The following is a 144179-nucleotide window of genomic DNA, read 5'->3' as shown; positions in this document are numbered from 1 at the left end:
CTGTTGGAGGGGAGTCCCTGCAGTGTGCTTTGTGGTTTGGGAGCTGAATTTCTTAGACTGCTGCCTGTATTGGGCTGTGAGGGGTTCTTGCACAGGACCTGGTGCAATGCAATGCCATCCTGTCCCCCAAGGGAAGCTCTTGCATAGGTGCATGACAGTAATCAAAGCGAAGGAAAGCAGGAACAAGTGGACAAGACTGAGGCAGGAGGAAGGAATGAGCAGCCTGTATGGAGGGTGAGGGAGTGGCACATGTGGCGATGAAGGACTGCATATCTGGGAAGTCTGTGACGGAGTGTTGGAGAAGGGTGAGTTGCTGCTGGGACAGTACTAACAAAGTGCCCAGAAGCATCTTTTGACTCCATGCTCTCAAACAAGAATGGGGGAAGCGAGGTCATTTATAGTTGGGAACAAGCCACTTGGTGACATTGAGACAGTTTCTTTAAAAAAATAAGAGCGTAGCAGTGTAGGATTACCACAGGGCAGTAGGATTACTACCCAAGGAGAAGGGTGGAAAACAGGGAGGGTATCGGAGAATGGATGGGTGTGACCAGAGGAGGATGGGTGGGATAAGCATGGCACAGGAAAGAGAGGCATTAGCAAGCTGAGAAGCAAGCACAGCAAAGTTCTATTAGGGAAAGGCCATTGCCATTGGTTATGTTTTTCCTATTCTGCTTGCTACTTTGAATAGTCTGATGGGTTTATAAGAACTTAAGATAGGTTTTCTAGCATTTTCTCACCTAATAATCTTTCTCCCTGTATCCCATAGAGAAATGCTGCTAGTTTTTCTATTAGTCTGTTTACTCTTAAAGTGCAAAGCTGGTGAAAAATGTATTGATACCTACTTCCAGTCCTTTACTGCTGCAGTGAAGAAGGATAATGTTAGTCAGTTGCATTTTTCTTTGCTGTATACAAAACCTCTGGCTACTCTGCCTTGTATTTAGAAAGACTGAGTTGGGACTACAGTCCACAGCAGATGGAAATCCTGCAGTGTTAAGCTGGCAGGCGTCCATAAATAATTACACCAGGTAGGCAGAATGTATCACAAAGAAATAGCATGGCCTTAAGTTCAATATCAAACAGCAAACAATGGCAAGAACGAATGGGGGATTAAAAAAAGGCAGCAGAAACACTGTGCAGAACATGGTGTGTACTGTGGTGTGCAGAGTAGCCTGTACCAAAGCCTTCCAATTCTGCACTGTAGACACCCGATCTGGATGATGGAGTGCTGAAGAGGATACGACTTGCCCTGCCTCAGCACCACCTCTTGTGAGGGTGAGAGGAGGACTTCTGGCAGATTTTTACCCTCTATGGCAGAACTGAGCAAAAAGCACTGAAGAAGGGAAAATGGAGCGTGTAGGTAGGTGAAGACTTGAACTGGAAGGATCCCTTTTAATATTAACTGTAAGGGATTCTTCATCTCAAGTAATCTGTAAAACAGTGCTGGCTGTTCTCCTGAAGTGGCTTCAGCTCCTCATCAAAGGTCTGGGCATGCAGAAAATAACGGCTATGAAGTTCTCTGGTGTGTAAAGCTGCTGGCAGACCGAAGAATTATGTAGTTATCTTTGTGTGAGTGTTCAGGGACTCATGTTTAGTAAGGCCTCACTTGGCTGTTATCAATTGGTGAACTTCGCTGCTTGCTTCCTTGTGCATGGTTCTGGTGACCAACAAGACAGCAGAAGCACTCTGCAAGTTACACTCTGAGGAGGTGGGATTGTTGGTGTGCTGCGTCCCTGCCAAACAATATGCAATGAATTCAGCAGACTTCTAGTGTGCCAGATGAAACCCGGAGGGACAGCTCATCCAACATGCTCAGGAAGCTAATTTAAATGACAAGCCTCTTCAAAGGTTTAAGATTGCAACTGCTAAATCTGTTTATTTCTACTGTGTGAACCAAACTGAATTGCATAGCTGTGAATTTTGAGTACCAGCCTAAACCTTGCTGGCTTTGGAAAGAGGAGTACTGTGTTTGTGGAACAACTTAGGTAGAAAGTAGAATGGAAGTGCCTCAAAATAGGGGGAAAACAGGAGACCTGGTTGTACTTGGTGCTTGTTAATGTAGGAATGTCATGTGCTGTGAAGTGCTGAGTGTTCCCTAGCTCTGTGCTTCCACTGGGTCTGCTCCTCTCCTGATCCCTGCTAGTTAGGTCCTGTCAGTTTCATTATGAAGCTCAAAAATGCTAAGTGATGTTGACAGCCTGCAAAGGATGCCTGCCTGCACTGTCAAGCACTAGTCTCAGGGGTGGCATCCTCGACACGTGCTCTCATAGAAGAGACTGATCTCTCACCAGTATTCCTATGCCGCACCATGAATGCCTCAAAATCCATCTGGTCAGCATGGTAAATACTTAAACTCAGGTGCTGAATTAAGTTCTGCCCTGGGAATTATCCTGTCTGAAGAAAGATGCCAGCAGCTTCAAAAAAATTTGATCTGCATTTATTTACCCTTATGCAGGAAGGTATAAAATTCAGCCTATTGTGACGCCATTCACAAGGAGTTGATACCAACAAGACCTTAAAAGCAAAGTTTGAGTTTTACCTAGAGGAATGCTTGGAAACTGCATCTTTAATATGATCAAGCATCTTGTGTATGGTAAATAAAAGTAGATTAGCTTCAATTTCTAATTCTGTTGCTGTCAAGTGTAATGTGTCTGCTTCAACTCAGAAATGATAAATGCAGTGCTTTAATTTCAGCACTATGCAAATAGTATTAGAAAATTACTCCTGATGCTGGAAGATCAGCATCTGCTGGAACATTAGCATAGGCTGGAAGATCTATTGCTGTGATCCATGATGGCATTTAATAGTACTTATTCTTTTCCATAGATAGACTGAAATGCATTTCCCAAAGGCACTTTTCCCAGCACAGGTATTTGTTGTTTGTGCAGAAGCAAATAAGGAAGGAGATGGTAAAAGACCATGCACTTATCCAGGAATGTGAAATCAAGCTCCAGGTCTGCAGAACACTGGCGGACTTTGCATCCCTTAACTGGACAAAGGCTGCATTATTTTTAATGATCCCCACTGGATAATGCACAGGAGAAGGCACACATCCACCTGCTGCTCCCACATGTGTCCTCCTGCCAGACCCACCCCTGCACTTTCTCCCAGGAAGTTGCTAGAGTTCAACATGAGCAAAACCAAGCATTTTTTTTCTACCCTTCTCTCAGAAATGGCTCGAGTCTTATGAATGAAAGTTTCCTGCAGCCTGTTTAGGAGAGCTTGGAGAAGGTGCCCGTGGCTGTGAGGAAAGAATTATAAAGGGTGCCAGGGGCTGTCTACATGGGAGTAGTGCTGCTGCCAGTCCCTCTGTGAACCCAAAGGCACGTGTTTGCTCAGAGCCCAAGAAGCTGGATATGTCCTGACTTCATCTGTGGGCACAGCTTTGCTTCTGAGCAGGCTCCTTTAATGTGAGAAAAGGAAAAGAGTAAAAAGTTTATCCTAAAAAGTACAATTCTTTACTTCTAGCACTAGGTACTTTGTCGGAATCTTTCCTTAGCCTTTCCTGTGCATTGCTCATTGGCATCCTGTATCCTTTGCCAGGAGAAGTGCTCTGTTGGTAGCAGGCAATTTCTTCTTTCTTGCTCTTGGGTACCTTTAAGATGATCTTTGTACGTTTTTACCCCACACTTGCTAATAGATTATACTTCTCCTTTCCTGTGGGTCCACAGGCTTAGTTATACCAGGATTACTCAGGTTTGCTGTTTCTTTGTATATGACATGATTTCTTAGGAAGGGAGAACAACACAACTGCATAAGCTAAACAAAACTTATGCTAAAGGAGTTAAACAATAGCACAAAAAAACCCAACTCAAAACTGCAGAACAAGAACAGATACTGGCTGTTAAGACAGTTTTGCTGCTGCAGCTAGGACAAGCTAGACAACATGTGTCTAATCCTATAGTAAGTTGCAGGTGGTGCATCTTAACTAATTTTGCAGAGGTGGCTGAAATCAAGCCAAGATAGGTTTGAGGCCTGACAAGACTTGAGGTCTAGTATAGCGAATTAATGTCATGAAGCTTGAGGTCTTTTACGAGCATGGCTGAGCTACCAGGCTACAATTCTAGGTGAGAAAAGGCAAGTCCAAGGCCTCTTAAAACCTGAAACTTCAGAAATTCTTGTGTGCCAGCGATACGTTTGTGGTGAGCAAATGCCCACCTTCCCCTGTAAGGAATTTCCAAGAGTTAGGAGGAATGAAGTCCTTCAAACAACCTACAATACCATGGCCTTTGCAATGGGACATCAACAGTTCTGATTATTTAGATAGCTTCTAAAAAATCTCGGGTTTGGTACCTTTAGCATGGGTCCTACAGGCCTGTGCGTTTCCTATATTCAAATGTTTGACTGTGTCTGAGATAATGTTTGCCCTTGTTTTACACATCCAGTTATCAATGCTGAAGCCATTCAGTTTTGGAGCAATAAGCAAGAACAAGCAAGCAGCCTGGTGCTCTTGGTGAATGTGCACTGAGGCAGAGCCTTGTTTTCAGATATGTGGCTTTCCCAGAATTATCTGCTTATTGACATCTCTGCAATTCCTGTGTTGGAGTCATCTGAAATAGTAGTGATTTTTCTATTTTTCTTGCTACGGCATTTTTGGAAAGATGATGTGGTTCCCTTGGCATTAAGTATAACTGCAGTCATACCTCCACCTAGCTTTTTAGCTACAACTCAGGGTTCCACGGCTAAAACTGGCCTGTGCAGTTGGGTACCTGGCTTGGGCAGATGTACCTCCTTGGTGATGTGTGGGTGCTGTGCTGCCTGGGCTATGCCTGTGAGCTGGGCCCAGGTGTGGGTCTGTGGGAGGCCATAAGCCTTCGTGGAGTAGAGAGAGTGTTTCTGTGGCACGTGCTGTCTTCCCAGCAGGAGAGGTTAGTAAGAAACTTTGCTTTGCAGTTCTGCTTTTTGCTAAAGGGCAGAATAAATATTGAGGCACTAGTAAGATCCAGCTGAGCTGTCTCAATAATCGTCTAATGAATTGCATAATAAAGTGAATTCAGTAGGAGATCAGCTGTTTACACTGGTCCGTAATTGATCTCTAGCAAATAACACATCCACTTAGCATCTTCCCTGCTTTCAGATATGCCAATATGGACCTTTCAGCCCTAGGGACATGGAGGATGAGATGGCACAAGCTGTTTCCCTCCTCTCTACTTGCAATGTCATGGTCTGCACAGTCACCAGGATTAGGCGCATCCTGTGTGATGGGTGCCACTGCTGGCTAATGGAACCATGGGGCTTTGCATGAGCACCTTGCAGCTATGCAGACTGGTGGTTGCAGTGTGCAAGCTGGCAGAAATACCTTGCTAGGCAGAACTGATTCTGCTGCTGCCACTGCAGGCTCCATGCCAAAATCTGACAAGAGAGCTGGCTCAGCATTGCTGCAGGGAGGACTGTTCGCAGGAGCTTGCTCTAGGGCTTGCTGGGGCTGCTGCAGGGGGCAGGGTGGCTCTGGGATGCTAGGTACCTGCTGCAGTCTTGCACCTCTGACTTCAGGGTAGACATTTTGGAAACATGGCGTATGACACCTGGGAATCTGCATGCTGCTTCCCCAAGGACCCTGTCCTAGATCCACCTGCCTTGTGAGGTCTGGGCCCCTGGAACAGGGTCTTACTGCATTTGCTCTTGTGGCTCCAGGGCAGATCAGAGCTTGGGGTTTCTGGAAAGCTCCCTGATACACTGTCTGTGATGGTGTGAGCCTGAAACATGGGGACAGCCAACCATGCAAACGCAGGTTTAATAGTTCAGCATGAGAGAAGGTATCTGCTATGGGGCAAGGGACCGAGTAAAAGGAATTGGGTGCCCTCAGCCAGCCCTCTGGAGACCCATGCTCTCCTGCTCCTGCTGCTTCCCCCTGCCATACCTTATGCTTGGGCAGGAGACCGGAGGAACCAGGCCATTGCTGTGTGTCCTGTAAATCCTGTCCCAAATGTCTTGGAGAGGGAGGTGATATCTGCTCCTGCTCCTTTTCCTGTCACAGCAGCTACAAAGCATGGGACACAATGTTCTCTTTATGGTCCAAAGTTGCACTTCTTAAGACTTCTACATGCTCTTCTGCAATAGACGCATCTCTGCCTAATGCAATAGTGCAAAAGGCCCTGCTGTTCAGCCCTGTCCTTCCTCCACGCTGCAGAAGGGCTGGCACTTCCCACAGGCTCTCCTCCTGCTCCCGTGTCTGACGATTGCTCTAAGCTGTGGAACATGGCACTTTTTAAAGCTTCCCACCTTCTGCCTGAGGAGCTGCCTGGCAGCTGGGCCTGATATCGTAAGGTCTGTGCCTAGCACTGAGTATGCTTTGGCCCCAGAGCAGGTTTTACGTATGTACTTTGGAGTCCTGCTGCATGTCTGGGGGCAAGGCTTGTTGGGTTGCAAATGATGCAGAGCCCTGGGGAGATACACCCTGTCAGTCAGGGGGTCTGGGTGGTGGCAACTGGCTGACAGCACCTCTGTTCTGTCATCCGCACAGCACGATCTGCCTCCTCCTTGCTTGCTCTCTGTATGCCAGAGCGCACAGAGACTTAACTTGCCAGTGAACAGACATGTTCGATATGCAGAGCGCGTTGCCATACGCATCGCCAGTTTTATTGCTAGGAAGGCTTTAGTGGCTGTGAAATGAGATAAGCTGAACAGCATTACCTTGGTATTGGTGGACAAAAGAACTGAAAGTAAGGGTTCTGCATAACAACAACAACAAAAAAAGATATATTAAGTCTGGTGTTAGATGGTTCATGAAATAATTGGCGTTTCCAAGCGTGTCCTAATTTCAGACAGAAGTGAAAATACAACAAGCTGAACAGAAAATGATGGGTTATGCTCTTGGAACAAGACACTTCAATTGAGCCAGATGGGCCCAGATGTTTCCTCCCACTCTGACTGAAATGATCACCTATTCAGAGAGAAATGTTGTGGGAGAAACTGTAACAAAGATGCAAGAGGAAATTTTCCACAAGCTATGATTACATTAAGGGGACTTCAGGCAGCTCTTACTGCTCTAGTGAGGCTAATTGTGTATGAAAATAGGAAGGTTTGAAGGCTGACTTAAAGAGGTGCTTACTGCTGCTCACACTTCAGTTTGCATTTTGATCCAAGAAAGGCTTTATAATCAGTTTCCTCTTATCAGATGGCTTTGACTGTAGGTTTCCTTTTGGTCATCTGTTCTTTCTGTTTCTGATTAATACAAGCAGACCTCTTCTCCCTCTGTTTCAGCTTTCCTGACAAGTTTGATAACAGAGACTACTTTTCTTCTAATCCATTTTTAGAGTTTCAGTTTGAAGTTGCACCTGGAAGGAATGGTTTTATATCATTGCAACATTTGATGTGATCGACCTAACCAGAGGTCTTTGAAGGGTGTATCACAACATAAAGGTCTCCCTGCTTCCCTGCGCATGCATCTGAAGCTGCCAAGGGCTTATGTGTGCACAGGGAGGTGGGGAGCATGCATGCACTCATATGCAGATGTGTCCTGTGGGAGATTTCATGGAAAATGGGGGACATTTCTTTGAGCCTGATTATTTAGAGTTAGCATAAGTAGGCCGCAGTTAGCATGAGTGGGCCAGAGTACGTGACAGCTGCAGTATGAAAGGACTTTGAACCACCAGAAAAACAACGGACATGAAGAACTTGGACAGTGGAGCAATTAATAAACACGATAACAGAACTACAGAGGCAAGAAGGAGCTGCAAGAGCTTTAACGCAATTAAGAAAGCTGTCATTTCAGCTTACAGCATTTAGCTGCGGGATGGGGACTTAGGAGTTGGTTTGTATCTTTGTTAAAAATCAGGGTTTCTTTTATTCTTATGTATTTTATTAGGTATAATGTTGCTTTTGCTGTGTTTAATTAACTGTGTTCATAAGTTTTTGCAAAGGGCAATACAGCAGGTGTTAATTGACGAAAAACAAAAAAGGGGGAATTGTTGTGGACACATATTTAGCTAACGGTCGCAAGAGCATTCCAGATGCCTTTAGAAGGCCTTGAACAGAATAAACAAGAAGACAAAAAAAGAAAGATGCCAATTAGAAGAACACAGGTGCGCATTCCATGATAAAGGGAACTTGGCATGAAGAACCTCAATTTGGCAGTTTATCTTGACCAATTAGACTGAGACAAGTTTCGCATGTTTTAGTTAGTATAACCAATTGTGTCCTATGTTTATGCGCATGTACAGAGTTAGTATAACCAATTATATTTTAGCTTATGGCACTTGGACAGCTGATGTTTAGCTTGACAAGGTATATAAGCACGCTATTTGGGCAATAAGGAGAGAACAACTTTAACTGTATCGGTGTCCTGTTGTTACTCGGCTCACGTCTCCAGATGGTTCCCTGCTACAGTGTCCCAAGAAAAAGTGGAGATTTAAGACTACAACATTAGCAGTCTGACAGGTGTTAGGAAGATGTTGAGGCCATCAGGTCTGGAATGGGTCTGAGCATTGGGATGCTTGATCTGTCTGTCCTGGGTGCTCCCTTGCTAGCCAGCCTGTGCTCCCTGTTCTCCTCCTCATCCTCCTGGCTGCAGTCAGTGACATGTGGTATGATCAGGAAGAAGGTTTGGTTTATTTTTCTGCCCCAGGCTGTGGTAGTCACGTGCAGGGCTGTGTGGCAGTTGTCCTTGGAAAGCCCTGACTGCATACCTTAGTATCCTGTTACTTGATCCTCCTCTTTGCTGTCCCTGTCCTTCCCTTTCTCAGCTCAATTCCCTCCTAAATAAACAACTCCCTCCAAATTACTGCTTCTCCACTGGCTTCAGTTTTGCTACATCCTTACCCAAGTTTGGTATTTCTGATACAGTTATCCATACAATCTCTGTCCTCTATGCTATTACTGATGCAGTTCCTGGGTCACTGCTGGCCTGGCAAGAGTCTTTCCCCCAGAGGTCACCAAAGCTGCCCTCCCTGGGAAGTTCAGCCACTTCTCACATCTCTGAATGGCCTGTGAAACCTAGCCAGTCCTCACGGTGGCCTGGAAATTTCCATCTGCTTGCTCCATCACACTCTGTCCTGAAGAGCTGGCAGTCACCTGCAAGGCCACGTCCCAGCACTGTCCATGGGTTATCAGTACTCCAGCTCCACTCCTCTTCATCACAGCAGGGAGAGAGGAGACACAGAGAGCAGCTACCCAAGTCATCCCTGCCATTGGCTTGTGGGGAGGGCAAGAAGGATGGAGGAGTTTGCAACTTGTGAGAAACAGACATGACTCAGCTGCCTTGTGACTGACTTTTAATTGAAGCTCCTGTAGTATCCTGATGGCCCCAGTTCATCTTGTAAGACTCCTCTGGAGACTGAGCACACCTCCCCCGTCACCTGTCCTCCCAGTTGGATGGAGGTGGGAGCATCTCAGCTAGGCTTCAGCTCCATCTTCCCCTCCTTGGACAACATGCCACCCCGGAGCTGGGGCTGGAACTGAGGTATTGCCCCGCTCGTGTGAATCCCAGACACTGGCCTCGTGCTGCAGGTGGGTGATGGCTTCCTCCTGCCTTGCCAATGGCCTGGGGGGTCATTTGCCAGGGCAGCCCAGAGGGGTGTTGCTGGGAGAGTGAAGTAACTGACTTCAGCACTAAGAAAGCCTTCTGAAGAAAACTTCCCAGGTCTGGGGGTCAATTCTCCTTTTCCAAATGCTCTCAGAGTTAGGAAAAAGGGCCTTTCCCACCTGGTCCAGTCTCCAAAGTGCTCCGCTGCCAGCCTCTGGGTTGGAGCTGTGGGTCTTCAAGTCCCACCACACCCCAAGAAGGAGCTGATGGGCCTTGGGTGGCATGTGGTGGGGCCTCTGCCTCTTCAGAGATGTTTACTAGGAGCTGCGTACCCTTCCTCCATGAGCTGCATCTCAATCCAGCTCCTCTGGGGAGGAGGGCAGGGGATCGTTGGTGAGTAGTACACTAATTAACATTGCAGAGCGGCATTTCTCTCTCAAGTGCCTGTGACCCTGCTCCTCCACTACTGGGAACTGGTTCCTGCTAGAGGGTTTTTCACCAGGCTGGTGGAGCAAAAACCTCTAGGGAAACCCACTGCTTTGTTCTCCTCCCTGCTTGATGAGAGTGTTTGACCTAGGGATTTGGATTTGCTTTACAAACAGGAGGCTGTTTCATGTGGCTAACTCAGGGCAGCATGTTTCTCACCACATGCCTAAAATGCTGTTGCATGGGAGCAGGCACAAGCACAGATTCTGAAGTGGTGCCTGAGGTGTGGTAAGCTGCTGCATCTGTCACACCAGGTTCTTCTTGGGAAGGGATTCTCTAAATGAGAGCAGTGGAGAGCTGGACAGCACAGACCAACAACCATCCCTGCAGAGGCTCACTCCTCTTCAACTTGGCAGCTTTCTTCCCAGCTCCCATTAAGCACTGAGGCCAGTTGATGTTCTGGTGCTTTCTGTGGGAGCCTGTTTGCAGGTCTCAAATGGTCTAGAGCTGTACTGATAGCATAATAGTCTCTGAGATGAACTGCCTTGTAGTTTCTATTCATTGTATAGGAAAAGCTTAAATCTGTTAGACAAGTCTTTAGCTCTGCTCTGAATCCTTGTATGTGGATTAATCACCAAGAGCCCCAGAGAGCAGAGCTAATACTCATGTTCAGTTGTTCCAAGCAACACTACAAGCCAAACAGCTGTTAAAAAAAAAAAACAAACAACTTATGAAGGTAGTAGCTGCTCACCACCCCCTCACACCTGTTACCTAGTAGCTTACAAAATCTCCTTTCTGCTGATGGGAATAAAGAGGCTTTGTTTCTCCCTCTTTTCAGTAGGTTTCTGGGTAGGAGTTGCACAGAAACAAGAATTACAAGAGTTCCCAGCCTGATCTTGATGTAGGAAGACACTACCCTACAGGATACTCTCCAATCCTGGGTACACCTGTAACGGAGAGCTGATCAGCAAACAGCAGTTGGGAGGGAGGGAGATGCAAAGGCTCCCTGTGCATCCTCGGGCAGTATAGGTGCAGAAAAACACAAACCTGCCTTGAAATATGCCTTGGTAGCTGGTTATCTGCAGCTATCGCTACCACAGGATCTCAGAAGCACTGTATATTCATTTAGGAAACCAACCTCCAGGGTAACTACCAGTCCTTCCTTAAGCACTTCTGTTACGATGCACGGAAGTGTATGAATCACAGCTTCCAAATGGAGACTGCTCCCTGCGTGCACCCTGGGATGTGGGAGCATCGTTCCCACAGCTTTGGCAACCCAAATGCAACATTACTGATGATCTGGACAATTTTCCCCTTGTGACCGCATTACAGGCTTGCTTTTTTTTTTTTCCTTGGAAATACAGGGTAGTGAGGAGATGAAATAACGACAAACTGCAGTGCTGTGAGACACAGCAGTTCCTCAGCAGACTCACAGAAACTGTCCTAGGAGTGCAAAAGCTATTCTCATATCTCTGGTTCGTGTTGGTGTTTGAGTACTTAGCGTATGAGATACTGCAAGAGTCACTGAACCCTAATCAAAGAAAGTAACTTTCAAAAAAAGAGGAACTGCTTGACAATGAATTTGGACACAGCATTTTTTCCCTGACCAAGGTGTTCAGGCATTTTGAACCCTGGCATTCAGCAGCTCTCACCTGGAGGGACCCCTCTGGGTGATCCTGTAAGTATTTCAGAGAACTCCCTTCAAAGCACGAGTCAGTTGCTAAACCAGGCACAGGGGAGTCTGAATATTTATTCAGCCTTAGCTCTGCCCCTTTGAGCGTGACACAGCAGCTCCCCATTGCGAACACCCCTCTGCTGTCAAGTCAACAGGACTGCAGCTTGGACTGGAAGTTGTTCACAGAAACCCTGTGAAGCAGCTTTTCTCATGCTGGAAATGCCATGCTCTGCTTCCTGGCAGCCTAGAAATGGGCAGGGATGTATCTGCCAGTATCTGTACACTCTAGTTTCTTCCAAAGGAAATACATCACACCACTTGTGGTAAAGGAATCTGCCTCACTGGGTACAAACACAGGTTTTACTTTTTTGGAAGCAGAAGCAAAAATTCTTTAGCAGTCCTTAATTTCCAAAATAATTTCACTTTTTCATGAAATGTACAATGGTCAAATCTTCCTGTGAAAATAGCTGATCTTTGTTGCTGTTCCAGCCTGTCCAGGGCATGCCTTCTCATATGGGACAGGTGACAGGTAAAGGCAGAAAGAAACTTCTTTTTTGTTTTTTAAAAAGGGTCTTGACAAGGGTCAAGTCATTTTACTAAATGTCATCTGGTTACCAGCAATACAGTGTTGAGCAAACAGAAGCCACCTATAAATAAACGATGACTAGCTCTTGGCTTGTGAAAGGAAATGCCTGCCTTATCACAGCAGTTTGGATGGCTCCCAGTAACGGCTCCAGTTCAGTCCTGGGAGGACACTTACTGTCAGCTTGTGGGATACCATCAGAATGAAAACGGCACAGGTCCTCATTTACAGAAGCAGCTGCACCCTGGTCTGCCACTGCACTCCACAGAAAGCAACAGCTGGGGCTGTTTGTTGCTGCAAAGCACCCATCCTGTCCTTGCTTCTCCGGATGTATTGTTGAATCAGGCAGGCAGACTCAGCTGCAAACTGGGAAAACTTGTTCCTGCGGATACAGCCTGGACTGCACATTACCAGGTAGTGTGTGGCTCAGAGGTGTCTGCTTTGTTTTCAGCTGTAATCCTGCAATCTAGTGGCTAGGGCATGGAGCTACTGGCTTGAACATGCAGTTACCTTAGCAATGGCCTCCCAAAAATGCTGCCTTCTCCCCACCTTTCCCTTTGCTGTAGAAGCTGGCTCGTGCTGACCTACGGACCATCTGGGGAAGCCAAGTTTCTGAAGACAGCTCCTTGTACATTTGGGCATCAAACCTGCCTCCACTGCCACGCGCAAGCCCTCCAGGCTGCACAGCAACCAGGCACCTCCAGTGGCCAAGCCCTGGCCTGGCACCAAGTCCCACCAGTGAACCATGAGGTGGGGTCCCAGGCTAAGGCAGCCACTGGCAACCCTGTGTCACCTTCAGTGAGGGCTGTCCACACCTACACTGTTAAAAGGGATGTTCTTGTACCACCTGAAACCCAGGCATGGACTGAGCTCTCTTACCTTCAAAGGCCCTGGAGAGGAAATGGGCTTTAAATGGATGATCAAAGGTTGCTGAGCAGTTGGCACAAGCAGTGTACTTGAGCGGTGCCCACAGCACCCTCTCCTGAGCAGTGGGCTGGGAGAGGGACGTGCGAGTGTCTTGTCATGGGGTGCGTGTACACCTGTTATGAATTTGGGGGGGGGGGGGGTGTCTGCATGTGCCCTTCCAAGGAGCTTTTCTGCACTGCCTGCCCTGGAGCTGAGGGAGCTCCCTGAGACAAACCCCTCTGGCAGCAACATATGTGCTACCCGGCGTCACACCACTATGGGGACTTCCAGTGCCCAGAGGAAAACATGCCACATTTGAGTACCTGTCCCAGAAACACGTTTCTGAGGGTTCTCCCAAGGAGAAAAACCTCCTGATTCAGGTCAGTGCTGCTTCCTGCATTTTGCAAACAACCTTAGTAAGAATGCCACTTGTTTTAGGTATCATGCAGAAATAAGTCAAATGCCTCACTAAATGTCAGAGAAACCTGTGCCAGCCTGGATGTTCTGTGCAACCACCCCCCAAGCCCTCCAAAGAGATCCTGCTCTGACAATGGCATCCGGTCTTCCTCCTTCTCCGCAGCTAGTGTCAGATCTGACAGTAACTAGATTTGGGAGTTATGCTGTTTTAATGATATGATAATCATTCTCCCTCTGCCCTACTTCTAGGCTCTCTGGCATTCCGAAAGGTCAATGGTTTAATTCCTAAAGGAATGGATATATATTTCTTTTGTATCTGAAGAACTGAATAAAAGACATGGTGGGTTTTTTGACAGTCTATATTGGGTCCAACCTAAAGCTTTCTTGTTAGTGTAGTTCCCCTGGTATATCTGCATTGCATGGACTTTGCAACTCCAGCAAGCAAAGAAGCTCTATCAGCAAAAGGCATCTTTTGCTGGTTGGCATACATCTTGTCTATGGTAACACACCTTTTAAAGAACATTGTTTTGTGAAAATAGAGGATGCAGCACCTATGTGACAACAGCTAAATGCGCTGGGGGGGATTCAAGCTGTCCAGGGAGCTGGGTGCAAGGAGGAAGAGTGATGGAGTGTACAAGAGAGCTTGTGTGGGCTTGAGAGCACCTGTGAACAGACCCACAGCTGTATCTTAGAGATGATGCTGAGGGAAACTTCTCCAAGGACCTTGGGGGGGCTCTGGCTGCAGCTGAGGGGAATTACTGAGTGCTGGGAGGATGTGTGTGCCTGCCAGGAACTGCCTGCCCTGCTTGAAAAGTGCCTCAAGCTGGAGAAAGTTCATTTACTATGCCTTTATTTCTCTTTCACTGACAATGAGTTTCCTCAAGAGCAGGTTGTCTAGTGCCTGTTCTGACAAAAAACTGTCCCCAGTAAGGCTCATGATGTCTTCAGGAGTGCACCATGGCCAATGCGGCCACACCAGAGAGATGGCCACAACAGAGAGATGGCCAAAACATCACTTCTGTTTGTTTGTTCAGACTGAGTGGGAAGGTGGAGAAGTGGTGCTTTCATTCCAGCACTAAGGTTTGGGTGATTTGTTCTACTTTCCTTGCATAGGTAAGAGGGAAGGAGGTTGGTGCCTGCTGTTCTCCCTCCAGACTCAGCAGGCATGTCAGCTCTGTGGTGACCCTAATTGTCAGGCAGGTTCATGAGGACACAGAGCATGTGCTGTTGTTTAAGCAGATTTCCCAGGCCCTGGTCTGTAGATGAGAACTGAGTTCCAAGGGTTAGCTCAAAAGAAGGCAGACTTTGCAAAGGAACTGAAATTAGAAGTAATGAATTGAAAATGAACTGTGTATTGCAGCAGGTGAATTGACATGAATACACTATAAATATTAAAGAGAATAAACAGCATGTGATATAAATTCTATAAATACAGCAGAAGGGAATACTTGTACTGAACATTTTGAAAGCTTGAAGATGTTAAAATACCACAGATGGGTAGCCAAACATTGCACAGACTTCTGATGCAGCCTGGTTTTGTTACTTTGGTTTTACAAGAACTAGCCTGGCTCTCTATCTTGTAGTCAGTTTGAGCTACTAGAGAGTAAAAAAAAAAAACAAAACAAAAGAACAAACTTCTACAGCTTCTTGCTGAAGACCACATTCTCTGGTTCCTCTTTTCACTTTGATCCAGCTTAAGCTGAAAGCCTTAACATAATAGTCATAATCTTTCAAAGAAATCTAAGGTCTTGGAAAGAAATGCAAAAATTTATTGCAGTTGTTACTTTACTATTTCTTTTTGTATATATGACTTTGGGATAAAAGAAGCCACTCTGTGTTGTGTTTGCATAACACCCACTTCAGCAGATCTGGTCCATCTCCAGGGTTTCTATGTTCTGCTGAAAAGCCTGCAAACCTTCCCTGCATTCTCCAGGTGGCTATCAAGCTTGCATTCCTGCAAGAGCCTAGACTGGATCTCTGGCTGACTGAAGGCACTAGCAGGTGCTTTGCTCCCACACCCTTCTTTGCCCCATGCCAGTTCTGAAACAATGCAACTGTCCTTCCAAGAGGTCTCTGCTCCCATTTTTATCAGCTGCACCGGCCTGGGAAACAAGCATATTCCTGCTGCTTGTATAAACAGCTACATGGTGGTGCTCACTGTGTCCCATCTCTATATAGGCTGAGACACCAGTGGAAACACCTGTGCCTTGTCCAAGAAGTGGACCACCTTCATTGCAGCGACTCCCAGCAGTGAAAAATAGTGCAGGATTTCTAGCAGAATCTTGCTCTTATCAAAAAGATACCTGTCAGCTGCTGCCATTTCACTGCAGCCCTTAAGCAAATCTCAGGGACTCATTTGAAAATATTTGATTTAAATGGGGGAACACTGTGCTCTGGGGGCTTTGTAAAATAAAATCCTGTTTGGTAGCATAATAAAGCAGGAAGGTCTGAATGCATTTCTCCCTTACTGCTATGTCATATTGTCCTTTTCTTGACTTCCATGTAGTCTCCTGTTCCTTACAAACTTCAAATGAAAAAAATCTTTGTATTGAGAAAATATAACAAAGCTGCTGCTTGACTATGGCTCTTGCATTTAGAAGTGTGTTGGTGTTCCTTTCCTGGAGCAGCCTGGCTGTTAATGCAGCAGTGTGCGCCAGTCAGTGCCCAACCCTGAGACTGTCCCCATGTGAATAATCAAAACCTTCCACAGAATAAAGTTCTGCTCATTCTAAGTGGGAAAAGCAGGTCCTTGCTTAACTTCACTGCCTTTTTCTCATCCTATTCTTATGGCAGCAGTCCCCAGATGGCACTGTTTGGCCATCTTATGTGTTTTTTTCTTGTTTGCCTTTTTTTTTTTTAACGTTCATAGGCAGTGTACAGTCTTTGAAGAAACACTATATTCTTCCATATGGAAGGAAGGCCTGCTTCCTAGGAACCATGGCTTGGTGATGGGACTGATTATTTCTTCATGTTTTTGGAGCCTCCCACATAGAATGGCTTCATTCTTTTTGACTGTCAGTGTTTCACAATGCTCTGCTCTCCCCAAACCCCTTCCTCCCACTACAGATCTTCTCCTCTCTCACCTTTGAATATTCTTCAAGTATTGCAGGCAACAAGAAGCTGATAGCAAGATGCTGCTGTACCTGGATAGATAATATATCCTGAAGCATCATACTCACAACCTGGTATCTTTCTTTGCAGCTCTAAATTATCATACTTCTACTGTTAAGGGTGTTTGTGTTTCTTTCCTCTTTTAAATGTCTTTTTTATGACTGCTTCCATTGTTAACTCATACTTCAACTACTTAAAGAAAACCAAGATGACTTTGATACATTTTTCTCCAAATGATAAAGTCGCAAGCCAATAAGGGACTTCTAAGCTGTTATTAACTACTAAGATTGCTATTGCTATAGTTTGAGGAAAAAACAAAGAATAATTTTTGTTGTTGCATTCAGTACTCAGGAAGGTGACATATGACCGCACAAAACCAGGGTAACACGATGGATAGAAATGTTCAGGGAGAGAAGCACAGTGGTGGTGAAACCTGTTCTCAGGGGAGAGGGTTATGTTTCTCGTCTAGTAAGGGAAACGGTGAGGTTCAGAAAGAAAGAAAATGTCTGTTCAGTAAAGTCATGTTAAAACAACAAAATGAGGAAGACAGACTTACTGTTACTCAGTTTGGGATGCTGAGGAATACCTGATTTAGAGAAGGAAGGACAGAGGCGGTAGGTGCTGACTGCAATAGCCCATTCAGGGACAGGTCTGATCTGTGATGTCCAATGGGTCATAACTTGTTTACATTTTTACTAATGATTTTTGGCACAAGAATTAGAACTGGATTATTTAAGGAGATGAGAGTGATGACACAGCATGACTTTCAGTAACCTAAAGTGATAAGATTATGCTCTTGACAACCAACAGCCAGAATCTTTGTTATCAGCTGGAAATATATCAGAAGTGGTGTAGGAGAAACAAAACATGTGAGAGCATGCCAATTACAAGATGATCAGAGTACTGGTGGGGCACAACTGTGGAGAAGCTCTTCAGCTGTGTCACAGCCATTGCCAGCAGAAAGGAAAGGGAGTCTTCAGAGTCACAGGCAACCTATCGAGGCCTCCTTTGAAACACTGTGTGCAGTGTTGGTCACCTGCAATATTGAAATGAGGCCCAGTGTGACAAATTATAATCTTGGCGGATGCAGCACAGCCAAAAGGGGCTGAGGTGCAATGACAGTGTCCTCTACAAAGTCATCAGTGCAGAGGGATGGAAAACCCACTGGGAGTGAGTGGAGCTAAGCTGGATGACATGCAGTGCTGGCACAGGAACAAGGGATCACCAAGATGTTGAGGGGGGAAATCAGCAGCTTTCTAGCAACTGCAAGTCATCTTTTCAGAACAGCCTAAGAAGCCTAAATAACAGCAAGATCGAGTGTGACAGTTTTATGGGAAAGGGATGGTTTCAGTGACTGAGGGGTGTCCTCTTCATCTATTTTCCTGTGCCATTTTGCTTGAAAAAAGAGATGTGATTTGTCATAATTAGTTCTTCCTTGTAGAGTTGTATCAGACAGCTTTTTGGGACTGAACTGAATCACTGTTACAAGTAAAAACCCACACAAAACAGAGGGAAAAACAAAGAGAAAAATCTTGACCTCCTGTTGTAGCTATTATACTGTGTGGTTTTGATGTTCTGGTTATGTGGATAATTAAACTCTCAGTTCAGTCTGCTGCAGTTTAAAATGGAGTGGGTAATGGAAGACTTCTGTTTCAATAAAAGGGAATGCTCTGATGCCTGTCTTAATAGTAGAGGCATTCAAGGAATGGAAAACCATTCTTACTAGGGGCTATATAGAAATCTCATCTTCCTGAGAGTTCTAGTTCTTGATTCTTAGTTACAGTAATCCTTGTGCTCATTGAAAGCTTTCAAAAGTCATTAAAATGGACACAAAATAGTTCTAACTTTTTTTTTTCTTTCTGCTATCAGGAACACCTGTGACCTTTGAAAATCTTCTAAAAGCTCAGCCAGTTTCAGTGTTGCTGTGACCCAAGCCTCATTCTCCATCTCCACTTTGAGAAAATAGGCACTAAGCATAGCTAAAGTAAGGGAGAGGTCTTGCTTAAGCCTCGTTTTACTTGATGGGTGTGCCAGAAGCTGTTTTGAACATCAAAAGAAAGCTCAAACAAGGAAACTTTGTCAGTTTACTAGTGCAGATAAGCTTAACAGCCTGTAGTCGAATGTAAGGACTCCTTGCCTGATTTCCTCTATATATAGAACTTACAGGCTCGTAGTGTCTCTGTACGTCAGTGTCAGTCCATCTTAATGTTTTAATCCCCTTGTTAAGTACAAAGAAACATGGCAGAGAAGCAGCCATGCTGCATGACTTGAGGAAATAGGTGGCTGAGGAAATAGGTGGCTGAGTAAAGTGGGGAAGACCTGTGAAAGCCTGGAAGCAGTAAAGCAAACTTCTGTCTTATTAGACAATAGGAATCCATGAGACTTCATAAATGCCTCAATGGCAGGGGAAGCAAGAGGTACAGTCATCTTAAAGAAACAAAGCTGTAGAAAACCTAGATGGTTTTGTTTTTCTACTTGGCAAATCACCATTTTCTTGGCCTGTCTGCAGTGGGCAGGTGCGAACACAGAGACAGGTAACTCAAATGCGGTGATGCAGATTGTCCGCTTCAGGTACCAGCTTCCATCACTGCACCAGGCTTGGCTCCCTGTGACCATCCCAGACAGGATGAGTACCCTCTGCTACCCTATGCTCCTTCCCAGGGTACGCAACAATTGACTCTCAGCTTCACCCTGAAAATGCAGCACCCTGCCATTGCGGAAGCAAGCTGGGGAAACCCCCAAAGCAATGGTCTTGGAGCCCTAGTTGATTCGGGGCATGGAGGAGAGTGGGTCCAGGTACGATGCAGAATGACTCTGGCCTACCCAGGAGCAGCAAGCCCTTTCCCACCGGGGAGGAAGTGGGGTACGACTGCCTGGCAGGCTGCTAATTGGTGATGAAGTTACCAAAACAAGAAGTTCTAGCTACAGGGTATTAGAAGATATTTGTCCTGAAAATATAAACACTTGAAAATCTCTTTGAGAATTTACTGATGCTGCAGTTTAATGATGCTGATTCACACCTTAGGTGACTAAAGACAGCTAAGTTACTGTTTCTTCCCCCCTCACACTTACTTTTCCTTATAGTAATTTGCCCACCAACACATTCTTGTTTCCTGTGCCTGCACTGTAACAAGTAGTGTTTCCTGACCTCTCTGCAGCCACTGACACATCTTATTAAGGACCCTTGTATAGGTTCAGCTCCTCCCTTGGAGATGGCTTGGCTATACGTTACCGAGTTTGACAAAGTGCACACTTCAGTTAGCAAACGGGCAAACAGCCTGCATTCTTAAGGCCTGCTAGCCTTTCTCATTTTCTTCTTTCTGAGGCTAAACAGTTGAATAGTGCCTGGGCATTGAGATGAGCAGGTTTATGATGCTAGCTTGGTTACAGCATGGCATTTCCCAGCAGTGAAAAGCAACACATAAGGACCTGTCTCCTGGAAAGAAGTATTTGTGGTAGGAAGTGTCAGAGAAGCAGCTGATTTCTAAAACAAGAAGTGCTTACATTACGCATTGGTATTTTTTAACATAAAGAATTTGGTGTTTAGCTATTAACAAATATCTAGGCTTAAAGTAAATCAAAAGCAGTGTTACTGAACAACTGGCACCCGCAGGTGAATTTTGTAGTTAGTTCACTTTAAAATAAAGACTTGGGCTCAGAGGAGGGACAGATGTAAGGCAAGAGGGCTATAAAGATAAAAAAAAAGCTTGGCTAGGATTTCTTACTTAGGAAGGTTATTTCAGTAAATTCATATGTCGTGGAAGAATGTTTTCTTACTTCAGCATTGTAATTGTTTATCACCATTGTTCATAGGGACCAAGGAAAAGAGGACTTCTGCACCATGAGAAATTCTCAGCAGGACGAAGACCATGTAACTAAAGAAAGCTCTATAGCACTAGGCAGATCAGGCAAACAAGGAGGGCTGGAGGGGGCTGACGTTGTCACTTGCATGCTGGGGACAAACGTACTAATGTCACGGAGAGGGAGCAACTAAGCAGGAAAAGGGGCAGTCTTGTTTCCTACAGTTGTGGGGTGCACTTGCTGGATTCCCCGGTGACCAAGATGCAAACATGGTTGTTGCGCGTGTTCTGGTTGGGACGTTCATATCATGCCCCCTTTCTCCCACTGCTCTGTGGATTCTTTGGCACCTGCTAAGGGCTCACCTTACACCACAGAGGGTTTTTTTGGTGGGGGCACTGATAGAGTTTGTTTGCTGTTTCCAAGTTCTCATTAAACCTGGAAGAACACAGTATCACTGAGAGACCGTCAAACATAACAGCATGGCTGCACAAGCTTTTTCCTTAGGAATAAGAAGCAGAGTAGGATTAAAGGAGGAAACAGTAAGATAAGGGGGCAAAATTAGGGGGAGGAGGGATTTTGGTCAGTTTTCATGTGTAAAGCAAAGCTGTTGCTTCAGCTGTGCCCTGATTTGGCTCCTTCTCTCAGTGCTTGCCCTGAAGGCTAGATGACTGGCATTGACACGTGGAAACAAGCTCTACAACTCATGGAGAGTTATAAAGCAGGTATGTTTATTACAGCGCTGGGTGCAAGGCAGATCGCTCCTCCTAACTTGCACACAGTTGCACAATTTACCAGAAATTTATACAATGTAAATATACATAGTCATAGGGTTACTCAATACAAAACATACATATGCATAAGTGAGGCGGAGTAATTAAAAAAGCTTGTGTCAGCAATTCTAAAATGTGTATGTTATCATTGCGCAGGCTCAGATTTGTCTCTGGTGGTCGTTTACTTCTTTAGGGGTCTTATCTTCCTCTTCCTCTTCTGTCCTTTAGATGAACTTTAGTCATCTACGCATGCTCTCTTCTTACTAGGCAATTATAGCAGTTTTATGGTTGCTTCTCATATACGTTATCTTAGACCTATATTTCAGTTCTTGTTATCACTTCCTTGGTTTGACATATCAGTCCTTGACGAGTACTGGTCCCTGACAAGCTTAATCCTTGACAAACACCAGTCCTTGGTAAGCAAAGTTACAGAGAGATAATCAAGGCGAACTAGATCATTAAGCAATACTTAAAATTATTATAGTTTATTAGTTCCCTAGTTTGTTAGTTCCCTATACCAGCATTACTCTAGCTGGTGGAGTCTGCTAACATTTGGGGGGTTTCAGACGTTTATACCATCAGAATCAGTCCATCTACTCAAGTGGTTTTGCAAGTTTTCCTTGAGCACTGATTCTTTCTCATTTGTGTTTTATCCAGCCCATTTAGACTGAATGAAAAACTAACATTGGGTCAGAGCATCCCGAGATCCATTCTAACCAGCACCACATGTGGGGCTCAGGCTCAGCGATCCCAGCCTAGGCTTGCAGCTCTCAGAGAACCTGCCTGGATGGGAGCACAAATGCAATTCTAAAGCCAGGGCTTTCTTAAGCAGGAACGACTGTTTACATCTCTGTGCAACCTTGTATAGAGAAAGTGGGATAGAGGTATTGCTACTAAGCAGTATAAGCTTTGAGTGCAGGGCTCTGGGGGAAACTAACGAGCAGCCTCTTTCTTCAATTAGTTCTTGCTCTGCAGCATTGCTTCGCCTTTGAAAGCAAGTAATTTCATACTGCAGCAAGGAGCAAGTCTGCAGTCTACAGAAACAAAACAGACTTCAGCTTCCTACAGCTCACCACTTCAGGGGCTATCAGGGGTTATCTTCTTCAATGATCACTGGCTGCCTCAGTCTCAAATCCCAAAAGCTCTGCAAGCATGGTCTCCAAAGTAACCAAACCTGAAGGAAGACTCCATGCCTGTGCATGCACATGTGTGTGTGTAAAGATAGACAATCAATTATTTGATGTGGATAAAGCTATTGAATTTTTTTTTAATATATTAATTCTCCTGTATGTGCAGAAATTCCTATTCGGTCTCAGATTTGAGAAGCGGGGTTTACAATCATAGTGCTTCTGCATTGTCTTCTACAGACCTCTGGAGACTTTGCAGTGCACCAGAATGGAGGAGGAAGATTCACACTTCAGTAGACAGTCTTTGATAACATTTTCTGATGTTTTACCACAGCTTAATATCAGCAGAGACCTGACATACATTCGAATTGCCAGGTACTGAAGAATGGAGAAATGATAGGAGAGAAAAAATTACTATGTGTCCTTCCGTATTTCTAACTAAACAGTAGTGCTTTCACAGTGTCAGATCACCTTGGAAATTCATTTTCTTACTACAGCTTCACTTAACTGATGTGCTACACACACCTTGTATGTAAAAATGGTGGCTTTTACTTACACCGATCAATTTTGCCACTGTCCCCATTCCTGCTCCTCTTGTGTGTTCCCCAATACAGTACTGGATGTATTAGGGACAAGTTTAAGAAGTATCACTCTGATTACAGAAGAGGGATGCTTGTTTAAGCCACCAGCATGAGCTGTTCACGTACCTGACCTTGTCAAGTTCAGAAGAAATGTGCAGGTTTCACATAAACACACACACACTCACATGTGAAATCCTGTTAAATTAGGACCAGAGAGGGAGAATACCTGAGGCAGTTCAAAGAGCAAGGTGGTAAGCTGCAGATCCCAAGTTACTAACTTAACAGCAGATAGAGACCTGAGAGCAAGACTACAAGGAAATCAGTCAAAATAAGGTTAAGGAACGGAAGGGGAAATAAGAAAAAGAAACTAAGGAAAATGGCTGTATTTGAACCTACAGGAGAGGGGAAGATTGGGTCTTTTTTTCCAGTCAAAATGTGAAACATAAGAAGTGAAAGAAACAGGAGAAAAGGAGCTAGAGAAGCAGATGTACTGGGTACTAACATGAGCAGTGTTTCATTAAGTGCTGGCAGAGGACATAGAGACTGTTGGAAGGTGGTGTGCTCCTCCCTCATGGGACGCACCAACTTTTTGTCTCATCTGCTTTTTAACTGTTGCCCTAGTAAAGCAAAGCCTTGAGAGATGCCAGAGAGATTAACAACATGATCTGGGTGCTTTAAGTGTTGGTTCCAAACAGCTTCCCCAAAATGTGTTGCTACTGGTTTAGTGCAATCAGTGGTAGGCCTGGTGAAGACAAGGCTTTGTTGGCTTTCCATCTGCTGATTTCTCAGCAGGTTTGGGGCAATGCCTCTTGTGAGGGCTGGGCACAGCGCTTTAAATTCCTTCTTCTTCCTCAAGACACACAGACGTAAGTTTGCTTGAGTGGCTCTTCACAACAGTGGCAGTAGCAATGTGCTGCTCCTGCAGAGAAAGATGCAGCTTCATTTCCCAGGTGGATGAGTTGCACTGTGCTCTAAAACGCTTGCTGGCTCTGATGAAACAACAACCTTCTGAGTGGCATGAATCGCACTTTGCTGCACAACCCTTCCCAACACTCTGACATGAACATTTAATGTTCTAAAGGCTATTTAAGTTAGTCAGTGCACCTTGGCATAAATTGGGGAGCACACAAACTTCCCCCAAATTCTCATGAAATGACCAAGTCTCACAGGGCATAAATCTGTTACGCACAATGGAAGAAGTTACACCCAAAAACTTGTAAAATGGCCACAGAAATGCACCACAGCGATTTTGAGTATATTATGCTACAATATACTTGTAGACTCATAGACAACTACTCAGTCAGATCTAAAGTCTTGTGCAGCACTCAGATTTTTTTCCTAGATATTCAATGCCTGCAGTTAAGTGCAGTAATAATGAACTTGAAAGCACGCTGCTGCAAGAACTTGCGAAATGGTGATGTAACTCAGTAAATGCCCAGAGATGGGTCCTGGGGAGTGTGAACCACATGCCAGCTAGTGTAATTACCTCTATGGAGAAATCCTTTTGTCTGAACAGAGAACTTATCATGTTATGTGGGAATTTGAAGGTATGAACCATGGAGAAACATGCAGTGTTTGGGGAATTTCCATCTTATTCCTGAAAGGGAAAGTGCTGTAGTATTTCCCCAGGAAATAAAAAGAAGACAGACTTTTCTCAGTTGCTGTCTGGTGATTTATAAACACTGCCTACATTAGGGTGCTTTATGTTTGTTAGTGGAGTTAACTTTTCTCATTTTCTGCTTGGAGAGTCTTACTTACTAGCTCAAGGTTTAAAGGAAAGCAGAAGATGCCCATAAAAAGTAACAAATACAGCTTTTCTGGAGATACAAATAACGTAACTTCAAGGCACGTTACCTAAAGACATCTTAGAGCTTGAAGCACACATACAAAGGCCTGCAGTAAAAGCCAGAAGTTTCCTTTTGCCCTTTCCTACTGATTTAAAGCCTTGCACGTTCTCTCTGAATTTCACTGCACTGTCCATAGTCAGCTGCAGTTAATTACTGAATACTAATGTTTATGGGCCTTGAAAGCCATGCTTCTGAAAAGAAACTGAACCGTATCTACAAAAATGCAATTTCTTTTTAACATAATGACTTTGCATCTTCTTAGGAAATGTTAGAAGCAGTCTGAGCAGAAGCATGAAGTGGTAAGAGGGACCAGAAAAAGCACTTACTATGTGGCCTAAATGTAGCTCAGGGATGTATTACCTAATCTGCCACGTAAACAGTGTGAGCCCACAGGACATGGGCTCCTTGACTACTTCTCTGTACTTGGAGGCCCTAGGAAACACTTGAAGGGATATAAAGATATACAAAGCTTTTATCCCGAACTCACTCACAGATGCCTTTCACATCAAGGCAGCTTCAACTAGTGACAGCTGTTGCAAAACCCAGTATGAACAGCTGACCAGTAAAAACTGGCAGTAGAAGCACAAACTGCCCAACCTAAGTGGGAAAACACTCTTAAAAGCAAGGTACAATGCATTTAGCCCATCTTTAAACAAAACAGATCTTACTTTGAGTTGAAGGAAATGGCCCAGCAGGAAAACTGCTCTGGACCCCAGTTACATGGTACTTGTAGAGTCACATCAACATATGCACAGCTATGGGATAATGCCTGTATACAGGTGAGATGCCACACTGGCATCCAGCTGTTGCAGTGCAGCTTTGTCTGATAACAGACCATAATGAGCTAAGGCCCAGGATGGTGACTGCCAGACAGGCAGTCTGTGGCTGGTGGGGCAGTGTACTTGTCAGATCAGGGAAACCGTGCCACTTGCAGGTAAAGCTAAGAAGCTGTTCTGTATGCTGCTAAAAAAAAAGGTGCCACATCTTTCTAGCAAAGAGGTGGGTCATAGAGAAATCGCTTGGGTAGAGAAGGGAAGCAGTTTTGTTTGGGGGAATGGAATTTTGAGTTTTGAGGCTATCCTCCTGGATCAATGAGCGTAGCGAGACCACTATCAACTCTGCCTCACTTTGCAGAATGTCTTTTAATTTTTCAGAAAATGAAAGCCTTTTAAAAACTTATTTCTCCTCTTTGATCTGCCATGACCCACCTGCTACAGCCTGTTTCCTTTCCAATGGAAAGGAAAGGTTAAAAGATTACTACTGTTCAGTATTATTAAAAAGGCAGGGGAGAGAAAGGGGAAGATTCTGCTTTGCAAACACCTGCAACAGTCAGTGACTTGTTTCCTTCCTCACCTGCCACGCACCCTTTGTTGCAACCTTACGTAAAACCTCCCTGCCACCGCAGCTCAGGCTTCAGACCTGTGCTTTAGAGGAAGCAGCTCAAAGCACTGCTGGTTTCTGGAGCAAACATCAGCTCCCAGCACAGGCTGCACAAGCAAGCGGCCGCAGCACAGTTTACCCTCGGGAAGCTGAGGCCCTGACACCTCGACACTTTTCTCTTCCTTCAGCATCGCCGCTCCGAGGCGGGACGGCCGCAGAAGGCCGCACGGCAGGGCAGCTCGCCAGGGCCTCGCGTCCCGGGGCCCTTCGAGCGCCGGGCTCCAGCACACTGCCAGCCGCTGGCCCAACGCAGCCTGCTGATGCCATCCCTTAACGCTACGGCCTTTCACCCCCCGCTGCAGCGGCTCCCCCACCGCCGGGGGACGCGGGGCTGGGGCTAGCGCTGGGGCTCCGGCCGGGCGCGGTAGAACGGAGGCTGCTGGGAAGCCTAGCACCGCCCCCCCCCGCTGGCTTCCCATTGGTGGGAGTGCGGTGTTCTACTTCCGGCGCTGCGTCACCCCTCCAGTGGAGGCGTTGGCTGGACGCTAGCCAATAGTAGGGCTCGGCGGCCAGGTGCGGTGGTCGCTGGTTGGTCGGCGGAGGGGGCAGGGGCGGGGAGAGCGGGAAGGGGCGGGGCGGAGCGGAGAGCCGCCGGTGTCGTCCCGGAGGAGGTGGGGGCGCGGAGGCCGGTGGAGGTTGGCGCCGCCGGGGGAGGATGCGGCTGCGCTCGGGTGTCTTCGCCTCCTCCTGCCTCCTGGTGGAGGCCCTGGGGGTCGCGCTGTTCCTCCGCGGCTTCTTCCCGGTGCCCGTCAGGTCCGTGCCCCGCAGAGAGGCCCGCGGGGACCCTCCCGCCGAACCGGCCCCGCCCGGCCCAGGTAACCGAAGCCCCACCCCCCCCCGCCCGCCGATCGCCGAGGCAGCCCTCCTCCCCCGCCGCCCAGCACGGGCGGCTCCTGCTCACCAGGGCCACCGCGCCCGCAGCCCCGGGCAACGGTTGCCGCCGTGACCCCCGCTCCCGGCGGGCCGACGGACGGGGCCGGGCAGCCCTGGCGGGGCCAGGTGTCTTGCCGCTCACCGCTGCGTCTGCCGCCCTCGGTTCGTGTTGAGCCTCCCGGATTGGGAGGTCGCGGAGGCAGGGGCAGCTGGCGCCAGCCCTGTGCCGTGGGGCCCCCCGGTGCCGCGGGACGGCTTTCTGTAGGGCCGCCGTGTTTCCAGACCCGCTGCCGAAATAGCTTAGAACTTAACCGACTTCGCATGTGGTCCTCGACGGCCGCCAGCAGTATCTGCTCGCAGGTGCAAAACAGCCTCCGAGCGTCGGCTGTCACGTTTTTGGAGGGGTGCGCTTTTCTGTGGTTTTATTCCCCTTTCCCTATCTCTGATGCAGCCGCCATACCCGTGCTTTTTAACGGTAAGCTGTTTGTATTAAATAATGACGTTTCAGTTGTAACACTTCACGTGCTCTGTCAACTTACTGGCCGTGTTGTGCTTGGGGATCATTGTTTCTGTGGTGCTCACTGCGGTGTGTGAGTGGCTTAATAGCACTTTAGGGAGACTTTAACACTTCAGTAGTGAGGAAAGCAACTGTCGTAATACGGGTTTGCTTCACAGTCCAGTCGGATTGCAAAATGCACAGTATTACTGTCCATTACCGTTTCTCTGAAATTATGGTCTCCACAGGTCCTGCTGTATTCCTTAGATGAATTTGTGAAACCAAAGTTTGCAAGCATCTTTTAATGAAGAGCCGGTAGAGGATGTGCTGATACATACCTGTCTTATATGTCCAGTCACAAGTTGCATTAAAATAAGGTGAAGAAGAGGAATGTGTACTTGAAGGAGCGTTCTTCACCAGTGTTTGGAACTCGTGGGGTGAAACTTCAGGTTCAGTGGACAGCTGAATTAAGTGGTATTTTGCTCATACAAAGCTCTTGCTGTAACTGCCAAACTGGGTCTTTAGCCACTTGTTAATTCTTCTAAAGTGTATGACATTATGTATGTTGGGACAGGCTTACTTAAACTGTGAGAAACAGTAGAGGGAAGAGAAGGTTGTGTAACTCAGAGCGTGGTGTGGCGATATCAGTTAAGCAGGAACACTGAACGAATCTAATCTGGTAACAGACCCGAGTGGATGCTGCCAAATGACAGGTTGCTTTTTAGCTGGCGATTACCAAGACTGTTAAGAGATGTTTGATAGGCCGCTGTGAGTGAAATGTCACATTCACATGTGATTAGTAGCAGGAGACTAACATGGAAGGACACTATTTGGGTGGGAGGGAAGTGTCAGACAACTGGGTTTTGAAAAGACTGATTTGAGTTGAAAAGTATAAATGTCTACCACAGGGCTCTACAAACAGTTTAAATTTAGGCATGTCAGTAGTAATCCTAGGCATAGGTAGGCAAAAATGGAGTGGCAGTAGAAGAATACTTCCTTTCTGTAGTTCTTGCAATACAATTTGCATGCAGAGTGATCTCTTGGTTGGGATGATAAGCTCTAAAGGCAGGGGATTGCTTACTAAACCATGATACAGAAGGCTTTTGACCTACTTCAGATCTGTTCAGAAAAGTATTTCTTCAGTGCTTCTGTATTTCCTGAATGTTTCACTTTGTAAGCCCTGACTGCCATTGACTCCATGCTGTTTTGCCTGTGGGATGACTGATAAAATGGTGTAGTTGCTTGTATAACAGTGAATCCTTGCAGCACATCGTTGTGGTAAATTTTTGGTAGAACCTGTGGTTTTTTTCACTGCTTACAGAAGTTCAGCTTCAGTTAAAATAACTGTTTTCTTAATAAACATAGCAGGGATAAATAAGCATGCTGCATGCCAACAGTTGCACAATGTGTTGCTTTAGCCATCTTATAGTATTTTCGGATGGCTTGTAATCGACTCCTAATTCCTTTGCACTTCTCAATACTTTGACTTACTGATGAATAACACTGTAGCAGGGAGTTGTGAGTAGGGTGTATGTGTTTGTGATCTGAACATTTTTGGTGTCCAGCAGGTTTTGTTTCCCTAAGCAAGCTATGAGAAAGATTTAACTAACAGTACAGTACATCCAGTTGCGCCTGCTTGTTTTCCATTGAGAGCCAAAGCATGCCTGCTTCAAGTCCTGGAAAAACAACATTATCATTTTAATCAGTGTTGCTGGCAGTTAGCAACACTTTTTTATTGTTGAGACTTCCTTCTTCCCCCTGCTGTGCCCCCTCCCCAATTTCCTTATCTGGAAAAATCACTAGCAGTAAGGAGTCTGTGAATGTCAATTTATTGATGCTTATCTACATACCCCAAAATACAGTTTCTGAGGCTGTTTTTTGAGGTTCTCTTGTTAGACACAACATTGTGACCTTTCCAAATTGTCAACCACTTATTCAGAAGCACATTTGACTCTGAATGAGAGTAAAAACCCTGACTTTATGTGCATTTCATTCACATTTTGTTTTTCTTCCTAGATGTTGTATTGGATTTTTTGTTGTTGTTGTGTCATTCCTGTGCTGGATGGCCTGAATACTCAGCTTCCTCTGATTATTCCTCATGTTTGCTATTGTTTGCAACTTCTTGCTTCTGAATGTAAAGTTAATAAAGAAGTTGGAAGCACTAATTTCTGTGGTAAAGTTGTCCTTTAACTTCTGTGTAGCCCTTGTTAAAATTCATTGGTGACTTTTATATACCCTTTTTTTGTTGTTTAGGAATGGTTTCTAACTGGACCAAAATTCCACCACCACTTTTCAAAAAAGTTGTTATTGTGCTGATAGATGCTTTGAGAGATGACTTTGTGTTTGGATCCAAAGGTAAACAGTTCATGCCGTATACCACACAAGTTGTTGAAAAAGGGACATCCTACAGTTTCATCGCTGAAGCAAAGCCACCCACTGTGACTATGCCTCGAATTAAGGTAAGTGGGGTTTTTTCCACTTAGGGTTGTTTCATTTGAGAAAGTTTTGAAGGCTGGGTTGTTACATATGTTCGGAGTTGACATAAAAGGCAGGTTTGCTGCGTTACTGCAATTTGTGGCTGGAACTTGGTTTGCTGTAGTAGCGCCTGTGATAGAGTCCTGATTTGCCATGGCCCAGAGGTGCTTCCTGCAGGAAAGGTCAGGTCAGGGATCGAAGGAAAGTAGAGAGGCTGAGTAAGAGGAAGAGGTGGCAGCTTCCACTTATGTTCCCTTGCCTTGTTTCATTCCTTCATTTGGTAGCTCTGTGGTGGGAAGGTCTGTGAGAATCAGTTAAGCGCAGTTGAGGCCCTAGTGCAAGCTTAAATGTTTGACATAATTTTTTATTTGTAATCACAGGAAGGCAGTAGCCTCTCAGTCATCAAATTTTCCAGTTGTCTTCTATCTAAGAACACTTTTGGTGGTATTTCTCTGTGTTCTTGTAACTTCTGGTAGGAAATCCAGTTTAGTGTAAATTTGTTTTGTCATAGGGATGTTTTTGCAGAGCTTAAAAAGAAAATTGTGCCAAGTTCTGGGTAACTAAAAAATGAATTGTCGCTGTGTCATCAAAATACTTGATCAACCAGGCTTCTCAGTGGTGGATCTGAGTGACATTTCTTGCATTAAAGAAGCTGAGGGAGTGAGCTTTGGTAGGTCAGCTAGAAGGCCAGTGAGAGAGTGAGGGGGAGACAGCCTGGTAACTCTTGATAGGTGGACTTCATTGCATTTTCCAGAAGATTCTTAGTTACTGTTTTGAGTGTGCTACCATTGTTATTGTTGTGTTAAGTCAGTTTACTTAGGCCTTCTAAACCACCTTTTTGGTGATTTAATGACCAGTAAATGAAGCGAATTTCAGCTGGCATACAAAGTCATTTTGCTGTCCACTAGTTAAGAAAATATTATTTTTACCTTTCCTTAAAGCAGTTATTATCTCAGACATCAGCTAGCACTGTGTTGTAGCAGGTGATGTGATGTGACGTGGCAGCTCATGTGTTCTTTTACTTTATTATGTTTCTTTATTGAAAGTATAATTTATCTGCCCTCTGCTTCATTGCTTCCTCTTACAGTAATACTGTCTTCTAAGTATTGTAAACTTTTTCTGTTAGTATGTCTCTTTTCTTGTTTTATGTAGGCTTTGATGACAGGTAGTATACCTGGTTTCATTGATGTTATTGTGAACCTCAATTCTCCAGCTCTGTTGGATGACAACCTGATATGGCAGGCAAAAACAGCTGGGAAAAGGATAATCTTCTATGGTGATGATACTTGGGTTAAACTGTTTCCAAAGCATTTCGTGGAATATGATGGAACAACATCCTTTTTTGTGTCAGACTTTACAGAGGTGAGAGGCTTTGATAATCCCAAGTTAAATTATGTGAGTACAGACACAAAGTGGTAACTTCTAAGATCGAATGAGTAAAACTATTCTTGTTCTGAAATACGAACCTGGCAATTAAATAGAAATGGGATTTATATCTGTTTTCAGTATTGACAATATGGAGCTATGCATTTCAGTCCCTCATGCATGTGCTGTGGGAAGTGTTTGGATGATACTGTAACAAATAGTATGTTACTGTATAACTTTATCCTAAACATATGATATTCTCACAAAACTTGTTGTGGTAGGAAGTTAGACCACTTGCTTTGCTTAAAAATTCCACTATACATGTTTCCAGTTTGCTATCACATTTATATTAGTATGTGCCATCTTTAAAAGGCCCATTAATATATAATCTTGGTCTCTTAGAGGCATACTTTCTATAGTATTGTATCACTTTTGTAGTTGCAATACGAGTAGCGTTTCAGTATGTTACCAAAGAAGGAGCATAGAAAGTAATGAAACTAATTGTGAAAAATCTTATTCTGGGCACACTCTGGGCAAAAGAGTAAATGGCTAGGCAATATTAGTTCATATTTTTAACCTTTGTAATTTGTAAATCCTCAGGTGATTGGCCTGCTGCTACTGACATATTTTATTATCATGTTTAAGGAAGCTGTATAGGTCTAACATGTGAATTGGAAGACAGTTTTAACTGGTTACTCTAATAAGACTGCCAGAAGCTTCAACATGGAGTGGAAAAGTGCAAACATGCTGCCGGGTCTGCGATTACGTGTCTCTCAAGCTCTTTATGCAGTCTGTGCTTTCTGAATATAGTCCATTAAGCAGAAAGCTTTTTATCATTTTTTAGGTAGTTACATCCACAGTCAACAAAGCAGTGTTGCATGTGAAGTTTTGTAAGGGTTTTTAATATCCAGGGAGAAATACATGCAACCAAAAATAGGTTGTCAACCTTAGCAGGGGAACATGTGAGTCAGGCCCCAAATAGCACTTTTCAAATAATTTTTCTTTCTTGCTATGTCGTCAGTTCTTTTTCTCACAGCAAGTACAATCTTTTTGCGTTTGCACAGTAGCAAAAATTGAGTTGAAAGAGCAGGAGTGGGTTTTTTCCCCTGTGCTTCCAAGCACCAAAGAGAGGCTTTGTTCCTGTACCTGCTTCTTGTGAAGTGGTAAGTCAGGAGCATGAAGGACAAAAGTGACTGAAAATTTCTTGAAACAGTTTTTAAAAGTATCTGTGGAAGCATAGCAACCCAATTTCTCTGTTTGTATGTAACCTGATGCCCCATAACCAGAAAAGAGTGAAATAGGGTGAAGAATCTGTTTTGTAAGGCAGATTTTTTGACTGCCTGGCATTGAAATAATCAATCTGACTTTTTTTTCTTTTTTTTTTTTTTTCCTTGTTAACATTTTGAGTGACTGTAATTCTCATCAGCTTCTACAGAATTTGCATGGGTAGTGTGATCTAATTTTTCTATGCTTTTTACAAGAGGGAGATTATTTTACCTTTTCATTGTTTTCCTTTTATTTCTGAGGTTGATGATAATGTAACCAGGCATTTGGATAGAGTGTTGAAGAGAGAAGACTGGGATCTCCTAATACTGCATTACCTGGGGTTGGACCATATTGGACATATGACTGGGCCAAATAGCCCATTAGTGGGACCAAAACTTCGTGAAATGGATAACATCCTGAAGAAGATTCATATTTCTCTTCTTTCAAAGGTAATATAGCTCCTTCTTGGATCAATGTCTGTTAGTTGTGGACTAACTTTAAAATGCTTGCTTGTTTGTGGGTGGTAGCTTGTTATTCCTAGACCAAAGCGGGTATTCTTCTTTTCTTTTCCTTCCCTGGCCATTCCCCAGTTAACAGTATAGTGTAGCATTTTTAAGGACTTGCTGGCTGAACAGCTGTGGGAAATAACTCCCCCTTGGTGTGCAGGAAGAGGAGAGGAATGCGTGCCAGAATTCTCTTATCGCTCACGAATTAAAATGGTGGTTGGTGTGCTTTCTAGTAATGAATTTCAGCAGAAGGAATAATGGGCATGTATAGCTAATGGCTCTGATTTCTACAGCTGTGAAGGCATACCTAATTCTTAGATATTGAAAAGATTCAAATGGAACTGGTGGTTGTAAACAGCATTTTTCTTATGCTAAATGTAGCACATAAATTACCAGATCTGAATCTGGTTTTAGATATAGAAATATATGATGTCACTTATCTAAATAGTCTGGATGTTGAAATACCAAGTCCTAATTCCAAATGGCCTGAAGCTTTTTTCTTGTTTGTTTTTGGCAACTGTAAGTCAGAATAGCTGCTCATAAAATTTCAATAGTATTTTTAGACAAATGGATACTATTGTATGAAAAGAGACGTTAAATCCTGCTTGTGCAAGTTACAATCTCGTGAACATTGCAGTGGTTTACTGCAGTTTGTTGGTATGTTTTCCTTTTGCCAATTATATGCAAGCCTTTATCTCCATTTTAGACTACAGAAATAATAAAAGCACTTTACTTTTGGATACAACAGGTACTGGTAATAACTAGAGATGACAAAAAGCTTAAATGACAGTATTTTCTGGTGTCTTTGATTTGTAAGCTCAAAATTGTTGGACTGGCTTCACTTATGCTTCTCTTTCTTCAGAAGAAGAAACATCATTTGATATCAGTCATGTCAGATTTCTACCCCAAAAGCACTTGAGAGACTAGAGACTATTAGAAATAGGGTTATATTTCTATATTAAATTTCTATTATATTAATATTTACAATACTAATAATTTAGCATTTATATTAAAAACTCAATGATGCTGAAGGAATGTAGGTGAGGAATACTTCTCTGTTAATGCTGCTGCTCCTGGACTCCTGGTTTTCTTCCACAGTATGATGACCTGTATTTAATCCTTCAGTCAATTTCTTGTGACTCTGTAAATGAGGGGTTTTTTAAAAGCTTTTTTATGGTTTTTGTAACATACTGACAAGTATGTTAGATATGTATGGGTGCCTTAACTGTTAAAAATGAATATTACTGCATAACGCTTAGTTGCAGATATCTCTTGTAATTTGCCCCAGGTGTTGTGAGCCAATTTAAAAAATGAAATTTATTTTGAGAAATATTCATGTGTGAAAGTTATAAAGATAGTGAAGCATTATATATACACACATCTTGTTTGTGCAGTAACTTAAATTTATTTCTGTGACTTGCAGGAAGAAGCTTCTCTGCCAAATTTGCTAGTTGTCTGTGGGGATCATGGGATGTCTGAAACAGGGAGTCATGGTGGTTCTTCAGACGGAGAAGTGCACACACCACTGCTGTTTATCAGCTCCGCTTTTGAAAAGAGAAGTGGTAAGGATCAAAGAGGCTTGACCTTTTTTAGAACACATTGCCATCTCTAATTTATATTAGCTCTAGAATTCTTCCTCAAAAGTGCTCTGGTTTGTTCTACAGATACCTGGCAAGGCCCATTCTGTGTGACCTAAAACTCTGGTTTTAGCCACAGTTTGCATCTGTGTCATGGTGAAACCATGGCTTAAGCTTTGTAACCACTGAGGGAATTGGGTATTTCTCAGGTGATAACCTTTTGCAGCACTGTCCTACTGCAGTGTTGAGAGCTAATGAGATCTGTTGTCAGGATCCTGGGATACTGGTAAATGGATAGGATTAGAAATAGAATCCTATTGGAAGTGAGTTTTAAGTTTTGTCTTTCTTGGCCAGAATATTTCCCTGGCCTCCATTCTTTCCTCTCAGTCAGCCAGGATAGATGAGTGAATGACAATTTCTCATGCTGAGAGTAACAGGAAAGAGGAAGAATTGCTCCTGTCAAAGGGTGAGAGATGACAGCAGTGAAAACATGACTATTGATTGCTAAGCTTTATGAAAGAATATGGAGCATGCGTGTATTTACTGTATTGGCCAGGCAGTTAATTTTAACTCATTCATGTGAATTTATCTGTTTCTGAAACTCATTTTCTACTTGTATGGTATAGCTTAAGGTAAGAGGCAAGAAGGGAATGGTGTGGTAGAGAATCTTTAGCCTACATTTGTAGAGTCTTGCTTGAATAAACTCCTTGAGTGAATTGGTGAAATGTAGTTATACCAGGAGCGAATACTTTCTTCAAAATAACACTTCCCTCTGCCTTTCATTCTGCCTCTTGCTCATTTCCATCTGATTTCCTTGCTTTTAAAGCCTGTTTGCAGAACCTTGCCTTGTTATCTAGCTGGAGGTTCCTGCAGCACAGTGGAAGTACATTTATCTGTCTGTCCTTTATAAAGCTGTTATCCAGCTGCAATAGAAAGCATTGCTTGAGGAGTCATTGAACTCTTTTCAGATACAAAACCAAAACAAAGTCAAGAGCTGACCAAAGCTCTCAGGTAAGTTTTTGCTTTATAAATTTCACTGGTATGTGTTGACAACCAGGCCACATGAGTGTAGACTCTGTAAATGCAATCTCTTGTTTACTGGGATTAGTTTCTGTTAGGTTTAAATTGAACGTGCAGTTTTTACAATACAGTGAAATGTATCTATTCACCTGTCTTCTGGGATTGAGTTTGTGATTTCTAATGATGCCCATGTAAATATCCAGCAGCTTGCTTCTCATTCCTACAGTAATCAGTATTCTAGCGACTGCTCCTTATGATCCTACTGTAAACAAAATGTACTGTGGTTAATTTGGTAGGCCTCAAAATAGTAATCCTGTGGGCTTTTGCATTTAGTATGCTGTCAGAATATTACTTGTGTAGCCTTCTGCAGAGACGTGTCACCCATGATTGGCTAAATGCATTTGCTAGTTTGGCTTTTTTTAACCAGTTAAGAACTTGCCTTTAAAGATGGAATCTGAAAACTGCTGACATAACAGGCACTCATGCAAAGAGGTTTTAGGGATTATAGATGGCATTCTGTACAAGTATGGGATTAATCAGAGCTAGATGAGAAATGAGAGAAGTTCTAATGCTCTTAAAGGGAGCCTTGAGAGTAATAAAGACTGTATATAGAATTCTTTCTGTGCTATATTTAAGTCAAAACACTCAATGGCTGGAGTTACAAAGAGAGTGAAGTAAAGCATAATAGAAGAATGCTGTTATGTAACTAGTAAAGCACACAAAGAAACAATTGGCAAGACAAACAAAAGGTTACTTACTTTAGTGAAATAATTCACATGTGTAGATGTCTGTGGGACTGAAGGCTAATTCTGATAACTGCAGTAAGGTAATGGGATCCTGCACAGAACCCTTTAAAAATCACTCGGTTTGCCTGCATGGAGCCATGGATTTGGGCCTCAGCATTCTTTACCTGACCTCTAATTCTGTTTCCCTAGCAACCTGATATTAATTAAATCTTGAGCTATTATCATTATATCGAGAAGCTTCTAGAATGCTGTCAGCATTATTATAGATTCTCATGCTTTGTTCATGCGTTAAATTAGTCTACTGTAGTGCTTTCTATTCTTTCTACTGTAGAAGTTATCGAACCCTCTTAGAATGTAGGCTGCAACTTCATACTAAGGTGATCTCCTGGACCATCTCTTTCCTTACTTGTACCTGTATAAAATTCATGCTGTGTTTACAGTAGTTGCTAGCATTGAAGAGTGATGCTTGCTGAGAATTGAATAAATTTTGGTTTTACAACAGCAGAGGACAGCAGCTGAAAAAGATCACTCAGCTCTCTGTAGACCACTTGAACTAGCTTGTCTAACACCAATGAAAAAATTTTGAAACTAACAAGATGCCAGCTGTCTCTGGAGAAATAGAATGGGGCTGCTATTGAAATACTGTTTTCCTCTCTCTTTTTTTTTTTCTTCTTTTTCCTTTTTTTTGTTGATTCTAGGTCCGCTAACCCAACCTGGATTTGTGCAGCAAACTGATTTAGCTAGCACGCTGGCAGTAGGTCTTGGTCTACCAATTTCAAGAAACAGTGTTGGGAACCTTATATTGCCAGTTGTGGGAGGCAAGACAATGAGAGAACAACTACGTTTTGTGCACTTGAATGGGTTCCAGCTTAGCAGACTGCTGCAGGAGAATACACCTGCGTATGAAAAAGGTAAATCAGCTAAAAAAAAAAAGTTACATATACAAAAGGAGATTGTTTATAACACAGTTTGGGCTTTTAAGTTCAAGAGTACAGCATGGCACTGCAAATTAGCCATTCAGTTGAGAGCAGTGTTCAGAGAAATGATACTGAGTTCAGTCTTTACTGTAACCTACCTGGCACACTGCCTCTAAATAAAGTTTTTTTAGTGACGATTACTACTCCTAGTAGGCAAAAGAGCATAAATAATGATGAAAGAGTAAGATTAAAGTAAAACTGCCAGTGTAGTTAAATCTCAGTGGTTTCATATCTGCTATTTGTGAGGTATCCTACATAGGGCACTGATTCTGAGCTATTTGGAGGAATAGCACAATGAAGTGAATTTTCTAGTTTAAATAAAAAGATGCTTCAAGTAAACCTGTGAAATAATTTAGGATAAGTTATCTTTTTATTTCATTCTTAAGTATGACTTTATTTGGAGTGAGAACCTAGAGAACTGCAAAGTTGCTTATTAAAAATACACATATGTGTGCATATATATATATGTGTATGTGTGTGTGTATTTGGAGGAAAGAATAAAAAACAAGTGGAAAAAACAAACCAAACCTAGCAAAATGTAGTATTTTGTTAGGAAGCATGATATAAACTGCAATATAAGTAAGCAAGTTAATATGATAATTATGTGAAAAAAATTGAGTCAGAGAATGAAGGAGAAAATTTTACCATGGACTTTAGAAGATGTTGTCTTAAAGTGACTGTGAAGCTTGAAGTTCTTGTCACTTGATTTGTAATCTGTTGAATCATTAAAATAACTGGATGAGAATGCAGAGCTGTGTTACAGCTATGAATAAGTAAAGTGGGTCACAACGTAAAGTTTAGCAAGATGATCACTGTAGGTCAAGAATTAATTATCTTTCAACATCACGGCTTCTAATCATAATTAAACCCTGTCCAGGAGTCTAACAAAACAAATGCCGCTTCTAGCAGCAACATGTCAATAGCAGGACCCATGCTCGATATATTCTGATTTTTTTCTCTGCACATATTTCCTCACTTAACCCATTTGAGTCAAGCGAGGAAGCTTTCCTTGTTGGCGGAGTTCAGGATATGGTTGTGTTACTGAAAATTCCAGCACTGTGTTTTGTGTTACACAAAATTCCAGCTTTGGGTTTCTGAGGGAGCTCATACCTCAGTGTAAGGTAGGCAGCTGTAGGTATCTAGTGATGCTTCCCTCGTGTTCTGAACTTCTGAACATGCATCTGAATGATGAACTAGGATTGTTTCTTTGAAAGGCACTTCACAGTGGAATGAAGAGTCACCCTTGAGAACAAGTTGGATGTTGTTATTAAAATGAGCATCCACTTTGCAATTTGAAACTAATCCTGAACTTGTATTACATGCATGTGTGAATTGAAATAATTTGATTGTTACGGGGAGATTTGTATATTGAAACTGGAGAAGTCACTTTTACATTATCCATTCTTTCCTTATATTTATAATTTTTTTTTTAAATGATTGCTGCCTGTGACTGGAACTAAGTGAAATTGTTGTCAAACAGATGCTTGGGAAGCATAGCCATTTGCATGTGATAACAATGGAGGGAGGGTGAAGCAGAAATTGCTAATGTAATACTATGCAAGTAAACAGTTGCCAGTGCTTTGGGACACTTGTAACTGTGCAAGCTCGCTTTGGATTTTGCCTTAAGTTTAACTTGTCTTGTGAATATCCAATGCAGGAGTGACTTGGAAATGTTACCCACCAGTTACCAAAATGCTTCTTCAACAACCCAGTCTATGACCCTTCTCATTTTTTACTTACTGCATACAAATGTGCCACTGGACAGATATCATTGGAGTTCTCAAAGGAAATTTGGTAACCGTGATCCTTTATTCCTTTCTGCAGGATCTTTAATTCATTCCTTGTTATATATCAACGATAGAAATATGGGTGTGACTAAAACAGTCATCTTTCATAACATGGACAGAATGGGTTTGGTGGGCAGCAGCATGGAAAGAGGTAGATGAGAATGAAATAAAAACGCTAAAAGGAATGAAGAAGTAAACAGGGCAAAAAGCATGAAAAGGGAGCAGAACAGGAGCAGAAGATGTGGAGAGAATTTATTTAGATTTCAAAATATAACTTGAACTCATTTCAATGTTCTGTTTAATGAAATAGTGTTTTGTCAAATCTCAGTTTGATTAAAGCTCATTTTAGGTGATCCTTTATGGATTTCTGAATTTCCTCAGAAGTATGAATATTTAACTCTTATTTCAAATATATTGGAAGAGGAACTTTCTAGGGAATTCATTGTTCAAAGAACTACCATAGAGAAATGAAAGTCTCCATGTGCACTGGCAGCTATCTCGATATACAGGTGTTTGCTGCTGGCTGAATTGTGCTTTCTAGCAGATACCTGCAAGCCTCCTGCATAGCAGGATCAGTGTGCTTTGGAGTCTGTTCAAAGTCTTGGGAGACCAGACTGGACATTCTGAGTTAAACATTGCTTTCTAAAATTCTTGCTTTGAATTCAGCCTGTAGTAGATCACTAAGTGTCTTATACTGATAAGAGACTTACAAATGGTAAGCACAATACTTTCATAAATCTACAAGAATTGTCAATAGAAATACTTCATTCATCTTCATTCACTTGAAATAAAATTTTAAATGTTTCTGGTCTTAATAATGTACTTTTGCTGAAAAGGCTTAACAAAGAACGCATTGGTTTTTTTCCAAGTCTGATACACTGTTGATCTACCAGGAGTAAAAATGAGCTGTAACTTAAGTCTTTGTGACACCAAACTTACTTCAGTCATTGCTTTAACCCTTGTCATCTGAAACTGTGCAGCAAATGTTTTACCCTACTTTTATCTAAAAAGGTAAGGATTGCAAGATGGGAAGATAACGATAGGCTTGCTATATAAAAATTTCCAAATTGGCCTTTTTGCCCTTAAGTTGTCATTAACTTTCAAGTGAAATCGCAGGGAAATAGCAAGGATTATTAATGTGAAGTGAAACTAAACATTTATTTCTTGCAAAAAATACAGATACGTGTGAATGTTCACACAAAGCATGATGTCCAGTGAGATACAAGTTTCTGAAAGTTATGCTCTTGCTTTCCTTGTGTTGTCAACTGAATTTACATTGTGATTGCTTACTATACTCAATGAGCAATATTTTAAATATCATATGGCATATTGGAGTATGGGGTGATGCAACTATAAAATGAAGAGGGAAAACATGTCTTAAGTGCTTTCAGGAACAATGCCATTTTCCACATTTACAATAAAACACAGAAACTGACCTAATTGTTCTATTTTAAATAAATGCTCTTGAAATTAAACTTATATGAATTGAATGGAATGCTCTTCAGGTGCATGTAGGACCCACAATAATAATTTTGGCAGAAATTGTTTTCTTTTTTTTTACCTTTATGCTTGTAGTGAGTGTTTACATTTTTTTCCATGTAAGAACAAAATGATGTTCTTCTGTTTTCACTTGCAGAGTCTGGTTATTGTCACAGCTGAATATATCTTTTGGGGAAGTAAAAAGGCTATCAAGGCTCAGCTTTTTGCGCTGCAGGTTTTTTGTGTAAATGTTTAGTAATAGGAAAGTTGATGATGAAAACCAATGGTAGTTGATGGGAGATTAGTAGAGTACTTTCATGTGTCCTTTGAATCAACTTAAATCATCTCTCCACACCTACCTTTTGGTGTGTATGAACGAGAACAGTTAGTGTCAAGTAAGGATTCTGTGGGATAACTAGTGAGGGGAAATACAGGTAGGAGAAAAGCCACTGCAGCTGTACTTGCAAAGGACTTCTAAAAGGTAGGATTTGGCTGTTTCCTTCTTTCCTGTGTCTCCTGTTGTCCTCACTCAAGCTTTTAAAATAAATTTAGAGAGAATAGAGTAAGGCAGATGTGTTTCTACAGTATAAGAGAAAAAGAAAAGAAACCATAATGTCTCTGTACCTAGATAAAAAGTGTACTCACATTAAAATGTGAACCCACAGAATTTAATGGCTGATCTAAAATTACTTCCTTCAGGGACATAGTCTAGTGCTAGTCTTGTCCTCATCCCCAGTTCTGAAAGCAGACCACAGTCTTCATATGTGTTGTCAGTGTTCACCTGCAGTGCTGTTTACACATGTATTTACCAGAAGACTTAATCAAAACTACATTTCTACAAGAAAATATTGCCTAGGTATGGGCAACGGTTATGTGTCCTGGAGGTTGGTTTTTCCCTGAGTTTTTCTTAATTTATTATTTGTTTGGTTTTGGTTTGTTTTTTGTTTATTTTGCTTCAGGTCAGAATTTTTTAGATGTAGATAGGCCATCATGAAATAACCTTCTGCCGCAAGAGTCTGGCTTCCATAGGTTGGTGGCAGCATCAGGTTTTCTCTCTTTTAATCAAGTTAGACTGCGGGCCATCCTTACACTATAGCAGAGTTACGATGTTTCACTGCTGAGGATTGCTTGCACCAGCTTCGTAGTCCAAATGCCTGAAGCCAAACTGTGCTCTTCAGCTGTTAACTTTTCTATTACTGCTTCAAAATCTTGCATCCTGTGTCTTTAACTTTGTGTTACCAATTGACTCTTGTTAGCTTTGCAGCAAAATTGAGGTCCCCAATACAGTGTGTGTGTCCTTTGGTGTTTCCTCCAGAGATCAGCTATTTGTTCATTTCCCACTTGGCTTGTACAATATGGCCTGGATAATGGGTGGCTCCAGTGGAAAACATGACTTTTTTTCAGGATTTAAAGCATTTTGATAAGTTTGTCCTGGAAACCTTTTGTAAGAGTAAGTGGATGTTTTAATATGTTTGTTACTTTTAGAGGTCGTGACATTTTATCAGGTTAGGGATTAATTGCTTTTATTCTGAGTAACTGGCTCATAATGGTCTTGCTGCAGGAAAATAATTTAGCTTTCTAGGTGTGAAAAAAGTTTCAACCCCCATAGCAATTTTTTTTTTTTATACTATACAAGCAAATATAAAAATATGATCACATCTCTAATTAATCCTCCTTTGTTCAGGGATCCTCTTACCTCTTTTCTTTTCCTTTTTTTTCTTTCCTCCTCCCTAGATCCTGGCTATGAACATTTTAAGATAGCAGAAAAGTCCCATGGTAATTGGATCAAACTGTATTTAGAGGGGAATAATTCAGAAATACTCTTAAACCTTGGCAAAAAGGTCCTGAAACAGTATTTGGAGGCCCTGAAGACTCTGAGTTCTTCACTAAGCAAGCAAGTGGTACAATATGATGTGTATTCGATGATGGTGGGGACTGTGATCATTATGGAGGTACGAAAATACACCTTTCACCTTTCTATGAAAAAACTAAGCGCACAAACATGAAAGTTTCTGGGTTTTGACTACTCTTACTGGTCTTTAGAATTACTGAGTATGAGCTCTTAGAGTTGGCTGACTTTCTGCTTGGATGAGATTAATATTCTTTTTAAAGTGTAACTTGGCCCTTAAAATGATTCAAGAGAACTTTTGATAGAAGCTACTTGTGTTTTGGTGTAACTAGTTACAGTAAATATGCAGATGTGCTCCAACTTAAGTAACTCCCATGTTAGTTAGCCTTCTACTTTTTGAGTAGCATTACTACATTAAAAAAAAAAAGTCTGGCAAGTAAGTTCCTACCTGTTCCTCTTTATCCAACAGTGAGTGTAGCTGCTTGGAACAGGCAATAACTTCTGTGGGCAATTTTCACAATTCCAAGAATTGTTTTTTGTACTGATAGGTGTAGAGCCCTGAAATAAATACTTGCTGTAAGGTGCTGGGTTGCCACTTTGTATCTGATGTAGGAATAAAGATAAGATATCCCATGTCTGGAATTTTAAGTGGTTCTCTGCCATTGATATTTTGGGCAAATCTCAAATGCTGAAAATATCCTCTGTGGTAATGCTTTGAGAACCATGCTGAAGGGATACCATGCCTGGACACTGAACTTTTATGTACAGAAGCTTGCACTGGCCTTTTAGAAGACACAAGTGTCAACTTTTGTAATAGTAAGTGTTGTTCCCTAGGATGGTAATACCTACTACAAGCTTAATTTAGTCCTTGCATGTGTGTGGTGCTGTACAAGACTGTGTAATTGCTGTAGTACTGCTCCCGTTCAGTGCCTGGAATGGATAACAGTACATGAGCAGCTATTTAGTATTTGAGTCTCCTTTGTCCTGGCAGGACTCTATGCCTCGTCTCATATGCACGGCTCTGTGTGTGCAGAGTACATCTGAAATGGCTTTCTGGTAGACTGCTCAGTGGGGTTTATCACTCTGCTGACCACTTCACAGGACTTAGTTCCACAGTGCCTTTGGGAGATGAGATGGTAGGTTCTGTTCCCACTCTACAGATGGCAAATCTGGAGATGGACAAAGCTCAGCACAAACCTGAAGTGCTTGTATTTCTTTTTTGTTCCTTTGTTTTGGGAACCTATGCATTCAAGCTCTTGACAGTTACTTTGGACCTGAAGCATTGCATTTCTTTTTTTTCTTGATGCAGTTGTAGGTGCTTACTGTTTCTACAAAACAGATCTCGGGTATTTTACTCAATGGGCCTTCATCAAAAGAAACGCGCAGCTACTAACCATGAAAATTTTGGTTGAGAAGAGCTTGCTCAGCATCACTGGAAGACTTGGTGCAAAACTGCTGGAGCTTTTTCCTTTCCCCAGTGCAGTACTCAAGAAACTGTCTTGCTTTCCAAAGTCTTTTTGTCTTGATACGTATTTTCCACCTTCGCTGAATAGATAAGGGTAGGGAGTCTCACAGGTGACTTCAAACTACACCATGCTATAAATGCCATTTATCCTATATTTCAGATGAGAATACTTCTGGGACATGAGCTGATAACAGTGCATTTGCTCAAAAAAGCTGAATTTAGATTTGTAGATAACTATAATTCGAGCATTTTCCTATCATGAGTGCTGTCTTGTTTTATTTGTAAGTGCTGTGTTAAAAGGCAATACCTAAGCCAGTTTGATACTGTGAAACCTCATATTTTCATTACCAAGTGAACTGTGTGAAGTTGAATATGAAGAAGAAGGAAGACTAATGCAATGCATTGGATTTTTTTGATCTACTTTACTATACCTCACTGTATTGTGGGAAAAATTTTAGGCAGAGGTCTTCACAAGTGACAGTGAAAGATTACAGGTTGGCAATGGTTTGATACAGTTGTTTTTATCTTGATTTGTTTTAATCTTGCCCTAGCACAAGCTGATTGAGCTCAGTCTAGTCCTAGCTCCATCTGTGCCCCTTGCAAAGTATTTTAGCATGTGGCTGAATTTTCCCTTTACTTGTAAAGGTTTGTACATGGGTAGCAGAAATTATTCATGATATTATTAATCTCCACTGCTACAGTTACCTGAGAGGAAACTTGGAATTCTGCCTGATCTATGTGCAGGTTAGAGCAAAGTGAAAGTAAAACCAATAAATCAAATTAAGATGAGGAGATGTGCAGAAAATAAATACCGGGAAAAATCATACACTTGTGTGATAGTATGAGAACTTTCCCTAGTCTGGGAAGCTATGTGTATGTGTATCTCACACATTGTGAAATAAATAGCCTTTGGCAGAGTCTGTATGTAACTTTAGGCATTTACAGGTGATGAATAATGGGTCAAATTTGTTCGCTTCAGAACTATTTTGATACTGGGAGTTAAAGCTCTTACTTTTGCAGGGAATGAAGATCATGCATGTGATCAGTTACCATAAGTGAGGAGGCACATGGCAATTTATTAAACTCTGGTAACTTGTGTGTCCAAGCCCTTAATAGATGAAAACATGATCTTTGATTCTCCCATTTATATGTTAATATCTTACTGGGGATAAAAAATCCAGCATAGTTCTTCACAGTGGTTTTTTTGATGAAGTATGTAGACTAGCAGAGTGATGTGGATGACGACAGTATGATTTTTTGTGTGAATTCTCACTGCATGCTTTAGCTAACCCCAATTCTTTAAGTATTAATTCTCTATTTTTTTTCTAGGTTCTGCTGCTGCTTTTGCTCAGCCTTCCAAAAGCCCTGAGCAGCCAGGCAGAATTCGAAGTGTCTCTGTCCCCTCCGCTGTTCTCTCTGCTGTTTTACTTGATGTGTCTGCTGCTGTGTGCAGTTCACGTCATTGTATGCACATCGGCAGAAAGTTCATGCTATTTCTGCAGTATGTCCTGGTTAACAGCAGTTGGAGTGATGATGCTGATTTCTGCACTCATGTGCAGTATTTTATCTGCCATTGCAAAGATCTTTGAGAATTCCAGACCTCCACTGAAGGTGAGACCATGTGTTAATTAGGGTACAAAACGTTTTGCTCTTCATGGCATGCTTTCAGATAAAGTTTTATAAAAGTTTTTTCTGTGTGTGCTTAAAAAATTATTTGTAATGTAATTTGAATAATTTAAAATTGTAATTGCAATGTGGTGTGTTCACTGTGGCATGATACTGATTGCTATAATGAAGATCATAGAAGTGCTTATTTTCACGTTACTTTAAGAAATGTTCTAATTAGTGTAAGTTATTTTGCAGTTGATTTTATGAGATCAGAAACAGTTACGCTGTGTATAAATTTTATGCTGTTACACAGTGATGTTTCACAATTGCAATTAAAGCAAGATGTATGATATTTTGCAACAGCATCCACTGGTGATGATCTGTCCTTTCCCAAATACTACAGACATGAATGCTCTGAGGCTAGTAAGAAAATACTTTGCCAGTACCCTTTCTTATATTGGTATTCTTAATGCTTTTTTAAAAATAGTTTTGAAACTCTAACAGAGGGAGCAAATTTAATCTGTCTCTTCTACTTCTTAAGTTAAACTTTTTCAGTTTTCAATAATTTAGGAAATTGAGTTTGTTATAATCTTTGGAATGCTCAGAATTGTTCTCAGTTGTGCGAGTAGTTACCTTTTGTAAAATACTTGATGAGTTTTATTGTTGTATTGAATAGAATTCAGGTAATTCCAAGGAAGTAGAATTTGCAATGTCTTACTCTTCTTTCACTGTGAAACTTATATGCCAAGAACTGTCAGCCACACCATAAAATCAGCTTCTAGCTGTTTTTTCTGATGCTTGTTAGTCGTATCTTTCAAAGGTCTCCGAAATTCAGTAACTTTAATGCTCATAGCGCTCTATTCAGTGGTGCAACCTCTATGCAGTGCAGTCCTTTGTCAGTCTGGGTTTCTTTGAATCGTGTTTGGGGCTTTACTACCTTTTTTTTTTACTGTGTGACAATGTGTGGCAAGTACCTTGCTTCAAAGATATGATGACATATTCCTTCAGGCTAGAAAGCAAACTTTCTGACTTAGAGAATCATTTAATAACGGCTATTCTTCATATAATTCAGAAAATTCACTACTCCTGAGTGGAGATTAATATTGCACTCTCTGCAACTATATGCTGTAATTACTGAGCTTAATTATAAATTTAAATTCTTATAAGTAAGACTGCTGATTTTATTATTCAAACTATACCATTTTATGATTTTGTTTCTGTAATTTCTGTGTTTGTGTTATTCCTTCTTGGAAATGCTGCTTTTCTGAGAGAAGCCTTGGACTAAAAGTAATGCCCTTCTCTCCTGAACACAGCCTTTTTTCTTTTTTTCCTCTTTTTCAGTATGCTTCAGTGCAATTAATTTCAGTGTATTGAAAATGATTAAAAAGGGATTTGCTGATAGAACATGGTGTTTCATTCTTATGTTTATATTTATATTTATCAGCCACATAAGATTAAGGTTTGTCTGTTGATCATTTAGATAGACTAAAATAGAGTAACAAGTCAGCCAGCAATGTCTGCTTAATGAAATCAGGGAAGGAAGTTTCATCTCGGGTATAGCTGCTAACAGAACAGTCTTTGTAAGCGTAATTCACAGTTTGCTTTTGGTACTGAAAATTTTTGTGTCAAAGTAGTGTTAATGTTTTGCTGCCAAAGCTAGTGATGCTTGTGTAGGTTTTTTTTAAAGCCAAATAAAAGAAGAACGTAAAATTAACCAGTGTGAATGGAGAAATATGCTGAATGAGATGTCTAGTTGTACAGTTTGTTAACAGTGTTGGTACTTAGGGGTGTGTTGGTCTTTAAATGGACTCAGTTCACTTCTGCCATTTCCGAGTTGTTCTACTTAGGGCCTTTATTAGCTCTCTGTATTTTATTGTAAACAAGGTAGAAATTATTCTTAGAAAAAGTAAAAGAATACGGTCTTGAAATAATAATTAAAGATCCAGTGTATTCTGTAGAAACTTAACGTTTACTTGTTGTGCAATGATAAACAAAGACAACTGTGGAAGACAAGCTCATTTTTCATCTTGATTGTTACCAGTTTTTCTAATTTTAGCAAACAGTAAGAACTTAAAAATGATGACTGTCCAGACCTGCGTAAAATTTACAGATGCTCCACTTCAATAGAGTTGAGAGCAATGACAACAGATTATAGCTTTCTCCTCCAGGTTGATAATTTCAAAGAAATTCAGCCTGTCTGTGACCACAAATCTTTCTTATATGGCTAGAGATGAGTTAATTCCTTGTGACACCCACTACTGTAGGAGTAACTTTAAAGTAACTTTATATGACCCAGGAAAAATGCTTTCCTGCTAGGTCAAAGGCTGGAATCTAGGAAGATGCTGCTATTCCTTGGCTATTACTAACTTTAGAATAGGCTGTTACCAAGTATCAGTTGACAGGTATGAGCTTTGCCTTTTTAGTTTGGCCTGAGTCTTAGGGTTTCATTCCCATCTGTTCTTGGCATGTTTTCATCCTTGTTGGTGAGAGACAGCTGCTGGTGTGAACAGCTTCCTGCAGGTGGCTTATATATTGCTAATACAGCTGCTCTGTCAGTGATCACAGCAGCAACTGCAAAATGTGTCCTGGTATTCAAAACTTGAGTTGGGTGGAAAGGCTTTCTTATAAAAGGAATTAATTGCTAGCTCCCTGACGGAGGCAAACAATTCCTCAAGGAACACATAAAAAGAAGCACCCATATAATCCCTGCTGTTCCATTTTTAGAATTAATCTTTCTGAGGAACTTTAGAGGAGGAAGTGCCACTTCCATACCTGTAATCTGTTGGCCATTTCTGATGATTCCACCTAGTCGGCTATGCCTAGGGAGCAGGGGCAGGAGTATGTGTGAGAAGTCTTTATCTATCCTTTCTATTTCAGTTGTCTTCCTCCTCCACCCCTGCTTTGTCTGTACATCTGCCTTTGAGGACAAACTGAGCAAAACCCAACTGATTAGAAATTACATCCAGGATACTGTATCCAGTTTCATATCTTTGCCTTCAGCACCCCACATTCTGCATATGCAAGATGGCTGCAGCTTGAGCTTTCTCCCATGTTGATGTTGGGGCTTTAGATCCAATCCCCTGTTGCTTGAAGAAGGATGTTACAGCAGCAGCTTGTCTCCTTTTCCTCTTTGGTACCAATTATGAGACCATCTGGAATTCAAGAAGTGGAAAAAACCCCTTTTATTCACAAGTGAAACTTGGTGTCACTGCTGATTACACTTCTGTCACTTTAGGACAGGGATCACTTAGTGTTTCTTGGACATGAAGATGCTTATTTTCACGTCACCTTTGAAAACATCTCCATTTGGCTGTAGTGGAATAGTTATCAATTCAAGCATTCTTCTTGGAACTAGAAAGGTGGGGGAATATCTGAAATTGGTGCATACATGTTTTCTGGAGTTTTACCTAGCTGGGACCTCAGGACATACCAGCAGATGATCAGATCATCTGCTTCAGGTTGATAATATGTGAATTAGGAGGTTTTCAGCAATGTTTTCCAGAAGCTTTGTATGTTTATTTGTTTTTCCAAGGCTGGGGCAGATAGGAATAAAAAATACTGGATTCTCCATTCCAGGTCCGTCTGTGATCATATTCCTACCTGAGACATATCTGAAAATGTAGGAAGCTGAAGTATGTCTTAAAAAGTGTAGGCAATAGTAACGCTCGTTGAGGCAGACATGACTTTGTATCCAGACCTGTAGAAATCCATTTGCATCATTCCATCCTTAATACTATTCCATAGGTGACTGGATTGTTGGATGTATATCTCATCTCATCAGTCAGATAGGCTTTGCTGTCTCTGTTCAAGTTCCAAAGCAAGCTTGAAATATTTTGTAGATTTAGTAAGTTCCTCCACTCCAAACATGTATAAAAACAGTGACGTGGATTTGATTTACATTTTTACCAGTCTCAGGGCTGTTGCAGAATGGTATGGTGTTTTTTTTGCAGGTGGCTGCTTATACAAAGATAGAGCCTGGAGAATGTGACAGGAGCAGTGGATAATCTGGTGTTGCTTGCAGTATGGATGTGAGAGGTTATTTACTGGTAACTGCGGCACAAACACTGTAATTCACAAAATTTCATGTCCCACCTTCCATCCCCTTTTCCAATAGAATACCTAGACTTTGGGGGAGAAACTGGTTGCCTCTATATGCTGTGTGTTGATCTTGAAGGGCCTTCTATGTGAGTTAGGAGTATTACTTATGCTAAAATAACTCTGAATCCAAGTGTCTGTGACCTGTGCGTCTCCACAGTGCAAATCTGCGTATGGGCACCACTTCTGAAAGAGCTCTGAAAACCTGCTCTTCTGATGGCAGAGGTAGAATCCTGCCTGAATCAGGGTCTTGCCAGTTAAAAAAGCTAAAAGCATTTTCTAAGCTCATGCTATATGATAAAATGTAGGTATTTTAGAAGTTATTAAGATAAGCTCTCCTGTTAATGGCTTCAGAGCTTTTTTTCTTCAAATTGTTTCCGTTCACATCTAAAGATTTCTCTGAAGTGCTTCTCATTTGTAATGCTTTTTTTCCACTGTGGCTGAATATAGAAACTGATTACCAAGTTCATGAATTTTCTGAAGACCAGTGCAGGCAGTGTTAGCATCTGCTTCCTGACTGTTATTTATAGGTTCTGATTACTATGTTTCTAGCAGGACCAGTCCCTTCTTTTAATGACACTTCAGGCTTTAAATAGTTCTGCAGCCCTTTATGAATTCCAGAAAATCGTCAAAAATTTTAACTTCTTGTTCATAGCTTCACTCTAATTGCTTGATAGATGACTTAAGTACGATATTTACTACTACTAGTTGTATCTTTTTTTCCTATTTCTGATAGAAACCAAAACGAATAGTTTTTTTGAAACAGAACACAAAAGTTAAAGCTTGTCCAATACAGCTTTTGAGAATTTGCATTATGCAGAATTATGGTGGTTTTTTTATTACGTAAAAAAAAGTCCCTCTTCCTGTTTATTTTAAAATGCCCTGTTATTTTAAAATATTTTTGTTTTTCCTCCTCGGTGTGATACTCTTACTGAATTGAACGATTAAACATTTTTATGCAATTCTACCTAAATTTTTTTTTGCATTTTTTGACCTGGGGAAGAAAACAGGTGATTGGATGATGCCTTTACTGGGTAGGTTTCAAAAGTGATCCCAAACTGCTGTGAAAATGTAGGAGCAAGTGTGGTCTGTAGTACTCTGTCATAGGAAAGTTATCATCATTGAGAATCAAGACGAGGTCTTTGAGCGGAGAGCTCAAATATAAGAAGGGAAAAGAATGGTAAGTATTTAAATTTGGGGTGATGGTGAGCATGAAAAAGAAAACATTCTTCATCTGAAAAGTGATTGTGAAGTTCCTCAGGCATTAACTACGGGTGGTTAATTTTTGTGCAAAAGAACTTTACTCTCAACCATACAGAAGACACATAATTGGAATTGGACCCAAAAGACAGACTACAGGAGGTTTGATTTCAAAGTGAAGAAAACAAGTTTCATGGGCAGAGTTACATATACTCCATTGTTTATGTACTGGCACTTCTGCAGCCTAGCAAGATACATTCAGATATAGGGCAAAGAGGTCAGTTTCTGTATTACTTAATCACTAATGCTGTTGCATCAAATGTTAAAGCTACCTTGGCTTGAGACATTATACCCTTAAATTGAAAGCCTCGCATTTATACATTTCTAAACCAAAGATTCTGTATTAAATCTGTTTGCCAAGATAGCGGTGCAAGTCATAGGAGTCTTTTAGTATCTGGAGTGCCTGCTGAGTTCCTGAGGGCTGGACATGTTCAGCAGCTAGACAAAGCTGTGAATATCAGAGTAGGACCCACATTTCTGTGGCTGTAAACCAGATTTGAAAACTAAGTACAATCTAAGTAATTTAAGGTCAGGCTGTATAAAAAAACTGTAATGATGGCATTCCTAATAAGGCACAGCTCATATATGAGGGATTACCAGCAAATTTAGAAAAAAATGGTGAAGCTATTTTCAGTATTTCTTAGATCATCAAGGCTCAGGACATTATAATTTGCAGGATAATTTTTCATTTTGCATAGTGACTAACTCTGGTCTGAAATGTGGTTTATCAATAAATGCCATTGGGCTTTAATCCTTTGATGTGAATATAAGAGTAAATTTTTTCTCTTTTCACTGGAGTTGTTAGAGTCAGACAAGCAGGGAAGAAATACAGATTTCTGAACTGGGACATTTCACACACTATAATTTTCATGAGGCTTTTGCACGTTCCCCATAGATAATACATCACTTCTTCAGTTTTTGTATCAGTGCTGACAGCAACCAGATAAAAGAGAGCAATCCTTATATAGATTTTATGTTGTGTCTTATAAAGAAGATGTATTGCATTGAAGACTGGTTCATTCTCCTTTGTTGAGGATCGCAGATTCCTTTGTTTCTGCAAGCAGACGGTGCTTATGTGCTCGCTCGTTATTTAGTTAGCCAAGATCTTTAAGGTCAGCATGATGGAATTATTGGAGTTTAAACTTTTTGTAGTTTAGTCATGTGCTGTTCTTGTCTCAGCTTTGTGAATTTCATGGTCTTTGGTCTCTGCATGGACTACATCTCTACCTTGTTCTTTTGTTCCAAATACTAGCTTATGGTAGTAGAGTACTAAACAAAAAGGAGTGGTCCTTAGAGCACCAAAGAAATTTCAAGTGCTAGTCAATTTAGATTGGGCCTGGGCAGTTTTTCAGATTATGACTGTTCTTGTGCTAAATTTTTAGTGTTTTTTTCCCCCTGTTATTGTTGTGTGTAACCTCATGGGAACTTTTTCGTTGCTTTTTGTTTGTGGTTTTTTTTAAGTGAAGTGACTTTGGTGTAATATATTTCTTTAACAACACAAGAAATGGAGGCGATGTGAATAGGTGATAACTTTAACTATTCTTCCTGCATTCTTTCACATACATCTTATAAAATCTTGATTTTGCAAAAGTTGTTTTCCTCAAAGCAAAATTCTTGCTTCTTGCATCAAGTGTGTTTGTTGTCCTCTCCATGTTACTTTGTCTTGCTTATTGAACAAAAATACATATGCTGCTGTCAGTAAATCTTAAGCATAAGTGAGACTTGCTTCTAAGATAGTCAGGGATATTTGTATCGTTTACACCCATTTTCATGTTACCTGCTCTAAGATTAGTGAGTTTCTATATTCTTCTAACAAATGATTTAAACAGTTCAGGAATCGTAGTACACTGTGCATCTTTGAATGTGAGTACGTTCTCTGTGAGATTTATCTGTATAAATATTCAAGGCAGTTTTTTAAAGTTTGTTCATAAGGTCAAATATAGGAGTATGATGTAGTTGAAGTGTGCAGTTAAAGAAATTAACGTGAAAGTAGGTTCAGAGATCTTTGGTCAGAAGTGAAAATGGCATGCCATAGTTTTGATTTGACTTTTAAGTTGTTGTTTATCAGGTGTTTAAAATACTGGTTTAAGAGATATGCTGTGATATTCTCTAATAGAGGAATAATTAATGAGAAAATAAAATAGTAAAGGATGATTTTTGACAGTGTCTTTCCCAAAATGCTTCATGAGTATGTAACCCTATTTGCTAAGGCATGTTAGGAAGCCCCTGCTGGCTCTGTTGGCCTCCAGGGCTGGGGCATTTGTCCTGCCTTGCTGCTGGAGCCCAGCTGTGCATGTCCAGCCTGGGCCTCTGTCCCCACTTCTGGACTCAGACTTTGAGAAGTTACAAGTCCTTCCAGTCAGTGGCCCTGTGACCTCTCACTCATAGGTGTGCACACTGGGCCCTCCAGTTGCTGATGCAGACTTACAGGCTTGGTCATCCATGGTCGCTTTTCTTGTTGCTGACACCCTGACCTCTCTTGCACTCTGATCCCTCAGCTGCTGGCACCTCAGGCGCGCAGTCCCGATGGCCTGTGGTCCCCACTCCGGTCTCTGGCACGTGGACTCTCATGTGCTGCAGTCACTGGCACTACAGGTGCGTGGGTTCAATGACCCGTAATCCCACTCCAGCTGCTGGCATTTACTTTTACTCACTCTGGTCTCAAGTTGCTGGCCTGCAGGCTTGTCCCCAGTTACTTGCAGCGAGACCTTGCAGCACCCACAGGTGGGACAGAGAGTGGAGTTGCACAGAAAGATAGTTAGGAGAGGATTTAATGACAGGATAGACCACAGTGATGAGGCACAGGGCTCAGTCAGAGAAGCGCACTGACTGGTGCCTGCTTATATGTGACTCTGGCCCCTTTATCCTTCCTCCTCTCACTTTGCCCCCTGCCTCCAGCCTGTTCCTCACTATCCCCTCTCGCCCACCTTTGACACTTTCCTGAAGCGTTGCTTAATGAGTTTGTATAGATCCACAGGCATCAGCAGATATCTGTAAAAGTCATGTTCTGTCGATTCCCCCTTATCTGTTACAAAGTCCAGACTGACGCGCTTCAGAGCTATGCCTGTGGTTTCTTAATGGCCCGTCAATTAATGGCTGAAGAATTTTGGTCATCTTTATGATCTCCCTTAGTGCTTACTTATCAGGTTTGTGTCTGTGTGGTCTTTTTATGGTTTTCCCTGTTACTTCTTATTCCATGTGAGGTCCTTTACCTGATAACGTCAATGAACCAGATGCTCTCATCTTCCACATGCCCTCACATTCTCTTTTTAGCTGTATCATCGAGGGCAGTGATGATAAGGCAGTTCCAAGTAGCTGCTGTGAACAGGAAATCGAACTAATGGAGGCATTAGACAAAGAATACTATGGTTTTAGATAGGCACAGCGTGTGAAGTAAGTAATAGATGGGTAAGGTTTAAAGTAGATTTTATGATGAAAGACACATTTCAAGCTAAGCAAGGTTAAGGGGTGCCATCAGACTGTCTGCAAGTAACTTATTACTTTGAGTAGTGAAAGCTGTCACTGTACTGAGTTGAGGGTGGCACACATTTAAACTATTAGAAAATTACCTATTATCTGTATCTCAAGTTTTATTTCTGCAGGATCTCTATTTTTACTTCTACAAATGTGCAACAGGGAGACAGCTTGTTTTGAACCTTCTGTCACAGGGTGGTAGGGAATCTTAATCTGTACAGTTGTGATGATTATTCATAGAGGAGTTTCTCCCTTAAACAGAATGTCATTTTAAAATGTATGATTATGTTGCAATGCTAGCAAAATAGGCTATACTAAAATGATTCTTTTATAAATTTGGGGGATTTATCAAGATAGAAATAACTTGTCTCATTGTTTATTTTGTTTTCTTAGAGGAAATTGCTGTAAGCACACTATGAATGCTTAAATAAGTGAAATTTTTATATACTTTCATCACTGCTATTTTTTTGTTTGTTTGTTTGCAGAATCCAGTTGTGTCCAGTTCCAGCTGGTCAGAAATAGATGTGCTGATTCTGGCTGGAACAATTGGCCATGTTTTGAGTTTGGGGGCAAGCAGTTTTATAGAAGAAGAACATCAAACCTGGTATTTTCTTATCAATACACTTTGTTTGGTGCTGTGTCAGGAACTTTGTAGGAATAATTTTCTTCTGAAAGAATGTGACCCTCAGCATAGCACCACTGTGAAACAAAATTTTGATAGTATTGGGGAAGCCTCTGAGTGCAAGAATATAGACATTCCAGCAGCATGTAATTCAAAATTGGGCAAAGCCACCTCTTCGACTGAATTCATAAAAGGATCAGATAAGTGGATAAGCTTAGCAAGTCCATGGATCATCCTTATTTGCTGTCGGCTACTTCGATCCTTGAATCAGACAGGCGTCCAGTGGGCTCATCGGCCAGACTTTGGCCATTGGTTGACAAGGTGGGTATCTGATTTATTGTCATACTTTCTGTCTTATTTAAAAATTAATGTATGTTTCATTTGGTGAAAGATGTATACATTTCTATACAGTCTCTGTTTAGAAAGTGCTGCAAACGTGCAAAGCAGGTAAACAGTGAAGTATCAAAAGGAATTTTTCATTGCTATTTCATGCAGGAGTAATTCTTTGTATACTATCAATAGTTTATAATCTTTGCCCTACACCATGACTTATCTAATTAATGCCAATTATACCCGATAGGCTTATCAGAGGCAAAAAGTAAATATTTTCCATATATAAGTCAACAGTGTCTGGTTTGGGAAATTAAAAATTGCTTAATAGAATTAAACCCTTGAAATTAATGCAGAAGTTTCTGCTGAATTCCAAACTTTATGAAGTTGCAGGAGAAGATGCTGCACGTAGAATTCTTCCTTGTCTGTCATAGACATTTATCGTGTGGGTGGAAAACTGAAGGAATTTTTCAAGTGTAGTATGATAAACAAGAAGGGGAATTTTTTACAACTTGAAGTACACTGGAGAAGGGCTTCTACTTTTTCTACTACCTTTTAGTATTGTGAAGAGCTACAGTCATTATTCAGTAATAAAAAGTACTTGATATTTGAACTGTGTTCTGTACTTCAGCTGGTAGACGGAGAAGCAATACCTTGTGACTGACTAGTCAAGGTTTTGCAGACAGCAGATGGGGAGGCTGTGCTGTGTAAGATAAAGAGATTTCTTGCCAGTGTCTTACAACATGTGGATGAAATGTCATTCATCATTCATTAAAAGCGACATGAGCAAATGAACTAATATGAGACTAGTTGCTTATTGGCAGCCTCACAGATAAAATGCTAATTGCTGTGACAGGCATGAATGCTGAAAGACATAAGTTATGAGGGGATTTATGGCATTATAGCAGTTGTTCTATCCCAAAGCTTTTGCCATGCATTCTGCCTCTTGAGATGCGGTAAGGGATTGAGGAAGGGATGTCATATTCCCAACATTAAGTCCACGTGACAGAGAACTCCTTCATTTTGAGCTAAGCCAGTGTGTGAGAAGGATTAGGTGTGATTTGGTGCGACTGGGAGGATTTTTATAATTAATCCTTAGCATCTTCCAAAGATTTATTTGCCCAATAACTTCCTGGGCCAGATGTCTTCTTCAGACTGTCAGCCCTTTTCTTTGGTGTGTACTAGTGCCACAATGCCGTGAAACAAGGACTTAATATTCTTGCAGCTGAAAAATTGCGTTTGTTTCAGAGATATGCTTTTGCTTGTATGGTCCCCCAGGAAAGTTTACTGACACTTGGAAATGTTACCAGCCTTCTAAAAATTGTGTCTGCATGCCTGGTCATAACTTCCAAAGATCCCGTCTTGGTTAAGCATGCTCCCACCTCTGATTTCCTGGTGCTAGATAAGCCTGTAGAGCAGCAAAACCTGTTATAGCCTTGGGCTGTGGGGACTCAGGGAGACAGCACAGCTAGAACGTAGTCTGCAGCTAGAGCAGGTGCTTCTAGGGCTTCCTGATTTGTACCAAAAGCTGCGAAATCCTGTATGCCCAGCTCTAACACTATTGCCTGTCAGGAGCTTCCATGCAACCCACTCAGGTAAACCAAGGTTCTTTACACCTGTTCTGGCTTAGTCTGTTTTTTGTTGTTGGGGAGGGAGGGGGGAGAGGGGAGGGAGGAGGCTATTTTTGTGTTTCTTTTATTTCTCCTGTGAGTTGGAATTGGTGTGTTTTGCAGAATTCCTATCCATCTTTGAAAACAACAGAGTCACAGGATCTGGAAATTATTTCGTTCAGTCCCTCTACTCAGAGAAGAGTGATCTGGAACAGATTGCTCATATCCTTGTCCAGCTGGGTCTTTGATATCTCCAAGTATAAAGACTCCACAGCTATTCTGGGCAACCTGTTTTCTCCCCCCCGCCCTCCCCGAATATTCCTTTTGTTTAAACAGAATTTCTTTTATTTCAACTTGTGTCCATTGCCTCTTCTCCTTTTGCTGGGCACCACTGAGAAGAATATAGTTTCATCTTTTTTTAACACGCTCCACCTTGAATTAGGCTGTTAAGATCCATACTGAGCCTTCTCTTCTTGAGGCTAAACAGTCCCAGTGATTTGAGCTTCTCCTTGTATGACAGATGCTCCAATCCCATCATCATTTTCACAGTCCTTCACTGCACTTACTCCAATATGTCCATGTCTTTGTCTGTACTGGATAACCTGTAACTGGACCCAGGGCTGAGCACAGGGGAAGAAACCCCTTCCTCAACCTGCTGGTAACGTTTTTGTAACGCATCCCCAAATGTTGTTGGTCGTCTTTGCTGCAAGGGCACATTGCTGGCTGATGATCAATTCAGTGTCCACCAAGATGCTCAGAGCCATCTCTGAAAAGATGGTCAGCCCCCAATCTGTCCTGATGTGTGTAGCTATTTGTTCCAAGGTGCAGGACTTGCCTCTTTCCCTTGTTGAACTTCATAAGGTTCCTGATGGGCCATTTCTCCAGTCTGATGAGGTGCCTCTGAGTGGCAGCAGACCCATCTACTGTATCAGCCACTAGTCCCAGTTTTGTACTGTGTGCAGACTTGCTGAGGGGGCACTCTGTCCCATCGTCCAGGTCATTAATGAAGATGTCAAACAGTATTGGCCCCAGTGCCAAGTCCTGGGGCTGATCCTTAATGACTGACCTCCAGGTGGACTTTGTGCTGCTGATCGCAACTGTGTGACGCTGGTAGCTGGGCCAGTTTTTAGTCCACCTCATTGTCTACTTTTGTAGCTTGGACTGCATCAGTTTGCCTGTGAGGATGTTATGGGAGATGGTGTTAAAAGCCTTGTTAAAGCCAAGATAAACAACATTGCCTGCTCTCCGCTTTTGCACTGAGCTAGTCATCTCATTACAGAAGTCTGTTGGACTGATTAAGTATTGCTTCCCTGTCATAAAGCCATCACAGCCATATTATTAAAGCTATCTGCCTCCCCCTTCAGTAAGGCTGAAGTACAGCAGCTAGATATCAAACCCAAAACTTCAGAATTTTACACGTGAATTGCTCCATGTGCTTCCCCACCAAATTATAGCCTCACATTGAGTATATTTGCTTGGGTCTTGAATATGAGCCAGCAGTGTGCCCAGGTGGCCCAGAAGGCCAACAGCATCCAGGCTTTTATCAGAAATAGTGTGGCCAGCAGGACTAGGGAAGTGATTGTCCCTTTGTCCTCGGCACTGGTGAGACTGCACCTTGAATACTCTATTCAGTTTTGGGGTCCTCACCACAAGAAAGACACTCAGGTGCTGGAGCGTGTCCAAAGAAGAGCAGTGAAGCTGCTGAAGGCTCTGGAGTACAAGTCTTATGAGGAGCAACTGAGGGAACTGGGATTGTTTAGCCTGGAGAAAAGGAGGCTGAGGGGAGACCTTACTGCTCTCTACAACTAACTGAAAGGAGGTTGTAGTGAGGTGGGTGTCAGTCTCTTCTCCCAAGTAACTACTGATAGGACGAGAGGAAATGACCTCAAGTTGCACCGGGGGAGGTTTAGACTGGATATTAGGAAAAATTTCTTCACCCGAAGAGTTATCGAGCATTAGAACAGGCTGCCCAATGAAATGTTTGAGTCACCATCCCTGGAGGTGTTTAAAAGACATGTACATGTGGCACTTAGGGACATGGTTTAGTAGGACTTGGTGGTGTTAGGTTTCAGTTGGACTTGATGATTTTAAGGGTCTTTTCCAACCTAAATGATTCTATGAAATGCATAGAAAAATAGCAACATATAGTCAGACCTACAGCACTGTAATTGCATTATGGCACTAGTGAAGACTAGTACAAGAACTCAGAGTTGAAAGTGTTGCTTTTGTTTAAGGCATACAAGCCTGGCACCTTTACAAATATGTGAAGGTCTTCCAGAAACTTCACTTTGGCCACTCAGTAACACCATCCTGCTTGTTTGGCTGTAATAGTATATTAAAGGAGCTCTTGTCTTACGTGGCAAGGTACCTGCTGTCTTGCTCCTCCCCTCACTAATGGCCCTGTATTTTACCAGCACAGCTGTTGATTTGTCAGTATGGTGAATTAAATCATTGAATAGATGTGGCTGGAAAAATAACACAAGATGGCATGGGAAACTCTTGGCTTTCAGATGGATCACTTCCCACTCTGATTTACCATCCAGCTTCACAGGCAAATGGGCTGGCTTACTAGCAGGAATGCAGGAAGGGAAGAGTGTGCAAGCCAGCACTGCTGCTGTTGAAATTCCTGTAGAAACAAAATGTGGAAGTATCTGCATCTTTTGAAGTGCTACAGACACAAACAGTTTTTTCTTTCTGCCGTTGTCAAGCATTCCTTACAAAAACTCACTTGCCTTTCAAATCTAATTGAGAAAGAAGCAGTGATTCACAAACTTGTACTTTTGGGGGCTTTAAAAAGATTGTGGAACAGTCCAGAGTGCCATGCCATGGCAGGATAAGAGGATGTGTCATTGGGGCTGCCACAGTTCTGCCTTCTCCCTTTCTTTGGTGTAACTACTTCTGCCGTGTTTAGGGAGTAGGTGAAAAAGCAGAACCCTAGCATCCCTGGCACAGGTTGACTTGGGCTACTGTGGAGCTACATCCTGACTTAAATCAATGGAGCTGCTTTTAGCCTACCAGGAGAATATAATATATGTCACCATGCTGACATATACTTCAGTTGCTTTATAGGATTTAAAGATTGCCCAAATAGCAGCATTTGAAGTGCACAGTTTTGGGACTTGAGTGATGGGACGTAGGTGAGTTCTTGGGTCTGAAATGGTTCACTGGACAAGCTTTGGAAAGATCAGTCAATAACGCAAATAAATCTTTGCACATCCTGTGGTTTGTAGAGTATCTGTGAATTCCTATTTGGCAAGCATGCTTGCATTTTCTTTGTTTGGAGGTTTTAATATCTTTGTTGCTTCTCCTTCACAAGAGAACAGTGTGGTAGAGATGTCTGTTTCCCTAGTGTTTTCATCAGGATTGAGGTGATATGTGTTCCTTATAGCGTAAATTAAAAGTTGGTGATAAGCTGAGTTGCATAAAGCACTTATTCCTCTTCCCAAAATGCATTGCTAGTCTGTAAAGTTGATTGTTATTCTATTTTTAGTATGTGTTTAATTTGCATAGTTATGTCTTAATAGCACATTTTTTAGTAATAAGAAATCAGAACCTTACTTAGATTGTGTATACCCTTGTTAGTTTGAGTTAAAGCTACTCAGGCTTTTTCTAGCCAGCCTTCTGTTTTGTGTCTTAAGACAAACTAATGAACAAACTACCCTCTTTTTTTCCCCTTGTATTGACCTTTTAGATATCTGTGCTCATGGTCAGACATATTTTGCTTATCTGGACAGTGCTTAAGGGTTTGAGACAGAGAGACTATTGTGCAGGTTTGTGCATGGAAAAACGTAAGCAGCAAACCACAGAAAATCAATCCACCTATAGTGTGTTGAATTTGGCTACTAGGGATGCATTGAACAGTGGTGAAATATGGAAGATGCTCTTCGTTATTTGCAGAGAGACTCTGTGAAACCTACTACAAAGGAACAAAAAAGACTTTGGAGGGAAAAAAAGCAAAAGAAAATCAGGCAGTAGATGAAGTGGAAGAGAACATGCAATCCCTAAATTTGCCTGGAAGTTGGATTTTCTTTTTAATTAGTTGGTATTCAGTTAGCTTCATTTGGCTGTTAATCTTGGTCAGAGCTGATACCTGGAAGGTGTCAGAGCTACTACCTGGCTCACTGTGGAAGGGGTGAAACTGTCTATGACAGCGTCAGCTTGAAGAGAAGTGACAAGAAGCAGTGCCATGGGAAGATGATAATATTTTCTTTTAATAATGTACTTAACTCTCCCCAAATGCCCTTCCACCTGAAGCTAGCATACCATATGACTCCTGTGTATTCTATTGTACATAGTAGAATGAAAGTAAACAATTAAAAAAGGCTTTATCCACATAAAATATGAATCATAGGCACATTTATAATTCCTTTCACTCGTATTTGCAGTAGTGAGGTGAGGTCAAAGCAGTGGGAGGAAATGTCTTCAATCTTCATTCTGATACCGCAAGTATGAAAGTGTAGACCGCAAGCTGTTCCAGTAAGAACATACAGCTGAAGGTCTCTTTTTCTCCTTCCCCCCTCCCTAGGTTCTCTCTCAGGAAATGATTGGTTCTTCACTTTCAATTTTGTGGTTTGGGCAAAACCCGCTACATTTCAGCTGAGATCAGAGTGGCACGTTCATGCATGTATTTCTGAGTAGAATATCAAAATCATTTAGAGCTTTGCTAAATGGCTGGGCTCTGGGTTGAGCAACTACAATCCTCTTTCAAAATAGATGCTAATTTAATATGCACTTAGCTGCCTAACTGTAAGAACCTTGGCTGGAAAACCTTGAAACTGTAGGTGATTTATGCTGACCTGACTTCACTTGCTATAAATTCTTTTATAGTTTCTTCAGCAAACTCTATGAAACACTGGAGTAGGCTTTTTTGCAACAAATTTACAAAAATCCAAAACAGAAATCACAGAGGACTATTACCAGAAAACCTGGACACGAGTTGAATATAAAACCCTTTGCTATCAGTCAAGAATGCACTATTAGTGACTGATGTACATGTGACTTTGAACATACCCTTGCTGTCCACTGGGCCTTTGCTGAGAGTTTTCTAACTTTTGGCGGGGGTTAGAGTATGATTTCAAATGTACACTGTAGGAAACAGCAGCTGTTGGTGAGTGTCTTGCTTGATATAGCACCAGCAATTACTTCTTACAGGTAGGAATATTTTTTAAATTTTTATGTGTTGCTATGTTAGGTTTGCCTGCAAAAGTCTCTTAACAGAAGTGCATTGACTTTTTTAGGTAAAGAGCCAAAGACAAAGATGATGATGATGATGATGTGCTTTTATTTATCCCTGATTTGTTTTATCTCACTCTCATACGATGAGCAGCCAAAGGAGAATATAGCCTGAAAGCTTTTAAAATTTTCCACAAAGCTTCATTTGAAAGATGCAGTGGCTACTAAATTAGTTCTTTATGTGTTGATCATAAGAGATGGTGCAGGCACTATCTTCACAGGTTGCTGCAGCAATCCATTCACTGCTTCTACTGTCTTTTCCTGTAGGGGAAGAACAATAGTGAGGAGAAACATCAAGACTACATTTTCTCTCCCATAGTGTTCTGGTTCTTACTCCTCTACTGGCCTGCAGAGAGCAGTGCATTCCTTGGGAGTCTTGTTAAGTTGTATGAAGTGCTTGACTGGGTCCTGCAGGGAGGACTAACAGGACAATTCTTCTGCCCCATATTCTTTCCTCTGTGACTTTCCAAGCACAACAGCTATTGGTCCAACTCCTGTTAAAGCATATACTAGGGAATAGGAAAGTAAACCTCTTTGAAGTACTATAATTTTAATTAAAACAACGATAAAACTGGAGTTTTGTAAGTGCAGTCAGAGTTAATGAAGGTAACAGCCCAGGTTCACTGTCATTTTGCTGAAGTTAGTGATCTTTTATTATGGCATTTTGAAGTGTGGAAGACAGAAGATGGAGCCCTTGGCTCTCACACTCTATGTGATCTTAACAGAAGGTAAATCTAACAAAATTAGTGGTTCTAGGTCATTTGGGATACTGGGAATATTTGCAGTAGGCAAGGGTTAGCAGTTCTTGGATTACAGTGGGCTGTCTGAAATTGCATAGCTAGCTAGGGTAGGGGTTGAGTGCAGACCTTTACCTTACCCCATTACATTTTGCAGTGCTAATTGATATTACTGTAGATTTAAATACATAATGTTGGAAGCATACCCAATGAAATGCCCTTGATTCTGGAGTGGGTGTTACCTATTTAGGATGCAGGGCAACAAACAAACTGTACCTCTAATCTTCTTGGCCATGATGCAAATTTTGTGTCTTTATCTCTTGTATGTATTGATCCAGTACAAGGTGCTGTAGTTGTGTAAGGGAATCAATCATATTGTGCTGAAGTGTTTGTACGTGTATGTTTTAAACTATGAAGTATATTTCTGGTCATTTCGGCTAGGTAATGTTTTGTATGTCTAAAATTAAATCAAATACACGTGCAGTTATTTAAAAAGAGAGAATAGTTCTAATTCTATAGTGAAAAAATCTTTTCTGCCTTATGCTAGAAAATGAAATGCTGTACTATAAGCAAAATGCACTCTTTCAAAATGTATAAATAACAAAACCCTAGTTTAAAAGCATTAGACCCTTTTCTATTATGCAATATGCAGCTCAGTTTTTATATAATTAATAGGATAACTAGCATATGGTGGAACACAATAATTACACTTTTAAACATGCATGCTTGAATAGAAAACTTCATTAATGAAACCACTTTTCTAAAAATACTCAAGTATTTTACCATACCTCTTGGAAAGTTCATAACAGATGTCAGTGCAGTGATTAATTTGGAAATACAGTGCTGTAGCTAAGGCTTTGTCAAATGTGTTTATCAGTAATTACAGTGGTTTGAAGGGTTTTTTTGTTGTGGTTTTGTTTTGGTTTTTTTGTTGTTTTTTTTTTTCCCAGCTCTGAACAGAAATCTGAACTCTCCTTCTTGGCTGCAGTCTCCCTACTTATGATCTTCTTTCTGGTTCAAAGAAGATGCTCCCTGGTTTCAAAAATTGCTATGGTGCTCGGGCTCCTGGGAGTCTACAGTTACCGGGCAGCTATTGGAAATGTCATATTTCCATGGCAACATGCCAGCAAAGATATTTCAAAGTAAGTTAATCAACAGGTATATAACTGTATTTCTAGAGAGGTGTTAACACTTTGGATATCAGGGGATGAGGTGGGAGGGGATGTTATGTCTAGGCTGGAATCACATTTTTGTGAATAAAACTCTATTTTGTAGGTGGCCAGCACTCAGTTTTTGTGGTATGTGCATAATTTTGAGCCCCATGAAGGGTCTTTTGACTGTGACAGATCAGAAGCCAATCAGATAAGAATTAATATGAGGAAAATCTAATGGTGATACCCTGTGTTTTTGCTACAGAGAAACTGCAAATGCACCATCTCTGCTTGTTTTAGATGGACTTGCCCCATTTGGCAGAGCATGTGCCAAGCTCATTTAGCTAATTCCTAGTTTTGAAATTCTTAGGCAGTAATTGGGAGAGTTGCTTTTCCATATCTTTCTTTTGCAGGTGAGTGTTCTGTAACGGATGGCCTTTCCAGATACAACCGCATCCTTTTTGAGGTCTAGGCTGTGCTGCACAATGCATACGAAGAATTTTTATGTGGATGTTACATTTCTTTTAGAACTAGTCTGTAACTGTAAGGAAGCTATTAGCTCTTTCACCAGTAGCTACTTTTGGAATGTAGCTAAGTGGCTTTAGTTTTCTTAGGATACTTTTTACTGTTGGATTGTACCTGGCTCTGCAGCCTCAAGTTTTTCTAAATGTCAGAGAGCTGTGGAAGACTTCCAGAGTTAGTTAGGACATTTGATGAGGAGGAAGGGGTCATGGAAGAGAAGTTGTAAAACAATTGTCTTCTAGATATAATAAACTTTCTCTTGCACTCATTTTGAATTTGATATGGATGCAAATGGTTTCTGTTGGAGCTTCTTAATCAGGGACCAGAAATTCACAAGATGTGCAGAGATGGAAAAAACGCTGCAGGAGATCTTAGGACATATAGAAGATCAGATTTGCTAACGAGGCATGTTTTATAACAAATATTTTATGTATGTATATCTAGATATATTTACACACATTCCATCTCTCCACATATTGAAGATAATTCTAGTTGTATACTAGTGTTAACATTGTGTGCTAGCTCTGCTGGATGCAAAAGTAATGGTAATCTTTACTTAGTCAGCAGGATTTGGTTCTGTGTTTGAAACGTGCCTGATTTCTGAGTGTGACCTCTAGTTTTGCTTTGTGTTTGCGTAACATCCTTGGAGAAGAATACTGTCCTTGCAAGAGGAAGAAAAATATTGCAATGTGGGACAGAACATTAATTACAGCAATTGAGCCACAAATAAAATGTGATTAGAGAAAGAAGTGGAGTACTTAAATACTAAAGGCAGAGCATTTACTGGGAAGTTGCTCATGCTATAATCAGTATATTGATCGCAATTATAACAAGAAAGATACAGGCTTTTAGTGTTATTTTGCCTTAAATAAATAGTGAATATGGTGATTTGCTTAAATTATGTCAGCCCTTTATATATCTCTTGTTATATACAGGTTTAAAAGTTACTGTCATGTTTCAAAGCTGTGTACCCTTTATTTAGATCATCTGTGTAAGCAGTTTGGTGAAAGCTGGTAGGGTTAGCAAACACAGGTTTCGACCTTTGTGTCACCATGTGTTCTGCACCTGGGGCGGGAAGTGTGGTGCAGGGCTCTTTCCAGTTGTCAGTAAGAAAGGACCAACAACAAATATGTAACAGATAGCTGTTTTAATAAGATAGAAAAAGGAATATAGGTAGTGAGTGCCTTCAGATGCTGGGAACCCTGCTTTCATGCAGCATCAGACAAACCCCAGATGAATCTTCCCATGGCAAGCTGTGGCACACGGGTCCCATCTGTTGCGAGGTTCTGCTTCCCTCACCATACCATGGTGCCTTTTATTTTGTGTGTAAAAAACCAAACCAAAACAAAAAAAAAAAACCCAAAAACCAAACCAAGAAAAAACCCCAAACAAAAAACCCCGAACCAATAACAACGAAACCCAAACAAACCGAAACAAACCCATGTGCCTACTCTTGTCAGGTCAGAATGTCATAATGCCCACCAGTGGCACGACACAGGACAGCACAGGGGTTCCAGCATTGTTCCTTGCAGCAGCTACTGAGGTTAACACGGGCTTCTTGAGGCTGAAGTACAAGGCTTAATAGAGCAGCCGTGGTTTGCCCAAGATCACTAACTCCTCAAACACATTATCTTCAGCAAGGCTCCCAATACAGCATGTCAAAAAAGATGGTAGACACATGTTAGTAGATTTCAGATGTGATGTGTTGACATAGTGATCCTAGCTCATCTTTATTAGGTAGCTATGTGATAAATAGTAAAAGCCTATTTAAAACGCCACCAGGAACAAAACCAGGACTTTCTTTTAAATGTGTCTGGAGGTATCTTTAGTGTATTCATGATATGGAATAGCTCCAGATCCAGGTGCAAGGTAGAGGTAGTTTTGTGTAATATGAGAAAAAGCTGTAGGCAGCCACTGCATTTTTCGTGCATAATGCTTTCTTCTGTAAGATGGAGGATCTTTGCTCTGAAATGCCCCTTCTCTGTACCTTTACTGAAGATAAGGTTTTTTTCTCTGAATGTGACAACTGCTGGGAGGTGGATGAGGGAGAAGATGCAATTGAAGTGTGTCCCATCTTCTATGGCTTACGCTAAGATAACCTCTAAATTAAAAAATGCAAGGAAGTCATTTGGCCTTCTGTTTTCCTCAGAGTTCTTTTAAAAAATGATAGTTTGTGCAATGAAAAAGGTAAGTATATACCATACTGACACAAAATAATTTGCTAAGAAATTGTTTTTTTTAGTTTGAATTTCCATAAACAGGTTAATTTCAGTTTTCACTTAACTCATTTAATAGTGACAAATACCCAAAGCTATTTCTTAAAGTTTTACTTTTAAGTTGCATGAATGTGTCTGAATATTTTATGGTAATAATTACATCAGAATTACCAGACATACTGAAAAAGGGCACTGGATTTCTGCATTAGCCAGAAACACAGGAACTCTCTAAACTTTACTGTTTTTTATTTTTTCCCCCTAAAGGAAGAAGCCAGTGGGCCTTACAGGGGTTTTACAAAGGCTTGCTATTTAAGGGAATAAAATAGTAAAGCCCCTTTGCATAGACCATTAGGTATGAGTTTGAACCTTTGAAAGCTAAACCACAAAACAGAGCACTGTATTCAGGTTTAGGAAGGCCACATCACTGTCATGTGCTGGTTTTGCCTTTTTTCTTGGTTCTGTGGGTGCAAAAAGAAAACTGAACATGTAAATACTGTTGCTTATTATTCCTCCTCTTGCTTTTTGGTTCTCTTTCCTGTATGTGGAAAAGAGAGATTGAATTCAAGCTCATTTGTTAGTAATTGTTTGAGAAGGAAAGTGACCTTCCAAAGACAGAAAAAAAAAATTAAAAGGAGAAATTTATTTTTAGAAATTTTGACTAGTGGTGTTTTCTGTGGTCAGCTAGTTACACTAGTTACACCAAGTGTAATCACGCTTTTAGTATTTTTAGTGTCGTGGTCTAATCCTCTATATATTATTAAGTCCAGATAACTCAAGAATCCTCACTTCTGAGTGAATCATATTAACTTTGTAGGAGACCATGTTCATTCACCACTCATGTATAAAGTGACTGGTAATCCCTAAGGATAATGTATATAAAATTATGGAGTAAGTGTGTAGATAATGTGTATTTTTATCCTTTGCATGATAAAAAAATAATTTTATAACCACAAAGTTTTTAATATGCTCGTTTAGTGAGTTCAATGGATTATTATAGCTTAGCTCACACTAACATGATCTGTGACTTTTTTTGCCCAGTAAACATAAGAATATCAGTGCATTCTGATGGATGTCTGCTTTCACTTTCTTTGTTTCTTGGGCCTTGCACTTCTAGAATAGCAGGTCACAGTTTTTAAGGTTACTGGTCCTTGTCCTTTTCAGCTTTTTGGATGAGATGCTGTGTTTTCTTCAGGAGGTGACTTTTGCTGGAAATGAAGAAGTCAATGAATTTATAAGTGCAATGAACATAGCAGTAGATGCTAATTACACTTACTACTTAAAACATTCCTTTTTCTGTACTGGGATTGCTTAGGGATTTGAAAAATGCGTACAGTTACAAGGAAGAAATGTGCTGGTATAAACTAGTGTATCTGTATATCTGTGCAGCTGTGTAAGGTGAGAAAATGTCTGAAGTGTGCAGAAGTTTCAGACAAATAAGGATCTTCAAATACTATCACAGTCTTTTTGGTTGACTAAAAGGAAACACGTTTGTATGAATGAGTTGTGAAAAATCACTGAACAGCTTAAAGGGAATAGTCATTTTTAAGTCAATTTAATGCCTGAATAAAGTTTCCATATCACTCTAAGGAGTATTTGGGGGGGAAATTCATTACGCTATAAAAATGGCATACTTATATGAATGTATTTATGGATCTAGACCTTGAATAGTAATAACATAAATTTATTTTGGTTACATTAATTGACATATAATTTAACTTTTATATTTTAGGTTAGTTTAGTTTTTAGTACAAGCAGTTTTCTTTGTTAAAGTTGATTTGGAGGTGTTGTAATTTAAGTATGAACCATTTTTAGAGATTTTGTATTTGAGAAAGCTTTCTCATTAAATTGGCCAGTAACTAGAGTTAGAATTTAACCTGTTTGGCAGAATTGCATTGGTCTTGCACCTCTCTTGAAAGACTTTTTGACCTGTGAAATAGATATTAGTAAGTAGCTCAACTTTCTCTTTTATTTATTTATTAATTTTTTTTAATTATTTTTTTTTTTAATTTCCTCTTTAGGGGGATTACTGAAGCTCGTTTTGTTTATGTCTTTGTTCTTGGCATAGTCTTCACTGGCACTAAAGATTTACTAAAGTCACAGGTTATTTCTTCAGACTCCAGTGTGAAGAGTACAGGATTATGGGAAGTATATAGTGGATTGGTTCTACTAGCAGCCCTTCTATTTAGACCTCACAATTTACCAGTCTTGGTGTTTTGTCTGCTGATACAGACAATGATGACAAAATATATCTGGAGACCTTTGAAATTTGATGCAGCACAGATTACTATCATGCACTATTGGTTTGGCCAAGCTTTCTTCTATTTTCAGGTAAGCTGAATACTCTCCCTGCTACAGGGGTGGAAGGGGGGAATAGGTTTTGAAAGCAATATTGTCTGTTGTGAGTAAAATGCCAACTAAGTCTCAGAGTGGAAGAGTTTACTGAGTTGTCAGAAGGGTTTAGTTTTTAACTGTATTATTAAGGTTTTGTTTTCAGAATCAGGGAGAGATGCATACCTTGATAACTTATCCTCAATACAGATTTCCAAAAGTGTTAAAAGTATTGGATACCTGTACCAGGGGTGATTTTGGTCTGTTAGTGGGCCTCCTAAGTACTGTTCTGGTGATAATAAATTTAAAAATTTCAGCTGAGTTGATTAATACCAGTAAAAGGCAGATGGCTTTTTGTCCCTGATTCTTGAGGCTTACAAAACCTTTGGTAGCATCACAATAGGTCTATGTACAATTTAAGATGGAAGGGAAGTTCTGTGACAAGGTAATGTCTCTTATGAGAATCATAGCTAATTGGCAATCTTATTATATCAAATGGTATCTTCTTTCCTGAGGAGCCTTACTAATTTCAGTAACGTAGTTCTCTGCATTGCAAATAAGGTTGCAATTCCGCAAAAACTTTCCTTAGCATTGAAGCTGGAGAAGTTCTTTCCACTTCTAATAATGTTAGAGACTTAGTGTAGCAGACTGTCTGTCGCGGTTTAACCCCAGCCAGCAACTAAGCACCACGCAGCCACTCACTCACTCCCCCCCCCCAGTGGGATGGGGGAGAAAATCAGGAAAAGAAGTAAAACTTGTGGGTTGAGATAAGAACGGTTTAATAGAACAGAAAAGAAGAAACTAATGATGATAATGATAACACTCATAAAATGACAACAGCAATAATAAAAGGATTGGAATGTACAAATGATGCGCAGTGCAGTTGCTCACCACCCGCTGATCGACACCCAGCTAGTCCCCGAGTGGCGATCCCCTGCCCCCCCTTCCCAGTTCTATACTAAATGGGACGTCCCATGGTATGGAATACCCTGTTGGCCACTTTGGGTCAGGTGCCCTGGCTGTGTCCTGTGCCAACTTCTTGTGCCCCTCCAGCTTTCTCGCTGGCTGGGCATCAGAAGCTGAAAAATCCTTGACTTTAGTCTAAACACTACTGAGCAACAACTGAAAACATCAGTGTTATCAACATTCTTCGCATACTGAACTCAAAACATAGCACTGTACCAGCTACTAGGAAGACAGTTAACTCTACCCCAGCTGAAACCAGGACACTGTCTTAAGAGGGCATTTGTTAAGTTGGGAATCAGGTTGTTTCTGGTTTAGGAGGATAGACTTTCTGATTTGTTGCAAAATTTCAAGGTGAGACCTGCGTTGGCTTTACTTTTGAGGCATGGCTGAGGATGTTAAAACTGTGGTCAAGTTACGGTACTTACCTGCTCAGTTGCTGATCCTGTTAGTAGTGGTTGAGGATTGGCTTGACTTTGCTCTGAGAGTGCATATAAGGATAGGGAATTGCTGATGAGGATAAGATCATCCTGATTCATCCCTTCCTACCCAGTTTTCCTGCTCAGAGGTTGTAATGATTTTCATTGAATGGCTTTCGCATGTCTTGAATGTTACTGTTCAGGCAGTCATCTCTGATTATGGCCTTCTGAGAGCAGCCCTTCGTTGGGTTGGCAAGAGGCTGAAGGCAGGGCCCTCTCAGTACTGAGGTACCAAGCAAAAGCAGCTGTCAGAAATTTAATGGTGGGTAGGCTGGCAAGAAAATCCTAATTACGGAGAAGGGACTAATAAAGAATGGTTTGAATGTTTTCATAAAGCACCCATTTTCACTGATGAATTCTTGGTACAGTTGGGTGAGAATTTCACAGAACCACCAAATCACAGGATAGTTGAGGCTGGAAGGCGCCTCTGGAGATCATTCAACCCAACCTCCCCCATCCAACGGCAGGTCAACCAGATCAGGTTGGTCTGGACTGTATCCAGTCCAATTTTAAATACCTGCAAGGATGAAGACTCTGCAGTCTCTCTGGGCAGTTGGTTCCAGTGCTTGACCACTCTAACCAGTAAAAAAGCTTTTTCTGATGTTTAAACAGAACTTCTTGTATTTCAGGCTGTGTGCATTGCTTTTCATCCTTTCGCTAGTCACTACTGAGTGACTGAGGTGGTCAGAGTCTGGCTATGTCTTCTTTACTCCCCCCCATCAGATATTTGTACACATTGTTATGATCCCACTTGAGCTTCCTCGTCTTGAGAGTAAACAGACCCAGCCCTTTCAGATAGATGTTTGTATGACAGATGCTTCGTTCCCATCACCATCTTTGTGTCACTTCAGTGGACTTTGTCCAGTACATCCATGTCTGTCTTGTGCTGGGGAGCCCAGAACTGGACCAAGGAGCCCAGATGTGATCTCACCACTGCTTTGTAGAGGGACTAGAGCATCTCCCTCAACCAGCTAGTGATGCTCTCCCTAATGCAGTCCCAGGTGCTCTTGGTCTTTGCACAAAGGGCGAATGGCTGGCTCACAGACAACGCGGTGTCCACCAGGAACAACCTATGTCCTTCTCTACCAAGCTGCTTTCCATATGGTTAGCCCCCAGCCTGACCCAGGGCATGGGTTTATTCCTCCCCAAGTGCCAGATTTGATATTTCCCTTTGCAGAACATCATGAGTTTCCTGTCAGACCATTTCTTTAGCCTGTCCAAGTGCCCCTGAGTGGCAGCAGACCCATCTACTGTATCAACCACTAGTCCCAGTTTTGTACTGTGTGCAGACTTGCTGAGGGGGCACTCTGTCCCATCGTCCAGGTCATTAATGAAGATGTCAAACAGTATTGGCCCCAGTGCCAAGTCCTGGGGCTGATCCTTAATGACTGACCTCCAGGTGGACTTTGTGCTGCTGATCGCAACTGTGTGACGCTGGTAGCTGGGCCAGTTTTTAGTCCACCTCATTGTCTACTTTTGTAGCTTGGACTGCATCAGTTTGCCTGTGAGGATGTTACGGGAGAAGCTGTTAAAAGCCTCCTTGTGAGGTGAAAGTGCATTAGATACATATAGCCCATGTATCTCTGGCCAATATGGTGTGATGGAATAGAAAGTAAGGACTTCCTGAAATAATATCTTTGCTGTGGAAGTGTAATTGGGCAGGTTAAATTTTGTGTCTTCTCTGATCTGAGTGCTGCAAAAAATTGGGGAATAACTTTTCTGGAAGAATTTCCATGAACTTTGGAAAATGTGTTTAGCTGCTTCAGAAATAAGCTATCATGCCAAAGGTTTTTTTCTATACCAATAAAAATGTATTTGTTCAAGACCAGTAAAAGCTAACAGATCTAAGAGCATGTGTTGGGGTTTTTTAGTGGTTTTTTACTGGTGTTAGTGGGAACATAGAAATGTGTTTTAAGATTTTTCTTTTTCTTTTTAATAACTTATATTTTGCACTTTCAATTACCCTTGCAATTGAGGAGTTTTTTGGTTTTTAGAAGACTGGAAGAAGTGATTTCCATTTTAATTGGCCGCACATTGTGCTGTTGGATATCCTGCATTTTCAGGTCATCCACCTAGGCCCCATCACCCCGCTGGCAATTCTGATATTTCTTCTAGATGTGTTTCCTTTGGAAATAATAACTTCCAAAAAGATACAGATTTCAGCAAACTTGAGGATATTTTAAAAATTAGCTCTGACAAGGGAGTCTCTTGCACATAGAAATGCTGCTGAATCACAGCATCTGAAGCTCAGAAAGGAGAAATTCTCCATTGCTTCATTGTGAGCCAGATTGCTTGACTGGTCATCTCCTGTCACTCTAAGATCTGGAGAATGAAGGGTGATAGTTACTTATCAAAATTTCTGGTAGAAGCAGACCAAAGTTTTTTTTCCCTCATGTTGTTTCCCATGCTGTTTATTACCAAGTCCAAGATACAAAGAAGAGTAGATCCAGATAAAGAGCTGCCTTTTTTTGTCCCATCACATGTCTGTAAACTTCAGCTTTGAAGAGATTCTTCTGAATTTAGCAACGGCTTAGAAAAAATTTTGACAAATTCTTTCTTTAGCAAGGGGCCTCTTAAAAAAAAAGTATCAATTTCAGAAGAACTTGCCAACAGTATTTTGCAAATTTTTTTGGCTGTCTACTTGGAAAACCAAGGTGTGCGCCTATTCAGCATGCCCAAGACAGAATAAAATGACAAATTAATTGTAATAGAACAGGAGAGAGTTTAGAAAGAACAGTTTTGATTGTGGCCTATTTCTCTATTTTCTCTATTTATCTCTATTTCTTTATTTTTTTCTATTTTCAAAACATCCTAGAGATGTTTCAAAAATAGAGAAATCAATTCTGATAAGGGAAAAAGTGCTTTTAAGAGTCAAGACAGATAGAATTTTTTTCCACCCCCCACTCCTTAGAGAGCAAGTTTTTCGTTCTCTTTTAAAAATGCTGTAAGTACATTTACATTAGATGCCCTTTCTAGGATGGAGATTAAGAGTTTGACCAAAATACCACTCTTCAGATGTTAGCTTTGTTGTTTTACTCTCTGATGAAAAAACTGTTCTGCAGGTATGGAAGAGAACAAATTGAATCATACAAGGCTAAGAGGGGTTTTTGTTTTCCCTTCTCAGTTGAAAGCAATTATCTGATGTGCAAAATATTAGTGTAGAGAAGTAGAATGGTTGAGCTGGTAGCTCATAAAATTACAGAGGCTACAAAGGTCCCTCAAAATCTAATTAACGTTCTCTCTTCAATTGCTAAATTTCTCCCAATTTGTTCTGAGAATAGATTTTCCTGTCTGGGACTGTAGATCCCAGGATGGAAGAAACTTCTTCCAGAAATTATGTTTAATTTCATGCTTTTTGTATGTAGGTTTCCTCAGTATGTAGCATTCTGATCTGTACTAGCAGGGAAAATTAAAAATCTGACAACCTACAACCCCCACTTCTTCATTAACTATTTTTCTTGGATATATTTAAGTTTCTCCTTCCCTTTCCTTTGAGTTCAGAGTCTAGAGCACAAATGACTTGTTGTAAGGGAAAAACTGCTCAGTTTGTGTAGCTTAAAATCAGGATTGAAGTGTTTTGTTAGTGACACCTAATTAACTGGCAATCATATATTAATGGCACTTAATTAACTGGCAGTCACTGAACTATAGATGCAGGTTCCATATCAGATATACAACAGATGAACACTCACCAATTTCTATGCCATTTTGTACACCTGATTTGAAAAAGATCTAGCCCCGACCCCTACACTGGGACCCCCCCTCTCCCAAACACATAGAAGTTAACCTCCCCTTCAGGTGTGTTACAAACACTCTCTTCTCATGGCAATGCGGGTTCCCCTGTTTACTCACACCTTTTGTGACAGATGCAGGCACTCAATCTTTAAGTGTTTATGTATATCTCAAGAGTACCATAGGCAAGTGACCTCAGGAGAAACCATAGATGATTTTGTGTGGTTATGTACACTTTCCAGCTCTTCTTACCTGAGTGATGGAAGGTGGAACTCTGAAAGTACCCATACTTTTCATGATGTAGTTTTCTGGTTTAGTAACAGATTTTAATTGTCTGAATAACCCATTTAATCTTTTTCCTTTACCCTGTGGGAAAAACAAGGTCTTTGCCTGGTGACAGCTTTCAGATCCTCTTGTTACTTCCAACGTCTTCCAGCGAAGTTACACCATTCTTACTAAGTAAAGTGCAGGTGTCCCAGATTTAGCAGCTACCTGTCTTCGCCATGACTATCAACATTGAGGTCACATTTTGGCTGACTTAGGGAAGGGTTGTATTTCAGACAGTATGTTACATTTATTCTTAAATACTGAATAAACTTTAAGGAAGTACAGCTGGGCTGTTTCTGCTGGAGAAGTCCATCAAGTTCTCAACTTCAATATTGACCTTTGTTCAGCCTGCCTTGGTACCAGCTAGTCACTTGTTTACTACCTCTGGAATGAGCAATATATATGCCTCAGTGCTAGGGGGGAGATGTGAAGGAAGCACAACTGTATTATTAGGCATGATGTGCACTGCTGGCATAGATGTAAATGTATTCCCTGACTGACTTTCCTCAAGTTTTGTGGTTACTAGAGCTACCACTATTAAACTGGCTGGATTCAGAGTGGTGCTAGGTTTTTAATTTCTAGGCAGGCATAAAGATCTAATGTAGCATACAAAAATAATAGCAGGTTTATGGTTGAAATACAGACTTTGAAAAACACTGAAATTTGTTGTTGATGTAGATCAGATTGGATACTAAATTTAAACCATGCTAGCTAAATGAGGCAGGAGAAGAGGAATATAAACTAAATATAAAACCCTTTCATCTGGAAATAGGAGAGGGATTTGGAGAACTACTTTTTGCACGTCCTGGTGTGATTATGAGGAGAATGAGACTTCTTGCCCATGTTGCTGAACCTTTATTAAATCTTGGTAGGCAAGAGGGTATGTAATGGAAAAGCAGTAACTCTGTCTCGCTAAGTGTGGAATGTAAGTGATGGCCTTTTGAATATGTTAGTAAAAATAGCCTTGTTCAGGATAGCATATTTAATGAATGAGGCAGTGTTCTTTTGAAAAAAATTTTGTACGGTCCTTAAAGACTTTATGGAAGCATAGCTGCGAAAATCCTAAGTGTACAGAGTAAGCAAGGTTCATAGGAACAGATACTATTTTTCATTATTCAGTTGGTATAGTTGATAAAAGTGGGGGGAAAAAATTAAGTGCCTGGGTGTGGAAGCTAATATTTTGATCTTAAGTAGAAGTAGAAAAAAACCCAAATTAAGTATGGGTTGAAAACAAATGCCTTGAGCTTACACTTGGTTTTGCATTCTGCACTTTATCTGTGCCAGGGCCCTGAGCGCATCTCCTGTCTAGGAGTTTAGTTTAGCAGAATTCAAGGTTATCTCCTTCACTGAGAGGAGCTGTTGGGAGAAAACTGTATTATTAGGCATGGCCTTAGAAGGAGAGGCCTGGCCCTCCTTTCCTTTGGGAGCTGCTTTTAATCTGATGCTTTACTGCCTGTGCTGTGTCACACCTGTGTAAGCAGGTATGTCTGTTCCTGTCTCGTACCTTCTTGATCCTGATCTGGACCTAGACCTGGTGGCTGGGCTTCCTGGCTAATCTTGGACCTGCCTTGTCACTGCAGACTTGCTGTGTGATCCCTGGACTGCGTCTGGCCCTAATCACTGTCTCTGGATCCAGGCCTGACCTGGACATGCCACTGAGCATTCCCAGTCCTCCTGACTTACTGCTCTCACCTGCCTTGTTTTCACGCTCATTTCCCAGCTTACCTTCCCTTGCAGAACCAGCTGGCCCTTGCTGCTCTCTGACAATGTGTACCAAGAAAGCAAATTTATTAAACAGTTGTAACTTACATGGGAATACTACACATTAACTCATTTTTCCAGCCCTTCAGCAAGATTTTTGTGAATAGCAAGCAGTGGAAAAGGTTGCTTACACAGGCTGAACAGTCTTTATGCTTGGAGGTTTTCAGAGCCTGGCTGGATAAAATCCTCTATTATTTATGTGGAGCTGGGTGAAACTACATAGTTTTTTTAGTCTTGTTTTAGTAGTTAGCATCTTTGCTTTATTTATTGCTTTGTGTAAACCAATGAGGAGAAGCAAAGTTAAAAATACTCCAGTGTTGTCAAACAGATATGAAATTAATACATTTAGTCAGAACACTACTTATTTGTTAAGATATTATTGCAAGCTTGAGAACCTCTTACTGAATTTTTCAACAAGCTTGAATGATTGATTGTTTTCTCCTAAGCTCTGAGTTGTCCACGTCTCATAACTTATCAGTCATTTCCCAGAAGTATACTATATCATTGCTACTTGCCCTTCAGATGTGGCGAGAACAGAAATAAGTATCTTGGTTGTTTTTCTTAACTATAGCAGCTCCTAAAAAATTTATGTTGCTGTAAATATTTCTTAAAACATTTTAGTTACATTGAATGAAAGCTCATAAATGAACAAAAATTCCATGTATTTATTTATTGGTCTTTTGGTTTTTTGTTCCCATCCTTAGAGCAGTCTGTCTGCAGGAGAGGAGAAAGAAAATACAGTCTCAAAACCTTTAAGACTTGTTTATACTTTCTGGTATTTTTTATCACTGGAGGAGAACAGAATAGGTTTGTACATTTTCAGAATCATTTGTATCTAATTCGTCTTGCCTTTAGGTAGAGAGATGGACTGAGTGACATTTTAAAGTGGCTTATGGCTTTTTCTTGTTATGATTTAAAAGCATAGTAGGATAATTTATGTTGGAGGGGACCTCAAAGGCCCACAGTTCAACCCCATTCTCAGAGCAGTATCAGCTGTGAGTTCAGACCAAGTTGCTCAGGGTCTTGAAACCTTCGAAGACGGAGGCAGGAGAACCTTTCTGGCCAACCTTTTCCAATGACTTTATTTTTTCACCTTAAATTATTTGCTTCAGATAATTAAAGTAAATTCCTCATTCTATGCTTGTTTATAGAATTCCAGTTACTAGAAAGGCATACAATTGTGTGAAGGGCTCAGTGGAAGTGCGGTAACAGTCTGCTGCGTTAAACCAGTCGTTAAACAAGCCAGAAGCATGTCAGTTTTGTCTTGCACTTCGGTACTTCTCAGGTCAGCGAGAGTCATTGAGATACTGCAGGTAATAGCTCATATTCAGTGAGTGATGTGGTATCTGAAAAGTTTTCAGAAAAATCATTGCAGCTTTGAAGAGGGTTTTAGATTGTTTTCATTACTGTCTATGGAGGGATTCTCCTCTGTTACTGTAGCAAATATGCTGGGTAGTTTCTCTAGCCAGTCTTCTTATATTTGTGCTTCGTTGATCTCATGACGGATTATCATGGAATGCTTTTATGCAATAGTGCATTGTCTTCTGTCACTTTCTACCCTTACCGCAATAAGCTATTGCACTGTTTGAAATACTTGGGTGATACTTTAAAATAAAACCAAACACTCTGAATTGTCAGTTATTTATGTATTGTGTGAAGTATTAGAAGTCATAAGTTACTAAAATTCAGTTCAAATATATGAATTAGTCTTGGAGAAAGATATCTAATGTGAAGAAAAAATGCTTCCTACTGCTCAGCAGGGCTCTTCCAGTAGTAGCTGTGGAGCCATCCATGAGGCTCAGCAGATTCCTGGTGAGAGTAGGGTGTTTGGTTGGAGTTGTAAGTGTGTGGATCCGAGTGTGTGCATCCTTGCTCTCCTTGTTCTACAGCTGCATCACTTTAAACAAAGTCAAAGACTGGTGGAGTGAGCCCTGTGTGAAAGGAACCACAGGGAGTTGGGGAGAAGGTGGAAAGCAGTGTTCCTTCCTCCTGTTTCCTTCTTCTGCCCTCACTACCTTCCAGAGGAGAGCAGACCTTTTTGCCCTGTTGTGCAGGACCAGTGACATGCACTCCCAGGTGCTGCATTTATTCTTGCTCCTTCTCACATGCAGTGGGATGAGGAGTGGCCCTGAGGTGCCAAGAATCAACCATGTGTATGTGCAGGTGGAGCAGTGTGAAGAGACCTTTCAGCTCTTCATGAGATAGAGCAGGATTGCCTGATGTCTCAGCTTTTCTACTCTGTGCGCATCATACAGAGGAGAAGGAGGGGAGAGAAAATAAGTAGATGTGGTGGGGAAAAGACCTGTTGCTGTGGGCAGGGATTGTGGGAAAAGAGAGCAGGTTCTCTCCCTACCTGTCCCTGTCAAACTTTTGCTTGTTGAGGAGCAGCACCTTGCCCTGCTCTCCAAGTGCTGCACCTGACCCATCTGTTCTTGCCATGTCCTCAGTCTGTAGCCCTTAAACCTGAGGAGCCTTGTTTTACAGCTTTCTTTTCCAGTCTCATCTTACAGGGTCTAGGGCACATATACTCTTTTTCTTTAGCTGCTTGTCATTAGTTATTCTTTGCTCTGCTCCTGTCATTGCTGAACATTATGCTAAATGCATAACAATAACTTATTACACTGGTGCAGCGTAAGAGTAATTTACTACAGTGGTGCATGGTGAAGGTCAAAAGGAGGAAGACTGACAGTCATAAGTCAAGATTTTTCTCCTGTATGATGTCTTGGTAAAATCCATACCTTACTGCCCTCTTACAGATTCAGACTCCCCTTACATTGTGGGGATATCTTCATGGTAGGATTCATGGGGGATAATGAGCTCTGAATGGTTCTGTCAACAAGGATGGCTTTTTTTTCTTTAGATTTTAGAGCTGTTTCAGGAACAGGGTTTTTGCTGTCCCTGGTGCCTAGTTACTTATGTATGTGAAAATGCTACCTATTTTTCATGCTTCCCTGTGTGCTCTGGATTTTGTAAGCAACCCAGACATGTATTTGATGATAGCTCTTCCTTGCTGGGGTAACTTGTGGTTCAAGAAGACTGCAGTCACTAAGGTGAGAGGAGATCAGGTTGGAGGGAAAGGGGTAGCCGCCATTCCTCGTACGCTCTGCTGGGACTGGGTCTGAGGCTGTCGGTGGTGACAGCCCTTGCATTTGGATTGTTCTGGGATTCTGTAGGGAGGAAAGAAGAATTTGATGACTGTTAGAATACCAGTGCAGTAGAAACCAATCAGCTTCTCCAGGTACTGTAAGAATATCCACGAGCTTTTGCACTAATTTGAGGAAACCTATGTGATGTGCCAAGCTAATCACAGTGTGTGTTTGCTGCTTTAGATATTTGAGTAAAGTTAAATACTTGGGCATTTCCAGTGGAAAATACTTCCTTGAATTTTATATTATCCCTTGTTATTTGGTGGTCTTAGTCACTGAAAAAGAAAACTAGGTAAAACGTAGAAGTCTTTGACAGCTCTTGATACTTTCACTGCTGTGTGTTCCTTGTGGTTTTCTCTTTCTAGGCTTTAAATGCCTTTTATTGATGATTCAGGCTATCTAGGCTGACTTATGGTCTATTTCAATGCAATCTATTGTGGTATAGAGACGTGGGAAGCAGAAACATCTCTGAATTTGCCTGTCTTAATCTGGTTACAGGCAACAACTTGTGTTGTGGGGCAGGCAGGTGGGCGTTGTAGTGTTCTACTACAGCTCTAAATTAGTGCCCTGTTGTCTCTATGGGCAAGAAGTATTTATTTCCTGGTGTAATTTAAGGCAACAGGCCTAAAATCTTGGGTTTGAACCATGTATGATGAAAAATGCGTTTTTTTCATTATCGTGACTGAAATCAGCAACTATAGCTGCTTGCTTTAAACTCTTTTTGATGTAATGTATTAAACAACAGGCTTGTTAATTTGCAGAAGAAATAAGACAAGCAAAAGATCATGCTGTTCATGCCTTCATTAGTCTGTAAATGCTAAACAGAAGCTCTTGTTTGGTAAGCTGCTTTATTGAAATTCCGATGTAAAGAATATGGCTGTACTGTAAAGTGGCTTAAAGAGTAACTTCTTCAATGGGTGCAATAATTAATATTATTCTAATGTATTCTAAATGTTTCCTTGGAGATATTTTAATCTTTACTTTTTTATTCCTATTTTCAGGGAAATTCAAATGGCATTGCTACTGTGGATGTTTCAGCAGGTTTTGTGGGACTAGAAAGCTATGTGGAGATACCAGCTATCTTCCTTACAGCATTTGCAACATACGCAGGACCTTTGCTTTGGGCCATTCATCTGCTGTGCTACTTGAGTTCTGAAGTTAGCAGGTAATCATATTTTGAACTAAAGTAATGTTCCTCTATGTGCTGCAGATATAAATACCATCCATATAGTGTGTACCTTTTCAAACAAAAGTTTTGTTCACATAATTTTTTTCCATGGAAGTTAGTTTTCTATTAGGAAAATGCGTGTTCTTTTTTTGGTATGAGTTTGTATCACCTCACTCTTCCAGTTTCATTTTCTCTGCAGAAGTTTTGCACTGGGAATATATGTGTATGTTTTACTAATTTTTTTTTTCTTAATGAGTTCTCAGTTTGCTGTGCTAAATTACTTAAGATTTTATTACTTTTCGTTGTAACAGCATGTGCTGCCTAAAAACATTCTTCTTGGAACCTATTAAGTAGGACATCTGAGAAGCACTTTTTAAAGTAATAGAATAGAATTCAAACTTAACTAACTTGCTGTTCTTTGAATGTCTGTCCTTGTTTTGCATAGTGACATACAACAATTTATAAATAAAACAGATTTATTTTATTGTATGTTACTGGTTATTGCAGTCATTTGTAACTAAAATATTGGTACTTTGGGGTATCTTGTGTAGCGGATGGATTAATGTAAAATGAATTAGTGCGTTTGGAATTTTAAGACGACAGTTGGAAAATGCTTATGTAATGTTGAGTGTGCATGTAAAATCCAATGGGACTCTCTAATATTGCATTTAGCTCATCATCCGGGGCATTCAAACTGAGAGATGCAGTATGTTAAAATAGAGAGAAGCGTTGTAAATTCCCTATAGTATAATATTAGTGCACAGATGCAAAAACTTGATATATTTTCACAGAAATAACATTTGACAGTGACTAAATTCTTACCATCCCAGAGTCTTTTCTCTGTTATCATGGAATATAAATGTACTTTTTTTCTTTTTTTTTTAAAACGGGGAGCAAAATGTTACAGCAGGCTTGGCAGGTAGGATTTTAGACAGTATTTAGTTTATCACAACTCTTTGCCTTATGCATTGTCATCCTCTGTAAACCTCTGACTTCCCTTTATCTACAGAGTGTCATCAGGTCTCATCTTGTCAGTGCTTTTTGTTTTCTGGCTTCTCTTCTCGTTTCTCTTCTCGTTTCGCTTGTTTGTTTTGGGCTATACCTACACTGTGAACTTGTGTTGGCATGTGTGTGTTCATCAAAGGTGTAAGGAGATGGGATCCCCAGCTGACCAAGCTGTGTAGACTAGTGGAGGTTTCTGAACCAGGAAGGACCTGTTCTAACAGGCTAAATTCCTGCACAGTCATTTTGTCCATTGTGCTGTATTAACAGGTACCTTTAGCAGGTAGATTTATTATTCACCTTATTCACTGATTAGCCTGTCTGCCATATTGCTCTCTAAAGATGTCTAGCTCTCTGCTTTATAATGCACTCCTTAGTGTAGATTGAGACTCAGTGTAGAACATAACCTCTTAGTCTAAGGCCAGCTACCTTGAAGTCATCTTTGGTCGTATTGATACTGTCAAAGTACTGGTCTTTATGTATAATGCCTCTGAAAACCAGCCTTTTCTGTGTTCATTCTGATATTTTTTTGCTTCAGGAGAAGTAGATGTAGAATACACTAATTATTGATGTCTGGATTTGTATAACCACAGAAACCCCTTTCTTGAATTTTCCTTAGTACCTGGTGTCTTCACACCAAACTCAGTTTTAACTCTGTGTTTCTAATGCTCCTCAGCTTAGCTTTATTTACTGCTTTGCTCCTTCAGTACATCTTCCCAGATTCCAAGCTCTTCAAGTTTTCTCCATTCTTTCAACTCTCTTTAAAAAGAGTTACCATGTACATATAAAAAGCCCCACCTCTTGTCTTCTAGTACATGTGACCCCTGACCCTGGGTATTACTTACCTTCTATTAATCTACTGTTTTTCCCAATTACTTTATAACTCTGCGATGCTTTGTTTAAAATAGTGCTAGATGGTTTCACTGGTCACATCCATGTTCTTGTGTTGTTGTGGTTTTTTAGCAGTCCCACTTTCCATTCTTCATTATTATACTGTAGGTGCTTTGGAACTGGAGCCTTTTGCTTGTGCTTGGAGGACTCCAAGCACAGCGGAGTAAACCACCTCAGTGCCCTTGTCTGGGGAGGGAGAGGGAAAGAAAAAGAGCTCCTGTAATGTTTTTAAAGAGCTGAAGTTTTAATGTTGTTTAAACCCTAGACTGCAGACTGTGATGAACGCTAACATACAATGAAGAGAAAATGATACCATATAGCATGTTTTTTGAAAGCTTTTCTATCAAAATAATAAAAAACTTTCAGTAACAAAATCTTTGAGAACCTATACTTGTTTAGTATTGTTTCAAATAATGTGCCTCTGTAGTAGTGTTGGTTGTTGTTCTGATGTTTTCTTGGTTGAATTTTTGCAGATTAAAAGCTCAGCTAGTAGTGTTGCCAGGTACAGTGCTGGTTTAAACTGCTCTCAAGTGGGTAGCTGTGACCTGTAATACCCACATCACTTATGTAAGTAGATTCCATCAAGCAGCTTGTGTCTGTAGCCATTTTAAGGTTCATTTGGGTCAACTGGTAAGGTGGTTTGTTCTATGAAACAGTACATAACTCTGGACTGGAATCTCTGTAGCTGCTGGGACTTGTTTAAATTGGTATGTTATGGTGCTTGGAACTTGGTCTGTATGCTTTTTATTTTACTCTTGTGTTTTGCTGTTGCTGGCCAAATGATTGTTTCATTACTTTGTCGTTATTCCTTGGAGCCAAATCTGAAACTGCAGAAGGCAGAAGTTCAGCTGCTTCATGTGTTTTCTTAAATGTATGGGAGACTGACCTTTTAAAAAAACTGCTGGATGCTTTAGAATGTTCTTTATAAAGGCTTCTTATCAACTGTTTTATAAGCAATATGCCTTGGTTAGTGAAACTCAAACCCTTTCCTTTTTTTATGTGGTCCTGAGTACAAGATGAAGGTCCTTTCCCCACTTCCTCCAGATAGGAAGGTCTGAAAGAATCCAACTGCCCTGCTTTTTTTGGCGTATGTTGAGTGGGTCCTGTTAGATTGCCACAGGACATTGTCAGGATTCCTGACGCATCCTGGTACAGTCTTAGCTGAATGGATGTGCCCAGAACTGCTTAGCAGTGCCATTCTTAGCAAAGTCCCTAGCATCCTGCAGCCTGTTTAGAGCTGTTGCATCTGAGGAAGTTGACCTCGACAGGGAGGCCTGACTTCAGTGCTAACTATCTTTGTTTATTCCAGCCACTTAGCAGAGCCCATGTAATTTATAGCTGCATCAGTTGGGCTGGCTTACCAGAGCTTCTTGCTGGAGTTCTTAGAAGCTGAGCTCCACTGAGGCATCACTTCCTAGGGGCAAGTACACATGCATACCCTTCCCTCTCTCTGCACTTTGCATTTATGAAATCACAGAATACTTGAGTCTGGAGTCCAACCCTCCTGTCCAAAGGAGGGTCAACCAGAGCAGGTTCCTCAGGGCCACATCTAGTTGGTTTTTGAGTATCTCGAAGGATGGACACTCCAGGGTCTCCTTAGGCAAACTGTTCCAGTGTATGAGAACCCTTGCAGTAAAACAGTTGTTTTCTGATGTTTAAGGGGAGTTCGTTGTATTTCAGTTTGTGTCCATTGCCTTTCATCCTTTCACTGGGCACCACTGAAAAGAGTCTGAGTACAACTTCCTTACTTCTGCCCATCACATATTTATGAACATTGGTGACATGCCTGCTGAGCCTTCTCTACTCAAGGCTAAACAATCCCAGCTGCCTCAGCCTCTCATTTTATGTCAGATGCTTCAATCCCTTCATAATTTTTGTGACCTTTCAGTTGACTTGCTCTAGTACATCCATGTCTGTCTTGTACTGGGGAGCCCAGAACTGGATCCAGAGCCCCAGATGTGATCTCAGCACTGCTCAGCAGAGAGGAAAGATCACCTTTTTAATCTGCTGGCTCTACTTTTCCCACTACAGCCCTGGGTTGGCTCAAGGGAACATTGCTTGCTCACGTTCAACTTGTTGTCCACCAGGAACAACCTATGTCCTTCTCTGCCAAGCTGTTTTCCAGATGGTCAGCCCCAAGCCTGTCCTGGTGCATGGGTTTATTCTTCCCCAGGTGCAGGATTTGGCATCTCCCTTTGTTAAACATTGCGAGTTTCTTGTCAGCCCATTTCCTGAGCCTGTCGAGGTGCCTCTGAGTGGCAGCAGACCCATGTACTGTATCAACCACTCCTCCCAGTTTTGTATTGTGTGCAGATGTGCTGAGGGGGCACTCTGTGCTGTTGTCCAGGTCATTAATGAAGATGTTAAAGAAGTATCAGCCCCAGTGTCAAGCCCTGGGGTTGATCACTAGTGACTGGCCTCCAGGTGGACTTTGTGCTGCTGATCACAACCCTGTGAGCCTGGCATCTGAGCACTTCTCAGTCCTCCCCACTGTCCACATTCCTAGCGGACAGTTCCTCCTGGACTGCATCCGTTTACCTGTGAGGATGTTATGGGAGACTGTGTTAAAGGCCTCCTTGTGAGGTGAAGGTGCATTAGATACATATAGCCCACGTATCTTTGGCTGATATGGGAAAAGGGAATAGAAGATAAGGAGGTTTTGAAATAACACATTTGCAGTGGAAATGTAGCTGGAACTCCTTAAACAATTTGCTTCCATCTGATCAAGAATGTGGAACTATAAAATATTCTCATATGGAAAGGTAGATATGTTTCTAAAATAATTAAGTGGCTTGTGATAGACAGTAACATGGATATTACTGCCGCTTTTAGTCCTTCAGGGTCTCCTAAAGAAACTTGGCAGCTTAAATATGATGGGATTTTCACAGACAGAAATAGTAAAAAGTACTCTTTGGCTTCGGTTTCCATGGAAACTATGCAATAACTCTTGAAACTATTTTTGAGACAGGGCATACTGATTAAACTGATGCCTGAACTTAACCAAGTATTCTCTGTGTGATTTGCATAAATTCCAGCGAGCACCTGATTCATGTAAAGGGTAGTTTTTACAGTGAGCGCTCTATTGCTCTGATCTGAAGCAGAACTTTGGATTTTGGGATCCTTATGACTGGGAAAGGGGCCATGTTGTTGGATAGTCTGACCTATATTGTATGACATCACTGTGCAGTACACTCCAGATGGCTTCAGTTTTCAAGCTCCTACCCAAACAAAATTGTTATGTGGGTGACGTTCACAGTGTTGTGTAATTACCACTCTTCAGCTAGGCATCGTGATAGTTTTCAGATTACTTCCACATTGGAAACTGTGTTTTAATAGGTTTAATGAGTAATGTATCAGGGTGAACTGGTGGATGTTTCCTAGCATTAGAAGGTTGCATACTTATTGGCTTTTCTTCCTTAGTGATCAAAAGTTATAACAGTGCTTTTATGTTAGCAGATGGCTTTCAGGTATTGAAAATGGAAGTTATGGCCAACGTGAGGGTGTTATAGTTGCAAAACTTTTAATGTTATGCCATGACTTTGTCAATGTAGAATGCCGGCACAGCAAACTTAAGTTTTGCTGTGAATTCTTTTATAATGCTGATCTAAACAGAATTAGGAAGGCATGCTAGCTAAAGGAATTTCAGCAGTTAACATCAGTTTTTGCCATCTTCAACCTAATGTGTTTGATTCATTGAGTTCCCCATTCACAATCCCTGTTAATACATTAATCCTTTTTCCTTCTGACATAAACTGGACATGCAGTGAGTGTTTCAATATAACTTTTTTGGGTTTTTTTGAGTCCCAGGTAGAAAGTGCAGCCCTCCTTAAAGATGAAGGAACAATCCAAACATTTTTCTCTGAACCCTTCAGTATTTTACATAAATAGTTTTTAATTCTTATGGTTTCACTCCATTCTCTCTTCCTTAGGTTAATTAAAGCTGAAAAAATGTTTGCAACTAAAAATATACTGCTGCTGTGCTCTCTAGAATGCTAATACTTGTTACCTATTGTGTTTGTCAGCAGTCCTGTTCTCTAAATAAAAAAATTAATAAAATGTATAGAAGAAGGTATCTACTTTCATTGATGTGCATGGAAATCTGGAATTGATTTTATAAAATTGGAATGGGGTTTTATTGCCACAAGCTGGAAGAGTATTTTACTCACTTGGGTATCTCCTGACATGCTGTCATTGCAGTGATGGCTGGAGATTTCTTTTAGACATCATTAGTGCTCTGTGATGGATACCTCTTCATTCATTCCTTCGCCATGCTGGTGAGACACTGACTTTTCCTATGAGGTTTCCTTCAGGCAGCCATGGCTTTTATTATTGAAAAGTATTTTCTTAGTAGTGAAAAGTGATCCAGCAAAATAGGGTTGCCTGCAGTTGCCTCTATGTTATAAAAAAATGACAAGTTGTTTCAAAGCCATTTGCAAAATAAATGTCATCGTCTTGCTCCATGGACCAGCTATGCAGCTGTGTTTTAGGAGCTGAAACACTTTCTATGTAGGTGTTAAGGAAAGTTCTGTGCACAGAATTTATAAATACATAGACGTGGGGTGGGTTAGGTTTTTTTTGCTTTGTGTAGATAGAAGTAAGCATCTGAACAGATTTGGATTATGATCTAATTTTTGGTAGAGTTGGCATATGTAACATGAGGTTTGTTTTGTAGTAATGACTGATGACACTAATTGAGAACCTGTGGTCCAGTGTGCTAGCTACTGCCCAAATGCATTGTAGAGTTCGCCACACAGCTTTTAAATAGTCTTATTGATGCTGTGTACTGCCATTGCTATGAGATTTTTCTCACTGACGGAACTGCTGGCTTAGGTAGAGACCACTTTAAGTAAGCATGTCACGTAAAAATTAAAAAGCATAAGTGGTCTATCACTTTTTCTTTGTGGGTAATCTTGAATTGAAAGGAAAGAGTTCTGAAATTGTTTTTTATTTCTGCCCAAGCTCTAATTTGAGGTTTTTATGGTTGCATTGTCTTCCTCCTCTTGCTCTTCTGGTGTTCATCTGACTTATGGAAGTATGCTCAGAAGCAAATAGCTGATTTGACTGCACAGCCTTCCAGTTCTCAGTGTATCTGTAGAGCTACAAGCTTCTTACTCTACCTAGAGTGCAGGTGTGCAGTATCAGTTTGCTGTACAAAAGGGTGTAGGATTTGACATTTATTCTTGTTTGGAACCTCTGCATTGTGAGACAATATTTTTCTGCAATCCTGTATGGATAGATTTACAAATGCTGGTTACACAAAAGAGTTCATTAAATTTAATACACACATAAGCTTATTGAATCTGTTAGGAGAATCAACGTTAATGACATTGGGCATGAGTAGCCTAGGGGACATCAATTTCAGGCAGAAATTTGGGGATCCAATGGTAAGCAACCAGAATTTCTTCAAAGAATAATGACAATCAAGACAGGATATGCTAGCAGGACTCTAGAAAGACTTGAAAAGCCTCTGAAAATATGAAAAAAATAATGAAAGGAAGGTTGGTTAAGTTTTGTGTCTGTAAATAAACTTCTGGTAGTCCTTCCTATTGCTACTGAACCACAGCCATAGGAACTTAACAGAGGAAAGCTAACTTGCATCAGAGTTGCAGGATAGCAAGTGGTCATGTGGCATGTTAGTTTCAAAAATCATAGGCACTGGGGTGCAATAAAAGGAATTTTAGTGAATTCTGATGAAAGGGATTAGGTTTGTCTATACTGACATCTAAGTTAGTGTGGACATTGATTAGTCCACACAGCTGTTAGTAGGGGAATGACCCTGAAGCTTGGTGCTGCTCTAAAATGAAATTACACTTTCCTGTGTGCTTCCCCTCTCTCTCTGACTCACTGTCCCTCATTCTTTCTTGCTTGCTATCCCTCTCTCTCACTCGCTTGGTATCATTCTCTACCTTGCTCAGTATCCTCCCCATTCCTCTCTTTCTTCTGCTATTCCCTCACACACACCTCACACCCCACACCCCAGCTTCCCTTCTCTCTTGGACACACTTTACACTTCTTTGATGTGCTTTGCCTCTCACATGCATGTGCTTTGCCTCTCTCCCTCTCACACTTGCCTCCTTTCTTATGCGCTTTCTGTCTTGTCACAAAAATTTGCAACTGACCCATGCCAACTGAGGAGAGAGGTGAGGAGGCAAAGTATAGAATTACATGAGTAAATATTTATTCATGTGCATGACGTGTCCCAGCCAAACTGGGGCACCCTGAACGTGGTTTTACACAGGGTTCTTATACCTTTTTTCATGCTTCTCTCTTGCTGTCCTTGTCTCTCTGTCTCTCACTGTCTTGCTACACACCTGTGCCCTGCCCCCCCCCCAGCTATTCCTCTCTCTCTCGCTTCCCCACCCTCTCACAGATGCTTCCCCACCACATGCACTTCTCCCATCTCTCATGCCTGGGCTTTCATCATCTCTCAGGCGTGGATGCTCCCCGTCTCTTTTGTGTGCAGGCCTTTCCCACCACTCACGTGTGTGCTTCCCACCTCCCATGCATGTGCTTCCCCTCCTTGCACATGCTTACTTCTCTCTCACGGGCTTCCCCACTCTTGCGCTCTCCTCCCCCATGTGCTTCTGTCCTTGTGCTTCTGTCCCTTTGCAAGCATGCTTCACCCATCTCGTGCTTCCCCATGCGCTTTCCTCCTCACGCTCTTCCTCCCTCACACTGCACCCCCTCACAATCCCTGATCATGCTTTTCCCCTCTCCCTGTTGTGCTTTCTCCCTCTCACACATGCATTTTCCCTGCCTTGTGTGCACTCTCTCCCCTCCTTGCACACACTTCCACCTTCCCTTACATGCTTCTCCCCTTCTGTCACACACTTCTCCCCTTCTCGCATGTGCTGCCACCTTCTCTCACGTGCCTCTCTCCCTCTCTCTTGCCTGCTTCCCTCTCCTTTGTGCTCTTCCCCTGGCTGGCACACTTCCATCTCTTTTGTGTGCTCCTCCCCTCCTTTGTCTGTTCCCCTCTCACACACTTGCCCCTCAGTTTTGCACACTCCACCCTCCACATGCTTCCCCGTCTCACGCATGCACTTTCCTCCTTGCACATGCACTTTCTCCCTCTCACATGTGTGCTTCTCCTCACAAATGCTCTTCCTCTCTCACTTGAATGTGCTTTGTCTCTCCATTGCTTGCTTGCCACCTTGTGTGCTTTTGTGTGTCTTCGTCTTGCATGTCCTTCTGTCTCTTGCTTTTCCTTCTGTCTTCCTTTCCCTTCTGTAGATTTTCTCCTTTCTTGCATGCTTTCCCATGTCTCACACTTTTTCCATCTCTCACACACACACTCAAATTCTTACAAATTCAAATTCCTTGCATTTTCCCTCTCTGTCACACATTTCAATCTCTTACCTGGGTCCTCCTTCTCTCTCATGCCTTCCCTCTCTCACATGCCTTTTCTTTCTCTTGTACTTCCCTCCTTCATTCTCTCTTTGCCTCTTTGTCTCTTACTTTCCCTCTCCTTTGTATGCTTTCCAGTCCCTGACAGACTTCTCCTTTCTTGCCTGCACTTTCCCTCTCTTAAGCTTGCAGTCTCTCACTTGTGCTTTCTCCTTCTCACTCACTCTCTGTCCCTTCTATCTGTAGAGTTTTTCCTCTCAATCTGTAGAGCTTCCCCTAACCATACTCTGCTTTCTGCTTGTCTCAGACCTGCTTTCCCTCCCTCTTAGATTTGCATTTTGCCTCTCTTGGGCATTTCCCATCTCTTGGATGCACTTTACCTCTGTCTTTCAGGCTTTCTTGAGTCCCTCCTCTCTTCCCGTCTCACATTCCTTATCCTGAGGCTTCCCCTCTTTCTCTCTCCACTTGTATTTTCCTCTCTCTGACACTCTTTTCCTGTGTGCCTTTTGCCTTTCTCTCTGATGTGCTTTGCCTGTCCCTCATGTATATTCTTATCAACGGTCTGGACGAGGGGATCAAGTGCTCCCTCAGTCAGTTTGCAGGTGATGCCAAGTTGGGCAGGAATGTTGATCTGTTTGAGCGTAGGAAGGCTCTACAGAGGGATCTGGACAGGCTGGATCAGTGGGCCGAGGCCAATTGTATGAGGTTCAACAAGGCCAAGTGCTGGGTCCTGCACTTGGGTCACAACAACCCCATGCAATGCTATAGGCTTGGGGAAGAGCAGCTGGGAAGATGCCTGGTGGAGAAGGACCTGGGGGTGTTGGTTGGCAGCCAGCTGAATATGAGCCAGCAGTGTGCCCAGGTGGCCAAGAAGGCCAATAGTATCCTGGCTTGTATCAGAAATAGTGTGGCCAGCAGGACTAGGGAAGTGATCATCCCCCTGTATTTGGCACTGCTGAGGCTGCACCTCGAATACTTTGTTCAGTTTTGGGCCCCTCGCTGCAAGAAAAATATTGAGGTGCTGGATCATGTCCAAAGAAGGACAGTGAAACTGGTGAAGGCTCTAGAGAACAAGTCTTACAAGGAATGACTGAAGGAACTGGGGCTGCCTAGTCTGGAGAAAAGGAGGCTGAGGGGAGACCTTATCACTCTCTACAACTACCTGAAAGGAGGTTGTAGTGAGGTGGGTGTTGTCGGTCTCTTCTCCCAAGTAACAAGTGATAGGATGAGAGGAAACGGCCTCAAGTTGTGCCAGGGGAGGTTTAGATTGGATATTAGGAAAAATTTCTTCACCAAAATGGTTGTCAAGCACTAGAACAGACTGCCCAGGGAAGCGGTTGAGTCACCATCCCTGGAGGTATTTAAAAGATGTGTAGACATGGCACTTAGGGACATGGTTTAGTGGTGGACTTGGTCATGTTAGGTTAATGGTTGGACTTGATGATCTTAAGGGTCTTTTCTGGCCTAAATGATTCTATGTCCTCTGCCTCTTGCATGTATGTTCCCTCTCTTATGCTTTCTCTGCTCCCAGTATCAGGGATGCATTTCTTCTGCATGTTTTGGCTCTCCTGCATTTCACCTGTCTTACATGCTGTGCCTCTCTCGTGCTTTTTTCTTCTATGTCCCTACCTCCCTATCTCATTCTGTCACTTTGGCCCTTGCACGTGCTTGTGCACTTTCCTCCACTTACGTGCTTCCCCTTGCATGCACTTTCCCCCTCTTGCATGCTGCTTCCCCCTCATGTGCATTTCTCTCCCTTGTGCATGTTGTCTTTCTCACGTGCACTTTGCCTCTCTCTGACACACTGTGCCTTTTGTGTGTGCTTTACCTTTTATGTGCTTTGCCTCTCTCTCATGTATGCATGCATGCTTTCTCTCTGTCACTCTCACTCCTCAGTCTCTTGAGCTCATGCTTTACCTCTTGTGCATGCAAGCTTTGCGTCTTGTGCACATGCTTTGCCACTTGTTCCCTCTCTCATATGCACTTTGCTGCTTTGTCTTATGTGCTTTGCTGCTGTTGTGTCAACCTAGGCACTTTGCTCTCTCATTCTGTCTTACCTTCCTGTCTAACATTCTTTCCTGCCTTCTCATGCATTTCCATCTCACAGTTTTCTCTCTTATTTGCACTTTTTCTCACTTAAGCTTTCAGTCTCTCACTATCCCCCTCTGTCTCGCTTGCTATCCCACCCCGTCTTGCTATACAACTCTCTCTCTTGCCCTCTATCCCTCCCTCTCAATCACACCCCCAACCATTCCTCTCTCTCGAACTTGTCTCACTCTCAGTTTCTTTCTTCCTGCCTCCCCCTCCCCATCTATCTCTGTCTCCACCTCTCTCTGTCCTCTCCCTTTTGCTTCCTCTCTTCCAGACATGTTTTGCCTCTGTTCCTCACACACTTCGCTTCTTACATGACTTTTTTCTCTTGTGTTTGCCTTTTTCATTCTCCCTTGCCTTGTCTCTCTCACTTTCTCCACCCCTCACATGCTTTTCCATCTCTGACACATTCTTGCATGCACTTTCTCTCTTGCTGGTGCTTTCAGTCCCTCATTTGTGCTTTCCCTCCATTGTTTGCTATTTCCCTGTTACTCCCTATCCCCCCTTCTCGCTCTTGGTATTGGTCTCCCCCCCCCCCCCCCCCCCCCGCCTCTGCTACCCATCTCTCTCTTGGGCTTTCCTGTTGTCTCAAATGTGCTTTCTGTCTCCCTCACAAATTACCCCCCAATCTCACTCTTATGTTCCTTCTCTCTGTTTCGCTTCTGCCTCTTTGTCTCTGCCTTTCTCTGTACTCCCTCTCTCTGTCTTTCAATTTATCTCTCTTCCTCAGACATGCACCCCCTATTTGCAATCTGCTTTCTTGCTGTCTCAGTTTCCTCCATCCCTCCAACCTTTCCCTCTCTCAGTCATGTTCTGCCTCTCTCACAGACACTCTGTCTTTCAGATGTGCTTTCCCTCTCATTTTGATCAGCTTTCTCTTTCACAGGCCCTTCCCGTCTATGACAAATCTTAAATACATGTTTCCTCTCTGACGTACTTTGCCTCTCACACATGCTTTGCCTCTCTCTTGGTTTCCTTATCTCTCATGTTCCTGTGAGCATTTGCACTCTTGCATATTTTTCTATTTTCTATTTCTTCCCTGTTCCCCACTTCTGCCCCTGTCTCCCTATTGCTTTCTCTTTCCCTTGCTCTCACTTGCCCTATGTATTTTTCTCTCTCTCCTCCCCTCCTCCCTTAAAATTTTCCTTCTTTCTCAGACGTGCTTTCCTGTTCTTTCAGCTATGTTTTCTCTCTTTCTATATGTTCCTGCTTTTGCAGTTTTCCTCTTTTGCTTGCGCTTTCCCACTTGTGCTTTCTTTTACTTGTGCTTTTCTTCCCTCTCTCTTTTGCTATTCCTTGCTATTTGTTGCTGTCCCTCTCTCACATTTCCCTTTTCTCTTGCCTTCCCTCTCCCTCTCATCTTTATTGTTCCCTTTCCCCCTCACCCTTTCTCTCCCCGCCCTCTGTCCTGTGCCCTTCCCACCCACCTTGTTTTGCCTGCTTTTCTGTCTTCACCCGCCTTGCCCCCTGCCCCCTTTTCCCTCTCTCTTGGACTGTCTTTGCCTGTGTCTCACATGCTATTCCATCTCTGACAGTTTTTCTCTTTCTTACATGTACTTCCCCTGTCATGCTTGAGGTTTCTTGCCTGTGCTCTTGCTCTGTCATTCACTATCTCACTCTCAATTGCTCACTTCCTCCCCCTGTTGTTTTCCCTCTCCTGAGCTTTCCAGTTGTCTCAGACATGTTTTCCCTCTCTTTTGGATGTGCTTTGCCATTCTCTTGGACGTGCTTTCCCTGGTGCATGTGCTTCTCTTCTCCTCCTTGCTTTCCTTGTCTCCTTTGTGCGCTGTGCTCACACTCACTAGCACATCCTTTAGCATGTTTCTTTGTCATGGTCTCTTGCTTTCTCCCTGTCTTGCATGCTTTCTCTCCTCTTTTCCACGCACTTTCCAGCTTGCTTACTTTTCTATGTATTCTTTCTTCCTCTTTCTTGTGCTGCCCCCCTCTATTTCATGCTGTACCTCTCTCTGACACACCTTTCCTTTGTATTGCTTCACCTCGCACATGGTTTGCCTCTCTCATATGTGATTTGCCTCTCTAAGAGTGTTCCCCCCACAATGCACTTTCCTTCTCTCGCCCCGCTGCCCCTTGCTTGTCTTCTCTCTTGGACACACTCTGTCCCCTCTCATTTTTCCTCTCTCTTGCACTTTCCTCTCTTGTTCTGCCTCACTTTCCCTCTCCCTCTTTCACTTTGCCACTCTGTCTTCTGTTTTCCCCATCCCTTGCATGCTTTTCCATCTCTGAAACATTTCCTTTCTTGCATGCACTTTCCCAATTTATGCTTTCAGTCTGTCCTCATGCTTTCTCCTCTCTGTGGCTCATTACCCCTCTCTCTCTTGCACACTATGCTCCTCACTATCCCAGTCTCCTTCTGATGCATTTTCGTGCTCCCATGCATGCTTTGACTCTTTCATGCTTTCCTTTTGCCTGCTGTGTGCTTTGTCTCTTTTGTGTATTTCTTTTTTTCTCTTGTGTTTCCCTCTCTCACTCTTTTGCTTTCCCTTTCTCTGGCTTGCTTTCCCATTCTCTCTTTCCTCATCTTGCATGCTTTCTCCCTGTTGTACAATTTTCATCTCTCCTGCTTGTAGTTTTCCTTTTGCTCATGCTTCCTGTGCCTTGTGATTTTCGTCCCTTTCTTGTGGTAGTCCTTGCTAACCCTTGCTATCCATGTCTTTCTCTTGCTTCCCCCTTCACTTCTTACTCTCTCCCCCTTTCCCCCCCACTCCTTTCTCTCTCTCCCTCTCGATTTACTTTTCTTCTGTTTTCCCTCTCTACCCCTTTTGTTTTCACCTCTCCTTCTCACTATCCCTATTTGCCCTCTCTGTCTCTGACACACTTTTCCTCTGTATTATTTTTCCTCTCTCTTGCATAGTTTCTGTCACCTGCTTTCTTCTCTCTTGGCCTTCCCTCTCACGGGTGCCCTTTCCCTGTCACATGCACTTTGCATCTCTCTGTAGTTTCACAGTCTTGCATGTTTCTTCTTTCTCTTGCAGTTGCTTCTCCCTCTCTTCCCCCCTCTCTAGCATGCTTTCTCTCTGTTGCACAATCCCTTTCTCTCCTGCTTGTACTTTCCCTCACTTACACTTTGTCTGTTTTCTCCTCTCCCTTTTTTTGCTATCCCTAGCTGTCACTATCCTTCTTTCTCAATTCCCTTCTTTCTCTTACTTTCCCTCTCAATCTCTTGTTCCTCTTTCCTTCCCCCCTTTTGCCTCACTCTGTCCCCACCTCCACCCTCCCATCTCCCCCCCATGTCTCTTTTCACCCTCCTTGCTTCTGCTCTTTCTCAGACACTTTCCTCTTTCACTTTCACTCTCTCATGTGCTTTCCTTTTTGTCTTAAGTTTTTTGCCTCTCACGGTTTCTCTCATGTCCTTTGTCCCTCTCTCATGTTTTGCCTCTCTTGTGTGCTTTTGCTTTCTCTTGCACTTCCCTCTCATCACTCCCACTTTCTAGCTCTCTCTTTCTCATGCCTTTCCATCTCTGACACATTTTTCTACTTTCTTGTCTGAACTTTCCCTCTTGCTCATGCTGTCAGTCTCTTGCTCATGCTTTTCCTACTTCTGTTGCTTGCTATCTCTCTTTCTATTGCTTGCTATCCCTATTTCTCTCTGCATCCCTCTCTCTTTCCCTTGCTACCCTTCCCTCTGTGTTTCTTTTGCTTTCCCATTGCCTCAGGCATGTTTCCCCCCTCTCTCTGATGTGCTTGCTCTCCCCTCTCTCCCCATATTTCTCTCTCAAGCTTTCCCCCTGTCTTGGTCACCCTGTCTGACATGCTTAATGTCTTGCATGCACTTTGCCTCTCTTGTGCACATGCTTTGCCTCTTTCAGATGCTTACCTGCTCTTGTGGATTTGCTTTTTTGCTTTGCCTCTCATGTGCTGTTGCACTCTCCAGTGTACTTCCCCTCTCTCTGATGTGATTTCCTGCTTGCTTGTGCTTCCCTGATGTGAATTCCCTCTTGCTTGTGCTTTCAGTCTCTTAGTTGTGCTTTCCTTCTCTGTCATGCTACCACTCTGTATCTCTTGCCACCTTCTCTCTGTTTCCCTTTCTCTTTCTAGCTCTCCCCATCCCTCTTCCATACCTCTTCCTCCCCCTGTTCTCTCCTTTCCCCACCCCCCTTACTTTCCCTCTCACACACTTCACTTCTCTGTCATTCCATTTGCATGTCTCTCTCCCCTGCTTTGCATCTCTGTGTCACATTATTGCTTTTTCTCAGACATGTTTTACCTCCCTCTTTCTAGTACTTTCCTGCTTACATTCACTTTGCCTCTATCTCGTTTGCCATCTCTCCCATGTGCTTTTGCTGTCTTGCATGTTTATTCTTTCTCAGGTGCTTCCCTCTCTCAATGTCAGTTGCTGTCAACTTCTTTATCTCGCATTCCCCCTCTCTCATGTGCTTCCTGCCTCTCACACAATTCTCTCTTTTGATTGCACTTTTCCTCTTGCTTGCATGTTTACTTGTGCTTTTCCTCCCTCCACCTCCTGCTATCCCTGTGTTACTTTGCCTCTTTCCCTCTTCTCCGCCTCTCCTGCTTTTTTCTCTCACACTCTTCCTCTCTGTCTCTCTCAGACATGTATTTCCTCCATATTGCTTTCCTTCTCTCACTCATGCACTTTCCTACTCCCATGTCTCACACAGTTTGCCTCTTTCACCTGCTTTGCCCTTCTGATGTGTGGCTTGCCTCTGTTCCTCTGTCACCTAGTTTGCCTTGGTCTCTCTTGCACATGGTTTGCCCCTCTTATATGCTTTCTCCTTCCCACTTGTGTTCCCTCATGCTCTTTCACGCTTTCCCTCTCTCTTATGTGCTCTTCCCTCTCAGGTGCTTTCCCTCCCTCCCACAAGCTTTCCCTGCATAGGCTTCCCATGTACTTTTCCTCTTTCTGTCATGCCCTCTGGCACACCCTGTGCCTGTCTCTCTCAACAGCCCCCCCCTGCACACAGTCTCTCTCATGTGTTTTCCCTCTCGTGTGAATTTTGCTTCTCTTTTCATGCTTTCCTTATCTCTCATGTGCTTTTCATTGCTTGCTGCTTTAATTCTCTTGCACTCCCTGCCCTGTCTCTCAACTACCCCTCCTTTCTGTGTCTTTCTCCCTCTCTTGCGTGCTTTCTCTCATACAATTTCCCTCTTGTTGATGCTTTCCATCTTACTCATGCTTTCTGTCTTTTACTAGTGTAATTCATCCCTCTTTCGTGTGCTATCTCTGTTGCTATCCCTCTCTTGCTTCCTCTTTTTCTCTTGCTTTCCCTCTCTTATCCCATTACTACTTGTTGCTCTCATTTCCGCCTTCCCTCTCTCTCCCTTCACCCCCCCGTCACTTTCCCTCTCTCCCTCACACACTTTCTCAGTCAGTGTCACAGGGTTTGCCTCTCTCACCTACTGTACCCCTCTCTGTTGTGTGCTTCTGCATGTCATGTGGTTTGCCTCTCTTATGCTTTTCCCCCTCTTATGCTTTTCCCCCTCGCTCTCTCACACACTTCCCCCCCCCCACATCTTCCCCCTCGCTGTCATCTTTTCTTCCCTTGCATGCTTTTTCTTTCTCTTGTGCTTTACTGTTTCCCTTTTTTCTCATGTTGTCTCTTCCTCTCTTGCTGACCTCCTTGCACGCTTTCCTACCTTTCTCACACTTCTCTTTCTTGCATGCTCTTTCCCTCGCACTCGTGCTTTCAGTCTCTTGCCAATGCTTTTCCTCTCTAGCTTGCTACTTCCCTCTCTCTTGCTCTTTGTCCCTCACTTTCTATCCCTCGCACTTTCTCTAGCTTTTCCTGTCTTGCTGTATGTTTCCCTCTCTGTCATATGCCCTTTCCCACTGTCTTGGATGTTCATGCCCTCTCTCTTGAATATGCATTCCCTCTCTCCTGGATGTGCTTTGCTCCCCTCACCCCCCTTCCCCCCTTGCTTTCCATATATCTCTTGTGTGCCTTCACTCTTGTGTACATCTTCTTTCTCTTGCACATCCCCCTCTTTCTGTGTCACTCTGCTTTTCTCCCCCTCTCTTGCATGCTCTTCCAGACACACAATTTTCCTCTCTTGTGTTTGCGCTCTCTCACTCCCACTGTCAGTTTCTCGCGTTCTTTTCCTCCCTCTGTCTCATGCCATCCCTTGCAATCTCTCATTATCGCCCCTCTTGCTCTCCCTTCCTCTCGTTGTCCCTCTCTCTTTTCCTGCCCCCCCTTCCCATCTTTCCCTCCCTCTCTGACACACATTTTCTCTGTTAGTTTCCCTTCCTCACACACTTCCCCCTTCATTCACATGCTTTTCCTCTCTCTGCTGTCCCCCGCCGTCTGTCACACACCTTGCCTTCTTGCATATGCTTTCTCCAGCACTTCCTTTTCTCACTCTCTCCATCTTTCTCTCTCTTACACCCCCCCGTTTCCTCTCTCTCTTCACTGTCTCAAACACCCCCACCTGCCCCCATGTGGTTTTCATCTCTCTAATGAGCTTTCTTACCCCACCCCCTCAGTCCTCACCCCCCCTTCCAGCCTCTCCGAGCCTTCCACCCATCTCTACTTTCCAACTCTCTTGCATGCTTTCCAGTTCTCTCATGCACTTTCCCTCACTCACATCTTTCTCATGCTCTTCCCTCTCTTTCTCCTTCACTTTCCTCTCTTCTGATTTCCTTCCCCTTCTTGCATGCTTTTCCACCCCTCACACCCTTTTCCTCTCTTGCTTGCACTTTTCCTCCTGCACATGCTTTCAGTCTCTTGCTCAGAACCCCTCTCTGCCCTGTTCCCTCTCTGCTGCTGTCCCTCCTTTCATATTCTCTCCCTCTCCCTGCCCCGTGTTCTCTCTCCCCAACAATTCCTCTCTTGCTGTTCTTCCCTCTTTACCTCTGCCTCTCTCTTCTGACCTTCTCTGACTGTTTCTGCCCTCTCTTCCCTGCCCCCTGCTTCTCTGTCTCCCTCTCTCTTGCTTTCACCTGTCCCCTCACTCCCCGCCCCCCCCCCCCCCCCCCGTCTTGGAAGGTGCTTCCCCCTGCCATGGAATGCACTTTCCTCACTCTTTCCTGGTCTCTTTCACGTGCTTCCCCACTCTCTCTTCCCCCATCTTCCTCATGCTCTTTCCTGTCTCGTTCTCTCTTGCTTTGCTCTCTTGCAGTTTTCTCCCCCTCTTGCATGCTTTTCCATCTCTCACTTGCACTTTACCTCTTGAACATTCTTTCAGTCTGTCCCTTGTGCTTTCTTTGTGTCTCTTGCTCACTAGCACTCATCATCTCACTGTCTTACTTGCTAGTCCTCTCTCTCCCTCCCCCCATCCTTCTCTGTCTTTCAGTCCCTCATTTTGTCTTGCTGCCCTCTCACTTTCCTCCTCAAGTACTCCCCCATTTCCTCTCTCCCCAACACTCCCTCTCTCTTGCTTCACCTCTATTTCCCCCTCTCCCTCTTCCCCCCCCCCCCCCGTTTTCCTCCCTTGCAGGCAGCCTTTCCCTCTGTTTCTCACACGCTTTTGCACTCTGTTGTACACAGTTTCTGTCAGTTTCACATGCTGCCCCCTGCTCCCCCTCCGACTGTCTGTCTCCTGGTTGCTCCCTCTCTCTTGGAGTCCCTCCACCCCTCACTCTTCTGTCTCACTGCCCCCCCCCCCCGTCCCTCTCCCTCTCTCTCTGGCTCTCCCGCCCCGGCTGGCCCTCTGGCTCCCCCCATCAGTCCTGCCCTTGTTCTGACCTTCCCTCTCTCTTTGGTTGCCCCCTTATTGATGCCGCCCTCCTTGCCGTCCCCATATCTCCCGCACCCCATACTCTCCCCGCCATGTCTCCCTGTCCCTCTGTCTTGCTTGCTGTTCCCATCTATCTCACTCGCTGCCCCCCCCGCCCCCGCACTGTCCTTCCATCTCTTTAGCTGTTCTTCCATCTCTCTTGCTGTCCCTGTGTCTTTCTCTGTCTCGTGGCTCCCATCTTTCTCACTGTTGACGCCTCTCTGTCCCTTTGTCTCTCTTGCTGCCCTTGCTGTTCCTTTCACTTGCATGGTGTCCCTTCTCCCTCTCGCTGTGTCCTTTCCTCTCTCCCTTTCAGTGTCCTGCCCCCCCCCTCAGTCCCTCCCTACTCTTGCTGTCTATCCCTCTCACGCTTTTCCTCCCACTGTCTCTCCTGGTCTTCTCCCCCCATCCCCAGCTGTCACTCACTCTCTCCCCTCGCTGTACCTTTCTTTCTTTCCCTCTCACGGCCCCTACTGCTCTCCCTCCACCTCACTGTTCCTTATATTCTCCCTATATTGCTCCCCACCTCTCCTCTCTGTGTCTCGTTGTCCCTACATCTCTTTATCTCTCTCTCCCACTGCCCCTACATTTCTTTCACACTCACTGTCCCTGCCCCTTTCTCATAACTTCCACACATTTGCACCTTTTCTCTCTCATCTATCACTCTCCCTTTGTCTGTCTCTCTCGTGTTCCCTCTTTTGCATATTTTCCTTTCTTAGACATACTGCCTCTCTCACAAGTGCTCTCCCTGTCTTGTGTCCGGCATGCTCATTGCCTCTACTGCATGGTCTTTACTTCTCTTGCACACTTTTTCCCTCCCTTGAATAAGCTTTCTGTCTCTGCCTTACAAGCTTTTTTACTCATATTCATCATTACATCCTTTCTGTCTCAAATTTCTCCATTTCATGCTTTCCTTCTCTTGTGCATGCTGTTACGTGCAACCTGGCATGCTTGAGCTCTTTCACACACTTGCCCTCTCTCAACGCTTTCGCTTTCTCACTTCTGCAACCTCTCTGTCATATTTGCCCTGTCTTGTGTGCTGTGAGAAATGCACTCACACTGAATTTCATGAATTTTACAAGTTTATTATAGAACAAAGGCAAACAGTGCTGGGCGCGTGGTCAAAACCAGAGGCATGCCGGTTATACCCAAACTCGCCTTTTTATACACTGTGTTTGTGGCATTTCAAAGGGGTTATTTTAATATTTCAGGTATCTATTAACATAACTCCACCACAGACCACCCCCCACTTGCGCGCGTCTCTTGTGGTTCGGAGGGGCCTTCGGGGATCTGCAAGGGATGAAGTCAGTAGTCTTCCTCTGGCGGCCTTCGGGGATCTGCAAGGGATGAAGACAGTAGTCTTCCTCTGGCTGCACTTTTCACCCTGTCATTTTCCTCCAGTCACACTTTTCAATATTTTCACATTAAACTTCTGGGTTTCCTTTGTTCTTCTCATATCTTTCATGTCAAATAATCTTTGACCCCCCAAATGCTGTTCTCATGCTAACAAATCACTCCTTATCTTCTTACTTGTGTTCTCAATTTTACTCATCCTTGAGTCCATATGTCTGTTTTTCTAAGTTTTCACAAATCTATCTACGCATCCTTTAATTAGTTGAGTTACAGGATGTCTTATCTCATCAGAAGAAACTACATATTCTGCTTGTGCCCATTTATTGCCTACAAACTATAAAATACAATTGATGTCTGGAATGTATTAACTACATATTTCCCATGTTAAGGCCTAATTCAGTGGCAGTGAGGCAAACATCCTTTCGGGACGAAGCTTATGCAGTAGTTAGGCAAATTTCAGTGTTCTCGTTTTGCGAAAGCCAATATACATTTCACATGTGCTTTCACTCGCATACGCTATCCCTCTCATTTGTGCTTCCCATCTCATGGACTTTCCCTTTCTTCTGCCTTCTCTCCAGTGCTTGCTTTCTCTTGTGCTTTCCCTCTCCACAGGTGTGCTTTCCTGCTCCTATATGTGTGCTTTCCTTCTCTCTGGCATGCATATGCTTTCCCTGTCTTGCATGTGCTTCTCCTATGTGTACTTTACTTCTAGTGCGTGTGCTTTCTCCGTCACTCACTTTTATGGTTTACTTCTCCCTCCATTCCTCACACATGAATTCCTTCTTCGTTGTGCATGTGCTTTTTCCTCTGTATCTCTCACACATTCCCTCTCTCCCTCTTGTGCACTTTTTGTTTCTCCCCACACCTCGTGCACTTTTCTTCTTACTCATGCTTGTGCTTTCCCTCTCTTGTTCTTACTTCCTCTTTATCTCTCTCACCATTTCCCTCTTTCTCACACACTTAACTCTCTCACTTCCTTGCATGCTTTCTCATGCTTTCCTCACATGGCTTCCCTTCCTAGCATGTTTTCCTTGTCTACTACTCTGCTGCATATGCTCTTCCCTATCTCTACTGCACCCTTTTCCTCTCTTATGTGCCCTTTCTTATTTTTTCCTGTACTTGTGGGTTCTCTCTCACACATTTTGTTTCTCTTCTGTACTTCACTGCCTTCAATGCTTTCCGTTTACCACATGTAGTTTCTCTTTCCGTTGAACAGTCTCCCAATCTCTCTTGCTTGTACTTTTCCTCCCTCATGCACAGTGTCTGTCTCTCCCTCCCTTCACTGGCTCTTCCACTTCCCCTCTTCTCCTCTCTTGTTCATGCTTTCTGTCCCTCTTTCACATTTTCCCTCCCTCTCCTTTTCTCGCACTTTCCTTTTCATGCATGCCCTCCATTTCTAGTGAGCCTTCCCTCTCATGCATGCTTTTCCTTTTGTCTATTGCAGTTTTCCTTGCTCTTGTACACTTTTCTCTCTTGTGTGTGAATACACTTTCCCTTTCCCTTGTGCTCTATTGTTTTTTCCTCCTCCCTCAAGTTTTCCCTCTTGTATGTATGCTTTCTGTCTCTCTCGGTTGTGTCTTTCCCCTCTTTTGCATGTGCTTTTCCTCTCTTGCACGCTTCCCCCTTCTCACTACCTTGCACTTTCTGTCTATTGGTTGTGCTTTCCATCTGTCTTTCTTGCTTGTACCTTCCCTCTCTTGGGCATGCTTTCCCTTCCTTATGCAACCCTTTTCCTTCCTCCCTCGTGCTGTCTTGCATGCTTTCCCTCTCACTTGTGCACTTTCCTCTTCTGTCACATGCTTTCTGTCTTTCATGTGTACATTCCATGTCTAATGAACGTCTTCTTTTTTCCATATATTTCCTGTCTCATATCTTTCATCTTTTTTAGTGTGCCTTTCCCCTCTCTGGCACCTTTCCCGTGCTCTTTCTGTTGCACCTTTCACCTCTCTTGTGCATGCTCCCTCTCTTTCTCTCACTTTCACATATGTGCACTTCCCTGCCGCCCCCCGCTATTTGCTTTCCTTTTCTGTCTCTGGCACACTTTCCCTCTCTCATGTGTTTCATCTTTCTCTCATGTGCTTTCTCTCAGTCACAGTTTCCCACTATCATGCGCATTCCCCCCCTCATATGTTTTCACTTTCTCATATGTGCTTTCCCTCTTGTTAGCTCAAGCTTTCTTGTCTCTACTGTGAATGTTTCTCACTTTCATGCTCTCTTGAGCTTTCTCAGTTAACACATGTTCCCCTCTTATTCCTCCTTTCCCTCTCAGATACTTCCCTTCTTTGTTGAACTTGTCTCTCTCATGTTCTTTCACTCCCTCTCGCATACTTTCTCTTCTTCCCTGTCGTGTAAGGTTTCCTTCCCTCTCTTACATGCTTTGCCTCTGTCCCATACATCTGTTCCCCTCTCTCTTGGACACTCTTCATGCTTTTCAATTCTTTCTTGATTTCTCTTTCTCTCTCTCCCCCCGCATTACTTCTCTGTCATGCACTGTTTCTTTATTGTGTGTGCTTTCCCTTCCTCCCTGGCACACTTCCTCTCTCTTTTACCACCCCTCTCTCATGGATGCACTTTCCCTGACATTCTGCCTTGCCTTCTTTTTCTTGGTCACATTTATACTTTCTCTGTCACATGCTTTTCCACAAGTGCTTTCTCTCTTTCTCATCCCTTTCTCCCTTGCCTGTTTTCCTGCTCTGTCTGCACTTTCCCCTGCACTTCACATATCTTACATGTGCTTTTCTCTCTTTCTCTTGTGCTTTGTCTGCCTTGCACTTTCTTTTGCTAACACTCTCACTTCCCTTCCTGTCTTACACACTTCCTGTATCTCAGGCTTTCCCTGTATCTCATGCTTACCTCTTGCACACACTTTGTCTTGAATGGTTTCCCCCTCTCTCATGTGTACTTTGTCTTTACCTCTCGTGTCTGCTTTCCTTATAGATTCTGTGTAGTTTCCCTCTCTTGTGTACTCTTTCCCTTAATCTCGGGCATTTGCTCTCTCTCGCACCTGCACACTGTCCATTTCTCTTGCATGCATGTTTCCTTTTTCTCCTTGTGCTTCCCCTCTGTTGTGCCCCTTTCCTCTTTCTGTCATGCTCTTTCCCTCTTTCTTGCATGTGAGGGCTCACCCTGTCTTGCGCACGTTCTCTCTCTTGCATGCTGTTTCTTGCTGTCATGGGCTTTTTATGTCCTCTCCTGCAATTTCCCCTCTTGTGCACTCTTTCCTTCCCTCTCCGTCACACTTTCTTATGCTTTTTCTTGCATTCTTTCCCTTTCTCACATGCTATTCCTCCAGTGCATGTTTTTCCTCTCTTGTGCGTGCCATTTCCATATCTTTTGTGTGCTTTCCTTCTTGCTTGCTTATACTTTCTCTTGCATGTTTCAGTCTCTCTCATACTTTTCCTCTGTTGTCTGTAGGCTTTCCCTCTCTCATGAATTTTCTCTCTGTTGTGCGTTAACCCCAGTCTGCAGTTAAGCACCGCACAGCCATTTGCTTGCTCTCCTCTCAGTGGGAAGAGGGAGAGAATCAGAAGGGCAAATGTGAGAAAATTCATGGATGAAGATAGAAACAGGTTAATAAGTGAAGAAAAGCTATGTGTGCAAGCAAAGCAAAATGTGGAATTTATTCACTGCTTCCCATTGGCAAGCAGATGTTTAGCCACTTTCCTGGAAAGCAGGGCCTTAGCATGCATAACAGTTACTTGGGAAGACATACTGTAACTACAAACATCCCCCCTTCCTCCTCTTCTCCCCCAGCTGTTATTGCTGAGCGCAACGTATGGGATATCCTGTTGGTCAGCTGTCCCAGCTGTGTCCATTCCCAACTTCCTGTGCACCCCCAGCCTACTCACTGGGGGTCAGCATGAGAAATTGAGGCCTTGATGATATGCACGCAATGTTCAGCAGTAACTAAAACATCGGTGCATGCTCCCTCTCTTTCTCTCACTTTCACATATGTGCTTTCTGGTATGTTATCAACACTGTTTTCATCACAGATCTAAACCACAGCACCATACAAGCTGCTATAAAAAAAAGTTAATTCCATACCAGCCAGACCCAGTACATGCTCTCTCATGCTTGAGCTCTCAAGAATTCTGATGTGCGCTTTCCCTCTCTGCGTGCTTTTTCATGCCATCTTACGCTTTCCCTCTTACTCTCTTGCTTTCCCCCTCATGCTCTCTCACTTTTCTCTCTTTGCCTTTTTCTTGAGTTCTGGGGCTTCTCTTCCTTGCATGCAGTTTTTCTCTCTTGTTTTCCTTCTAATGCACTCTTCCCTTCTGTCTTGCAGTACTCTTTCCCACTCACTGTCTCATGCTTCTTAATGCTCTTTGACAGTCTCTTGCAGACATGCTTTCTCTCTCTTTTCCTCTCTCTTTCTCTACCCCTCTTTTGTTCTTCACATCTCTCTCATGCTTTCCCTCTCTGTTTTGCATACTCTTGCTTTCTCTCTAGCATGTTTTCCTCACTGTCTAGCATATGGCTTTTTTCTGTCATGTGTACGCCATCCCTCTCTCCCTTTATCACTCATGCTTTCTCTCTCACGCACTCTCTTTGCTCTTTTGCGCACTTCCATCTCCATCTCACATGTGCTTTCCTGTTATTGGGCTTTCCATCTCTTGCATGCTTTACCTTTTCCTTGCACATGCTTTCCTTTTGTTGTGAGTATGCTGCAACATGTTTCCTCTCACTCTCATGCATGCTTTTCTCCTTTCTTGCACACACATGCTCCCTCACTGTCTCATGTGCTTTCCCTCTTACCTGTGGTTTCTCTCCTGCATGCCCCCATCCCCCATGCTTCTGCTCTTTCATGTTCTTTTCCTCTCTTGTGTGCTTGCTCTCGCTCTCTTTCTTGCTCTCATGCTTCTGCAGGCTTTCCTGCTTTCACACTTTTTTCTTACTGTGTGCTTTTCCTCTCTCGTGTGATTTTCCTGTCCCGTGTACTTTCCCTCTCCCTTGCAGTCTCCCTCTGTTTTACTCTCACCATCTCATTCCTTCTCTCACTCTTTCCCCCATCTTAATTTCTCAAACTTTCCCACTTTCTTTTGCATGCTTTTCCACTCTCATGCTTGCACCTTTCCCTCTCCCATGCTTTTTGTCTTGCATGCTTTCCCAATCTCATGTACCTTTAAAAAATTCTCTCTTTCTTTTGCTTTCTTTCTCATGCAAGCTTTCTCTCTTGTGCACTTTTGACCCTGTCACTCTTTTCTTGTTGCTCTCTTGCTCTTCCATTTTTCTTGGAATCTTGAGCTTTACTTCTCTTTTGTGTGCTTTGCCTCCCCCTCCCACTCATAATGTCTCTTCCTCACTCATGCTGTCCCTCTCTCATGGTTTCCCTCTGTATTGCATGCTGTCTTTATCTCATATGTTCATGTTTTCCTGTGCTTGCTCTTTCTTATGTGTTGTTTTTCCTCTGTTCTTTTTTGCACGCTTTCCCTTTTTTGGGGGCATTTCCCCTCTTTCCCCCCTCACATTCTCCTTCCCTCTGTTGCATGCTTTTTCCTTCTCACTGTCTTATGCTTTTCCTCTGCCTCTTGTGCATTTCCTTTCTCATCGATGTGCCTTCTATTCCTGCCTGCCCAACCCTCCCCCTACCCCACCCCGGCTTTCTCTGCCTTGCACACTTTCCTTTTCTGTCTTGCCTGTGTTCTCTCTCACACACCCCTTCCCCCTTCCCTGTCTGGTACTCTCTCTTGCCACTTCCTCCCTCTATCTTGTGGTTTCCCTCTGTCTCTTACTGACAGAATTTCCCTATTTCTTTCTGCCACACTTCCTTGCATGTGCATTCATGTCTTCTCAGACATGTCCCCTCTCTCTCTTGCATGTTCTGTCCCACTTTCTCTTTTCCCTCATGTGCAATTTTGTTTTCTCACCTCTCCCATGTGCAGATGTGCTTCCCCCATGTCTTGATTTTCCCCCTTTTCCCCTTTCTTGAGCATTCTTTCCTTCTCTCATGAACACATGATCGTTCTCTGTCATTCTCAGTCTCACACGCTTTCCCTCTCTGTTACGCTTTCCCCCTTTTGCATGCTTCCCGTTATATACATGCTCTCCTCTTCTTGTGTGTGCCTTTTACCTTGCATGCTTTCCCTCTCACTCTCATGGGCTTTCCTTCTCTTTCTGTGTCCCTTCTCTCTCTTGCATGCACCACCCACCCCACTCCCGTGCATAGTTTTCCACACTCATGCACACTTTCCCACTCATATGTGCTTTTTGTTATTCTCGCAGCTTCTCTCTTGCTCACTCTTTCCCTCTCAGTCTTTCACTCTTTTAGTCTTGCTCTCCTGCTTCCTTTCTTTTGCTTTTTCCCCTCTTCTTTGATCTCTTGAGCTTTCCATCTTTTTCATGTATGTATTCTGTCATGGACTCTATCCCCCCTTGTTCAAATCTCCCTCTCTTGCACATGCTTTTCCCCTTCCTCACATGCTTTCACTTTCTTGTACTTTCCTTCTCATGCAGTTTCTTGCATGTGCTCTTCCCCTCTCTCTTGCATGTTCTTGCCCTCTGTCTTACGTACCCTTTCCTTTTTTTCACATGAATGCTCACCCCGTCACTTGCTGTCCCTCTGTCATAGATGGTTTCCCTCTCCTGCACGTGCACTTGCCCTCGCTCTTTTCTTCTCTTTTTCTTGATATCCCTTATGTGTGCTTTCTTTCCTAAGCATGCTTTCTGCCTTGCAGATGCTTACCCTGTCTTGCATGCTTTGCCTTTTCTCATTGCTTTCCCTCTTTCTCTCATACTCACTCTTTCCCTCTTATTTACTCTTTCCTAATGCCTCCCTGCAATGTGCTTTCCCTCTCTCTCCTTTCTCCCCTTCCTCTCACTCCCTCTTTTCCCTCCCACTTTCCCTCTAGTCTTCTCTCACACTCCACCCCCCTTGCTGGCTCTCTGTCCTTGTCTCTCACTAATTCCCTTTTAATCTTGCTGTTGCCCTCTTGCTTACTTTTTCGTCTTTCTTCCCCCTTTTTTTTGCTTGCTTTCCCGTCTCTGTCCTTTGTTTTCCCTCTTTCCCTATTGCTTGCTGTCTTTGCCTCTTGCGTTTCTCTGCTCTCACTCGCTTTCCATCATCCTCTCTTTTGCTCTCACAGTCTTTCTGTCTCACTCTCTTTCCCTCCTGTTCTCTTTGCCTCTTTCCTTCTGCCTTTGTGTCCCTCTCTCTTTCCCACTCACTTAGCTTTGCTCTGCATTTCTCCTTGATCACTTTCCCTTTCCCTCTCAGCTGCTCTCTTTCCTTCTGCTCGTCTCTCTTGTTTTCTTCTATACCCACTTACTTCCACTCTTTCACTCTTCCCTTCTTCATTCCCTGTCACTGTTACACTATTTTGTCCCCTCTGACTCTCCCTGCCTCTCCTTTCCTCTTGCTCGATGTCTTTCGCTTTCATGTGTTGTTTTTCTCTTTCATTTTTCCCCTCTGTCTCAGCTCACCTCTTGCCCAGTGTCCTTCCCTCACTCTCTCTCGTTGTCTCACCTTCTGTCCTGATTGCTCTGACTTGCACAATCTCTCCTGTCTGCTTCTCATTCCCTCTTGCTCCCTTTGTTTACCTCTCACTCTTTCCCTTGTGCTTGCTTTCTCTCTTTCCTTCTGTCTCTGTCCCTCTTGCTGTCTCACTTTCTCACTGACTATCTTTCCCACCGATTTTCTTTCACATACATTTCCACCTTACCATTTGCTTGGCCTCTTCCTCTTATTATCTCTTTCCCTCTCAATTGCAGTATTTCCTCCACTCTTGCACTCTGCCTCTTTCCCTTTCTATCTCTCTCTCTTCTCCCTGTCCTAATCACTTTTCCCCTCTTGCTTGCTCTTTCCTCTGCCTCTCTTCCATTCTTGCTCACTCTTTCCCCCTCTAGCTACCTTTTCCTATTCCTGTGTCTCAGTCTTGACTGCTCCTTTTGACACTCACTCCCTTTCCCTCTTGCTCTTTCCTTCTGCTTCTTTCTTTCTCAATTGCTTTCTTTCCCTCTGCCTCTATGCCCTGCCCCCTCTTTCCCTCTTGCTCCTTTCCTTTCATTCTCATACCTGCTTCACAGAATCACAGAATGGTTGAGGTTGGAAGGGACCTCTGGAGGTTGTCTTGTCCAGCCCCTGTGCTCTAGCAGGGCCACCTAGACCCTCTTGTTGAGGACCATGTTCAGATGGCTTTGAATATCTACAAGGATGGAGACGCCACAAACTCTCTGGGCAACCTGTGCCAGTGGTCAGTCATCCTTCAGTAAAAAAGCGTTTCCTGATGTTCAGAGCGAACTTCCTGTGTGTGTTTGTGCCCATTGCCTGTTGTCCTGTCACTGGGCACCACGGGCCTGGCTTCATTCTCTTGGCAGTCTCCCTTCAGGTATTTATATACTTTGATAAGATCCTCCCTGAGCCTTCTCTTCTCCAGGCTAAGCAAAACTAGCTCTCTCAGCCTTTTGTCATAGGAGAGATGTTCCAGTCCCTTCATCATCTTAATGCCCCTTCACTGGACTCTTTCCAGTAGCTCCATATGTGTTTTGTAGTGGAAAACCCAGAACTGGACACAGCACTGCAGGTGTGGCCTCATCAGTGCTGGATAGAGGGCAAGGATCCCCTCCCTCAACCTGCTGGCAGCACTCCTCCTAATGCAGCCCAGGTTACCATTGGCTTCTGCCGCAAGGGTGCATTGCTGGCTCATGACAGCTTGGTGTCCACATGACCCCCAGGTCCTTTTCTGCAAAGCTATTTTCCAGCTAGGTGGCCCCCAGCATGTACTGGTGCGTGGGCTTGTTCCTCCCCAGGTGCAGGACTTTGCACTTCCCTTTGTTGAACTTCTTGAGGTTCATGTTGGCCCATTTCTCCAATCTGTTGAAGTCCCTTTGAATGGCAGCACAGCCTTCTGGTGTATCAGCCTCTCCTGGTTTTGCATGATCAGGAAACTTGCTGAGGGCACGCTCTGCCCCATCATCCAGGTCATTAACAAAAATGTTGAACAGTATTGGACCCTGTGTTGATCCCTACAGCACTAGTCACTAGCCTCCATCTAGACTTTGTACCAGTGTTCACCACACTCTGGGCTTGACCATTAAGCCAGTTTTCAATCCCCCTCACTGTCTGCTTTTCCAGCCCACACTTACTAGCTTTTCTATGAGGATCTTATGGGAGACAGTGTCAAAAGCCTTACTGAAATCTAGGTAAACTATATCCACTGCTCTCACCTCATCTACTAAGCCAGCCATTTCACTGTAGAAGGTTATCAGGTTGGTCAAACATGACTTCCTCTCGGTGAATCCATGCTGACTACTCCTGATCACCTTCTTGTCCTTCATGAGCCTGGAAATGGTTTCCGGGAATAGTTGTTCCATCACCTTCCCAGGGATCAAGGTGAGGCTGACTGGCCTATTGTCCCCTGGGTCTTCCTTTTTGAAGATAGGAGTGACAGTTGCTTTCTTCCAGTCCTCAGGCACCTTTCTCAGTTCCCATGTTCATTCAAAGATTGAGCCCTTGCAACAACATCAGGCAGCTCCCTCAGTATTCATAGGTGCATCACATCAAAGCCCCTGAACTTAACGTATGTCCAGTTTGCTTAAGTATTCTTCTCTAACCTGATCCTCTTCCACCAGGGGTGAGTCTTCCTTGCTGTCTGCTTTCTCTGGGTCTGAGAGTGCTTAGATTTCTGAAGAACAGTCTTATTAGCAAAGACTGAGGTGAAGAAGGTATTCAGTACCTCAGCATTTTACATGTTTTGTGTCACCAGGTCCCCTGCTGCCTTTAGCAGCAGGAACACGTTTTCCCCAGTCATTCTTTTCCCATTCATGTACTTGTATAGAAGCCCTTCTTGTTGAGTTTGACAACCCTTGCCAGATTCAATTCCACATGGGCTTTGACTTTTCTAACTACATCTCTGTATGCTTGGACAGTGTCTCTGTATTCCTTCCAGGTTACCTGTCCCTGCTTCCACCTTCTGTATGCTTCCTTTTTATGTTTGACTTTTGCCAGGAGGTACTTGTTCATCCATACAGGCCTCCTGGCATTTGTGCCGGAATTCCTGCTCACTGGGATGAACTGCTCTTGAGCTTGGAGGAGATGATCCTCAAATATCAGCCAGTTTTCTTGGACCTCTCTTCCCTCCAGGGTCTTTTCCCACGAGATTTTGAAGCAGATCCCTGGAGAGGCCAAAATCTGTTTACCTGAAGTTAAGGGTTGTGATCTTGCTTTTTGCCCTCTTCCCTCCTCTCAGGAGTCCCCATTGCATGGTCACTGCAGCAAAGGCTGCCTTTGAATTTCACAGCCCCAACAAGTCCTTCCCTGTTTGTGAATATGAGGTCCAGCAGAGCACCTCTTCTCATAGGCTCCTCTGTCAGTTGGGCCAGGAAGTTATCATTGATGCTGTCCAGGAACCTCCTGGATTGCTTATGCCCTGCTGTGTTGTCCCTCCAGCAGATGTTGGGGTGGTTGAAGTACATCATGAGGACCACGGCCCACAAACATGAGGCTATTTATAGCTATCAGTAGAAGATCTCATCTACCTATTCTTCCTGGTCAGGCAGCCTGTAGAAGACAGTGTCACCTGTACTGGTCTGCTTTTTAATCCTTACCTGTAAGCTCTCTCGAAAGCACACCTAGATCCTCCTCAGCTTTGAAGACAGTGAATCTTTTCCACGGTTGAAAGCCTTCAGGTGGAGCAGGAGCCTTCCTCTTGGTGCTGAAGTCATGGTCTTCCAGCCTTGGCCTTCCACAAAGTTTTCACTTACCATTCTGCTAGGGACAGACTTTTCCTGTGTCTACACTGCAGTTGGGGTCCAGGGCCCTCAAAGCTATAGGGTCTCTGAGAAGATCATGTCTCTTCTTCATCCTCTCTGATGGTGCAAAGCCTTCTCACTTCCTCCCATAACTCCTCCACTTGGTGACACAGCTCTTCAACAACAGTGTATCTGATGCAGGAAAGAAGACCATGTCTGCAAGACTTAGGGGGAGGCCCTTGCACAATCCCTGCAGCTGGGGACTTGCAGACCTGCACCTGCTATCCAAAACTCCATCTGGGACAGCTGCTCCAAGAGCTGCTGGAGAGTGTGCTCTGGTGCATCACTACTATGCCTGAGAATGTTCAGGCTAGTCTGAATTGAGATCAGGATCCATTCATTGCACCCTCCTGCACAAAATGCTGTGTCTCTTAGCCATGCTCTAGGCCTACCAGCTGTACAGGTGCTTGACCCTTTCTTGCCAGACAGCAGCTGTAACAAAGGCTTCAGGCACCGTGGGTCAAGGGCAGCTGACTGAACCCATTAGAAACTGCTGGAGCTTCCTGACCTGGTTTCAGCTAGGATAGAGTTAATTGTCTTCCTAGTAGCTGGTATGGTGCTATGTTTTGAGTTCAGTATGCAAAGAATGTTGATAACTGATGTTTTCAGTTGTTGCTCAGTAGTGTTTAGACTAAAGTCAAGGATTTTTCAGCTTCTGATGCCCAGCCAGCGAGAAAGCTGGAGGGGCACAAGAAGTTGGCACAGAACACAGCCAGGGCACCTGACCCAAACTGGCCAACAGGGTATTCCATACCATGTGATGTCACGTCTAGTATATAAACTGGGGGGAGTGGGGGATCGCGGCTGGGGGACTGGCTGGGTGTCGGTCGGTGGGTGGTGAGCAATTGCACTGCACATCATTTGTACATTCCAATCCTTTTATTATTGCTGTTGTCATTTTATGAGTGTTACCATTATCATTATTAGTTTCTTCTTTTCTGTTCTATTAAACCATTCTTATCTCAACCCACGAGTTTTACTTCTTTTCCTGATTTTCTCCCCCATCCCACTGAGTGGGGGGGGGAGTGAGTGAGTGGCTGCGTGGTGCTTAGTTGCTGGCTGGGGTTAAACCACGACATTCCTCAGGCCCACAGCCCTGTGGCTCCCCTTACCTTGTTCTTACCTTGCAGGAGCATGTACCCTTAAATTTCTCCGAGGGTTCCCAGGAGTCCCCCAGTGTTCCTGGACCCTGTCACCAGAAGATCCCAAAGGAGAACCTAGAAACTGTTGTACAAACTGCTTGCCCTCTTGCTCTTTCTCTCCTGCTAGTTGTCTTTCCCTCTCCTTTCTCTGTTGCTCTTTGTTCCACTTGCTCTTCCCTTTCCTCACACTTGTTCCCTTTGCCACTCTCCCTGGCTCACTTGTGCGCTTTCCCTCTCATTTGCCCTTTCCCATTTGCTGTCTTTTGCTCATTCTCTCTCTTTTCCCTCTGCCTCTCTTTACTTGTTGCTGTCTGTCCCTCTGCCTTTTCTCTCTTTGCTCACTCTCTCCTCTTCACTTGCCTGCTCCCCTTTCTTGTTCTCAATCTCTCTGTCCCTTTTGCTGTCTCTACCTTCCCTTTTCACTCTGAAACTGTCCCACTGTGTCTTTCTCTTTTGCTCTCTTTACCTCATGCTCACTGTCTTTCCCTCTGCTTCTTTCATTCTGTGTCCTTCTCTCTTGTTCACTTTCTGTCAATCTCTGCCTGTGCTTGCTCTTTCCCTCTGCCTCTCCTTTCCTTCTTGCTTGCTGTCTTACCTTTGCTTTTCTTTACCTCTTCCTGACTCACTTTATTTCCCTCTCACTCTTTGCTGTATGCTCTTTTTTTTCTCTCAATCATACTCTAGCTTTCTTTGCCCTGCTTCTATTTCTGTCTCTTTGCCTCTCACTCAGTCTGTCTATCCCACATGCTCCTTTCCAAGTCTCCCTCTCATTTGCTCTCCTTCCCTTTGCCTGTCTTTCTGTCTTGCTTGCTCTTTCTTTCTGCCTTTCCTGTGTGACTCCACCTTTGTCTCTTCCTCTTTATTCACCTTTCTCTCAATCCTGTTTTCTCTCACCCTTTCCACCCAGTCCCCTCACCTCTCTCACATCCCCTCTGCTCACTCCTGATCTCCCGATGTCACTCTGCCCATCATGCTATTTTTTGTTCTTTTCCCTTTCTTTCTCTGCCTTCCTACCTCTTTCCCTCTCTCCCTTTGCTCTGTGCTCCCTTCTTTCTTGGTCTTGGTCTCCACCTCAACTCTCTCTCATGCCAACACGTGCTCTTTTGCTGTCTTTCTCTCTCTCTTTCTAACCCCCCCCCCCGCCCCCTGCCCACATGCCCAGCTTCTCCCTTTCCTTCTTTTATTTCCCTTGCACATGCAGTTTCCTTCATGCACATTCTCTTTCCACCTTTGTCTTTTCCTCTTTCCCACTCTTTTCCCCACTCTGTTTTCTCTCTATTTCCCTTGTCTCTTGTTCTCACTCCCTTGTCCCTCTCACCCTGTCCCCATTCCCTCTCTTTCTATTTCTCTTTCCCTATTACTAGCCTGCTTGCTCTCACTCCCTCTCTCATTCCGTCTCATTCTCTCATTCTCTTGCTTTCCCTCTCTCACTCTCCCTCACCCCCCCTCCTTGTGCACTCTCTCCCCCCCTCTCTGTCTCCACCTCGCTCCATCTCGCTCTCTTCCCCCTATGCTCCATCTCTTCCTCTCTGCCCTTCTCTCTCTTCCCCCCTTTTGTCCTGCTTGTTCCCCGTATCTCACACCCTGTCTTCTCACTCACTCCCTTTCTCTTACTTTCACTTATTTTCTCCCTCCCACTTCTCCTGCTTCCTCTCTCTCCCTTGCCCTTCCCCTCCTGCACCCTCAGCCATCTCTGCTCTTCTCTCCCCCTGCTTTTTGCTTGCAATGTCTCTCTTTCCATTGCTATTGCCCTCATTCTTTCTGTCTCCTTTTCTTTCTCTCCCTCTCTCTGTCCAGCAGATGATGTCCACATTTTCCTCAGAGCTGTCTTTTTAGGTTCCATGGCCACTGAACATACTCAAACTGTGAAGTAATATCTGCAGTCTTCTGAAAGTTGTGTACTGTCTGTTTACGTTACATTTTCTGTGTCAGAGCCAAGATTAGCATTACAGTATCACCAAAGCTATGGCATGAAAAATCCTGTGCTGATTTTTCTGCATTGTCCTCAGCTGAAGTCCAGTGAGGAAGGTGGTCTGCAGCTGGTGTACCAAGGTATCTTCCTCAAAATCAAATTGGTCTTGCACTTAATTTCTTGCCAAGGTGAAACCATTTTTGTTTACTGTTCCTTTTGTGCTTCGTAGTATTAGCATTGTCTCATCCTTTGCAGAGATCCTAGGGTATGGGTTTACAGATCCTTCTGTAATCCATTTTGCTTTCAGGAGAAAGCGTGTGGGGCTTTACAATCTTTATACTAACGTTGAGTGTTGTTGCTTTTAGTTATTCAACTTCATGCAAATTATTTGTAAGTCCAACACTCCTATAAACTTGACAAAGTAAAAAGTATGTATGATACTTGGGCTCAGTAAGAGCATCCTTGCATAATCCCAGAAGTTATCTCATTGCACCACAAGGAATAATGAGTCTCTGAAGGTGAATTCGCTGCACGTTGCACCAGAAAAAGCTGTGAAGAGAGTTGGGGGCAATATTCTGATACATTGCATGAAGTATACACAGTGCACTGAAGGAATTCTCTCCCCTTCCTCTTCAGTACTTTGGATATTCCTTCCTCTTAATTCTGAAACAGAAATCTTCAGTTTGAAGCATAGTACCAACTTTATTTCTTCTCTACAATTAGTAAGGGATGCATGATGATGCTGGGTTCTCAGTGGTTTATATTACTGCTCAAGCAGGAGCAGAGCCATTCAGAGGGGCACTTCTGGAAAGAGAGGGTCACACTTGTAGACTTTTGCTTACATACTTCTTTACTGTAGAAATGTTTCTAGAAGTAACCTGTACTTTTTGCTGTTAATGGCTTTGTCTTACTGTTCTTAGTTGCAGGCTTTTTTCTTTTTCACCATTAGTTTTCTGTCCTTCTCTGTTCTGTGGCCAACATAACTGGCTGCTTAGTTCTGGTAGCTGTGGATAGGACTGTACATATGCTACTGTCCTTCTGCATTTATCCAGGATTTTTCTATCTTCTGTTCTCACACCTTTTCTTGAAATGCACAAGTTCTTCTGAAATGTGTATGTTACTGGGGTGGCAGGAGTAATTTGAGGAGAGAGCTGTTATTTTAGTGAAGGCACAAGTTTAAAAATAGTTACTGTAATGGAAAAATACAAGAAAGAACTGACTCTGCCCTCAGTGCAGAAGAGCAAGCATTGCTTCACAGAACCATAGAACAGCCCAGGTAGGAAGGGACCTTGAAAGATCATTTGGTCCAACTTTTCATGGGAAAGGGAGCCTTGTTGAGATCTTCTAGCATCCTGTCCAGTTGCATCTTGAAAACCTCCAGTGATGGGGACTCTACCACATCCCTGGGGAGATTTTTCAGTGATTGATTATTCTCACTGTAAAAAATGTCTTTCTTATACGGAGATGAAACCTCTCCTGGTGCAACTTGTACCCATTGCCTCTTGTCTTCTCCACGTGTTATCTGGTGAAGAGACCACCTCTGTCCTCTTTGTAGAGTACTGGAATACTGTGATGAGGTCTCCCTGACCCTTCTCTTCTCCAGGGAGAGGAGACCTAACTCCTACAAGTCTTACCTTGTAGGGCAGGCTCTCCAGCCCTTTGATCATCTCCGGCCCTCCTTTTGACCCTCTCCGGTCTGTGCGCGTCTTTTTTGAATTGTAGGGACCAGAACTGAATGCAGTACTCTAGGTGTGGCCTGCCAAGCACTGAGTAGAGTGGGATGATCACATCTCCATCTCTGCTAGTAACACCCCTGTGGATGCAGCCCAGGACCTGATTTACCTTTGTTGCTGCAGCGGTGCTCTGCTGACTCATGTTCAGCTTGTTGTCCACCAGCACCCCCAGGTCCCTTTCAGCAAGGCTGTTCCCCAGCCGCACAGATCCTAGCCTGTATTGGGCCCTTTGGTTATTCTGTCCCAGGACTTTGCACTTGTCTTTGTTAAAACTTCATACAGTTCTTGCTAGCCCACTCTTCCAGCTTGTCCAGGTCTCTGTAAGATGGCTTTCCCTTCTGATGTGTCCACCTCACCACCCAGTTTAGTGTCATCAGCAAACTTGGTGAGGGTGCTTTCAATCCTATCATTCAGATCACTTATGAAGATGTTGAACAGCTTGGGGCCCGGTATCAATCCCTGGGGGACCCTACTTGTGACAGGCTGCCAGCCTGAGTAAAAACCATTTATTACCACCCTCTGAGTGTGGCCTTGTTGGCCAGTTTCCTACCCATACTTAAATAATTTCCTACCCATTACTTAAATATTTGTGCCTCACCCCTCTAGAAATGCCTTAGGACACTTCACGTGTCCTGTTAGACTGGTGTATTCTGAACTGGTAAGTTTGAATTTAATTAAATAACATGGTAACAGTCTATTTTAAGTCTCTTCAGAGTCTGCCTGTCCAGAACAATCTTTGGATACAATTTTTCTTTACACCTTTAGCTAAGATGATGAAGAACTGTTTGTTTACGAAGGTGGGCAGGAAAGCCTGTAGATACACCTTAACAGAAAATCAAGCTATAAGTTTCCTTGTTATTCCCTGCATGTATGATGCTGATGTAAAATGCTTCAGGCTTTTTTCTACCGGAAGTCTTCAGAAGTGCTAAGTGGATTTTGGAAGAATACTTGCAGAAAATTGACTAATGCTGGGCTTTGAAATAATTATGATTTGTGTTTTGCTTGTTAGAAGTTTTAATGATTTGGTTATATCTTGTTGCTTTAAAGTCTGGGCCAGTGTCAACAGGAATAGACTGATTTAACTTTTTTGGTTTTCTTGGAGCTGAACAGAGTAACACATACTAAGGATTAACCTGAACAGAGCCTTATGAGAAAGCTTGAGGCAGTGATAACAGGCAGGAACAGTCACTCCATATATACCAGTATGGCCCACCGCAGAAGTAGTGAGGAAAAACATATCAAGCAGAGCACTCGGGATTTCATGCAAATCCTGTCTTTGAAGAATGGCTGGAACTCATCAATAGCTGTTGTAGCTTACCTAGAGAAGGCTGGTTTCCTGAATCAAAGGTACCTACTGAAAAGGAGTAGCTTCTTTGTGGTGAAGAAATCTAGAGATTACATGGCCAGGTTGCCAAGAGTGCAGTTTAGCGATCTCTTTGCCTGCAATCCTGAAATAGACACCGATGTTTGAGCTTGTGAAGTGTTTTTTTCTGTAAGGGAAGGTGAGGACTGATCAAGTGAAGCTGAAAAGCAGAGGGTTTCGAGTCCTTTGTAAGTTGATTGCCACAGGATCAGTATTTGGGGAAATGAGCACATGCAGGGGATGAATTGTATCTAGTGGACATCTTTCCAGTTAGGTTGCCAAGATTTTTAGAAGCCTTTACTAAAGGTACAGCTGATTTCTTTTCCTAGCAGTTAAATAATAATAGCCATTCAGAGTGGCTGTTCAGACCTTCTGGCCCAATGCCAGCATAATTGGATTCCTACTTGCAATCTAATATAAGTCTGTTGGGTATTCAGTTTAGGGAGTTCCTCTGAACTATTTTTAGGGGCAAAGCCTGACTGAAGAATGGAAAAAGGAATCTGAAACTTAATTGATACATGCCCTGTGTTTTGGATAGAGCTCTGTTCTAAGCAGGTTAGCTAGTAGTGGATGCCAATGAGAAGAGTTACCTCTGGTGGGTGACTGATACTACTTCTCTTTCTGACAGGAAGCTCCCAGCACAACTGATTATGCCAGCAGTGAAAACGGGCAAAACCATTTTTATGATCCTATTTTTCCCGCTCTTGATGCTGAAATAAAGAGAATTGAACTTTCAGGTCTTAATAGCCTTTTACAGCTAAGTCTTCATGAGAAACTGCTGAAACCTATATTGCAGTCCACTGTAACTTACTGCCATGGACACTTGACCTTGTTCAGGTAGTTGTAGCTTCTCCGCCTTTCTTACTGGGAAAGAGGATACACAGGAAAATCAATGGCCATCCCCAAGTTCCTTCATTTCCATGGCTGTAGAATATACTCGACAACCCTTTTAGCTTGCTGGCAACTACCCTTTTTGACAACTGCCTGTTGATAGGATTTGGTGTCAAAAATTGTGAATCTATAGAATTAATGTTGTTTTGATTGATAGTCTATACCAGAGTTGATCATGTAGATTTCGAAAGGACTTTTGGTTCCCTTGGATCTGCTAAAAATATGAAGTGTTTTTCCACGTCAGTGCAGGATTGTGTGCTATAATCTAAAACAACACTGTAAGAATTATACTGGCTGAGAGTAGGGCATATGGGAGAGACACAGTAAATTTGTTCTTGTTGCTAAACTAATTGATATTTGCTTAGATTAGACAAATTTCTTACAGATTGCAGATACTCGTAAGATGTCACAGACAGACTGTTGGAGTGCTACAGGGTTTGTTTCTGACTGCAATCCTTTATTAATATATGCAGGACAGATTAACGAAGTGCCAACTATTTTTCGGAGAGCACTAAACAGGTAGATCTTGCAAACTGAAACTGCAGAAAGCCTAGAAAGAAAAGTACCACTAATACAGTAAAAAATGTTAATACAGTAAAAATTGCCTTCAAATATGCAAATTCAGCATCCCCAATAAGAGGTAATCTAGGCAGTGATATTCAGCTAGAAAAGAGGAGCTGGAAGGGCAGAAATGTTAGAGGATAACTTCTGTTGGAAGGATTCAGCACATTTCCTACTGAAACCCTCAGTCATGACCCCCATCCCTCAATCCCAGAAAAATGACAATCCTAAGGTATTCCTCACTCATATGCTTGCATATTTCTAAAATGTTTATTTAATTTGGTGGGTTAGAACAAGGGTTGGAACAATGTAAAGTAGTGTATTTTAAAATTCCTTGTGGAAGCATTTGTAGGGCTGTCTGTGGAGGTTATTTGCTTGATTTTTAAACTACAAAACTTGTGCCACCATCCACCAAGTATTCTATATAACAGGGAGACATACTTTCACAAGAAAAGAGTTGTTTTTCTTTCATGTTTTTGGCATCATAATTTTTTCATTTTACAAACCTTGTATTACCCATTTTAATACCACCTTAGAGATGGAGTGAGAGGTGAAGGATTTGTTCACAAAACATTGGCAATTAGGATTTTGGAGATCCCAAGAAGCAAAAAAACCTATTAATAGCACAATTTCTTGGCCATATTTTTCTATGTATTAAATATTCAATTAATAGAGAGGATTTTTGTTGAAAGCCAGTATGTGCTCTAGACTATGCTTAATGTTTGCAGTCTAAATATGGCATGTTCAGTGATGTGAATCTGTAGCGTTCTTTGCTTCAGAAGCTTCCGAAAGCATTGTTTTTTCTGGATCTAGCAATCTTCAGCATCAGTCTCACATGAAGTCATCTTTAACACATTTGGATTTCTCATTTGAGTCCCTGGAAGCTAACTCGCTAAATGAGCTCGATGTCAGAGGCTGGGTACTTATTTTTTTACTCCTGCATTATGCAGAGGCCTTAATATTGGGGTGGTTCTGTCAGAACATGGAGGTAGTGCATACGGTTTACATCCCTCTATGCTCTCCTCCTTTAAATAGGAAAAGGCATTAACTGCTGCAGAGGCAGTTCAGTATGGAGTAGTTACAGGTTGATGCTTTACATGTTTCCTGTAATCTTCCATTGTTTTCACTGAAACAGCACTGAGAGGTTGCAAGGTTATTCATCACTGGCTGATCCAGTTCATAAATGGTAGGATACATGAGTGGCATGCCACAGCCAGCTTTCTGTGCTCTCCTGGTGACTTCTTTTGGAATAACTCGGGAACCAGCTGAACTGCCTGGATTGTCTTGGTCATGTTATCAGCAGCACCCTGATCCCTGTTGACTGTGTTCCTTGTAGCCTGGCGAAGCCCTGTACCCTGTGGTCACTCTGTGAGTGTAGAATGAGCAGGAGTGCGCAAAGTCATTTTTCTTAGCTATTCCGCAAATTGGGTGCCTGGCAGAAGCAAGAAGAAAGAATGGTGCTGTGCTCAAAGAACTAAGTCATTGCCTTAGCATCAGAATAGCCAAGTAGGTCTAACTGCTTGTGCTCAGTCATTCCAGTGCTCTTTCTTCAACAGCACATGTGTGAACTCTTATACCAGCTCTAAAATAAACTGAATTATCCTGCTATTGAACCACATTAACAGTTTAAATTTGTGGATACAGTGTGCTTCTGTTGCCTTCTCTAAATTGCACCACTGTATTATACTGTGAAACTGTCCAAGATTTCCTTCTGCAGGTAGGTGTCTATCTTTTGTTGAGAGATGAAGCGATTGCAGAGACCTTTTGGATGTAAAGGTATTACATAAGCAGAAAACAGTTCATTGTTTTACTGTATCAGAATACAGAAAGAGTCATACCATTTACTTATTGACTTGGGGATTCTTTGCTAGTAATCATAATGCGAATGTGCAGAATTTAAATGTTACTAGTAAAGATTACTGTGTGCGCTCATTCTAGTTTAAAATGCAAGTATCTAAAATATTACATCTACCTAATTTTTGAGCCAAAGATGTGAACACACAGAGATTCGATTCAAAAATAATCTTCCAGCCAGTTTCTTCATAATTAAAAAAGTAGGGATTTCAAAAATTTTTAACACCATTGATTTACGATTAGGAGCTTTCTCACAATAGGGTACTAAATGTGTTGTTAAGTGAGCACAAACTAGGGAAAAAGATATGAACTGAAATTTAAATTTAAAATACAGGGCTCTTGAACAACCTAGATGTATAAGTTTGTGGACACTCTTACATCTCTCTTTTAGGATTCCCTTGAAAATGTCATAATTGAGCTTAATAAATATGATAGCCACAACCACTGTTAGCCTTCATCTAGCTGGTCTATCAAGTGCATTTTTTACTCTAGAAAATGGTTTAAAAATTGCCTGTTTCCCTATCTGACTCAAAAACCATTTTCTCTGTTTATTCAGTTATATCATCTACTACAAATACTGGTTTTACAGTATGAAAACAGCTAAGACTGAGTGAACTGCAGTTGTTTAATCCTTGTCAACAAAATCAGTTATTAAACATAAAGCTGGTTATTTACACAAGCTCACTGAAGACTAAGATAGTGATGCAGAAGCAGGGAGCAGCCTAGTTCACTCCTAAGTCACAGTTTCCTTGGCTAAGCAGCGAGGGAGATAGTTTTCTGTGAACTGAATGTATGTTTTGCAATCATTCACACCTGCTGTTCTCAGCTGATTTTTCAACTCTGCTTTCATGACCTGTTCTTCCTTCCACTGAAAGCCTTGCTCTTGACTTTGCTGGAAGACAGGACTGTATCCTAATTATTTTGATTTAAAGAATAATAAGTTTAATGGTTTATGTAAAATACTGCATTCTGTACCTTACTTAGTCATAAGTGACTAATTTACGTCTGATGGAAGTGCTAGTCATCTTAAATTTTTATTACTTGGAACAAGATCAGAATTAAAAACCGGGAGGAGCAGAACAGATTCTCAGATCAGGATTTCAGTGTAAATCATTTCCGCTTGTCGTGGTTTAACCCCAGCCAGCAACTAAACACCACGCAGCCGCTCACTCACTCCCCCCCACCCAGTGGGATGGCGGAGAAAATCAGGAAAAGAAGCAAAACCCGTGGGTTGAGATAAGAACGGTTTAATAGAACAGAAAAGAAGAAACTAATAATGATAATGATAACACTAATAAAATGACAACAGCAATAATGAAAGGATTGGAATGTACAAATGATGCGCAGTGCAATTGCTCACCACCCACCGACCGACACCCAGCCAGTCCCCGAGCGGCGAATCCCTGCCCCCCACTTCCCCGTTCCTATACTGGATGGGACGTCACATGGTATGGAATACACCGTTGGCCAGCTTGGGTCAGGAGCCCTGGCTGTGTCCTGTGCCAACTTCTTGTGCCCCTCCAGCTTTCTCTCTGGCTGGGCATCAGAAGCTGAAAAATCCTTGACATTAGTCTAAACACTACTGAGCAACAACTGAAAACATCAGTGTTATCAACATTCTTCACTCTGAACTCAAAACATAGCACTGTACCAGCTACTAGGAAGACAGTTAACTCTATCCCAGCTGAAACCAGGACACCGCTTTTTGCCAATGTGTTCTTTGGGGAACTGATGATGTAAAATATTTTGATCCAGAGAGGAAAATGTTCTGCTTATTATTCCAGTGAAATAGCTTTATTCCTTCCTTTGTCTGAACAGGTAAGTATCTGAATTTGGTGTGAATTAGTCTCTGCACATGTGGTTTGGGGAAAGTGGACACATGCCAACACAGCATCATTGCTGCAAGTTTGCACCTCAGGGAAGGGAGAAAAATCAAAGTGCAGAAAACCCTTTCACTTCCATTTTCATCTGACTCCTGTCGCCCACCGGAATACCTCAGTGCAGCAGATTTGGACCATGTAGGTTACATACGGGGCAGACATTTCTTGCAATACAGTGGGCCCAGCTGATCTAAGGTGCTGTGACAGGAATGCAATGTATTGCTCATGTAAGCCTAAGGATATGGTATTCTCTGGAGAATGTTACGTTAGCTAGCTTTGCAAAGTTTTGTAATAGCACAATTTTTATGTTGTTTTGTACAATGTTACTGGCTGTGGGCAGCAGTGTACTCTGGCAAGTTTTATGCCCTTTACAAGGAGAACAGACTCCATCTGATTGTCCATTGTACAGATTAGGCAGCTTTGTGAAGAGTACTGAAGTCTTTCTTCTCTGCCTCTTACCATCCAGATTCTGTGGAAAGGCACTGGAAGGCCAACAAGAGACGAAGCTATCTTGAAACTGCTTAATGGAGACTTTAACAGTTAGAACAAAGTATATTAAAGCACAGAACCTTCTAAGTGTGAGGTGAACTGCTGGGTGCCTTTACTGCGGTGACAGTTGCTATGCTTACACTTAACATACTTACACGTTATAGCATATGTAGAGGTGATAAGGACAAGCTTTATTAGTTACATTGTTGCATCAGTAATCAGTTTTCTAACACGAAGTGGAGATCTGTGAGTATTCTTTGTGTTGTGAAATAATGCTAAAGAGTGTAGGAACTCGGATGCCTGTACTAAGTTTGCCTGAGAATGAACTCTCTGTTTTTGTTACCAGGAATTCAGCAGCAGTGGGTCACGGCTGTTTCTGCTATGCTCTAATGCGTTCAATTCCAGTTGCCATCTACATTGTTTTGGTAACAGGTCTGCGTTACCACCTGTTCATATGGAGCGTCTTCTCGCCAAAACTACTTTATGAGGGAGTGCATGTGTTCATCACAGCCGCTATCTGCCTGTTCTTCACAGCCATGGATCAGAACCACTCTCACAAAGTGCAAGATTGAAAATAAGTGTGCGGTACGCAGTTCTGCATTGCAATGTCCAGTGTGTCACTAGAATGGGAGAAGGAGAATAATGGCTTTAAATTGTTGTGTAGAATTTGATGAGTAACTTTGTTTATTTTAGTCAAGATCAGAATTTGAAGGGCCTGTCCTATTTCAAAACTGAGTTTGCTTTAACAATGCTGAATTGAAATAAACTGTTCCTTCATGGATAACTTTTGTTCTATAGCTGTCATTATAGCACTCTCCAAATAATAGAATGGCAATATTACATGATTTGAATTTAAAAATGTACATCTTAATATAAATACAGACCAGCACCTCATGGGCACTGGAAAAATCTTTTGCATATACAATTTTTTTACCTTCTTAGACTACAGAATCCTAAAAATATGCAGGATTTCTTGGTGCTGTTCACAAGATCTTATATTCATTAGCTTTGGGGATTTTTTCATTAGTTTTATTTCTAGTGTGTGCACTGAAAGTATTATTAAATTATTGAAATATTTTACAAATATCCCGGATAAGAGATTTTTTTGTTTGTTTTGCATAGGCAGCATTTCTATTTAAAGGCGGTATATTCTTTGTAAGGTGAGTCCAGTCATTATCTGTAATGGATTTCAATCTGCACTTCAGGCACTGGATAAGAAATGCTAATGGGCTAACAAAGTCATGAATCTTCTATGGAGTCCATTCACTGCTAAAGTGTTGTGGTTTTTTTTATTAATGTATAAATCTTAAATCAGGTTGGTGGCAGCTGTGCTGAACATTTGATCATGTTTTCCACACTAGGGTAGAGACTTATGAGCCATGAGCAGGGAAATAGTTTAATGGGCTAAGTTACCAACAGAATAAAAGGTGTGTTTGCATCACCTTTCCCCTAGTGACCTGTCCAGCCACCTCACTTGAGTGTGCTGTAATTAATTCCTAACAATGTTGTTTTCCTTGCTTCTGTCAAGCAGATACACATTGATGACTATACTGAGCATCAGTATTCTTTATGTGGGTTTTTTTGCCTCATATTTTTGTCCATGTTAGCAGCCAATAGGATTTAATCTAAATGTATTAGACCTGTAGCAGAAGAGAAGCATGCAGGGAACTCTAATTTTTGTTATAAATCTGAAAATAAAAAGCTTTTAGACCCTATATAGCTGACAGCACATTTGTTAGGATCACTGATACACTTTTCATCTCACGTTTCAGATAGAGCAAATCTCTAAAAGTAGGCCTTTCGTTTTTACACATTAATAATAGACCATCTTGATCACTAATAATGACATTTTTTTCACCTGTAAAACAACAAAATTTTCAGTACCCTGGCCACATATTGCTGTTCACCTGGAGAAGGGACTACTGGATCTTAATGTCATTCACTGTGACCTGTTGGAAGTTTGAAAATTAAATACTTTTAATAAATTTTTTTTTCACTGCAAATTACAGACCATTTAAAATAGTTTGTATTTGTGAATGTTGTACACATTTACCATTTTCATCATTCTCATAATTTTTCTGGTTACCTGTTGCCTAGCAACCATATGGGGATTATTGACATCTTCTCTGTTTGCTTACTTGGTTAATTCCTAAGCAATCCTCCCTAATGTTCATACAGAATATGTTCATAAGAGATTTAACTCAGAGAGAAAGGGTGCTAATAAAGAGATGGAAGAGGTGGAGGGGAAGTTGCTTCTGGGGTACAGAATCCTAAAACAATGTGGCCTGACATTTTATTTTATTCCTTTCTTCTGGTATTTTTTGCTTGTAGTGTATCTCTTGGACATTTTATCAAATAGTGGAATCTAAACTATTGTGTGTGTATTAAGGTTGCATTTCTTCAGATTACTTAAATAATCCTAGTGTCCCCTTTCTTCTCTGAAGTTGAAAGATGTCCAGACTGAATCCAGGAGAAAATAAATGGCTTGGAAAAACTATGGTTTTCAAGACCAGGAAAGGAAGGAAGAAGGAGGAACTTTGACTGCAACTCTGTCTTGGGTTAACACATGAGTTTGGGTGATATTTCAAGAAAACATGGTGCTTTCAGCGTCAGAATTGCCATTTTTATTCTTTTTCACCCTTTCTCTTTGGGTATAGGCAAATGAAATACTATTTTATCTTCATCAGCTTTTGGGGAGACAGTAAAGAAATTAGTTGGTTCTTGCTGCTCTGGCGTGGTTATCAGCTGGGGGTGCAGCTTCCACAGGAGAACCCTGTGCACAGGCACAGACTCCTCCTTAAATATGTTCTAAGCAAGGATGTTGTGTACTTCTCTGTTTGGATGAAGTTTTGACACATGGTAAATTTTTCCACTCAGCATCTTCGCTGCTGGTCACTGCCAGGTTCAGCCAGTTACAGTGGTCTATAGCTTTCTCTACTAGATTTCACTAGATCACCATTAGTCAGTGTGGCTCACTGCCACTCAAAGCTTGTAACGTATGTCCAGTATGGTCCTAAAGATCCAGAGTGTGATGAAACTTGAGCTAAGAAGAGGCTCTTGTAAATGAATTCAGGTTTAAGGAGAAAAACCCAACCTATTCATATTTCAGATACTATATATCTGTATTTCTGCTCTGTAGAAAAAAAACAAGTTTTCCTTGGCTCTATATAAGACAGCAGAACATCCACACCACGCGCCACAGCCTTTGCAGCAGGCAATGAATGCATGCTAAGCCACTGCTCCTGTGTGGTGCTGTCTGTAAAGGTCAGGGCAATTTTTGGAATTCCTCACATAAAGCATTTGCAAATTAAAGAAGATTTACCTCCACAACTGCACAGTCACAGGAGGAGGGGGCACAGATGCAAGTTGCCATGAAGGGCTTCCTCTGAATAACCAAGACTTCCCTGAGTGCTTTAGCAGCACAAGGAGGGGAAGGAAACTGGTCCCGCTGATCACTGGGGCAGGAAAGGGAGCTGGATGATCTCATTGTAGGCTGCCCACTCTGTGAAATGCTGTGATCGGGGGATGTTCATGAGGCTAGCATTACGCTGTCTTCCAGAAGTGTAAGGAGGGTCTGGGGAATGACTGGCCATCAGCCCCTCCTCAGTCCCCAGGCAGATGATGGAGAGGGAGACTTTCCCAAGAACTAGATGGAGGGGAAATGACAAAGAGGGATTTACCAGGACAACTTGTGCCTGGCCCATTGGTGCCTGATTGCGTTTTCTGAAGAGATGACAGACTCTGTGGAGAAGGGAAGAGCACTGGATGTTGGACAACTTTACTTTAGCGAGGCCTTCAACATGGTGTACTTGGTGCCCAAGTGGTGAGCTATGGATCAGTGGGCTTGAAGGTGTACTGGATCACTGGTTCTGAGGGTTGACTTGAGTGGTTTGTGGTCTCATGGTTATCTGGTAAGCAGTGGTGTCCCTGGGGGGCAATGCTAGGGCAAGGCAATTTAAGATCTTTCTTAAGCTGGATGGGGGGATGGCAAGACCAGAGCAAGTCTGGAGATGGTACCAAATTGGGGGGAGCTGGGTGTATGCTGGAGGGGAGGGTCACCCTTTGGAGGGACCTTGTCAGGCTGGAGAAATGGGCTGCTGGGAAGCTGCAGTACGGCCTGGGCAAACACTGAGTCCTGCCCCTGGCTGGGAAGAGCCTGGTAGTGGTGCAGGGTGGGGCCCATGGGCTGGGGAACAGCTCTGGAGCCCCAGTAGACAGCAAAGTGGACCATGAGCAGCACTGACAGCCCGATCCTGTTCCCCAGCTGATCAGTATTCATGGGACACACACACACGGACACACACACATGTTTGCATAGATTGTTTATCCAACACCTGGCCCAAATCCCCATGGCCTCCCCTGCTGCTGGCACCTAGACAGGAACCCCAGAGGTTTGCAGCCATGCTCTGGTTGCTGGTATCCAGACCTCTTCTCTTACTGGTGAGTCCTGCTTGAAGTTCACTGGTGTTCACACATACCTACTTAGAGTAGAGACTGCACTCACAAAGAAGAAATAGGATTTAATGAGAGGATGGGGCACACAGCGGCGATAGAAGTGAAAGGCTCCATCAGAGAAATACACTGCCTAGCAACTTGTTTATACTCAATGAGCCCTTTTTATCCATTTTTTCCTCTGCTCTCCCATGTTTGTTGCTCCCCAAGCCATCTTGATCCTTCTTTTTCCCCTCCTTTGGTCCTTTCCCTGAGCATTGCATAATGACTTACATGTTCTATCAGTCCCCTTAAAAATGTCCTGTAAGTTTTACAGAATCCCCAAGTGCTCTTCCCTCTGCATCCCATAATGAGTCCTGTGCTCATTCAGGCAGTAAGCTCCTTCAGTCTGCAAGGTCTTCCAGGAGAGGAGTTTCTTTGGTTGACTAATCCTGGTGGGCTTCACAGCAGGGACAATTGTCTAATCGCTTAGTGAGTGATTAGATTATCATCTAAATAAATTACTATAAACTACTGATTAAGCAATTAGGTTAGTAGAGATCCTCAGCATGTCCTTGTTCATCTGACCCTCTCCAGACCTTTGTGTTAACCATGAATAGTCTTTAATTACATAAGTTCACAGTGATTAGTGCCTTGTTATGTCCTGAGGATGAGAAATCTCAGGGAGCCCTTTTGGCTGCAATCAGCTCCCAGAAGGGAGGGCGTGGAGATGTTGAAGGTGGACTCTTCTCAGAAGGGCACAGGGACAGCCCCAAACGCAACAGGCACAACTTGCAGTATGGGACATTGCCAGGAGGTTGGAGGACCCTTTTCTCCTCCAGCTGTTTACTGTCTAGGGTGGAGGTCAGACCTCCACCCTTGGAGATTTTCCCACCTTGAAGCAACCTCATTTAGTTGGCCCTGCTGTGGTCTGGACATTGTATTGGGTAAGCTCCAGCGGTCTCTTCCAGCCAGTGTTTTTCAAGGATTCTGTGGTTTTGTTATACTTAAAGTTGACTCTGCCATTTTTTACTGACTGTTTCACAGGCTATTTCCTGAAGTCAAAGAGCTTTGTCATTCATTTCACAACAAAAATAAAAAAATTTAACGAGCAGGAAATAAAACATCTGTGTCACTGGGTTTTTTTAAGAGATAAACATTGCAGCTGAAAACTGTTGTTAGTTTTGGTTTTATTTTATGTATCCTTGTATTTATACATTAGATACAAGAAGTGAGCATCACTGGAAGGAGAAGTTTAATGCCATCTGCCCATAGCCATGCCAGCTTCAGTGCCTCCATAGCTTGAGGATTCCCAGATTCAATGATAAAGGGTGCTATTTTGCCATTGCTTCTGTTATGATTCAGATGATTCCCCAAAATGTTCAGCTTGCCTATTAGGCCTGAAATGAAAGTTTGTGGGCTTGCTGTGATCACTGCAGGCCCATACTGGGAAGACACACACACACACACACAGGTGACTTGCTTTCTGAAGGTGTTTTTCTGGCTTCAGACTGAGAACTACACCTGTGAACATTAATTCCTCTATTTTGCCTGATGGGGGACGTAGGTTCATCCCACAGGACATGTTATCTCCCAACATCTGATAAAAACCTGGGGTTGCTATGAGGAATAGCCTTGTTCCTTCAGCAGCTGTCTCCCCCACTCAGTGTAACACCATTGCCCTCCCAGCTGGGCAGGGTGTTGAGGACACATTTTCAGCCTGGTACTAGCTTACGGTGTAACTCAATTCAATCTGTAGCTCAAAGCACACCCTTTTTGCCTGACGTTGTTGTCAGCTTAAGGATGAGGGTGCTAGCCAGCAGAGATGGGCTTCAGGATAACACTTAGTCTCCAGACGAACTACCTATGGTAAAACTTGCATCACCTATGCCTTTTTTACGCCTCTGATTTTACCACTGTGGTGTGTTATATTTGGTGATGTTGACTGCAAAGACCACTGGTGATGCAGAATGATACAGCAGGGCTCACACAGCAAATGTGCACCCCATACTGCATGGATGGTGTATTGGTCACCAGCAGGAAGACACAAAGTCCAAAACACTCAAAAGCCTCTGCAGCTGTTACCTTGAGAATTGGTTATATCTGGTGAGATAGGAAGACTTGAGCTGAACTTTTCCTGATACAAAAAAAATGAAAGCTGCTTGAAGAGCGCCGTCTTTGGAGGCTGTAGGACTTCCCAGTGGGTCAAAATAGCCCTGCCAGGTCCCAAGCTTTTGCTGAGCTGCAGAACCTGTTTGTATGGGGTGGTCCCCTGAAAAAGCTGAGTCTATGGTTCCAGTGATGGCGCTGAAGAGCAGCATAGTGTCTGCAATTGTTAAGCCTTGCTGGTTTGGCACAAGTTAGTTTGTCACTATTTGTGTACAGCAGTTGCTGAGAAGAGTTAGTCTGTAGATCCTTTGGGTGGCTGAGCACAAGATCAAATTAAAGAAAACATGCCACTGAATCATACCTAGGGCCTTGGAAATCAACATTTTATTATCTAAAAGTGGCCTTTAAAAGGAAAAGTGACAAATAGATCCACTGGCCCCAATTCTGCTTGGTCCCTGTGTGTAGTACTTCCTACAGTAAGCTGTAACAGACTTCCAGAGGTGCTTGACTGATGAAAAACACAAGGCATGGGGACAGAAGGGAAGTTTTGGGGCAACACTTGCATGTATTGTGGGTGGCTTTTTGTTTTGAAGAAATGCTTAAAAAGAGACTAACATGACTGGTGCAGCTCTCTTGGCTGGAGTCAACAGCCCACAGGAGCAGCTTAGGAGTGGGTGAGCAGCCTCTTGCATTTTGGCTGCACATGAACTTCGCCTGAATGTCACTGCTCAGGACTTTAGGCAGTGTCACTTAGAGCCTAGTTCCTCCACAAAAGCCGTGCTGGAGGTGCCTTGCCAATGGAAGAAGGTCCTTGGTCCTCCTCTTTCACAACTGGGACACAGGAGACAGTTGCTGAGAAAAGGCAGAAGCCCATTAGAGAGGACTGCCACAGCTGGAGATGCAGTTATGACTGGGCTTTTGTTGCCTGCAGCTCTGCCAGTGACATGTTTGTGGCAATGTGAACACCTCCTTTCTGCTGTGGGTGTTGACAGAAAGCATCCAGCATTGCTGGTTTAATCTTGCTAGGCAGAATGCCGCAGCACAGAAATCCTGGGCTTGCTTCCTGCTTTCCCATAAACTTAGGGGGCTAGCCTGTGGAGATACACCACAGGAGGTAAACGTGTGTACTGCCAAGGAGACTGCAGCAAAGCACTTCATGCAGGCACTTGCACTGAGATGCGTGTATGTGATAAATCCTTCAGTGAACAGCAGCGTGGACACAGCTTTGGTTTACAAAGCAGAGCCTCATGTGTGAAACATATTAAAGATCAATGCATGGAGAACTACTCTCACTCACATATTTGGCCTTCTAGAAGCAGGTCCCTGGGGGGTTAGGAGCTCCACACTCTTCAGGTCTGGATGCACAGAGGGGAGTCTGGGGAAGTCCTGTGAGGGCACTGGGGCTCCTTCCTGAGGCTTTCAGCAGACAGCTGAGATGATCCCCAGGTGGGATGGGAAGAGCACTTCAGGGAAAGTGGAGCTGTGGGGAGGGAGGTACAGGGGCAAAACAAAATAAGAGTTGCTGGATGCAACTGGGAAGAATTTTCCTGTTGTGAGGTAGTTTCTGCAGGGTGGGCAGGGCCAGGGGAGAGTGCTGTAAATCTCATCTGCCCTTTTAACGCATGCAGCATCTCTGAGCGAGCCAAAATTAAGCCATTTTACGAAAACCTCAGGGAAAAAAAAACCCACAAAATCAAGACAGTTGTCTGACTGGGAGCGATACTTCACCTACACGTAAGCTCACAGTAGCTGAATTCCAGTATGCTTTCATCTCAACATCCAACTCAGAGTTTTACTGGTGGGGGAGAAAGGGGACATAAGGAAACAAAATGTGTGTGACCTTATTTGTACTGCTGACCTGTTTCAACCAAACCTGGAGCAAAGCAGAGGTCTTAGGATAACCTGAGTTCCTGTAACTCTCTGGTAAGCATCAGCAATGTGTCATCAACAAGGATCTCAGGGCATGCCCCTGCTCAAGGCTGGGCAGTCAGGACCTAGCTAGTGTCCAGTCCACATAAAAGCAGCTGTCTGACCAGTCCATGCAGGTATGCTTTGGACAAAGGATGGATGTTGAAACCAGGTTTTTCTAGTTTCCCTGGTTCTGGAACAGCTTTCTTTAAATGCATACTGAAGAAGCTCCAACAAGTTTCTTTTTGCTCCCTCCAGAGAGTAGTAGCTGGAGTCACCTGGCAAGTGTGCCTCAGTAGCAGAATTTTACTAGGCTTTTGATGTAGGCTTCTTAGCTCAGACCATGGTCAACACCTGCAGCTCTGCCTTAGCATCCTTGCAGTGGAGTCTGGACAGCTTTTGCCTGTTCTGGCTCCTGAGTACAAGTGCAGTGTAGAAATGAGACACCCCTTCCATTCTTCTCCGTATTGCTGCATCTGTCAGTGTATGTGACACCGTCTGCACCGGACTCTCACCTCAATGGAAGGGGAGCCAGAAGTGCCACACAGCCTGCCTGGGACTTGGACTGTGAGTTGGGGGTGAAAGACTTTTCCCCTTCACAAAATGTTGTGGAGACATACCTGAAGGTTATCTGCTACCAGAAGGGACTCACAGTACTCTCCCAGCTTGCAGATCAGCAGACACAGTTAAAGAAAGGTCAATCTTTCCTTCTGCATCCCCTGCAAAACTCTTGTGTAGAGCCTGCTTGCTTGCCCTAGGGTGAATTTTGCAGAGCCAACATGATGATACCAAAAGTATACAATGTGCTATAGCATGGCTAGCAGACAGGTATAGCACAAAAAAAGCTATTTAAAGCCTGAAATTCTGATGATAAAATACTAGATGATTAGCAAAGTAATTTTACTCCATTTGCAACAAATGTCCTCATTTACATGAAGAGTGCAGTGAACGTAGATTAGCTGAAACAAAAGCACAGAGATTGGGCAGTTTTCCTCTTTGATGCAAAGATTATAATTAGTGCGTATTTTTGTATGTCATGGTTTGAAAATGTCTTAGCTGAATACAGAGCAAGTGTAACTTCTCCGGAAGTGTTTCACATGCTGTTGGATGCTTAACTCAGATTGCTGGATTCTTTTGATCAGATCAATTAGATTTTGTTACATTCTTACATGTGACATGCCCCCCAAACCCCTCTGAAGATACTGTTTGCTTGGAATGGGCTTTTTAATGTTATCATTTAATGGCCTTGCTCCATTCCCACTGAAATCAGAGGAGTTCTGCTCATACTGCCAAGAGAGCCCTAACTTGCACATCATTTCCAGTTCCCATCATTGAAATCTTCTGCTTGCCTGATGCTGTATTGTTTAAAATGCCTTAAGTACTCTTAGAAAATAAAGGCTGAATCAGTTTAATTCTGCATATGAAATGTCAGTGTCATGCTGCTTTTATGTAGGCATATGCATACTGAGTATTATTTTCTGAGTGTAATTGCCTTAAGTGCTGTTGATCGTGCAAAGAGAATGATGCATTCTCTGACTCAAGGGTCTGAGAATCAAAGATCCAAATCCTGCAGATGCTTAAGCATGTGGAGAAAGCTCTCTCAAGGGATGACACAGACATCCAGCTACTCTTGTGTTCAAGGCTGGAGACCACATTTAGCAGACTGAAACCAGCAGAAGCACACAGCATCTCACCCCTGAGCAGTACTGGTCATTGGAGGGAGGGGCTTGGCAGGAGAGAAGGAGAAGGACTGATGAGGACAGATGCAGGTAGGAGAAGAGCAGCACAGATGGAGTGTTTGGAATCAGATGGAAGTAGCCAGATGGGGCATAGAGAACACCAGGAAGACAAATTCACAGAGGAAAAAGAAAGGAGGACTGGGAAATGTGTGAATCCAGGGTCAGGCAGTGATCCTTCAACTTACTGGTGGTAACAAGAAAAAGTTAGGTTGAAATCTGTTTTCAAGGTGTTTGTAGAGGGCTTGTTGTGACTAGCTTTGCTCCACTCTATTCCTGAATTGAAATACCAAGAAAATAAAGGGGGGTCTGGAAAGATAGGCTGGACAGAATGAGCAGTGCTGGAAAATCAGACCAGTTTAAAGACCAGTAGCATTTATAAGAGTTACCAGTTCAAACTGCCTGCTTTTACTGAGCACCCTACCTCTCCATTTTGAGGAATATTCATTCTGTTTTACATTGCATATTTTCTCTTGAGCAGTGTCCCACATTATAAGCTTAGGGTGCTGAGATCTCATAATCCGTAGTGTTTTGTGTTGCCTATTAATCTTTAGACTGGTTTGCTGACTAGCCAGCACTTCATGGGATCCTGTCATGGTCAACCTTGCAGCTACAGAAAAACAGCACAGAAAGACATGGACACGTTGGAGCGGGTCCAGGGGAGGGCCACAAAAATGATCAGAAGGATGCAACACCTCTCCTCTGAAGAAAGGCTGAGAGAGTTGGGGTTGTTCAGTCTGGAGAAGAGAAGGCTCAGGGGAGACCTTACTGTGGCCTTTCAGTACTTAAAGGGGGCTTATAAGAAAGATGGGGACAGACATTTTAGTAGGGCCTGTTGCAATAGGACAAGGTGTAATGGTTTTAAACTAAAAAAGGGTAGATTCAGACTCAATGTAAGGAAGAAATTACTTGCGATGAGGGTGATGAAACACTGGAACATGTTGCCCAGAGAGGTGGTAGATGTCCCATCCCTGGAAACATTCAAGATCAGGCTGGACAGGGCTCTGAGCAACCTGATCTAGTTTAAGATTTCCCTGCTTATTGCAGGGGAGTTGCACTAGATGATCTTTAAAGGTCCCTTCCAACCCAAACTGTGCTATGATTCTATGATCCTATGAAAAACAGGGAGGGGTTGGGAAAGCTGTAAATGTAATGTACAAATATCCATAGGCTTTACACCCTGAGCATTGCTAGAGTTGATAGTACAGAACAATTTCCTTTTTCATGCATGAATGTTTTACAAAACACTCATTTGATGGCTCTTACTTCACTGATTTGCTTGCGCCTTGAAGGTAATGTCTAAGGAAAGGCCCACAGCTTGTGAATGAAGGAGGGAAGCTTGTTTTAAGAAGGACCAAGCCAAAAGTCTTAAAAGTGGTTGGGAATTTCTTTGCTTTAAAGAGAGAGGGTTTTGATGGTGAAAGAAAAACCAGAGCAATCTGCAAAGAGGTATTATATCTGGGAAATCCCTCCTTTTCTGGACATGCCCTCTTACAGGAACATGTAAGATCACTGCAAGTAGAAGACAGCATGCGTGTTTGCTTGTTTTACCTATTTCTTTGATATCCCTTCTACCTCCCAGGCAACTTCTACTCTCTCTTGCTCTATCTACTGCAGCTGCTGAGTCCCTGCATCACTCAGCTGCACACAAGCCAGCTTGTGGGAACACCACTATCATATGCCTCTTTCAGGGTGCATTTCACAATTTTGTCCATGCCTTTCTGTGTATGTGTTTGTCCGCCTCCTGCATTTCACATAGCTGTGTTGAAAGAAACCCAGCTAGGTTTCAAGAGGGGGAAAAGCTCTTCTATATAGTGGTCTTGTGCCTCTACCTCCCCATGGCAATTACTGCCTTGTTGGTATGTACACACATGAGGGGTGGAGGGAGTGTCTGGGATCCTGTTCCAATAAATTAAATGACAGAGATCAAACTCATCCTCTTCTGCACGCTCCTTCGTAACTGCTGCCTGTCGTGTGAGACAACACTTAGAAAACTCAAGTATTTGAGTCTGGTGACTGCTGGGGCCAGCAGCATGCTACTGCCTGGCAGCTGTAGCTGGTCCAGGCTCCGGTTCTGCAGGAGGAGGCATGAATAGGGCAGAAAGGGAAGAGTTAGACTATTCTTTCTTCTGCTGTGTCTGAGTAATGCATTCACAGCAAATTGAGCTTCTAGCCGTGCTGAGCTTCCCCAGTTCAGGCTGAACTCACCACATCATTGATTCTATGATTGGAGAGGACATGGAGAACTTGGAGATCAGTCACAAAATGGGGCTGAAAAGTGGCAGTGGCAGCTCTTTCTCCAGAGCTCTCTCATTAGAGCATTCCACATGGGGAAGATGAGGGGACACTTGTCTGAGTCCCTCCAGCTCCCAGGCAGTCAGGAGCACTTACCCCACTATCACTGGTAGGTATTTTTACCCTCTTCGGTTGACTCTGTTCTCCTTTGTATGAAGCAGCTGAGTGTCCATTGGAGCTGAGGTCCCTCCCCACCAGCAAGCTGTCTTCTTCTGCATGCTATGAATATTTACATGTCTTATGCAAGCTGAAGAGCTTCACGGGAAATCAAGGAGAGCTGCCCTCAGCACAGCTCGCAGTGTGACCTGCAAGGATCCAGGTGAGATGTCCATGTGTACAGGGACAGTCTTTGCAGGTCAGATCTGGAAGGGGCATGACTTCTTGTAATGTGGCTGAGAGAAATGAGGCAGGGTTTGCAAGGGGAGGGAATAAATTTTATTAGCTAAGATAAAAATCAGGCAAGTTCTTCTTGTATGCATGTGTACACAAAGGATATGCATGTGAGGGAAATACTAGTGGTAAAAAGCAGGGGGGGTGGAAGCCAAAGGAAAACATGTGCAACCTAGGGACATCACCTGGAGGACCCCAGGGGTGCCAAAGGACAAGACTTCCCAACTGAAATGGCAGGTGGGGAGCTCTTAATTTCTGCAGCTGGCTTCTGCTGTATAGAAAGCCACCACTCTTTTCCCAGGTGTGTAAGTGCTGGTTTGGGAGATTTTATTTTTCAGAGTGTAAAGTCTTGCAACGGGTGGGTTGTGAGGGAAGAGAGAAACCCCACATCTATGATGCTGGGTACTAGCACTGCCTGGAGGTCACTGTTGCTTCTATCTCATGATGATCTATCCCGGAGGCCTCACATAGCACTGTGCAATTCAGCTTGAACATGGCAGGCAGGTCATGGGAACTTCTGAGATCCTTGGTGAGAAGGCCAGCCTCTGCAGATGTGGGTCACCGATGTCAGGTTTTGGTGCTTATGCCAAGGCAGACACGCTGCAACTATATGAGGGTGAGCAGCTGCCATGTCTGCTGGAGCAAGGTGTAAAACTCAGCCCTGGGTCAGCAAGGTCTCTCCACAGGCTGATTGCAGTGGGTTTTCACCATGTCCTTGAAAGCAGTCCCATGCCCTCACACATTGCTGAATTGGGGCCCCAGCCCCTGGCCTCCTGTCTTACAAAGGCTGCTTCACAGTCTGAGCAGCTGGAGCTCCCTGCATGGAGCTTGTGCTGACATGTCTTCCAATGAACCAAATAACAAACCCAAACCCAGCCCCTATGTTCGGTTGTCTGCTATCTGCTGCCATTAATCCACTTGAGATAATTTGGCAGCAGCGATCAGAATGAATTAATTTGGGATTTGCAGGCTGTCGAATATTTTTCCTCAGGCAGCTTTCTGCTGAGTTTGTGGACTTCGGGGATTAGCTGCTATTTAAAGCAGCAATGTATGAACTTCCACAATGGCTTGTGCTCTGTCTGTCCAGCTGAGCCAGAGGAAGAAGTGATGTGTCTATGTGCAAGCCTGAAATTCAGTGCTTGGCTGCTCTGCCTTGGCTCCCCTGTCCCTGGCGGGATTGATCTCGCAGAGTTTCTAGCATCAAGACGTAGGCTTTCAAATTTTCCTGTGTGCTGGGCTCTGCTCGATGACAGCTAATGTTGCACTGGAGACCTGTACAGCCTTGACCTCTCCAGGAAGGGACTGTTACTGCTTAACAGCCATTTCTTTGGGCCTAAAGCAGCTGTTATTCCCTGTTTGCCTCTTGACAGAGACAATTCAATCTGCTGCTTCCACTTGCAGAGTTCATCCTCTGCCCCAGGGGGACCAATCTTCAGTGCTGGGAGTAAAGCAGCTAAACAGAAGGAACGAGCTATGAAAAAGGGGCGGAGGAGTCTGGGGAGTGGCGCAGGGACATGGTGAGTTGCTGTGTGAGGGAGCTGCTCCCCAAGCTGTTCAGAGCAAAAGCAAGTGCCTGTGGCCAGTGACCTGGACACGCTGTGCAGGGCCTGCTGTTTCCCTAGCCCAGCCCAGCAGCAGCGTGGGCAGGAGAGCCCGTGGCAGCAGTGCATCCAAAGAGGATGTGCCTTATTTCCCTGCCTGCCTGAGCATTTAAGCATATTATTCATACTTTTCATACCTGGACGTCCATACCTTTTTTTAACAGACTCTTGACACAGTGAGGGCAACTGGAGTCACAGGAGGCTGTGGCGAGAGCCTGGAGTCTGGAAACCACCTGCTGAAAGGCAGGTGCTTAAAAACTCATGTAGAGGCTGAGATCTGCAGCCTGACTTTCAAATGGGCAGAGAATATGATATTTCCCACAGGCTTTAACAGCAACCATCTGGAAACAAAACAACAAAACTACCCAACAGATTTGTCATCTGTGTGCCTAACATCAAGTTTTCACCTTCTTTTTATACCCTGGTCCACATGTTCCTCCTGTTTCTACTACAAAGAAGCTTTTGCATCATTTGCAGTGTGAATTTAAAGGGGGAGCCAGGATGAAAAATAGAGTAGGTTCAGTGGGTCTTCCAGTCTTGATCTTGCAAATGCACTTGTCTAGGATGCTGCAACCCAACACGAGGTCCACGGAGAATGCTGTGTTCGACCACAATAGGCCTCAATTTGCATTGGTAGAAGCCTGACCAGCAATCCTGTGTTCAGAAGCTATAGCTCCATTTCTCCTAGCAGCTGCTGGAGCAAGCCTTGTACTAACTCCTGGATAGACTAGTTCTTTGACCTTATCTGTAAGCTGTGGTCTAAAAACATGAATATGTTTTTTAAATGTTTAGGTAAGAATCAGTGCTCAACCAACACCTTCCTGTTTTCAAACTAGGAATTTTTAACTGGACAGAAGTATAGATCTGTGGCAAGAAGAGATGGCAGCTAGAACTGTCCTGGTGACTGATTTTGCATTTGCAAGTTACTATAGAAAACTTTTGAATCCAGAAATATTTTAGCTGGCACTTGTTTAAATTGGATCCTCTTAAAATAGCATGAGTTATTTTAGAAGCCTTTTCTGCCTTGAGCTTCTTAGTACCTATTAGGAAATATTAAGTGTGCATTCACTATGCTAAAAAGAATAATGGAGATCTCAGAGCAATCAGTTTTGTGTGGGATGCTTAAAGCGTTCACATATTTTGAAGTGATTATTTCCAAATTAAGATACCTAGAGTTGGAATTGATCATAATGTGACTTCTGTGGTTGAAAGACATAGAGTAGGAAATATAGAGAGCTAGCAGCGTGTATGTGTTCTGAATTAGGATTGAGTGTTTATGTGTGCACTCTCTCAGCCCATTGCTATAGCATTATTAATATCCATCCATACATAATTGATTTAAAAGCTATTCACTGTAAGAGTCAGTTTCTGTGGTCTGAGAACTTCACACGGAGCTACTAATCTCAGCCAATTTAAAGCAAATAATGTTGTTGTTTGTTATTGTACAGCTGGTTTTATTGTTTCCTTTTTTGTACATAGAAAGAAATTTTCTTTTCAATGGGAAAATAACAACTGCTGCCACAGCAAAGAGAACAACCTTTTGCCCGCGTCTTCATGTTGGGTGGAGAGGCATGTGCCAGAGAAAGCCATGTGATGCCGGACTGGCATGCGCAGGGGTGAGCTTCTGTCAGGCGCGGCTTTGGCCATCCAGCTGCCCCCTGGGAGCATTGTGATTTTGGGAGTGTTAATATTTGCTTCTCTCTGGAAACCCCAGGAAGCTTCGGGGTCCCCAGCTGATTTGGGGCAGGTGCTCCACATCATAGCAACCTTCAGGCTTTGAGATGCTTTTTTAGCCTGCAATCATGAGGAGGTGGCAACTGCATGGCTCTGTGGAAAGGAGAACAGTGATGCTGTGGGGGGACCAGCAGCTGAAGCAGCTCACAACTAAGTCTCTGCCTCCCTCCCAGGGCAAGGCTGTGGTGCAGAGAGGATGGCGGGAGGAGGAGGGACCCACACCTCAGACCAGCAGGGTCAGGCGGGGTGAAGCAGTGTCAGGAGGTAGGCAGGGGTAGTTGTGTCACAGGCTGGAGCAGCCATTTGCAAGTGTATTTTTGGAAGCTTCTGGGGGCTATTCTGAAAAGAAAGAAGTACCACAGGGTAGGGACAGCCTGTAGGGATGATAAAACTAGTGTCCATTTTCCCTGCTGAGTCCCAGGGCCATCCCTGCATCTCTGCTTGCAACATCCAGAGCGGACCTTCCTCTGTTTATGTAAGCACATCCCCATTTCTGGCACTTTTTCTGTAATGTGTGTTCATAAAGATGCTAATTCCCCCCCAAAACCAGAAAATGGCGCATGACAAAAGGTTTGGCTTAAGCCACAGCATGGTAAAAATTCCATGCTCTTTCTTTTTACTTGTGCTGCTGCTTGGAGCCAGCAGTTTAGGCATATATCTCTCTAACTGCACAGTCCTGAAGGACAGAGGTTTCTCTCCACTGCATGGGCTGCTGAAGCTCTTTCTAAGTCCACCTTATTACTGAAGCTGCTTCTACTTTGCCAAGGAATTCAACACAAACACACGTCTCTCACACACACTTGCATATGTGCCCATGCACACACACACAATTTGATAGCTCTGCATGTCTCCATCCAAAAACCAAATCAAAGTATGTCTGGTCTGTATTTAGTCTAAAAAATGACCCCTAGTCTACTGAATTAATGATTTCTCTTCCTTATGCAATGTGCTAATAGCTATGCTGTTAGAAAGGAAGGGTAATGTCTGCACTTGGAGTTTTCTCCTTACACAAAATTCCCTCAGCCATCAAGCTCCTTTTTGCATTGTGTTCAGTGCCCTGCAACAGTGCCTCCGTGTTTATCAAAGGAAATGATAGTTTTTTCAGAGTGTCTTGAGTAATAGTGGAGCCAAACAGCTTCTGGTGGGTGTTAAAATACTTTTCTAGTTTGAGGTTCATACAGCAGATATTTGTTAACAAAAAAAAGCACTGGTTATTGGCACCTGCTGGAAAGGCAGCAAAATTAATTCGAATTAGATTAGATTGAAACCCATTGTGCTCATGCCTTACCTGGCCCATGTAAAATAGACCTCAAGAGAGTGTTTAAATACAGCCCTGTGGAACTTTTCATCAAAACGTCTTCTAAATGAAAAGACACTTGTTGTGGTTTAACCCCAGCCAGCAACTAAGCACCACATAGCCACTCGCTCACTCCCCTCCAGGGCAGGATGCGGGAAGATAATTGGAAGGGTAAAACTGAGAAAACTTGTGGGCTGAGATAAAGACAGTTTAATAGGGAAAGCAAAAGCTGCATGCGCAAGCAAAGCAACACAAGGACTTCATTCACTGCTTCCTGTCAGCAGGCAGGTGTTCAGCCATCGCCAGGAAAGCTGGGCTCCATCAAGCATAACGGTTACTTGGGAAGACAAACGCCATCACTCCGATGTCACCTCCTTCCTTCTTCTTCCCCCAGCTTTAAATGCTGAGCAATGATGTCATATGGTCTGGAATATGCGTTTGGTCAGTTGGGGTCAGCTGTCCCAGCTGTGTCCCCTCCCAACTTCTTGTGCAACCCCAGCCTACTCGCTGGTGGGGTGGGATGAGAAGCAGCAGAAAAGGCCTTGACTCTGTGTAAGCACTGCTCAGCAGAAACAAAAACATCCCTGTTGTTGTGGTTTACACGTGGTTTATAATACACCTGTATTATCAACAGTTTCCAGCACAAATCCAAAACGTAGCCCCATACTAACTACTGTGAAGAAAATTAACTCTACTGCCGCCAATACCAGCACAATGCTAAACAAGTATTTGTCTAAAAAATGTTTCCCAGTGCCCTTCCTGCCCCAATGCCTCTGAGCATTTTGGGCTCACACTTGTGCTAAGCAAAATCTTTAAATTTGTAGTAACTGCTCAGATGGGTAGCCTGGAGAAAACACGTAATGAAGAAGAAAAGTGAGACAGTAACTGGATTTGAGGCCTTCAAGGAAAGCCATCTAGGGTCTGCATCTGCATAGTGGGAGCTTTAGCCCTGGTTGGGGTCATGGAGTGGTCCTTTTTTTTAACACCCCTTGATGATAGGCCAGGTGGGTCAGGCCATCTTTCCAAGCACAACTTCACTGACATGGAGGCCCCCTCCTGTTCCTCTTGGCAGGAAGCAATTATGGGCAAATCCTCAGCATGGGGCAGAGCTGTGGCAGACCCTTTCACACATTAAACTCACAAACAGCTGGAAATACCTTCAAGGTTTGTTCCAGCAGCTGGGCATAGGGAAGGAATAATCCACCTTCTCCTCCTCCCACCCTGCATGAGGCCACCCTGAACTTTGCAGCAGTGATTGTGGCGTTGCTGCAGATGGATGCTGGGTGAAGGAATGGCACAGGTTTGGAGACCGGCAGCCTGCCATGTTCGTCAAATCCTGGTTGCCCCTGGTGCTCAAGTAACTGACAGCAGGAATGTACATTGGCCATGATGCAGTAACATAAAATGAGGCGGGAGCTGGGGGACGCTGTGTCCTTGTGTGGACATCACCACTCACATGATGATTTGAAATTGCTGGGCTGTGTCACTGCTCAGTGAATGGCTACAGCATGGCACAACAGACATGGCAAGGGGACAGGAGCATGGATCTTGCCTGCAGTGCTGCTCCTCTGTGGCAGTGAGGCCATGGCCACGGCACCATGCCCATCTTCCTTGCTTCCAGCTTTTGCTAAACAAGGTGCAGAGCTGGGGGCTGAAGTCCCACTCTCACTGGACAGCCTGTTTCCTCCAGGAGGGTCTTCTGGCCAGTTCAGCATATTTCAGCCAACCATGACATGGGCTTGCTGGTGACATCCCCCATGAGCCCCTGTCAGACTGACAGCTCATGGAACAAAGCTTGTTGACATGGCCTGGGATGTCTGCCAACACATCACTCATTGCTGGATAAATTTGCCCTTGTTGTTAGGACAAGAGGGAATCCTGCTGTCAACTGTAAGGAGCCAGATAACTGGGGGGCATGCTGCTGGATTGGATAGAGGCGTTAGGGGGGCATAAAAGAAGTTACAATACAAAGGTTGTGGTAAACATAGATGGGAAAAGGAAATAATTACTGAGATAAGTCACTTCTCTATGAAATAACCTGGAACCCATTTGAGCTGGGTGCAGACAAACCATTTGGACAAACAAAGGTCTCTCAGCTGGCAGTGAAGAAGAATGCAGTCCGTATTCAGTGTGACAGAGCTTATCCTGGACATTCAAGTGGAGGAGTGTCCCCGAGCGAGGCTGAGATGCAAACAGCAGCATCAGGGTGGAAGTGGAGCAATGGTGTCACCTCTGTGCTTGCTACTGGGGTAACTGCAGCAGAAATGATGTGTCCAGGCCTGAGCCTGCAGCTCAGAAACACTAATTGCTAATTTAGAGGAGGCTCTGAGGAGAGCAATGAAAACAATTAGGAGACAAAAAAACTTGCCTTTGTAATGAAAAGAGTTGGGAGTTCAATTTATTTGAGTTACCATTGAGGAGGCCAGGGGCTGACTTGATCCACATCTTAAGTACCTGCTGGCAACAGGGATGTGATGACAGAGGGGCTCTTTGGTCAAGCAGGCAGACAGATAACAAGACCCATGCGCTGCAGGTTAAAATAAAACAAATTCAAAGCAGAAGTGAAGGGTGGCTTTTACCAGCTGGGTTAACTCAGGGCTGCAGTGGGGTCTCAGAGGTTGCCCTTGAACCTCAGCACTCCTGCTAGCTGGAAGGGGGCATTAGCAGAGGAGCAATCCCTGCCTTGCAGCTCACCTGGGGGAAGGCTGGCAGGGTGGCATGGGCTTGCTTTAACCCCCAGGGCAGTGCAGCTCTGTGGACAGCCCCACTGGGGCTTGGTCTTCTTCCCCACAATGACTTGCAGGTGTTGCAGCCTCCAAAGTGGAGGAATTGCACAGGAATGCAGCAGCAATGCCTCTCCCCCACTGGCTCAGCTCAGGGCTTGCTTTACTGCTCTCCGGGGGCACCAGGCAGGCTGGACCACTGGCACACTCCATGGCATTGGC

At 43.0% G+C, this 144179-nt stretch overlaps 1 protein-coding gene across 13 annotated transcripts; it reads left to right on the top strand.

Annotated features, from left to right (window-relative positions):
- Positions 1-26751: 26751 nt before the first annotated feature.
- Positions 26752-128554, top strand: PIGG (phosphatidylinositol glycan anchor biosynthesis class G). 13 transcript variants are annotated; one of them, XM_052776138.1, is made up of 14 exons: positions 26752-26959; positions 29767-29972; positions 31141-31350; positions 32880-33068; positions 34549-34687; positions 37167-37379; positions 42446-42663; positions 45355-45636; positions 54948-55405; positions 63944-64135; positions 68901-69210; positions 80620-80783; positions 124080-124318; positions 126178-128554. In XM_052776138.1, exons 1-13 carry the CDS (start codon positions 26800-26802, stop codon positions 124303-124305), a joined length of 2967 nt encoding a protein of 988 aa, XP_052632098.1. In that variant the 5' UTR covers positions 26752-26799; the 3' UTR covers positions 124306-124318; positions 126178-128554. The 13 variants fall into 13 exon arrangements, 12 of the variants coding, with proteins under 12 accessions (XP_052632098.1, XP_052632097.1, XP_052632100.1 ...); XM_052776137.1 differs by lacking the exon at positions 126178-128554 and adding an exon at positions 124856-125736; XM_052776140.1 differs by lacking the exon at positions 126178-128554 and adding an exon at positions 77177-77279 and having other exon boundaries at positions 124080-124226.
- The last annotated feature ends 15625 nt before the right edge of the window (positions 128555-144179 follow it).

This window comes from Harpia harpyja, chromosome Z (genome assembly GCF_026419915.1).
Source record: "Harpia harpyja isolate bHarHar1 chromosome Z, bHarHar1 primary haplotype, whole genome shotgun sequence".
NCBI classification, from domain to species: domain Eukaryota; kingdom Metazoa; phylum Chordata; class Aves; order Accipitriformes; family Accipitridae; genus Harpia; species Harpia harpyja.
The sequence above is the reverse complement of the archived record's forward strand: the minus strand, read 5'-3'. Positions and strand labels throughout refer to the sequence as shown.

Excerpts from the sequence above, each read along its gene's own strand:
- PIGG (XM_052776138.1), top strand. The coding sequence starts at position 26,800 with ATGCGGCTGCGCTCGGGTGTCTTCGCCTCCTCCTGCCTCCTGGTGGAG. Across the intron at positions 29,973-31,140 it reads TGACTATGCCTCGAATTAAG|GCTTTGATGACAGGTAGTAT; the intron begins GTAAGTGGGGTT and ends TGTTTTATGTAG. Across the intron at positions 45,637-54,947 it reads ATTCCAGACCTCCACTGAAG|AATCCAGTTGTGTCCAGTTC; the intron begins GTGAGACCATGT and ends GTTTGTTTGCAG.